At 55.2% G+C, this 143,198-nt stretch overlaps 2 protein-coding genes across 11 annotated transcripts; one reads left to right on the top strand and one right to left on the bottom strand.

Moving 5' to 3' along the window:
* Positions 1 to 6,592: 6,592 nt before the first annotated feature.
* Positions 6,593 to 19,635, top strand: SPACA7 (sperm acrosome associated 7). Its single transcript, XM_070048373.2, has 6 exons — positions 6,593 to 6,683; positions 14,407 to 14,463; positions 15,447 to 15,548; positions 17,064 to 17,171; positions 18,658 to 18,729; positions 19,481 to 19,635. Exons 1-6 carry the CDS (start codon positions 6,593 to 6,595, stop codon positions 19,504 to 19,506), a joined length of 456 nt encoding a protein of 151 aa, XP_069904474.2. The 3' UTR covers positions 19,507 to 19,635.
* A 37,873-nt stretch (positions 19,636 to 57,508) lies between these two features.
* Positions 57,509 to 142,896, bottom strand: TUBGCP3 (tubulin gamma complex component 3). Of its 10 annotated transcripts, XR_007917722.3 has the most exons (23): positions 142,628 to 142,863; positions 131,030 to 131,137; positions 125,646 to 125,713; positions 121,304 to 121,381; positions 120,554 to 120,771; positions 117,333 to 117,505; positions 114,368 to 114,486; positions 113,352 to 113,477; positions 111,759 to 111,827; positions 111,285 to 111,417; positions 109,461 to 109,627; positions 97,587 to 97,697; positions 97,160 to 97,268; positions 93,837 to 94,026; positions 90,975 to 91,110; positions 90,130 to 90,198; positions 86,484 to 86,619; positions 76,373 to 76,461; positions 76,157 to 76,288; positions 69,570 to 69,710; positions 67,909 to 68,025; positions 58,091 to 58,586; positions 57,509 to 57,855 (listed from the first exon to the last, which is right to left on the bottom strand). XR_007917722.3 is itself a non-coding variant. In XM_051841681.3 (22 exons), exons 1-22 carry the CDS (start codon positions 142,701 to 142,703, stop codon positions 58,428 to 58,430), a joined length of 2,724 nt encoding a protein of 907 aa, XP_051697641.3. In that variant the 5' UTR covers positions 142,704 to 142,896; the 3' UTR covers positions 57,509 to 58,427. The 10 variants fall into 10 exon arrangements, 9 of the variants coding, with proteins under 9 accessions (XP_051697641.3, XP_051697642.3, XP_089159503.1 ...); XM_051841681.3 differs by having other exon boundaries at positions 57,509 to 58,586; positions 142,628 to 142,896; XM_051841682.3 differs by lacking the exon at positions 58,091 to 58,586.
* Positions 142,897 to 143,198: the final 302 nt, after the last annotated feature.

Genomic DNA, 143,198 nt, shown 5'->3' with positions numbered 1-143,198 from the left:
AGGAGCTCATGAACAGGACCACGGAACGTGGCAATGCCGAGAGATGGGCCAAGGCCAGGCAGAGAGGCCGCAGAGCCCCCCGGAGGAGCCCCCCGGGCCCCGTTGGGACGTGTGGCCTCAAGAGCAGACGAGAGCGCCGTGACGGCAGACCTGCGGCCGGCCGGGGCAGCGCTGTCCCTGGGCAACTGTCGCCGCTCCGCTCCTCCGGCAGCCCCATCAAACCAGAGCAGGTGCCCGAGGCGGAGGACAGCAGAGAAACGGACCCCTCGTCGCTCCACACTGCCACTCACTGAACGACAAAGGAAACCTCTGCAAAAGAGCCGCGAAGGGCCCTTCCCTCTCCCTGCTGGCACGCGACCTCAGAGGAGGCATTTCCGACACGGGACCAGGACCGCCTCGGGAGCTGGCATCCATGGGGCCGCCGCTGCTACGACCGACCGCTGTGCAGACAGGCGGGCTCGAGTCTCCACGCAGGTAAGCCGCCACGCAGGGCGCGGCCTCCGTATCAGGGAGCTGGGTCCTGGTCCCTGCCACCCTGGCGAGACGGCTTCCCACCCAGCTCCCTGCTAAGGCACCTGGGAGGCAGAGATGATGTGGCAGACCCCGATGAGTTCCAGGCTCCAGGCTTCAGCCTGGCCCAGCTGTGGGCACCTGGGGAGCGAACCAGCGGTTGGAAGACCTGTTTGTCTCTCCCTCTTTCTGTCTCGCAAATAAAGTGAAAATAAATATTTTTGAAGCCTTTATTTAAAGCAGCCTGTGTCAATACAGGGATCTGGTAAACTCCAGTTTTCACAAATGCCAGGGAAGGGCAGACAAAAATCTTATTTTCCAAAGGCAGCAGAGACTAGAGAAAAACTTTTGGTCACCAATCTCCCCAGAGTTGGCGAGAGGTTCGGTACCAACTCAGCCAACATCCCAGCCGCCTGCGGGCCCCAGATGCCTGCGGGTGGCCACGCCTACCACGCAGCCCCCACAGAGCCCGCCCAGGGACGTGAGCACTGGCACCCGTGGATGGTGCTCAGTCGCCAAGCTCCCAGGAATCTCACGGGGGCCACCTCCCTGACCGGGCCCAAGCTGAGCTCCTCCCCACGAGGCCTTGTCCTCGCCCCATCGCCCCCACCCTCGCTGCCCGAGCCCCACCGCCTTCAGCAGGAATCCAGCCGGGTCAGTCTAGCAGGACCTCTGCTCACTGCCCACTGCCATCTAGCGGCGGGCCAGGGCTCTCCCTGTGCACAGCCTGGCCATGTCCGTTCATGTGTTCAGAGCTTTGCACTGACCAGGACCACGCTCGGAACAGAGCGAGCGCATCTTGTTCAGCCCGTTACAGAGCCCAGCGGGGGCCTGGAGCCACCGTGGCCCTGCTCGTGTCTCTGTGCCCAGCATGTCTTCGTGGACACTGCAGAAGGCACAGGGTCCGCCTCACCCCTCGAGGTGGACTGGTGACCTGGTTACCTGCACACGGACCAGGAAGAAAACCCAAACAAAAATCGTGCCTTGGGTCCCCAGATCAGTACTAAAAACTCAGTCCAAGATCCCTGGCAAGCGGCCACGTCAGCGGCCTCAGGGGCACTGGGGGCAGGGGTGCAGAAAGTGGTCATGTTCTCCATCTTACAGCGAGGCTGATGCCAGGGAGAGTGGAGCAAGGGGAGGGGCGGGACCTGGGGCCAACAGTCTGTGCTCATGACCTGGGGCTGCCGGGATCGGGGCGGGGCCTGGGGCCATCAGTCTGTGCTCATGACCTGGGCTGCTGGGATCGGGGCGGGGCCTGGGGCCAACAGTCTGTGCTCATGACCTGGGCTGCCGGGATCGGGGCGGGGCCTGGGGCCATCAGTCTGTGCTCATGACCCTGGAATACCAGGATGAGGGGCGGGGCCTGGGCCATCAGTCTGTGCTCATGACCTGGGGCTGCCAGGATGGGGGCGGGGCCTGGGCCATCAGTCTGTGCTCATGACCTGGATACCAGGATGGGGGCGGGGCCTGGGCCAACAGTCTGTGCTCATGACCTGGGGCTGCTGGGATGGGGGCGGGGCCTGGGGCCATCAGTCTGTGCTCATGACCTGGGGCTGCTGGGATGGGGGCGGGGCCTGGGCCATCAGTCCCTGCTCTCCATGCAGGAGACCAGCAGCCATCAGTCCCTGTGCTCATGACCCTGGATACCAGGATGGGGTGTCTGTGGGCCCAGGCACCAGGGGCCGCCCAGGACACATCCGGTACTGCTCCGTGCACTGCAGCAGCCTGTGCTGGGATTGGCCAGGCGCTGAGTCCTGATCCACAGTCTCCCTTCAGTCTCCGGGTCCTCAGGACTGGGGAGGCCGCGGGTCAGGCAGTGGGAGAGGGTGGGGGGATCTGCTCCCTGAAGACCTCCAACCACTTCCTCCTCCTCAGTCACAGACCTGGACATGAGCCCCCACTGGACACGGCCCCAGCTCACTGCCTGGTCTGACGTCACAGGTCCCTGGGCAGGGCCCAGCTCACTGCCTGGTCTGACATCACAGGTGCCTGGGCAGGACCCCAGCTCACTGCCTGGTCTGACGTCACAGGTCCCTGGGCAGGGCCCCAGCTCACTGCCTGGTCTGGCGTCACAGGTCCCTGGGAAGGGCCCCAGCTCACTGCCTGGTCTGGCGTCACAGGTCCCTGGGAAGGGCCCCAGCTCACTGCCTGGTCTGACGTCACAGGTCCCTGGGCAGGGCCCCAGCTCACTGCCTGGTCTGGCGTCACAGGTCCCTGGGCAGGGCCCAGCTCACTGCCTGGTCTGACGTCACAGGTGTCTGGGCAGGGCCCCAGCTCACTGCCTGGTCTGGTGTCACAGGTCCCTGGGCAGGGCCCAGCTCACTGCCTGGTCTGACGTCACAGGTCCCTGGGCAGGGCCCCAGCTCACTGCCTGGTCTGACCTCACAGGTCCCTGGGCAGGGCCCAGCTCACTGCCTGGTCTGACGTCACAGGTCCCTGGGCAGGGCCCAGCTCACTGCCTGATCTGACGTCACAGGTCCCTGGGCAGGGCCCAGCTCACTGCCTGGTCTGACCTCACAGGTCCCTGGGCAGGGCCCCAGCTCTCTGCCTGGTCTGACGTCACAGGTCCCTGGGCAGGACCCCAGCTCACTGCCTGGTCTGACGTCACAGGTCCCTGGGCAGGGCCCAGCTCACTGCCTGATCTGACGTCACAGGTCCCTGGGCAGGGCCCAGCTCACTGCCTGGTCTGACGTCACTGGTGCCTGGGCAGGGCCCCAGCTCACTGCCTGGTCTGACGTCACAGGTCCCTGGGCAGGGCCCAGCTCACTGCCTGGTCTGACGTCACAGGTCCCTGGGCAGGGCCCAGCTCACTGCCTGGTCTGGAGTCACAGGTCCCTGGGCAGGGCCCAGCTCACTGCCTGGTCTGGCGTCACAGGTCCCTGGGCAGGGCCCAGCTCACTGCCTGGTCTGACGTCACAGGTCCCTGGGCAGGGCCCAGCTCACTGCCTGGTCTGACGTCACAGGTCCCTGGGCAGGACCCCAGCTCACTGCCTGGTCTGACCTCACAGGTCCCTGGGCAGGGCCCCAGCTCACTGCCTGGTCTGACCTCACAGGTCCCTGGGCAGGACCCCAGCTCACTGCCTGGTCTGACGTCACAGGTCCCTGGGCAGGGCCCAGCTCACTGCCTGGTCTGACGTCACAGGTCCCTGGGCAGGGCCCCAGCTCACTGCCTGGTCTGACATCACAGGTCCCTGGGCAGGGCCCCAGCTCACTGCCTGGTCTGACGTCACAGGTCCCTGGGCAGGGCCCCAGCTCACTGCCTGGTCTGGCGTCACAGGTCCCTGGGCAGGGCCCCAGCTCACTGCCTGGTCTGACCTCACAGGTCCCTGGGCAGGGCCCCAGCTCACTGCCTGGTCTGACCTCACAGGTCCCTGGGCAGGGCCCCAGCTCACTGCCTGGTCTGACCTCACAGGTCCCTGGGCAGGGCCCCAGCTCACTGCCTGGTCTGACGTCACAGGTCCCTGGGCAGGGCCCCAGCTCACTGCCTGGTCTGACGTCACAGGTGCCTGGGCAGGGCCCCAGCTCACTGCCTGGTCTGACGTCACAGGTGCCTGGGCAGGGCCCAGCTCACTGCCTGGTCTGACGTCACAGGTCCCTGGGCAGGGCCCCAGCTCACTGCCTGGTCTGACGTCACAGGTGCCTGGGCAGGGCCCAGCTCACTGCCTGGTCTGGTGTCACAGGTCCCTGGGCAGGGCCCCAGCTCACTGCCTGGTCTGGCGTCACAGGTCCCTGGGCAGGGCCCAGCTCACTGCCTGGTCTGACGTCACAGGTTCCTGGGCAGGGCCCCAGCTCACTGCCTGGTCTGACGTCACAGGTCCCTGGGCAGGGCCCCAGCTCACAGCCTGGTCTGACGTCACAGGTCCCTGGGCAGGGCCCCAGCTCACAGCCTGGTCTGACGTCACAGGTGCCTGGGCAGGGCCCAGCTCACTGCCTGGTCTGACGTCACAGGTCCCTGGGCAGGGCCCCAGCTCACTGCCTGGTCTGACGTCACAGGTCCCTGGGCAGGGCCCCAGCTCACTGCCTGGTCTGACCTCACAGGTCCCTGGGCGGGGCCCCAGCTCACTGCCTGGTCTGGCGTCACAGGTCCCTGGGCAGGGCCCAGCTCACTGCCTGGTCTGACCTCACAGGTCCCTGGGCAGGGCCCAGCTCACTGCCTGGTCTGACCTCACAGGTCCCTGGGCAGGGCCCAGCTCACTGCCTGGTCTGACGTCACAGGTCCCTGGGCAGGGCCCAGCTCACTGCCTGGTCTGACGTCACAGGTGCCTGGGCAGGGCCCAGCTCACTGCCTGGTCTGGTGTCACAGGTCCCTGGGCCAGACCCCAGCTCACTGCCTGGTCTGACATCACAGGTCCCTGGGCGGGGCCCCAGCTCACTGCCTGGTCTGGTGTCACAGGTCCCTGGGCAGGGCCCAGCTCACTGCCTGGTCTGACGTCACAGGTGCCTGGGCGGGGCCCCAGCTCACTGCCTGGTCTGGTGTCACAGGTCCCTGGGCAGGGCCCCAGCTCACTGCCTGGTCTGACTTCACAGGTGCCTGGGCAGGGCCCAGCTCACTGCCTGGTCTGATGTCACAGGTCCCTGGGCAGGGCCCCAGCTCACAGCCTGGTCTGACATCACAGGTGCCTGGGCAGGGCCCAGCTCACTGCCTGGTCTGACGTCACAGGTGCCTGGGCAGGGCCCAGCTCACTGCCTGGTCTGGTGTCACAGGTCCCTGGGCAGGGCCCCAGCTCACTGCCTGGTCTGACGTCACATGTCCCTGGGCAGGGCCCAGCTCACTGCCTGGTCTGGTGTCACAGGTCCCTGGGCAGGGCCCAGCTCACTGCCTGGTCTGACGTCACAGGTCCCTGGGCAGGGCCCAGCTCACTGCCTGGTCTGACGTCACAGGTCCCTGGGCCGGACCCCAGCTCACTGCCTGGTCTGACGTCACAGGTCCCTGGGCCGGACCCCAGCTCACTGCCTGGTCTGGCGTCACAGGTCCCTGGGCAGGGCCCCAGCTCACTGCCTGGTCTGACCTCACAGGTCCCTGGGCAGGGCCCCAGCTCACTGCCTGGTCTGGCGTCACAGGTCCCTGGGCAGGGCCCAGCTCACTGCCTGGTCTGACGTCACAGGTCCCTGGGCAGGGCCCCAGCTCACTGCCTGGTCTGACGTCACAGGTCCCTGGGCAGGGCCCCAGCTCACTGCCTGGTCTGGCGTCACAGGTCCCTGGGCAGGGCCCAGCTCACTGCCTGGTCTGGTGTCACAGGTCCCTGGGCAGGGCCCAGCTCACTGCCTGGTCTGACGTCACAGGTGCCTGGGCAGGGCCCCAGCTCACTGCCTGGTCTGACGTCACAGGTCCCTGGGCAGGACCCCAGCTCACTGCCTGGTCTGACGTCACAGGTCCCTGGGCCGGACCCCAGCTCACTGCCTGGTCTGACGTCACAGGTCCCTGGGCAGGACCCCAGCTCACTGCCTGGTCTGACGTCACAGGTGCCTGGGCAGGGCCCCAGCTCACTGCCTGGTCTGGTGTCACAGGTCCCTTGGCAGGGCCCCAGCTCACTGCCTGGTCTGACGTCACAGGTCCCTGGGCAGGGCCCAGCTCACTGCCTGGTCTGGTGTCACAGGTGCCTGGGCAGGGCCCAGCTCACTTCCTGGTCTGACGTCACAGGTCCCTGGGCAGGGCCCAGCTCACTGCCTGGTCTGGCGTCACAGGTGCCTGGGCAGGGCCCCAGCTCACTGCCTGGTCTGACGTCACAGGTCCCTGGGCAGGACCCCAGCTCACTGCCTGGTTTGACGTCACAGGTCCCTGGGCCGGACCCCAGCTCACTGCCTGGTCTGACGTCACAGGTCCCTGGGCAGGGCCCAGCTCACTGCCTGGTCTGACGTCACAGGTCCCTGGGCAGGGCCCCAGCTCACTGCCTGGTCTGACGTCACAGGTCCCTGGGCCGGACCCCAGCTCACTGCCTTGTCTGACGTCACAGGTCCCTGGGCAGGGCCCAGCTCACTTCCTGCTTTGACCTCACAGGTGCCTGACATTCCATGTATCCTGGAGACCGAGGCTGGCGAAGCTAAGGCCTTCGAGAGAAGCCTTGCTCCTCGCCGGGGGACCATGATGGTGAACTGGCTCGGGACCTGGTGCGGCGTCGTCCTGCTGTACTGCTGGCGAGAAGCCTACTTCCAGCCTCTCAACAGGACCTCAGGTAGCGCCCCGCAGGGCTCCAAGGCGGGTGCGCGGTGCTCCTCCCGGTTGCCACTATCCCTCAGCGACCACTCAGTGAACCTTCACAGGTTTTCAGTCTGGGAAGCCCTGTAGGGGCCAGAGCTCCACAGGAGGGCACTCAGGTCCCGCATATTCACTCTGTCACCAAGTTTTCTTTTTCTTTAAAGATTTATTTTTATTTATTTGGAAGACAGAGATAGGTAGAGATAAAGAGAGACAGACAGACAGACATATCTTCCATCCACCGGTTCACTCCCTAAATAGCTGCAGTGACAAGCTGAGCCAATCTGGAGCCAGGAGCTTCTTCCAGGTCTCCCACGCGGGTGCAGGGGCCCAAGCACTTGGACCATCCTCCACTGCTTTCCCAGGCCACAGCAGAGAGCTGGGTCAGAAGTGGAGCAGCTGGGACTCGAACCAGCACCCGTCTGGGATGCCGGCACTGCAGGCCAGGGCTTTAGCCCGCGGCACCAGAGTGCCGGCTTCCAGCACGGAGGCTCTGCAACTGAACTGGATCAGAGGAAGACCTCCCTGGACGTCCATGTGCCCCCCAGCGCATCAGTAACCCTGCACTTTGCCTCCTTAGTTTCCACACACACACTCTGATTTTGGGGCACTTTAACAGGGTTCAAGGTGCCTCACCATTTCATGTAAAGTACTTCTTTGCTAAAAGATACGTGAATTATTGTACTTAACCACAGTTCCATACCGCATTAATAAGACTAACCGACGCTCCCACAGCAGGTATTATCGGGGACAGAAAACATAATCATGACACTTGGGAGATACAGAGACAGCTTTGCTGGGGTGGGGGTGGGGGCTCTAACATGGGAAGTCTGAGGGCGCACACACTGGTTCCGCACAGAATACAAGGAGGAGAGGCGGACACACACACCACAGCCCCAGGGCAGAATCAGGGCCGAGAGATGACTAAATGGTTAGGCTGGGTCCTGCTAAGTGACACAGGGATTTGTGTTGGGAGAAGGTACACGTGCAGAGACATCAGGGGGAGGAGGAGGTGAGGAGGCCTGGGGGGTGAGGAGGAGGAGGTGAGGAGGAGGAGGTGAGAGGTGTCAGGAGGAGGAGGTGAAGAGGCCTGGTGGGTGAGGAGGAGGAGGTGAGGAGGCCTGGGGGGTGAGGAGGAGGAGGTGAGGAGGCCTGGGGGGTGAGGAGGAGGAGGTGAGGAGGTATCAGGGTGAGGAGGAGGTGAGGAGGCCTGGGGGGGTAAGGAGGAGGAGGTGATGAGGCGTCAGGGTGAGGAGGAGGAGGTGAGGAGGCCCGGGGTGGGGTGAGGAGGAGGAGGAGGTGATGAGGCGTCAGGGTGAGGAGGAGGAGGTGAGGAGGCCTGGCGGGTGAGGAGGAGGAGGTGAGGAGGTATCACGGTGAGGAGGAGGAGGTGAGGAAGTGTCAGGGTGAGGAGGAGGTGAGGAGGCCTGGAGGGTGAGGAGGAGGAGGTGATGAAGCCTGGGGGGGGTAAGGAGGAGAAGGTGAGGAGGCGTCAGGGTGAGGAGGAGGAGGTGATGAAACCGGGGGGGGGTAAGGAGGAGGAGGTGATGAGGCATCAGGGTGAGGAGGAGGAGGTGAGGAGGCCTGGGGTGGGGTGAGGAGGAGGAGGTGAAGCCCAGGAGTGTGAGAAGGAGGTGATGAAGTATCAGGATGAGGAGGAGGAGGTGATGAGGCCTGGGGTTGGTGAGGAGGAGGTGAGGATATGTCAGGGTGAGGAGGAGGAGGTGAGGAGGTGTCAGGGTGAGGAGGAGGTGAGGAGGTGTCAGGGTGAGGAGGAGGTGAGGAGGCCTGGGGGTGAGGAGGAGGAGGTGATGAGGTGTCAGGGTGAGGAGGAGGAGGTGAGGAGGCCTGGGGGTGAGGAGGAGGAGGTGAGGAGGTGTCACGGTGAGGAGGAGGAGGTGAGGAGGCCTGGTTGGTGAGGAGGAGGAGGTGAGGAGGCTAGGGAGGTGAGGAGGAGGAGGTGAGGAGGTGTCACAGTGAGGAGGAGGAGGTGAGGAGGCTTCAGAGTGAGGAGGAGGAGGTGAAGAGGTGTCAGGGTGAGGAGGAGGAGGTGAGGAGGTGTCACGGTGAGGAGGAGGAGATGAGGAGGCCTGGGGGTGAGGAGGAGGAGGTGAGGAGGCCTGGGTGGTGAGGAGGAGGTGGTGAGGAGGTGTCACGGTGAGGAGGAGGAGGTGAGGAGGCCTGGGGTGGGGTGAGGAGGAGGAGGTGAGGAGGCCTGGGGGGTGAGGAGGAGGAGGTGAGGAGGCCTGGGGTGGGGTGAGGAGGAGGAGGTGAGGAGACTTCAGAGTGAGGAGGAGGAGGTGAAGAGGTGTCAAGGTGAGGAGGAGGAGGTGAGGAGGTATCACAGTGAGGAGGAGGAGGTGAGGAGGAGGAGGTGAGGAGGCCTGGGGTGGGGTGAGGAGGAGGAGGTGAGAGGTGTCAGGAGGAGGAGGTGAGGAGGCCTGGGGGGTGAGGAGGAGGAGGTGAGGAGGTGTCAGGGTGAGGAGGAGGAGGTGAGAGGTGTCAGGAGGAGGAGGAGGTGAGGAGGCCTGGTGGGTGAGGAGGTGTCAGGGTGAGGAGGAGGAGGTGAGGAGGCCTGGGGGGTGAGGAGGAGGAGGTGAGGAGGTGTCAGGGTGAGGAGGAGGAGGTGAGAGGTGTCAGGAGGAGGAGGAGGTGAGGAGGCCTGGTGGGTGAGGAGGTGTCAGGGTGAGGAGGAGGAGGTGAGGAGGCCTGGGGGGTGAGGAGGAGGAGGTGAGGAGGTGTCAGGGTGAGGAGGAGGAGGTGACGCACTATGGGGGGGGTGCCCAGGTGTGCAGTGGGCTGGGCCGGGCATGCTGAGTGTGGTGCCCTCCTGCCGTGTGCACGGGGGCCGACCCTCAGTGCACGCTGCCCCTGTGCAGTGTCGTCTCCCAGGGCTCCCAGCACCCCCGGGCGGGGCCACCCTGCTTGGCGCTCGGTCCCCGGTCCCAGAAGCTGCGGCCAGGTTCCAGGCTGCTCGGCCGCAGCTTCTCCTCGGCGACCCCGGTCAGCCTGCAGACACCCCCCCCACCCCGAGGCCCAGGGCCCCCAGGAGCCAGGCTCCCCGGGAAGCGACTCCCTACTGCCCCGGAAGACGGTGCTGCCCAGCAGGCCCCAGCACCGTTCCTGCCAAATCAAACCCACTCTGCCGGCCCGAGTCTGGCGCTGCACACCTGCTGGTTGTGGCCCTAGCCTGGGTACACAGCCAAGGCCTCCAGGAGTGCCCAGCTGGAGGATGGATTCTTAGGGAACTCATGCAAATGATTACGTGGCCACGAAAATAAGAATTTTCAAATTCTGGAGGAATCGGCTGGCGAGAAAATACAAATGTCTCTTCTGCTTCTAACAGCATAATTACCAAATTGCTGTAAGTTTCACACAGCTTAAGAGAAAAGAGCAGGGAAGGGGGGCGGGGGTGTCTGAATCCTGAAACTATTAAAGAGCCAGCAACGTTTCCAACAAAAACTCAGAAAATTCTAACCATCGCCATCAGTTCACTGCGCCTCCTGCAATGCGTTCTCGTTCGCGTGGTCTCGGGCCAGCGGTCTGTGCACCCATCAGCTTCCCCCTGCGGTCAGGATGTCTCCCAAAGCCCCGGCGTGTGAGCCTAGCTCATCAGAAGGCCGGACTCCGGTGCGCCTGCCAGGTTCCAGCAGCCTGCCTGGCACTGCGTTCAGGACGGCGTCAGAGGAGAAGCCACCGCCGCCTGGAACTGGCAGGGGACCTTCCCCGCGAGGCCCCGGGTCTGCAGAGAGCTCACTGGAGCACAGTCGACACGAGGGCTGGGGGCTGGGACACGCCGCAGTTCAAGGCAGCGACAACACGGTTACCAGGAGCCATCCTGCAGGCTCGGGCACGCCCCAAGTTCTAGGAGCTTCACGCAGTGTCCGAAAACCCGTGCGACCGCAGCATGGACGGGGCCACCGCCCCCTACCTCCACGCCGCCTCACACATCAACAAGGCAACCAGCTCCGCCCGGCCTCCTCAGCCCTCGAGACCCCCCAGGGGCTCTGGGAAAACTCAAGGTTTGGGCCAGAAACCCCTCGTTCCGAAGTCGGCTTGGGAAGCTGTAAAAGCGTCCGGGCTGGCGTGCTTGTCGGGGGGCAGAGCCGCCTAGGAACAGCGCTCAGGTTGCCGGTGCGACCAGAATGAGAAGAGGCTTCCCAAGCCGCAAACAGGAGGCAACGCGGAGGCTAAGACGAACATCCTTGGTGTCTTCAGAATCGGCAAGACTCGGTTTTCCTAAGCAATCGAAAACACGAGGCACAGAAGACACGCGGCGAGAGCCACAGGAAATGCTGGCTTCCACGGCGGGCAGCGCAACAGTGAAGAGAAGCCATGGCGAGCTCTTAGGAGGAGCACACCGAGAGCCCAGAGCAGGCTGCGCGCTGCAGCGCCCGCGGGGAAGGCGGGAGGGAAAGGCAGCCCCGTGCGGCCTCGCCTGCCTGGACCACGAGGTCCTGCTCCTCTCATGGCCCTTTATATCTGGGAGCTACACAGCTGGATAATGACTACACATAACTATATAATAACGACAGACACAACTATACACGTGAACTTGCTCGTTCACTGAGGCTTTCTGCTCTTTTTTCCCTCTTACTGTGGGCCAATCACTCTCCTTTGTCACGCCCAGTCGTGTCAAACTTGTACCCCAGTGCCAGCTGGCCCTCTGCCGGTGGCCTGCCGGGCTCAGGACCCAAGCGGGCCCCGCGTGCCTTTGTCTGACCTCTCCCCAGTTGAGGACTGGGGCTCGCAACTGCAGACAGAGCAGAAGGCCCAGAGGCTGGGCGGGCTCTCCCTGCCCGGCCTCCTCTCCAGGAAGGGGTTCAGGCCACCTGCTGGCCCCCCTCCCCACAGCTAAAGCTCAGGAACCCTGGAACCTGCACAGCCCTCGGGCCGCTCCGGAGAGAGGGAGAGAGAGGCAGGCACCCCCTCCTGCTCACGGCAACACCCATGGTCCCGCCTGGCCTCACGTCTGCGTGGGGCAGGGCCTGTCCACGTCCTGGGGGAAGGCAGCAGCTCCAGCCCCCAGACCCTGCAGAAACCCAGTTACCCGGTGCTAAGGCAGCGCCGGCCTGAGGCCCCGGGGGCGGGGAGCTCTGTGGGGCAGACGACGCCGTGCCATCCCACAGCCCGTGCTTGCCGGCCCCCACGTGTGCCCCTCCAGGAGCTGCTCGGCACACGTTGGCTAGGGGGCCCACGCCGACACGGCACGAGCTGGGCTCGCAGCTCCAGCGACTCTGCCCAGACGATCAGCTGGAGAGACCAAGGAGGGGAGAGCTGCAGCCCAGGGTGAAGGCCGGCTTCCCCGCTCCGCTCCGGGCACTGCCCCAGGGCTGTCCGGAACACGGGGCGTGGCTCTCCTGCGTGAGGAGATGCCGGGCACCTGCAATGTGGCACGGCTCTTGCACACGTGGAGATGCCGGGCGCCTGCCCACATGGCACGGCTCTCACACACGTGGAAAGGCCAAGGCACCTGACCACATGGCATGGCTCGCCCACGTGTGGAATCCTGGGACACCCAGGCATGGAGGAAGGAGCTGCCGACATGGTCCTGGCGATGGAGGGGGATTCAGTCCGATTTCTCCCAGTGAACCCCAGCAAAATCCCAGCACTCGACAGCGGACGCTCCATGGAGGTCAGTGCGCAGGCTGCCCGTGGGTGAGACAGGCACGGTCTCACTTACGTGGCTGAGGGCGGCTCTGAGCCACAAGCCTCAGCGAGAGGTGACAGCGGGAGCGGCTCGGTGAAGCGGCCCCCTCAGTGCTCCCCACAAACACACGGACACACGGACACCACTCCCCGCAAACGCAGGACATACGGACACACGGACGCCACTCCCCGCAAACACAGGACACACGGACACTGCTTCCCGCAAACGCAGGACACACGGACACACGGACACCACTCCCCGCAAACACAGGACACACAGACACACGGACGCCACTCCCCGCAAACACAGGACACACGGACACCACTTCCCGCAAACGCAGGACACACGGACACCACTCCCCGCAAACACAGGACACATGGACACACGGACACCGCTTCCCGCAAACACAGGACACACGGACACCGCTCCCTGCAAACACAGGACACACGGACGCTGCTCCCCGCAAACGCAGGGCACACGGACACACGGACGCCACTCCCCGCAAACACAGGACACACGGACACACGGACGCCACTCCCCGCAGACGCAGGACCCGCAAACACGAGCTCCCTGCCTCACATGCCTGTTGCTGACTGGCACGAGGCCTCCATTATAATCACGGCACAGACACGAGTGAAAAGGATATTTTTAACAAAGTGCTGCACGCGCAGCTGTCCCCATTCTTAATGACTCATTAATGTCTCGTCCAAGGAGAACTGTACTTGCGTCTCCTGCACGAGGTCAGCACACTGGGAAGCCATTGTCAGCGCCGGCAGACCTCTCCCGTCTCCCGCATTGTTCTCAGCGCCGGTGCAGATGAGCCCATTGGGATGCAGATTGTCCGTCATTAAAGCCATTTGGAAATCCGCTTTGTCACTGGTTTAGTGCTGCCACTTCAGACTCTCCCAGAGCTCTGTGCGCTCAGGGAGGGAAGGTGCGCAGGCTCCGCCCAGCCATCCTGGGAGGGGCCGGGCATGCCCCCCACCCCCCCACCCCGCAGGGGACAGCTGACCCAGGACCAGGACCCGAGGTACTGCGGCCTCTAACAAAGAAAGTCGCGAAGTTCAGAACCCAGGAAGCGGGTGGTGGGTGCTGCCGAGGAGGGCGCCGGGCTGGCTCGGCGTCGCTGCCACACAGCGGCCTGCGCTCGGCACGGCGGCCCCGTCCCTGTCCTGAAGCAGCGGAGCCGCAGATCAGCCGCTGTGGACACGGACGTGTTTGCCCACGCGACTCCCCGGCTCATCTGCACACGGGGCACCCGGACTGCCTCTCTGGGTCCCCACCCACACACGGAGCCACACGTGGCATCACGTGGCTCACACCTTTTCCATCCCCGAATCACCCCTCTGAGCTTTCAGATCACTCAGGCGCCGTCCTGGGACAGACGAGTCGGCGCCCTCGGGGGTCAGCAAGTGTCCTGGGCACTCGGGGACCAGGGGCCAGGCAGCCCCAGGCCACGGGCAGCTCAGCACGCCACGAGGGGAGGGCCGGGGCTTTATACCCGGGCTCCTGAGCGAGACAGAGAACACGTTTGACTGGCCGGGCACAAGTCCCTAGTGAGAGGTCAGCGGGCGTCTCTGAGGGCTCAGCCAAGTCCCCCCGTCCAGGTGACCCCAGCAGGAACCCGAGACGCCTCCACGGGAAGGACTCCAGGGCTCACAGAGGAGGCGGAAGCGTGGCTCCTACAGGGGAGCTGTGTCCCGCCTCCCCCACACGCTCACAGCAGTGGACGAGCCCCGCCGTCCCGGGAACTGGGGCATTTTCTGCCCCCGGACACCAGGCGGCAGGGTCTCAGCTCCAAGCATGCAGGTGCCTCATGGGCTCGGTCCTCAGGGCCACGCGGGCATGGGCACCTTCCCCACTGACTCCAGATGAGAAACCCCAGTCCCAGGGGACAGTCCTGGGCCATCTCGGCACACACGGGAGGGACAGGGCCCGCACAGGGCTCCTTCCAGGAGAGCAGGCCGGGAGGATCCTGCAAACCGGGTCCTGGGAGAGAAGTCGGCGCCGGTCCACGCACACTGCTGAACTAGGGTTTTATTTTCCCCAGATCTGACTACTGAAACGCCATCCAGTGCAAGAAACCAAGACATGCCTGGAGTGTTTGGTAAGGACTCCCCCGCGTCTGCTCTGCGTGTCAGAGGAGTGGGAGTTGTTAGCACAAGCTGTAGATTTCAAAAAGAGCCCATTTGGTGAGGCCAGAACCATGCTGGCACAGCCCACGGCCTCCGCGTCTGCCTCTGAGAGTCAGACACCCACAGAATGAAGTAGAATTTTAGGTCAGGAGCCCTGGCCAGCGTCTGGGAGCCTCGCTTCCCCCAGCAAGGTCCAGGGGCCAGCAGGGGCACCCAGAGCTTGCTAGAACCACCTGGCCCAGGCCCCACCCAGACCTCCTGAGTCCGATCTGCATCCCTGGCCGGAGAGCAGGACCCACGAGGACCCAGGCAGAGCCCCGGCCTCCCCAGCTTCCCACCCCCGGGGGGCAGGACTGACCCCGCCTCTGCCCCAAGTGGACTGCTGCTTTGGTGGGCCTGAGTGTTTCCTGAGAGCTCCCAGGGAGGCTGAGGGTCGCGGGTCAACACGAGGCAAGCCACAGATGCGGCCCCACACGCTCCACGGCCACGGCAGTGCGAGACGGGAGAAAGGCGCTTCACAGCCGCCGTTACTGCAACCCAGGATGGGAGCCGTGCTCCAGGGTAGTTTCAGTCTTGTTATCACGCCGAATCTTCACCGTGCAGCGTGTACCTGGCACTGAGAGAACGCTGCAGTCTGGGGCAGCCACGTCGTGGCGCGTGGCCACGTGGCCAGAGCCCCCCAGGGACAGTGCCCCAGGACTGGTCGGCCCCTGATGGGTTTGTTTTTTTTTGGGGGGGGGGGCTTATGTTTGCCATCAGGATTTCCAGACGGTTTTGGTGTTTCTGCAGGAATTCAGGGCAGGGCCAGCCCAGCCCAGCTCAGGCCCCCCGGGCAGGGGCTCCTGTTCTGCACCCACAGGGTGCACAGACGGCCCCAGGCACGGGCGGCCAGCGGGGCGGGGGTCCTGTGGTCCTGTGGCCAGGGCTTCCCTATGCTCTCGTGTGCTTTTCCCAGATGAGATTCTCGTCCAGGAGATTTTGGATCCGAATAAAACAAAGTCGGCTGAAACGCAAACCACCGCGGCGACAGTGCCCATGAAGACGGTCCAGGAGAAAAGCAAGTGCAGCGCTCCCGGCCACATACAGCGCGTCCGCCCCATGTACCACGTGTCTACCCCACGTACAGTGCTCCCGCCCACATACAGCGCTCCCGCCCACGTACCACGTGTCCACCCCACGTATAGCGCATCCACCCCACGTACAGCGCTCCCGCCCACGTACCACGTGTCCACCCCATGTACCACATGTCCACCCCATGTACCACGTGTCCACCCCATGTACCACATGTCCACCCCATGTACCACATGTCCACCCCATGTACCACGTGTCCACCCCATGTACCACGTGTCCACCCCACGTACAGCGCATCCGTCCCATGTACAGCGCTCCCAGCCCACGTACACTGCTCCCGGCCCACGTACACCACTTCCGCCCCACATACACCTCTTCCTGCCCCAAGTACACCTCTTCCTGCCCCACGTACACCTCTTCCCACCCCAAGTACACCTCTTCCCGCCCCGCGGTCGCACGCGCCCCTGGGAGTCTGTGGGACAGGCCCGGCCCTGCTATCTTAGCACACTGAGACCAGCTGTGCCTGAGACAAAGGCACGCGGTGACGTGGAAGAAAGAACTACACACCACTTCTGCGGGGACGGAGGCAGGGACCCCAGAGTGGCAGGGCGGTTCCCTGTCCACTCCGGGGTGGTCCCCAGTGTGCACACGCCAGCACGTTGTGCTCGGCTGCACATGGGGTAGCCCCCGAGGGACAGGTGCAGGGACGGTGGCCACGCCCAGCGTGCACCTCGCGTGGCGCCCTCTGGAGGCTTTGGGGAGCAGAGCGGCTGCTGTTACCCCACTTGAAGGGAGGCGGGACTGAGCTGTAACCGGGCTGCACCCCGGGCCACTGAGACGGGGCGGGCACATGCAGCGCACTCTCCCGAGTGCAGCTTCACCTGGTCAGAAACGTACAGGTGAATCAGGCAGCACGCAGACCCCGGGCAGCCGCCAGGGTGGGGGAGGGGGCCGGGCCAGCAATCCCATGAGGCACAGGGGCGGGCACTCCTCAGGAGGTGGCTCAGCATCCTGACACCCCGCCCCCAGGCATCCCCCCAGCTCCTAGATGTGCCCAGACCACTGGACGCAAGGTGGTCAGGTGAGGCCAGACTCCTGCGTGGCTTTCTGCATCGGGCGTCGCGAGGAAACACCCGAGGCTGTGTAATGTATGAACAGGCTATCACGTGGTGGGCGAGACGGGCTCTCTCCCTCTTCTCAGGAGCCACAGCGGTCTTCAATCATGAGACCCCCGTGACCTCACACAACCCCAACAGCCCCAAGCCCCAGTCCGAGCCCACAGCTGGGTCAGGGCTGGCCCCTCTCGGTTCCCCACGACGGGCAGCGGGGCTCGGCAGTGGCGTGAGGGACAGTCCCCCAACCGTGGACTGCGTCTGCCCCGTGCACTTGTCCAAACACAACCCGAGCTGCCGACATCGTCCCACCTGCCGCACTCCGGCCAGAAGAGTTCCCACGTGTGTGATGAGACGCCCTCCCATCTCTTCCATGTTCTCCACTGAAGACTCTGGAATCGATGAGAATTACCAGGCTGACAGCTCCGAGAATTACCATGAATTATTAGAGCACATACAGTTCTCTTCTGGCAATGAGGACAGAAACTCCAACAACGGTAAACACACCCGGGAGGGAGGGGCGGCCCTGCCCAGGGTCCCCAGGGGGCTGTCGGGGGGGGGAGGCAGTGCAGACGCAGACGGAAGCGTCTCCCTTGGGAAGGGAAAGGGCCCGAGGTCTCCAGCTTTGGGGAAACCACAGCCTGGAGCTTGGCAGAAAGGCCTCTGGTAGGTGCCACAATGCCAGCCCCTGCCCTGAGACTAGGCTGAGTCACTTCTCCCTGGGGGCAGGGGGGCCAGAGTGTCCCCCAGGGGTTCCCCAAGAGAGGGATGAGTTTGCTGGGGAAAAGACCAGCGTGCAGGGGCCCAGGGGGACACGCGGGAATCCCACAGGGCACAGGGTGCCACGTCTTCTCTGTCCCGAGGGTTAAGAACCAGAAAGGGGGGCACGTGTCACATGACACAGGTGTGGACATCCCGGTGTGGTCACAGCTCCCGTGTGCAGGGGCCCAGGGGGAGACGCGGGAACCCCACAGGGCACAGGGTGCCACGTCTTCTCTGTCCCGAGGGTTGTGAACCAGAAAGGGGGAGGTGTCACATGACACAGGTGTGGAACACCCCGGTGTGGTCACAGCTCCCACGCTGTGTCGGGTGAGGGGGAGAGTGGATTAAACGCTCGTCCCAGCCCCCAGCAGCTCCGGGGGCCAGGAACTCTGCGCTCAGTCACCCCACAGCCTCCGTCGTGAGCAGCCTCTGGGGCTCGGGAGGCCTGAGCCAGGTATTTCAGGGTGAAGCTCAGCTGTGACTCCACTTTGCATTAACACCTCACACTGCCCCGAACCCGTCCCACTGCCTGGCGTCTGCCGGTTGCCTGTGGGTATCCCAGTGTTTGCCACATGGCAACTCCTCTGCCTCTCCTCACAGACTCATTCACCCGATTCTGCGGTGCTGCCCCTCCCCCACCCACTTCTTCACTCAGCATTGCCAAGCACGTGGCCACGTGGCTCTGCATGTAGTCCAGGGTCAGCACACATGAACGTGGTTATCTGTCCCGCTGCCGGGGGCCCAGCAGGGCCGGGGCTCCCTCTGCACGGCTCTCTCATACCCCGACGTGTCCATCTCTGAGGCGCCGCCGGACTTCCTGGTCCCACAGATGTCCTGGGCTCTCCGGGGGCTCCCTGTTCTGCCTGGGTTGGGCTGCATTTATTGGAGGGGTGCTCTTCGCAGTCAAGCACCAGCACCGGGTGCTGGGGCCCGCAGGGCTGGGCACGTGCGGACTGCGCAGCCCTCCCTCCGCTCGCTGCAGTGGACACCCTGGTGCCCAGGTGTTCTCCTGTGGCTGCCGAAGCGTCTCCGAGGTAAATCCTCAGAACCGGAGTGAACATCCGTGGCAGTGGCCGGGTGACTGACGCAGACTTTGCGAACACGTTTGCAAGTGAGACCTGACGATGTCTTAGCATCTCAGGGTAATGCTTCACGACGGCCGAAATCTTCGCACGCCTGTAATCAGTAACCTTCCTGTTTTCCCCGTGTTCTGCGCTGAAGAGGCCAGCACTGGAGAGAACGCCCACGTGGGGGCTGCCAAGGACTCCCGCAAGCCACAGCTGTCTGCCGGAGGTGAGGCGGCTGCAGGCCCACCTGCGCTGTGGGCGCCGGAGGGGCAGCACGGGGGGCGGGGGTGACCACGTGCTGTGATGCTGCCAGATCCCCGTGCCATCGTGTGGTCGCCATCAGGATCCCCGAGGCACGCGGAGTCTGAGCGCCTCCCGCAGGCCGTTTCTGTGGACGTGGTCGGGCTGTTTCCTCATACCTGCTGGGTTTTGTGTCCTGATGTTTGCCTGTTGCGTCTTAAGATCTCGGGGTGTACCTCAAGCTTCCTAAACTAACGCACAAAGCTTCTGTCAGCGGGGCAGAGCCAGCCTTGCGGGGGGCGGGGGCTTCATGGACCTGGCGCAAGGGAAGTCGCATCATCTGGTTTCTGGTTCTCTTGTACAAGACCCGAACACCTTTCCTCGTCACACAGTTCCGCTCCCTCCCTGTCTCCCCTCTTGCCCCATGCCGTGTGGCTTGATGACGGAGGCATCCAACCCTGGCCTCGCGGGAGACGGCGCGCGGCCCTGGCAGGACCCTCGGCCTCACGGTGGACTTCCTGCAGCCTCGGGCACCCTCGAGCTCACCTGCGCCTACCCCTGCCCACCCCAGGGAGGTGGGGGGGGGGGGGCAGGGGCCGTGCCCGTGACGGAGGAGCTTCTGTGACGTTTCTGGCTCCAGTTGCCGTGACATGTGCGGCAGTGCTGTGGGGGGCAGCAGGGAGGGGGCGGCTGGTCTTACGTCACGGTGTTTTCTCCCGTTTTCTGTGCTGGCTCAGGCAGACACCGGCAGGCGCAGAGCTAGGCAGCTGCCGCCATGACCGTCAGCTCCGTGGAGATCAGCTGAGCGACTTGGAGGAGGCGATGTCCTTGTTTTGTTTGCCAATGTTGAAACTGTCAAAGATTCTGTAGCAGTTCTGAGTAAAGCGTAATAAAGATGTTTTTAAAATGCATAGCTGGTCCAACAACAAAGTAAAGGAAATCTGGGCTCGAACCCAAGACTTGAAACCACGAGCAGTCGGTTATACATGTGACCAGAGTGGCCCCAGGGCATTCGGGTGGGGGGTGTGTGCAAAGTTCAGCTGCAGAAGCTGAGGCCACCTGAGACCCCTGAGTGATGCGGAGCCCCAGCCCGGCACGGGCAGCACCCGGCTCGGGGAAACCGGGCGGTGTGCGCCACGTGGGGACCTGAGCGTGCTTTAATTGGAGAGGCAGACACACACGACGGTGCACTCCCACATGCCTACAGATGGGGCAGGCCAGGGACTCGATCCATGTGAAGAGACAGTCCAGAGCCAGCTCTGCTGCCTCCCGGGGTCTGCGTCGGCAAGAGTTAGAATGAGAAGCCGAGAAAGCTCCCATCTCTAGTGCATTCCCCGAGAGCCTGCAATGGCTGAGACGGGCGGGGAACCCCACGGGGCCGCCCAGGTGGGTGGCAGGGACCCAACCACTGGAGCCGTGGCCTGGGACCTCCCAGGGTGTGCATTAGCAGGAAGCCGAGTCAGGAGGGAGCTGGGGCTTGAACCCAGGCACTCGGATGCGCGATGTGGGTGTCCCAGGGACGTCTGAGCCACCGCGCCAAAGCCCTGCCTTGGACTGGTCCTTCCTGCGGATCCTGTGACCCTAGCATGGCGCTTGTCCTACCAGGCAAGCCCAGGGGGTGGGTGCACGGTGGGGGCCATCGCGGGCCGGCTCTGGGGAAGGCCGCCCTCAGCCCAGGCTTTCGGGGACTTCACGGACAACAGCTCTGCTGAGCACGAGGTCACAACACCGCACTTGCGGAGGCAGCACGCTGTGAGGAAACCAGCCGGCGGAACACGCGCGCTGCTGGACTTCACGGGCTGCGGATACCAAACAGCTTGCCGGGGCCTTGGGCGTACGGGTCTCCGCTTCTCTTCTGCTCAGAGCCCTTTTCGGAAAATGCTCTACAAATACAGAATCCAAAATCCCAGCCTTCCTGCGGCCGCCAGGAAGCTCAGGCAGTGGGGTCCCCGTGCGGGCTGGGCTGGATCCCAAGTCAGGCCCAGAGAAAGGAAACAGGGCCCATTTCTCACGCTTGGCCTGGGGCGGCAAAGAGGAGCTGCCACACACAGGTGCGAACAAAGCCATCAGTGAGTCACAAAAGCCGGGCGTGGGCGGCACGCTCCCCCCGGCCCTGGCACGTGCGAGGAAGCACTGGCCAGGTGCACAGCCCCTCCCACTCTCGGGAGCGTTAAGCCTGCAGAACGCTTGGTTCTTCCCAGAACACAAGCCACAGCCCATGGATCCGGGGCAGGCGTGAAGGCACCATTTCCCGCCTCTTTCTTAGGGGTTCCTCCCCACGACCAAGTGCTGGGAGGGGGCAAGCGCCCCGACTCAACATCAGTCACAGACAGAAAGGCCGAGGCTGGGCGGCAGGGATGCTGAGTGGACGTCACCCCTGGGACCCAGGCACACGGCACCTGCGTGTAAAGTCAAGACAGCCCGGGGGGGGGGGGGGGGGCTGCAGAACTCATCTGTGCCGTGCAAGGGACTCAGGAGGGCCGAGCGGCCCCCAGCCCCCAGGCCAAGAGCAGGCGACCGCAGCCAGCTCGGGGGAGACTGACCTCCACAGCGGCCACACAGCCCTCGCCAGGCCACCTCGGACTCACGCCCGCACCACGGCAGAGCAGAGACGTGCGCTCGTTTCAAGGCGTGAACACAAGTCCCTCAGCCTGTGCCACGCGCTGACACGTGATGTCTGACACGCAATGGAACATCCAGCACGCAAGGGAGAAGGCGAGCAGCCGGGGTCTAGAGGGGGCGAGCAGAGCCAGACGGGGACGCCCTGCCTGCTGGAACTGCCAGGCAGCCACAGCGGCGGCCACAGGCTGAGGGCCACAGTGGAAGCGTGGAACACACACGCAGTGAGGGGAGGTCAGCAGAGGCAGAAGGGACGGAACCAGACACGAACCCTCACGCGGTTTCTCCAGGGGCCGGCTGGTGCTGCACGGCCAAGATAGCAGTGGTCATCCCGAGCACGGGCCCACCGCAACACAACTGAGGCACAGAGGGGCCAAGAGCACCAGAAACGTCGGAGCCAACACCACGGCCTCGCGCGCTCCCACACACGTCCCCTGTCACAGCAGAGGAGCCAAGCAGGGGCAGGAAACACGTGGTGGTGGTGGGTGAGGACCATCAGAGGGACGGTCTGACTACAGCTCCACGCCTCAGAGGACAGTGAGCAGGGGCAACCACACACACACACCACACTCACCTCACACACAGCCACACACACTCACCTCACCACACTCACCTCACACACAGCCACACACACTCATCACACCACACTCACCTCAGCCACAGCCACACACACTCATCACACCACACTCACCTCAGCCACAGCCACACACACTCATCACACCACACTCACCTCACACACACACACACCACACTCACCTCACACACAGCCACACACACTCACCTCACCACACTCACCTCACACACAGCCACACACACACACACCACACTCACCTCAGCCACAGCCACACACACTCATCACACCACACTCACCTCACACACACACACACCTCACCACACTCACCTCACACACAGCCACACACACTCATCACACCACACTCACCTCACACACACACACACCTCACCACACTCACCTCACACACAGCCACCCACACTCATCACACACACACTCACCTCACACACATGCACACACCCATCACACCACACTCACCTCACACACACACATCCATCACACCACACTCACACACAGCCACACACACCCATCACACCACACTCATTTCACACATATCACACCACACTCACCTCACACACAGCCACACACACCCATCACACCACACTCATTTCACACATATCACACCATACTCGCCTCACACACACCACACCACACTCACCTCACCCACAGCCACACACTCTCATCACACCACACTCATCTCACACACACACACACCACACTCACCTCACCCACAGCCACACACACCCATCACACCACACTCATTTCACACATATCACACCACACTCACCTCACACACAGCCACACACACCCATCACACCACACTCATTTCACACATATCACACCATACTCGCCTCACACACACCACACCACACTCACCTCACCCACAGCCACACACTCTCATCACACCACACTCATCTCACACACACACACACCACACTCACCTCACCCACAGCCACACACACCCATCACACCACACTCATTTCACACATATCACACCACACTCACCTCACCACACTTATCTCACACACACACACCACACTCACCTGACCCACAGCCACACACACTCATCACACACACACTCACCTCACACACAGCCACACACACCCATCACACCACACTTATCTCACACACACACCACACTCATCTCACACACACCTCACCACACTTATCTCACACACACACACCACACTCACCTCACACACACACACACCTCACCACACTTATCTCACACACACACCACACTCACCTGACCCACAGCCACACACACTCACCACACTTATCTCACACACACACACCACTCACCTCACACACACACACAATCACCTCACCACACTCACTTCACCCACAGCCACACACACTCACCTCACACACAGCCACACACACTCACCTCACCACACTCATTTCACACACACACACCCCACACTCACCCGACCCACAGCCACACACACTCATCACACCACACTCACTTCACCCACAGCCATACACACTCACCTCACCACACTCACTTCACCCACAGCCACACACACTCATCACACCACACTCACCTCAGCCACAGCCACACACACTCATCACACCACACTCATCTCACACACACACAGACCACACTCACCTCACCCACAGCCACACACACTCATCACACCACACTTATCTCACACACACCACACACCTCACCCATAGCCACACACACTCATCACACCACACTTATCTCACACACACACACCACACTCACCCACAGCCACACACACCCATCACACCACTCATCTCACACACACCACACTCACCTGACCCACAGCCATACACACTCATCACAGCACACTCACCTCACCCACAGCCACACACACCCATCACACCACACTTATCTCACACACACACCACACTCATCACACCACACTCACCTCACCCACAGCCACACACTCTATCATACCACTCATCTCACACACACACTCACCTGACCCACAGCCATACACACTCATCACACACACTCACCTCACATACACCACACTCATCACACACACTCACCTCACACACAGCCACACACACCCATCACTCCACACTCACCTCACACACAGCCACACACTCTATCACACCACACTCACCTCACACACACACTCACCTGACCCACAGCCATACACACTCATCACACACACTCACCTCACACACACCACACTCATCACACCACACTCATCTCACACACAGCCACACACACTCATCACACCACACTCATCACACACACACATACCCATCACACCCCACACACATGCGCACACACATGCACACGCACCCAATCACACACTCATCACACTACTCATCTCACACACATGTACACACTACACACACGCAGACATTTCATACACACATGCAATACTGCAAACACGCACACACCACACATTATGCAGTCACACACATGCACATACCACACATGTGCAGATAAACCACACGTGGCACACACATTCATACACACGCATACATGCACACACACTTCTCTTGGCATGTTATACTAAGTTGCCTACAATTTTAAAAGGAGAATAGTCGAAATCAGGCAGCAGGGAGAAAAGAAGCACTCTGTACAGGAAAGACAAAGAGGAAGCACAGCCAACTGCTCCTCGGAGAGCTCACAGCCTGCAGGACAATGCAGCGGCCTCCGGGAACTGAGAAACACTGTCAGCCCACAGTGGCAAACTCGGTGAAAATATCTGTCAAACATGAAGACAAAGTAAAATTTTCTGCAGACAAACAAAAGCTGAGAGACTACATTGTTAGCAGATCTGCAAAATTAGAAATACCAAATGGCATTCTTCAGCCCAAAATGTGGATTGCACAAAGAAGCGAAAAGTGCAGAGCGGTATAAATGAGAGTAGCTGAGGGAGACTTTGTTCCCGTGAGCTGGAATCACTTGAAAACACAATAGAAACCTCCAAAGGAGAAAAGGGAGGAAATGCAGAAGCAAAAATGCAGCAGACGGACGCGTGGCGGCTACAGCCCACTCTACGTGGCGGGCTCTGCACACGTGGTGGGGGGGCTTCACCTCAGGTGGACGGAATACGTTACACACGGAGACTGCAGGGCCCACATCCAAGCAGCAAGCCCGGGAAACAGGCAGCCTGGAGTCTTCAACAAGGCAGGGGGAAGGGAATGCACGAGGAACCCGTCAGGCCACTGGGAAACTCGGAGCGCGCCGGCCACTTTGAACCCCGACACCCGACAGGCAGGTTGAGCCTAGGTGTCCTAACCAGGGCTTGTCAGGGTACAGGTAAGGAGCAGCGCGGCCCCTGGCTCACTTCTCTAAGACTCTCCAACTTGGAACTGTGGGATCTAAGCCTACTAGAGACCACCTACCCACCAAAGGATGAACTCTGACCCACAAAGTCAGAAAAGCAAGGCTTGGCTTTGTGACCTTGCCAGGCTGGGGGGCAACACTGGGGGGCAGCACTGGGGGGCAGTACTGTGGGCAGCACTGGGGGCAGCACTGGGGGCAGCACTGGGGGCAGTACTGTGGGCAGCACTGGGGGCAGCACTGGGGGCAGCACTGGGGGCAGTACTGTGGGCAGCACTGGGGGCAGCACTGGGGGGCAGCACTGGGGGCAGCACTGGGGGCAGTACTGTGGGCAGCACTGGGGGGCAGTACTGTGGGCAGCACTGGGGGCAGCACTGGGGGGCAGCACTGGGGGCAGCACTGGGGGCAGTACTGTGGGCAGCACTGGGGGCAGCACTGGGGGGCAGTACTGGGGGCAGCACTGGGGGCAGCACTGGGGGCAGCACTGGGGGACCGAGGAGCAGCAGGCTGGGGGGCAGCAGGCTGGGGGGAGCAGCAGGCTGGGGGGAGCAGGCTGGGGGCAGCTGAGTCCCACCGGGGATCTGGGGGCCTCACCACGAGGCGCTCAGTCCTGTGGGGCAGACAGGCTGAGCACACACAGGGCAGGAGGGTCTGTGTCACGGAGGATAGTTCCCTCAGGCTTCCTGAAGGCCAAAGGCAAGACAGACGGAGGAGGCAGACAAGGGCCACGTGACCCCCACAAGCCCATGTCCCCCCCCACCCCGTGTCCAGGAGGCCCAGGCACGGCTTGTGCCACAGCCTTCAGAACAGGGGTGCGGCCGGCGCCGCGGCTCACTAGGCTAATCCTCTGCCTGCAGCGCCGGCACCCAGGTTCTAGTCCCAGTCAGGGCACCAGATTCTGTCCCGTTTGCCCCTCTTCCAGGCCAGCTCTCTGCTGTGGCCAGGGAGTGCAGTGGAGGATGGCCCAGGTGCTTGGGCCCTGCACCCCATGGGAGACCAGGAGAAGCACCTGGCTCCTGGCTTCAGATCAGCGCGGTGCACCGGCCGCGGTACAACAGCCACGGTGGCCATTGGAGGGTGAACCAACGGCAAAGGAAGACCTTTCTCTTTCTCTCTGTCTCTCTCTCTCACTGTCCACTCTGCCTGTCAAAAACAAAACAAAACAAAACAAAACAAAAAACAGGGGTGCTCTACGCTGGCGGTTTTCAAACTGAGGGTAAGACCCAAGCTGGGGCAAAAACCCCTTGCTTTGGGATGGCACCCAATATGGGACAGACTAGAGAGCCTGGCCACACCCACGCGTCTGCAGTGAGGGTCGCGATGCGGATGTGCAGGCCACTACGTAGGTGGCTCACGGCGTCCGCGGGACTGGGTGGGTCTGAGGCTGTGGGAAGGGCCTGGCCAGGGCCTCTCCGGTGCTGGCAGTGCTGTAAGCCGTGGCGAGCCCTGGCTCTGCGACATACCAGCTGGTCTCACCTCCCCCTGCACATGGCCCTAAGTGTGGCTGTGTCCCACCATGCTGGCTCAGGGCCTCCCTGAGCCAGTGTGACCTCACCTCAACGTTCTCACCTGCAAGGACCTATCTCAAACAGGTCACACGTGGAGCTGCTGGGGTGTAGCGCTTCAGCGCCTGATTCAGGGAGACCACAACCCCATCTTGCCACCAAAGACCTTCTCACCAGCTTCCGGGAAATAGGCTGAGGGGTTCCCCCACTGAAGGTTGACTGCACTCTCTAAAATTACAATCCACACTCCACCATTTTGTTCGGTTAAGAGCCACACTGAAGGTGAGGATTACTTCCTCCCGCGGTGGCACGTGGTCCCTGACACCCAGGCCACAAGCCCAGTGTTTCCATGGCGACCGCACAGGTGGCTCCCCACAGAAGGCTGCTTCAAGGATGCTGTAGAATAATTCACGTCCAGAGCCCATTCAAATGTCCAGTTCCTCCTCCGGGCACACCCTGAGGGCCGCTGTGTGTCAGGGAGGCAGATGTCAGAGAGATGGACAGGTGGGTAGGTGTACACATGACTGACAGACGATACATGGGTAGGTGACAGATACAGATTGATGGGTTACAGGTGGGCTAATAGATGATAGATAATGAATTGATAGACTTCTGACAGATAAATGGATAATAGGCAGGTAAGTAGATAATAAATTGAAAGACGGCTAGTTAGGTTGACGGGTAGACAGAAGGTAAGAGACTGATACTCGAGAGGTAGGTAGATAACAGATTGATGGGCAGATAGGCAGGTAAATAGTGACGGGGCTGGGCAGTCACAGGTAGACCGTGCGTTTTTAATTCAGGGAGCAGAAAGCTGACGGAGGTGACTTAGGTTGGAAAAGCTGTTTTCGGGCTGGCTCACTTCAAGTAGGCACCTTTTGTTTTCCTTGGGGGTTACGGGAAGCCGCATGTCTGTCTGCAAAGATGTTCCCGGCCTCCTGCTCTGGTGGTCCTGCGGGAGTGGCCGCAGGACCATGCACCCTTGCCCTGCGCACCGCAGGCCGGCCGCAGGACGCTCTGTGGGTGTCGGGAGGTCCCGCCGCTGATGCAGTCTGCTAAGTACCTGAGCAGACACGAGCATAAGCTGCAGGTCACCACAGGGGACAGCCCCCCAACACCCTCGCAGCTCCCACAGTCCTGCTTGGAGCAGGCAGGCAGCAGGTCCTGGGGGTGAGCTGGCACCTGCTGTCCAGGGCTGCCCCCAGCTGAGTCCGGCGACCACTTTAGAGGTGGATCTCAGGCAGAGGCGGTAGCCGGTGGCGCCAGAGCCGCCCGTGGGCCCGTGGCTCCCACTCCCCTCGGGGGCCTCGAGCTTCCTCCTGCAGAAGTGAACCAGGGGCCGACAACCCCCAGCCTCCGCGCGGACAATCCTCCAGGGGGTTCCCGCGAGGCAAACCCTAAACATCAGCTGGGGCTTCCCCCAGGTGTCCACCACGAGGTGGGCCGGGAGCCCTTCCCCCTTGGTGTCCACCAAGAGGCAGCTACGGGCCCTTCCCCCAGGGCGTCCACCGCAGGGCAGGCCGGGAGTCCTTCCCCCGAGGCGTCCACCACGAGGCGGGCCAGGACCCTTCCCCCCAGGCACCCCGCAGCAGGGCGGGCACGCGCTTTTCCCCGGTGGGCGCACCTGCCACAGAGCTAGGCCCTAGGCACCGAGACCCTGAGAAGACTCCTGGCCGGGCCGCGCCGCGCTTGTGCCTGGTCCTGGTCCTAGAGGCGCGAGCCCAGCCCCAGCCGCAGCCCTGGGAAGGTGCCGCCTGCAAGCCCTGGGGGAGCACACGCAGGGCCGGGGTCCCTGTCCTCAAGGGCCCATGGCCCCGAAGCCGGCTCCCCAACCTCGTCCCCTCACCTGCCCGGGCTGCCCTGACCAGAGCCGTCCCCAGCGGCCAGGTGCTGGCAGAGGTCTTGGGCGACTCCCCCCACACACACAGACACGCGGGCTGCACAGCAGGGTCCTGGTGACCCACACCCGGGCACGTGGGGCTCCAGAGAATCAGTGTCTGAGGAGAAACTCGGGCCACCACGGTGGGCCGCTCTGCGGGAGCCCACTCGCCCTGCTCACTGGGCTGCAGCATGGGAAAAGGGTCCAGCCGCACCTGCTGCATGATGCCCCTGGGCCAGCACTGTCGCCTGAAAGGGTCAGGCTTAGCTCAATCTGAAGTCCACTCCATCCTCCCATCTGTCATGTTGCAGGGCACCCTCGTAGGCCAAGGGGAGACAAGTGGGCAGTGGACCCCGGGGACAGGGGAGACAGAAGAGGGGGACACTGGGAGCCACCACGCTCAATGAATTAGCAGACCCGGGATTTGGTACAGGGCCTGACCCACTTGCCAACCTTCATTAAGGTACTCTGCATAGGATAAACTATGCACCTCCTGAGTATACAGATCTGCATGTTTCAACAAGGCCGTGGCACCCCGTCACCGTCGCCATAAACAACAGGGCAGGGGCTCATCACCCGAGGAAAATCTGGCCCGGCAGACCCCAGCCCGGCAGACCTGCTGCGTTCTGCCCTGCGACTTCTCCAGGATGTCACATAAATGGAACGACACGCCACCTGGACCCCTGAGCTGGGATTCTACAACACACACAGAGCGTTTGGGACTTAGCCCTCTTCTGCGTATTTCTGTCATTCATTTCTCTTCTCTGCTGAGTAAAATTCAGTTGTAACCACAGTTTGTTCATTCTCTTGCTAGCTGACCAGCAGCTGATCTGCCTCCTGGCCTGAGAATTACAATATGAAGCAGCTGGAAGCATCGCCATGTTTGTTCTCAGGTGACCACAGAGCTTCGTCCCGGTTAGCTGGGCGTCCAGGGCCACGGTCACAGCTGTACTGGATAAGAACGTAGCCCACCAGCAGGATTCCAGCTGCTCCGGAACTCCCCAACGCCGCTCTTCTCTCCTTAATTTATTTTTATTTTATTTATTTAGTTATTGCGTTCCAACAGGTGCACAGCTACGTCTCACTACAGCACTAACAGGATGTCCCCGAGGACCGACGCTGGACACCTTTCATGTGACTTTCACGTACCTTCTTTGGCCACATCCCTGCTCAATGTGCTGCCCACTTTTCATTGGTCTATTTTCTTGTCATTGAGTGTTGATGTCTTTTTCTATGCACAACCTCTATCAGACAACCTGGTTCCACCGTCTGACCAGCCTACGGGCCTTCACTTGCACGATGGTCTTTCAAGGCTGGGAAATTCTTCAGCGTGACCACGTCTACCTCTTCCATTTTCAGCTCCTGGGGCATGATCCTGGTTCCACAAAGAGGCTGCTGTCCAGTTCAAGGTCACAGATGTTGTCTATGCTCTTTCCTAGAAGTTTTGTTTCTAGGGATGCGACCATTTTGAGTTAATTTGCATATATGGTGCAAGGTAGGGATTATTTTGGTTTGGCTTTGCACATATTCATGTCTAGTTATTCCAACACCATTTGTTTAAAAAAAAAAAAAAACCTCAGCTTTCTCCTTTGAATTACCTTTGTGTATTTGTTGAAATGAGTTGATTATATGAGTCTACTTCTGGACTCTACTGCTTTCCATTGATCTCAGTAAGGCCAATCCTTTTGTAGATACGGCATTGTCCTGGTTACCATAGGTTGATAAGATCTGACCCTTCTAGCTTTGTTATTAATTTTGGAAATTTGTTAATTCTGGTTCCTGTCTTTCCATATACATATAGGAAACTGTTTCCATAAAACATCCTGCTGGGATTTTGTGACTGCTACAAATCTGTAGATCCATTTGGCAAAAACTGACTTCTTAACAATATTTAGTCTTCCAATCGATGAATGACCCTGTTGACTCAGCCCTCCTTGGTTTCCTTCATTACTATTTTGTAGTTTTCAGCAAAAAGGTGTTGGCTATAATTACTAGGTTTACACATAAGTGTTTCATACTCATTTGTGTCATTATGGTACTGGTTTTTAAAATCAACTTCTATTTCTTCATTTGTATTAAATGCAGAAATACTATTTTTGTACACTGACTTTGTAGCCTGCAACTTTGCTAAACCCATTACTTAATTCTAGCAGTTTTTTGTGGGTTCTTTAGGGTTTCCTACATAGAGACTCATGTCATCTCCCTCCCCAGACACCCACCTTTGACTTGCCTTCATGCCTGCTCCCTGGTGGGGCTCTCCAGCGCAGCGCTGCGTGTTGAGAGCCGGCCTGCTTCCACACTGAAAGGTGAAGGCATTAGTCTCCACCAGGAGGGAATGCTCCCGAGGGCTTCGCACGAATCCCTCTAGCTGGGATGAAGAAATGACCTTGCGTTAGTTTGCTGAGTTTTGATCGTGCATGGATAGTAAATTTGACAGAGGATTTTTCTGATCTATTGTGGACAGCAAAGCCTTTCTGTAAAACGTCGGTCAGCGCTCTGCTCCGAGGGCAGCCTGGTGTCTGGGGCGGCTGCTCACCACGACTGGGTGAAGATGGCAGGGTGGGAGGGGCTTGCTGCTCAAGTCTAGGAGAAGACAGTTTTAAAAAGTGGGACGAGTGCGGTCTCGGAAGCTTTCCTTCATTCTGTGGGTTTGGTGGAACATGTGATTGAGTCTGGGGGGGTTGAGCCAGCCCTGCACTCCCAGACAGACCTACCTGGTTACGACATACTCTCCTTTTCACATATATTGCTGGTTTCAATTTGCTAAAATTCGGACTAGAATTGATGCCTCAGTGTTCATGAGGGATACTGGTCTGTACCTTCTTTAATTATTTTAGTTAGTTCCAGTTTCAAGATAATAATGACCTCATACAATAAGTTGGGAACTATTCCTGCTTCAATTTTCTGGGTATGTTTGTGTAAAATGGACAATATTTTTACCTAAAATGTTCGCTAGAACGTACCAATGAAGGACATGGGGACTATATTTTCTTTACGGAATGATTTTAACTGCACGTTTAATTTCTTAAGGAATGAGGATCTACGCACTGTTTCTATGTCTTCTTCATAAGCTTTGTGCCTTGAGAGAGATCGTCTCATTTCATCTAAGTTGGCAAAAGTCAAAGTAAAAGCTGCTCCTAACAGTCTCCTGTTATCCATTTCAATGTGTGCAGAACCGGGCGTGATGTCAGTTTTCTAATTCTTGATATTGGTGGTCTGCAGCTTTCAAAAAAATTAAGTCTGATTAGAGGTTCATCAGTTTCATTGTTCTGCTCAGAGGACAGGTTTGGCCTCATTTTTCTCGACTGCTTCTGTTTCCATTAGAGCGACTTCCACTCTGTACTTCCTTCTTTCCTCTGTTCATTGTGAGTTTTCTGGTTGTTTTAATGTGAATATGTAAATCACAGATTTGAAATTTGGTCACTTTTGTAATATAAATGTTTAGTGCTAAAAAATTCCTTTAGGTATCACGTAATCTCATCCCTTTTAATTTTCATTCAGTTAGACATCCTTTCAATTCATCTTTTAAATTGATTCTTTTTTTTTTTTTTTTTTGACAGGTAGAGTTAGTGCGAGAGAGAGACAGAGAGAAAGGTCTTCCTTCCGTTGGTTCACCCCTCAAATGGCCACTACAGCCGGCACTACACCGATCTGAAGCCAGGAGCCAGGTGCTTCCTCATGGTCTCCCATGCGGGTGCAGGGCCCAAGGACCTGGGCCATCCTCCACTGCCTTCCTGGGCCACAGCAGAGAGCTGGACTGGAAGAAGAGCAACCGGGACTAGAACCTGGTGCCCATATGGGATGCCAGCGCTGCAGGCGGAGGATTAACCTAGTGAGTCGTGGCGCCGGCCCCTAAGTTGATTCTTTGATCCCTGGGTTATTTAGAAGTTAACTGTTGATCCCTGGGTTATTTAGAAGTTAACTGTTGGGTTTTGAAATAAGTGGAGATTTTTCAGATACCATTATTTGTTGATTCATAATTTAATTTCATTTTGATAATAGAGCATATATTACTTAAATATTTTAAGTGTATTTTAAAACTTTCAATATGGCTAAGAGAGTACGCTTTAGCAAATATTCCCCATACACCTTAAAAGTGTATGTACCGTACTGTTGATGGGCGGACTCTCTTATAAACAGCTACAGACTTGTTCAGGTTCCCACACACTGTTGAATTTATCTACCTATTGGACTGATGGTTGAAAATGTGTACTAGGGGCTGGCGATGTGGCTCAGCATCCTGTATCAGAGCGGCAGGGCAAGACCCGGCTGCTCCACTCCCAATCCGGCTTCCTGCTAACGTGCCTGAAAGACAGCCCAAAACCCTGGCCCCTGCACCCACGTGGAGGACCTAGATGAAGTTCCTGGCGTAAGCTTTGGCCTGACCTAGGCCCGGCTGTGGAGGCCATTTGAGGGGTGAGCCAGAGGATGGAAGGTCTCTCTCTCCTTTTCAAATAAATGAACTTTTTAAGAAAATGTGGTATTGAAGTCTCAGACTATAATGTGACTTCTCCATTATTCCTTTTAGTTCTGGCAGTGTTTGCATGCTTTGAAGCTCTTTTTTAGGCAAACACATGTGGGAATGTTATGTTTTCCTGATGAATTACCCCTTTTAAAGTTAAGAAATTACACTTCTTATCTCTAGTAATGTTTTTTGCCCCTAAATCTACATTGTCTGAAATTTAAATCTGGCATTTTTTGATCAGTATTAGCATGGCCTGTCTTTAATCATCATTTTCCTTTTAATCTATTTGAGTCTTCATAATTAAAGGTCTTCCTTTTTTAAAATCTAATTGGACAGTCTATGATTCTTGAACATAAGGTACACGGTTTTGTTAAAAATACATGTGTCTTTTATTCCACCATCTATGTTATTTCTGGGCCAATTTGAGTGGTTGATTTTTCTTCTCATTTAAGTGATAATTTACTGCTTATCTGCATGTCCTGTAATTTTCGGTTAGGTGTGAGATACTGTGAGTTCTACTTCATGTGTTGGATATTCCCACATTTAAAATAATAATGTTCTTGGCTCTTTTTCTCTGTTAAGTTACAGGAATCGGTCTGGTCTTCTGGCTTTTGTTCTGTGGGACACAGCAGCGTTTACTCGAAGTCCAATGCTCCCCACGACTGAGCTGAAGCAGTTCCGAGCGCTTCACTCGCCGTCCTGTGTGTCACGACGCTCGGCTTGTGTTTCCTGTGTGCTGCGGCCCGCGGGAGCTCTGGAATGGTTCTGCCCATCGTTGTGGGGTTCTTTTCCATCCTGGGGAGTTCGCTCAGAACCACTGCGTGACCAGGTGACCCCTGCAGCTCTCCGACTCCCTCTGTCTCCCTCTGTCTCCCTCCCTTCCTCCTCTGGCCCGTGGGCCTCTCCGAATCCCCAGCTGCACCTCAACCTGGGAGTTCTGCCCACCCCTGCCCTCCACGTGCTGCCCCCAGGCTGTGCACCCCTGCTTCACGCCTCCTGGGGACCTCCGGCTTGTGCTGCCTGCTGTTTGATATATACACTCATCGTCCCCAACTATTTTCTTATTTTTTAAGTAAACCAGGAGGATTAATCTGGTTCGTGTTACTCCATATTGCCCAAACACTAAAGTAGAAATACCAGACTTAAACCCACATGGTTCCTTTGAGGAACTGTGCCCTGGGAGGAGTCGACGGTCCCTAAGCTCTTTCCCAGCTCAGCAACAAACTACCTCAGTGACCCTAGGCGAGTAGCCTGACCTCAGCGGGGCCTCATCCGAGGGTGCCAAGGGTCAGACAGGAACACACACACAGGGACCATGGGAACGTTAGCATGACTGGGGCCTCCTGGGGACTCCCAGAGGCTGCACACTACACTCTACACTCGTCAGACTCAAGATGAAGGGTCATTACATTAGTTGACGAATTCTAGATTGTTCCACAAAACAGTTACCCTGAAGCACATGCCAGTTTCCTAAGCAGTTTCCTCTACAAAACATCAAGCGTAGTAAGTGTGGCGTTCGATGTCCAGGCAGAGTATGTCACTGCCGCAGTCCGCGTCCAGATTATCCCTGGGAAAGGACAGAGAGTTTAACCACCGCGGTCTCTGGGAGGAAACGCAAGAGGAACTAGCTCACTGCTTTCCGGGGTAAGAGCCGTACCATGTGCCTTTAACACGTCGCCACACATAACCTGAGGACCTCAAAACAACCTGGCCGAGCGGCCTGAAGCCTGAAGCACCCGGGGGAGGAAGGATCTGCGAACAGGCTCCCTTTCTGGCTGCCAGGGCAGCCCCCCCCCGCCCCGCCCCTGTGACCCACCGTTCCAGGACCCCCGAGATCCTGACGCCCTTCCTTACACAGCAGCCGTGCCTGAGCTGCAGGTTAAGACTCCCAGCCCCGTTAAAATCTGGGGGTCCCTGGGGCATATGTACCTCTACCCATCGTCACTGATGTCCTACTTAACACGAACGTCAGCCCAGGATCCCCTCGCTCAACTGCAGCCCTGGGAGCCACTGGGCAGGTAAGTGAGGGGTCGTATTTCCCAGGAAACCAGAGGCCACGGGAGCCAGGGCAGGAGGCAGAGGGGCAGGGCCCAGCAGTACTTCTGAGTGTTCCACGCTGTCCTCGTGGGGAAACAAGAGCCAGGAGGCAGACACAGAGAAGGAAGAACCGGGGGCATCCCAGGGCAGAGAGGAGGGGCGGGGCAGGGCCACACCAGGCTCGGGAGCAGCAGGCGCTGGGCCCTCACAGCCCTCGTACTCCCTGCTGCAGAGGGCAGGACGGCTGGGGGCGGGGCTGTGGCAGTGAAGTGTCCTATGGGGCGTGTCCAGGTCCACGGGTCAGCAGTGCCAGATCCTCTTCACTGCATCGAGTCTGGACCTGCACGGTCTCCGGGCAAGGGACAGTCACGAGGGGCCCCCGACCTGAGCGCGACGCTGGCTGCCCGGCTCATGGAAGAGGGCATTGTGACAGCCTGGCCCGAAACCCAGCCGGGTCACTGCCGGTGTCGGCTGCGCGTGGCTGCCCAGTGTGAGAGGAAGAGGCCGGGGCCACGCCTCACTCATCAGGGCTCACCAGTGGGAACTTTCTCCACAGGAAAGAATTCAAAAGATGATCAGCATCACAAGCTATCAGTTCTGGACAAAATCCTCGCGATACAGGGCGATAGAAAGGTAGACCGGAGCCGACACTGGGATAAATCCCCTCCCAGGCAGCTCTGTTCCCAGGCGGAGAGAACAACGCGGCCACTGCAGGGTCGGGGTGTCCTCCGGGCGGCTCTGGGCAGGGTGGGGAGGGGGCGGCTACAGCTCCATGGGCATGGGCACCTGACCTGCAAGTCCAAACTCAGAGTCCTGGGCCACGTCAGCACGGGAGCCCCCCCCCCCCCCAGCCTGGCGGGACCAGGGATCACCAGGGACACGTGAGGCTGTGCTGCGCCCACAGGACAGCCTCCACCTGGGCCCTCTGTGGCCAGGCCCAGGAAGGTCACCAGCGCCCATCAGGCCTGCCCACCGCCGCTGCTGCTCCTAGCTGCTCAACGGCGGCTCACACACATGCCCCCGGCTTCTGGCTCTGGCCCAGCCTTCTCTCTGGAACTTTCCAGAAGCCTTTTGGCCCCTTCTGCAAGCCAGTCCTTCCGTGGTGGCCAGGCTGGGACGTGGCGGGTGTGTCCAGACGTCCTCCCAGCCTCCGAGGGGATGTCGGCCATCAGCGCCAAGGGGCCGGGGCTGAGACCCCTCCCCCCACACGCCTGTGGTCACATGGAGCTGCTGGTGGGCAGACTGTCCAGGCTGTAGGAAACACTCCCGCTGGCGTTCTGTGGACCTGAGCACCAAGAGTGCGTGGCGCTGGTCCAGGCCTGCTGGGAGCTGGGGCTGAAACTCAGGCCCAGCAGGAAGGCTGACCCTGGGTGTCTCAAATTAAACCTCCTTTTTCCAAACAGTAAACAGCGTCCACTGAAGGCCGGAGGGGACCAAGCTCAGAGGCGCTCAGGGCAGTGAGTGTGGCATCAACATGAGCCCCAGCAGGAGCCCCGTGCTGCTCAAAACACGCCACCCCCACCCTTGGGAGGAAAAACCCATGCCCGCATGTGTGTTGCTAGCCATTCCAAGTAAGCGAAGCTGTTTTGTTCACGCAGTCCCAAAGACGTGCAGGCACTTCAGGGCCCGGCTGGAAGGCTCATGGGGTTTTCATGAAGGAAACAGGAAAGAAAGACTGATCAAGCATGGAAACAGAGCGCAGAAGATCCTGCATGTCCAAGAGAACAGGATCTTCCAGATGCATGTAACACCCACAACACACGTGTGCACATGCATGACACACCCATGACATGCACACAGGCATGGCCCAGGCACATGTACGCATGGAATGCCTACAACACAGGCACAACACCCACATGCACACAGGCACATGTCTACGACATGCACACTCATACATGGCATGCCTACCATGCACACGTAGAAACACGCCCATGACATGCATGTACACACAGGCACAACATGCCCACAACACACCCACAACATGCACAAATGCAACACACATGCATGGCATGCCCACAACACACACAGGCACAACAGGACCATGACTTAACACACGCACACGCAGGAGCCCCACACCGCTGCAGGGGGGATCAGGCTGTGTGCGGCAGAAGGTGACACGTTTGGGATGCTAAGTGACAGTGCCAGGCCCCTGCTGCGGCTGCTTTCGTCAGTCAGTGGCCCCAGCTGTCCAGGGAGGACTGTTGACTGCTTGTCCACACAAGCCCCTGTGCGGGGAAATTAGACACACGAGGCAATTCAAAGATGGCGCCCAAAGGAAGCAAGGTGGGCAGAACACAAAGTTTTTGCCACTAAAGCTGATTGGCCGCGCAGCGTCAGGGTAGGTGACGACGACTGATGATGAGTGTGTAGACATGTGGCCAGTCCTATAAGAATCGCCCCATAAAGTGTCCCTTTCAGTGACTGGTTGGTCCTTAGCCCTGCCCCAATGACTCTGCAGTTTTGTGCTTTAAAAGGCTTTGTTACAGGCGCAATAAACGCGTAATAATAAGCTCTCTGCCTGACTTGGCTCCCCACTGTGTCTGACCGTCTCCGGGTTTGCGAGGCTGGGAAATGGGCGAGCAACGCACTTGCCTTTCCTCAGACCCAGTCCATCCTCGTACGGGTGGACTGAGACCCTGCACCCCGACAGCAGTGCTGGCCCTGAGACCTCACAACTGCGTCCTCCCACCCCACGCTCGTCCTGACCCCACAGGGCCCCCGACTTCCACGGCCTTCAAAGCTGACTTAATAGCACAACCCTATCACCAGGCCCCTCTCAGTGACGCCTCGAAGGCATCAGAAGGCGGGGCCTGGCCCAGGGATGGACGCCCACTGCTCTCAGCCGAGAAGTACGTTCACGAGCAAGACACAAACACGGACGCGGGCTGGCATCCGTGTGAGGGTGCGCCTGGGGAGACGGGTCTGCAGCCCCGCATCCGATCCCACATCTGCCCAGGGTGCGCCCCATCCTACGTTACTGGCTGGGAAGACGTTTAAACTCCTCCTCCACTCTATGACTTCAGGTGTTTGACACGTGTGACCTGCTCTTGGCAAGTTCCTGTCCTCTGGTCTCCACGCAGGCCCATCAGCCACCCGCAGGGGAGGGGCTGTCCCGGGCTTCTCTCAGTCTTGCTGGAGCCAGGCTAGAGGTTCATATAGACCAGGCCGCTACATCAGCTGCTGGATTCCGCCTTTTCAGAGACAACATGTCTGTAGTACTCCTGCCGCAGACGGCTTTATCTATGTCTCGTCCACACTGTCTTCTGGGTAATCCTGGCATCGTTTTCCATCCTGTGACATTCAAAGTTCCCTAACATTGTATTTATTTATTTTGCCCTTTTTGTCTTTTTTCTTCTAATATCCTATTTAACGTGTATCTTTTCGGTCACTATATAGGAGTAACATTTTTCAAAACCCAGTCCTCTGTGTTTTTATCAGAATATTAACCTGTTTCCATCTGTGTTAACCCAAGTGACTCCACACTGTGGCCGCATTTGCACCTGCTACCTCAGTGTCTTCCACCTGTCTCACACGCCTAAACTGCCCCTTCTTCCACCAGCTGGATTAGACATGGATTTTCTTACCAGACAAGAACTTCTACGTCTACCTAATTGTGAACACGGCATTAAGGGTGCCGTGGCGACCTCACTGTGTGTCCAGGACTTGTTACAACCTCAGATCAGTGCTCTCGGTGCCTCCTGAACACGCCCGGACGAGAGATCCAGAGAACGCAGCTCCGTCGCTGACGCCTCCCGCTTCCCGCTGTCGCTAGCTTTCACTCCCTGCCTGCCAGACGCCCAGAGGCTCCCTGAGCCCCACGCAGGCAGCGTCACTCGTCTGCCCACATGGCCACCTGCTCCGCTCCTCGCTCCGCCGTGCGCTCCTGCCCACGGGAGACCCGTCCCGGGCGAGGGGCCCGCGGGCAGATGCCAGGTGCGCAGCGCGGAAGCCTCGGCAGCGGCACAGCCCTGCCCTCTGCAGCTCCCGGGGCCCCCCGCCTCCCTGGGAGACTCCGCCCTGACAGCCACGACTGCCCTGGGACACAGGGCTAACCACACGCCTGCTCGTGTCCCTCACACGCACCCTGTCACGTGTCCCAGTGACATCGCCTCTGCGCCTCGTGTGTGTTCTGGAGAATTCCGGGCTGGCTTCCCAGGGCCGACTGCGCCGCTGCTGCCCAGGTGAGGCGCTTCTGTCGGTCCCCCACCTCCCCTAGGCTCTGTGGTTTCCACCCTTAACCGACCACTTTCCACGGAGCTACCGCCAGTCACTAATTCTCTCTTCAGCCGTGGCATCCTTCGGTTTCAGCGACTGTGCTGGGGATCCCGGAACGTGCCGCTTCTGTGTCATGCAGTGTCTCTGCGGAGCTCACCACGGGTCGCGGGTGTGTTGAGGCGTACTCGTCGCGGGTGTGTTGAGGCGTACTCGTCGCGGGTGTGTTGAGGCGTACTCGTCGCGGGTGTGTTGAGGCGTACTCATCACACTCTGTGTCACGCAGTGTCTCTGCGGAGCGCACCACGGGTCGCGGGTGTGTTGAGGTGTACTCGTCGCGGGTGTGTTGAGGCGTACTCGTCACACTCACGCTGGGAAGCCGAGAGCCGAGGGCAGCAGAGCCCGTGTCTGCCTCGTGCTTGCGGAGCTCCTCCTTCTGACTGGGGCGGACGCTGCACGGGACGGGCGTGCAGGGCCAGGGCCTCACACAGGCAGGCGGCACGGGAGGGTCCCCACACTGGGTGCAGCACGCGTCTGGGTCTCCGTACACCTGCACGATGCCCAGATGCCTCCTGCTCAGGCCTCCGGATGAAAGCTCAGAGACCCGACCAGGGCGCCTGGACCCCTGTGAGAGGACGGCGTGAAGCTCTGGCGAGGCCGAGGCCCCTAGGCTACCGCGCTCTCTGACCTGCTGTGGGCTGGATGACCAGGGTCCGCACAGCACCGAGGGGACAGCGGCCACCTGCTCCAGTCCAGGACGTGGTGCTCAGGTCTGGCTGAATGAGACTCCTCAGCGCTCGCTCCCCTCCCAGCCCTGGGCCTCTGAGCTCCGCTGGGCTTCTCCACCTCTCGACAGTGACACGGAGACCCAGCCGGCCCTGCACAGACACTGGGCCCAGAACACAAACCACACGTTTACCAGTGTCCCTTCCACTGACACCTGACGAAGCAGGTTCTACATGCGAGGTAGCTTTGCAGGGTAAACAGCGTGTACTAACCAGGGTCTGTCCTGGTGGCTCTGCGGTGAGCACAGCGTGTCCTGTCCAGGGTCTGTCTGTCTCTGTGACTGTAGTGTCCACAGCGTGTCCTGTCCAGGGTCTGTCTGTATGGTGACTGTAGTGTACACAGTGTGTCCTGTCCAGAGTCTGTCTTGGGGACACTGCACTGAGCACAGTGTGTTCCGTCTATGAGTCTGTCTCTGTGTAATGCCAGTCTGCTTCGCCATAGTTCACCACTCGCACTGAGTCGCACTGATCTACCCGTAGACGGTAGATCGGTAATGAAAGCAAACATCACGCGCGTAAAGATTTTGCTACGCTGTCATGTCCTGCTTAGAGCCGCAGAATTCTCCCGCGAGTCCTCTCTGACCGCAGGCACTGCCCTGCCCAGCTGGAGGGGACTCGGGCCTTTTCCGGAGTGGCGGCTTCCTCTGGAGCTCACCTTCCCTGCACCGGCATTTCCCCACAGGCCAGGAAGCAAAGCTCCCTCCCCAGGGACTCCTGGTCTTAGAATGAACCCTCTGCCGTTCCTCGAGGGGGCGGTCTCCAGGCTGTGGGGTGATGTGGCTCCTGGGAGACCCACAGCCTGCGCTGCCATCACCCAAGGAGGTGACCCTCAGAGGGAACCCTCCCCCAGCAGGAGCCCTGGAACACGGCACACACACCCACGCGTGCGCAGGGTGAGGTCAGCTGTCCCTGTGCTGGTGTCGGCCTGTGCGCAGAGCCCCACTGTACTGCTGCCTGGGTATAGTCAGGACCCGCCCACAGCTCCTGGTCCCCCACGGATGTGCCAGCCCCACTTCCTGTGTGCAGAGCCCCCGCTGTGTCTGTGCCTGGGTATACTTGAGACCCACCCACAGCTCCTGGTCCCCCACGGATGTGCCGGCCCCACTTCCTGTGTGCAGAGCCCCCGCTGTGTCTGTGCCTGGGTATACTTGAGACCCACCCACAGCTCCTGGTCCCCCACGGATGTGCCGGCCCCACTTCCTGTGTGCAGAGCCCCCGCTGTGTCTGTGCCTGGGTATAGTCAGGACCCGCCCACAGCTCCTGGTCCCTCACAGATATTCCAGCCCCACTTCCTGTGTGCAGAGCCCCCGCTCTGTCTACTGCCTGGGTATAGTTAGGACCTGCCCACAGCTCCTGGTCCCCCACGGATGTGCAGGCCCCACTTCTGGCCACACTCTGGAGCGAGCGCCCTGTGTGGCGGGCTGCGTAGCCACACGTCAGGGACCTTCAGCCACAGCCCCAGAGGCAGGCTGGTCTGCCCGCTCAGAGTGGCCGCAGAGCCTTCCCGGTGGAGGCCACGCCACAGCCCCACCACCTGCACAGGGGCCTGAGCCACACGGAGGCTGCAGACACGTGTGGCTGAATTCTGTTTCATTTCCTTAAACAGGCTTGAGGGTAAATAACGGGGTGGCTACAACATGCACAGCCCCTGGCCCACAGCGCGGGGGGGGTGCCCCGTCCGAGGCAGCTGTCACCGCCACGGGCCGGGGCCTCGGGCGCCTCTCCCACCCGAGCCTTCCCTCATGCCCAAGGAGGGTTTGCTCCTGCAGAGCCAGCAGGTGCAGCATCCCACAGGAGAGGGGCCTGGGGAACCACAGTTAACACGTCTGGGTTTTTATATGGCCAAGCAGGACACGCGTGTGAGAAAACGCCTCCCGGCTAAAGGCCCCAGGAGGCGAAACCAGCTCAGAGCAACCCCTGGTGACACAGCCGACAGCCCCGCCAGGCACACCCCTGCCCACCCACGGCACCAGAGGCTGGCGGGCCCACCAGGCGGTGCCAAGTGTACCTGGCCGGCCCGTGGATGCAGGGTGAGCCCATCTCTGCCATGACCCACACGCCGACCTGGGCCAATGCCACAGCCCTGTGGGTGGTCCCAGACTTTTCGCCTCCACACGGGAGGTGGCAGGTGCTCAGCTCACAGGCAGCTGTGAGGATCCATGCGGGCTGTGAAAGCAGAAGCCACAGCTTGGGACCCAGTGGCCATCGGTAGCACAGAGCACGCCCGTGCCACCTCGGGGGCTAAGTGTGGGCGGCAAGTCACAGCTCCACCTCCTACGTGAGCCTGGGCTCCCAGGAGAGACAAAGTCAACGGCACACATCTCAGCCCAAACCCACGCGCACACAAACATGTGTGCATGTAACACACGCAACACGAAATGCAGGCACACACAGAATGCACTAAGCACATATATGAAACAGGCATGGACAACTAGGCACACACAGGCAGGAACACAGGGACGCACGCGTGCACTCCGAGAATCGCTCGCGTGCACGCGCACACAGGAACCGCTGCGAGACCGCTGAGGCCGGCAGGCCAGACTCCTGGGCTGGGAACTCGAGGCGGCGGCAGCCCAGGGCAGAGCTGGTCTGCGGGTCACGGCCCAGGACGGCGCAGGCCGATGCCCTCCCTCGGGGAAATCAGTGTCCCCACAGCCTGGAGGAGGCCGGCCCAGGGAAGGCCTGGAAGCTGAGCCGGCCTCACACAAACGCGCTCTCACGCAGCGTCTCTTCATGCCCACCCTTCAATCAACCCCGCGACGCATCGGGGCCTGGGCTGCCAAAGTACGCCAGGGCCAGGGCGGACGCCGAGGCTCTGCACGTGGGCTCTCGGCCTCCACCCACACCGTCGTCCCACACTGCCACCACTCTCCCTGCAGAGTGCAACCCGTCACGTGTGCACACTCGGTAGGCGGCCGCAGCACGGCCCCCGACCACACAACCTAGAGCTCACAAAGCCATGCACAGCCGTGGCTCCCTGGGCACAGGCCCTGGCACGCCCGGCACAGGCAGGACCACACCACACCCCAGCAAAGGTATCTGCTGTGGCCCGGGAGTGCAGTGGAGGATGGCCCAAGTGCTTGGGTCCTGCACCCCATGGGAGACCAGGAGAAGCACCTGGCTCCTGCCATTGGATCAGCGCGGTGCGCTGGCCGCAGTGCGCCGGCTGCGGCAGCCATTGGAGGGTGAACCAACGGCAAAAGGAAGACCTTTCTCTCTGTCTCTCTCTCTCACTGTCCACTCTGCCTGTCAAAAAATAAAAATAAATAAAAAAATAAAAAAATTAGCAGGGCAGGGCTTTTGTTTGTTTAAGATTTACTTATTTATTTGAGAGGCAGAGTTACAGCGAGACGGATAGAGAGATCTTCCATCCGCTGGTTCACTCCCCAGATGGCTGCCATGTTGATTTGACCACAGCCCACGTTGGGGTCAGTCTCCCAAGTCGTTTCTGAGAGGCGTGGCCTCAAGCTTCTCTCTGTCTTGCAGGATCCAGTTTGAGCTGGTTGTGTTGGGTCAGTGACCGCCCCGCACCCCCACGTGCACTGCACCTGACCCCCGACATCTCATTCCCAGGCTGCCCAAAGCTCACTCCGGCCAGAAGCCCCTTACCCTCCGTGCTCCCACCCCTGCCTGTGCCCTGTGAGGGCCCTGGAACCCTGCATGGTGGCGTGTCCAGTGCTCAGTGAGCTACGGGGGAAGTTTGCTGGGAGATGCCGCCCCGGGGCCCGGGAAACTCGTTCTGAGCTCGCACAGGCAGGCCGGGCTGAGCAGGATGTGCGGGAGCTCAGGGCATGGAGCACGATTCTGACTTGGGGTATCCTCAGCGTGAGTGTTTGCCACGACGCAGGCCACGTCAGCTGAGGGGCAACCGTGAGACCACAGAAGTTAACAGGAAGTGAAGAAAGACGCCACCCACACACTAGACCGAAGGAGCCAGCGTGGCTCTCGTGACACAAAGCGGATCCTGCGTCCCGCTGTGGCTAAGATGCCACTTTGCCCATCCCACCCCATACTGGAGGGCCCAGGTTCGAGTCCTGGCTCCACTTCGAGTTGCAGTGTTCTGCTAGTGTGCACCATGGGAGGCAGCAGAGGAGGGCTCAAGTCCTTGGGTCCCTGCCACCCACAGGGGGACCTGGGTGGGGCTCCTGGCCCTGGCTGCTGCAGGCATGTGGGGAGTGAGCCAGCAGGTGGCGATCCCTCTCTGCCTCTGTGTCAACGGGAAGCCTGAGCCTGGGCTCTGAACAGAGGAACCGATGCTCACTTCCTTAGAGACCCCCTCGCCGAGCTGGAGCCCCTTGGTGGACAAGACCAGCAGACCCATTTCCCAGGCCCACAGGCCCTCACCAGCGGCCAGCAGGGTGAGGGCCACAGCACGGCTGCTGCCACTGCCACCCAGACTGAACGCCCAGTGCCTCACGGCTCAGGTGACCACAGCCAGGAGGGGAGCCCTCCTCAAGGCGCGGGAGCAAGGTCCTGGGGCTGAGGCCACGCCGGGCTCTGAACCCGGCCCTTCGCTGGTAAACCGCGATGAGCTGGGACGCCGGGTGAGCTGACCAAGGTCCGGGCCCCCCCCACCGGGAGACCCCCGACTGTGACGTTTACACATGGTTATGCAGGACAGCGTCTGCTCGCGGGAACTGTACAGCAAACAACTGTCGAGGGCTTGTTTCTTCTACGGTACGTGCAGCTTTTCTGAAAGCCCGAGACTGCTTCAGCGCGAGGCCGTTTATAAAAAATCTGACCAGCCAGCTGTGAGCAGAGAAAACGCAGCCACTGCCCTGGGATGGATGTGCGGGCCCGAGGACGTGAGGGTCTCCCGCGGCCCCACAGAATCGGCTGTGCAGGACGGAGCCAAGTGACCCAGGGGGACGGGCGCCCCCACACAGCCACGAGGCGCTGACACAGGGCGGGGGGGGGGGGGCGGGCTCTCCGCTGGGAAGTGTGCAGCAGGCCCGAGGACGTGAGGGTCTCCCGCGGCCCCACAGAATCGGCTGTGCAGGACGGAGCCAACTGACCCAGGGGGCCGGGCACCCCCGCACAGCCACGAGGCGCTGACTCAGGGCTGGGGGGGGGGGGGCGGGGAGGGCCCAGGCTCTCCGCTGGGAAGTGTGCAGCAGCCAGGACTCAGATGTGCTCAGCCTCGTTCCAGAACCATCCGGAAGTATCTGACAAAGTCACACGCAGCCAGCGTGCAACCCAGAAACTCCACCCAGAGGATTTATCCACGAGACAGAAACTGCACACACACTCAGCCTGCCCACAAATACTGAGGGTTGCTGTATGACATAGCAATGAATTACACGGACAGCCTGGGCGTCTGCCCAGCGACACACGGGAAAAGGAACTGGAGCGTGCAGCAGCGGGCACTGCCGTGCGCAGCTCCACGCACGGTCCTCCAGAGCGACCGCTGAGGGCCACACACAGGACGCACGCGACGGGCCCGACTTGTGCCGACACACGTCCGTGTCCCCCACCTTCGTGGAGCCGGGGCGGGGGCTGCATTCAGCACACACTTCAGCCCCGGGCTTCCTCCCAGCCCAGCCTCACCCCGTGTGGATGCCACACCAGGCCCGGAAGGCTCGCACGCACACAGGTAGGCGCCCCCAGTACAGGCCTGTCTGCCCCGGTGGAGAGCCCCGGCCCGAAGGACAGTGTGGGACTTGGGTCTCTGACGCGCCGGCTGTGCCGTGGCACCAGGCTCTGACGGCGTTTTGAGTGTTCAGAGCACAGCCTCCATTTTTTGGCTTCTCAAGTGAGAAACGCGCGTTGCCAACATTCTCCCCAGGCGTCCACAGGCGGTCTACCAGTCCCGTCCTGGGGACCACTGCACTGACAGCTCCTCTGGACACTGGCGCTGTGCTCAGCCAGGTCAGCGGAGGCCCCGCAGCCAGGCCACGCTGTGCTCTGAATCTCCGGTGACAAGGTGCTTGGGGCTATCCCTGAAGTCTGCCGCCCACAGCTGACGGGATGTGAGTGTCTAATTTGCAATCCACTATGAGATGCCCAGCCAACAGGTGCACACGCCCGGACAGCAGGTGCAAGTGTCCCAGAGCACAAGTGTGCACGTCCAGAGAGCAGTGCACACCCCAGACGGCAGGTGCACACGCCCGGACAGCAGGCATCCACACGGCTACCGACACAACGGGCTCTCAGGCTTGTAGCAATGGCTCCAGGCAGAAGGGCCCTCTGCCCAGCTACACCTCTGCTTCCTGCCCAGAGCAGCACCGAGAAGGAGCCTTGTTACCAGGACACCAGCCCTGAGCAGGCAGCAGCGTGCATGCAGGTGCTGGGCGAACAGGTCTAGGAGGTCCCCGTCGAGCCCCCGCTGTGGGGGAGCTGAGCCCTAGACACACAGAGTGAGTCCAGCGCCCACCCTGGGTGCTCAGCCATGAGGCCAGACTGGCCATCCTCACCCTACTCCAGGATGGGCACTCAGGGTGAGGGTGCCTGCCATGGCACGCCAGACAGGCAGCCCGAGGCCCGCCACAGCTCTGGCAGCGCTCCCTGGCGGCATTCTTATTAAAACCATCAGCCTGGGTTAGGGCACAGAAATACAGATTTACTTCTCCTCTTTAAGAGACACCTGGCGACACGTCCACAGAACAATATCCATAATCACGTAGTCAAATTTCCATACCATTTCACTCCATTTTCTCAAAAGCCGAGCTATATTTTTGGAGTGCGGATGTCGTGTGTAATTTCCCTTCCCCTCCTGTCGGGCCCAACCCCAGCCCCTCGCAAGGACTGCATTCTGCTAACTTAGCTTCTGCAAATGGGTTCCTGCTCAGAAAGCCCCCTGGGGGGCCAGCCAGCTGTGGGCAGCCGGGGAGGGGGCGGCGCTGGGGCAGAGCAGAACTGGGTCTAGACGGTGCCCCCGCGGCCCTGGCAGTGGCCACATGGGCTTGACAGCACAGACGCCCCTCCCACCCGGTGTCCTGGATGGGGTGGCCTCTGCCCACAGGGCTGGTGGAGGGTCAGTGGGCAGCGCCTCCACTCTGAGCCTCGCTTTTCCAGATACAAAGGAACGACTGGGAGTCCCTCCAGGGTGCAGGCAGCGTTACAGCTGAACCACAGGAAGTGCCAGGTACTCATTAGGTGTGGATAAACTAACCCTGGGCATCACCAACGACCCCAGAGAGGCTGCCATTGTCACAGAGCCGCACGTGACAGCCTAGTGCTCAGGTGAGGCTGTGACCCACAGGGCACACCTGACAGGTGGCACTGTCGGTGCCATGACGGTGTGCAGCTGTGTGACCACTGACCCCACGGATGCCTGTGCCCAACTCCCAGGACAGCAGGGAGATGGCCCAGGCTGTCCGCTCTCTGGGCAGTTCTGAGGGCAGCTGGCTGACCTGCAGGACTTGCTGGCACAAGCTCCCTGAGACGTGCACCCACGTGTGTTCCAGTGTACAGCAGCCGGTCTCACTCCAGGACAGCTGCCGAGAGCTGTGGCTTTTCCGTAAGGAGGGCGGTGTGGGCACCGCCGTGACAGCACACAGCTTGAATCCTGCCCAGCTCCCGAGGGTGCAGCAGACATGGCACCAAAGCCCCCAAGGTGTCACCCAAGACCTGCGATGCGAGCAGCCTTGGCGTCACACGCCCGCGGGCCTGCACGTTAGTCCACCATATAACCAGATCCGTCAGCTGCAGGATAGCATCCGCTGGGCAGGCGTCGGGCACGGCACTGAAGATGCCATGGGGTCGCCCGCATCGCTCATCAGAGCACCTGGGTTCCAGTCCCAGCGTTGCTGCGCATCCCGGTCATCACGTGCCCCGGGAGACTTGGGCCCTGCCGCCAAGTGGGAGTCCTGCATTGGGTTCCAGGCTCCTAGCTCTGCCCTGGTCCAGATCCAGCTGTTTGGTGGGCAGATAAAAATGTTCTCCCTAATTTCAAATAAAATGAAATAAATAATTTTTTAAAAATAGATAAAATGAAAAGGTTGTACAAAAAAGAAAACAGTAATTCCTACAAACTCTATCATCAGAGAGGACCCTGGCATTGTGGGCACATCCCCTAGTCTTTTGATAAAGGACAGACGGACAGATGGACAGATAGATACATGGATGGACAGATGCGCGGGTAGATGGATACACAGCTGGAAAAGGAAATGTATAGATACATACATGGACGGACGGACGGATACATGGATGGATGGATGGATACATGGACGGACAGACAGATACAGGGACAGACGGATGGATGGGTGGATACAGAGTAAATACATTTCTAAATGTAAACAAAATGCAAGTATTTTACACAAACAGTACGCACACACCCCTTGACTGACAGTGGGGAGACGCCCTGGTAAACCCGTTGCAGGTTGAAAGCATCACACGTAGCAGGCACAGTAATGTCCCAGCCTCACGGCCGTGGCAGCCCAGCAGCGAGCACACTGGCTGTTTCCCGTGTGACCGCACGGCTGGCAGGGTCACCGCTCCTGTGAGGGCACCGAAGCTGGCAAAGCTCCAACCAAGCCCCAGACACAGCTCCGGAATCCACACCACTCGCCAGCACCAGGACGCCGGAATCCGGTCACCCAAACCCCGCAGTGTGGGGACACTTCAAAAATATAACCAAGCCCCTCTTAGCTGAGAAAATACAGCCTGCTTCCTGTTTCGAAGTGTTCAGAGCCACTGAGCATTGATTCAGAAACTCACCTATCATTGCACTTTTCACACCTCGATCTTCATGTCCAGTGTTGTTTTTATACGTTGTGCTATCACTGTAGCAGAGCCTCTGCCTTCGGATACGCCCTGACAATCCGGGCACTTGGGCCACACAGCTGAGGCCTAGGACATGAGCTGCACAGGGACCAGGGGCTGCCCCTCCAGCCGCCCACACGCAGTGTCTCCATCCTGAGATCACACTGCAAGGACAGGGCTCCCCACAGGTCACCGTGCACGTGGCAGGTGCTTCTCTGTAACACGGTCCCCCACCCCATCCCCCGCCACTCCACACACAGGCTTCCGGCTGCAAAACAGCGTTGGGCTGCTGTCCACGACTCGGACATCCAAGCCGGGGGCAGAGGCTGTGGGAAGGCCTGCGAGCCCCTCCCTGACGTGCCCTGTTCTAGAAGCACACCTGTAGCCAGAGCCTCGCAGCCTCCAACCGTGGGGCTGCCTGAGGGTGCTCCAGCCCACGACTGAGTGGGAGGTGCTGAGACAGACCCCTCGCAAGACGCAGGCCTCCCTGGAGGGCCACTTCAGCTCCAGGACCCCCAGGGATTCTTCCACCCAGCTCAGAGCTGCTCTGCGGCCTGAGAGCCACGGCCCTGCCTCCCAGCCCTCCAGTCTGCGCAGAAGCCCGCCCCAGGGTCTACTGAGCTCCCCACCTCCACTGAGCGCCTGCCCTGGGCTCCCAGTGGCTCTCCCGGCCAGGCCGCCTGCAGGTGCAGTGCTTCCTGGGGTGCACGCAGCACAGAGCCCGGAAGAGCCGAGGAACTCTGGACACACGGCTAGGATCCTGACGCCAGGGCAGCTCAGCCAGTCGACCGCGTCTGCGTCGGCAGCGAGGAGGAACCTCACCTCGAAGACAGCACTTAGCAGCTGACAACAGCCGCGCACAGAGCAACCACAGAACCCGCAGAGAGCAGGCGGACCGCAGGGCTGTCCGGGACGGCACCCTCGGAATCCACTCACAGGGCAGCCCTAACCCAAACTTTTCCTTTTTTGGTGAAATTAGATTCTAAAATTATGCAAATCAGAAGGAAAAGAGGTCAGAAGAAATAGCCGGGGGAAGTATCTGAAGTTCAAAGCTCTCCCCAGGAGAGGCGGACACGCCAGTGAAGTCCCAGAACTCAGGACAGCCTTGCAGGGTCTGGGCTCAGAGGGTCGGCAGCGGGCGTGTCCAGCCCTTTGACTATCTGGAGCTGGGAAACTGGAGGCGCTCCGAGAAGGAAATGAAACTGGGCTCCCACACCACTGTCACCTCAACTCCAGGTTAAACACAAATGCAAAGGACAAAGCACTAACTCTCCTGAATAAAACCAAGAGCCGATCTTGCACGGTCTCAGGACTGGAAATATTTCTGAAATCTCATTTGCCAGCCATGACGTTGTAATAAAACATGAGGAGGGCCGTACTGGAGTGTGAAATGCTCGTTCAAGAAAGGACGACACAAAGCGATCGCGTGCTAGGAACTGAGAGCTGTGCAAGACGCGGAACCCACACAAGGCACTCAGTCAGCGCCCTACCAGCAATCAGACGGGGAACACTCCAGGGAGCAGGAAGACAGGAAGGTGTGCAGCCTCGTTGATATTCAAGGAGCACGCACACCAACAGCAGGCACGGGGACACCAGCACACGGCAGCCAGAGGTGTCCTGGCCACGCCGGTGTGGACCTTGGGAGCCGACAGGGCATGGGAGAGACTGTGTGCACCACACAGTAACATGGAAGGTGCCCTCCGCCGCTGTGTGCGCCACTCCTGTGTGCGCGCCCCAGAAGAATGCCCAGTTGTGTGCCCAAGTGGCCAGCGATGTTCGTGAGAGCTGACCACCAGCAACACACCCATCAACAGGATGGCTGGACCCACCATGGCACAGCCACGGCGATGGGTGAGACAGACACAGCCACAGGCACCAGCCATCGGCATGACACCGTGACCACACAGGCATGACATGGCGTGCAAAAGGCCAGAGGAGGCGGAGCGGATCCATTACGGTACAAGTTCTTCCATGGCAGAAAATCACGAAGAAAAGCAAGCGAGCGCCTGTCCTCACGGGAACCAGAATCAGGAGTCAGGAGCTCCAGCTCACCAGCCGCACCCCGAGTTTTAAACCACGAGCATGAACAGGTTCTGGCTTTACTCAGTCTGTAAACTACGCACGTGTGCCTTAAACACACGATTAATCGTGCAGGGAAGTCCACACAATCAAGAGCTCCCAACAAAGCCCGACAGGCGGCGCTCCAGCCCACGGCTCTTGCTAACCCTCTCCTGGGCCCTGGCAACTGACACTCGACCTCCTGACTTGAGACCTCATGCCTCCAGGGATACTCCTGCCAACGAGGGCCAGAAGCCCATCGCTGGCCCTGAGTGCCCCCAGCCCCTACGCAGAAATCTGGTGGCCGGCACAGCCAGGCCACCCCGCCCAGGGAAAGGACCGGGCTCCTCCTGGGCCCCGCCCCGGCGCTCCGATCAGTAGTATCTACGGGAGAGCCTTGGAGCTTACAGTAGCTACAGACACTGAGGAAATGAGAAAACAGTGCAGAGCACACTCTGTCCCTAAGCCCGACCACCGGGAGGAGGACCCGCGCCCAGCAGAGACGACCACATCCTGGGCAAGAAGAGTCAGGACAAGCTGAGCCAGAACCGAGGACAGGACGAGAAGGCCAGGCACAAAATAAATACCACACTGCACCACAGGACAGACACCCGGGAGAACACACCACGCTGCACCACAGGACAGACACCCGGGAGAACACACCACGTTGTACCACAGGACAGACACCCGGGAGAACACACCACACTGTACCACAGGACAGACACCCGGGAGAACACACCACACTGTACCACAGGACAGACACCCGGGAGAACACACCACACTGCACCACAGGACAGACACCCGGGAGAACACACCACGCTGCACCACAGGACAGACACCCGGGAGAACACACCACGCTGCACCACAGGACAGACACCCGGGAGAACACACCACGCTGCACCACAGGACAGACACCCGGGAGAACACACCACGCTGTACCACAGGACAGACACCCGGGAGAACACACCACGCTGTACCACAGGACAGACACCCGGGAGAACACACCACGCTGCACCACAGGACAGACACCCGGGAGAACACACCACGCTGCACCACAGGACAGACACCCGGGAGAACACACCACGCTGCACCACAGGACAGACACCCGGGAGAACACACCACGCTGCACCACAGGACAGACACCCGGGAGAACACACCACGCTGCACCACAGGAGACACCCGGGAGAACACACCACGCTGTACCACAGGACAGACACCCGGGAGAACACACCACACTGCACCACAGGACAGACACCCGGGAGAACACACCACGCTGTACCACAGGACAGACACCCGGGAGAACACACCACACTGTACCACAGGACAGACACCCGGGAGAACACACCACGCTGTACCACAGGAGACACCCGGGAGAACACACCACACTGCCCCACAGGACAGACACCCGGGAGAACACACCACACTGCACCACAGGACAGACACCCGGGAGAACACCACACTGCCCCACAGGACAGACACCCAGGAGAACACACCATGCTGTACCACAGGACAGACACCCGGGAGAACACACCACGCTGCACCACAGGAGACACCCAGGAGAACACACCACGCTGTACCACAGGACAGACACCCGGGAGAACACACCACGCTGCACCACAGGACAGACACCCGGGAGAACACACCACGCTGCACCACAGGACAGACACCCGGGAGAACACCACACTGCCCCACAGGACAGACACCCGGGAGAACACACCATGCTGTACCACAGGACAGACACCCGGGAGAACACACCACACTGCACCACAGGACAGACACCCGGGAGAACACACCATGCTGTACCACAGGACAGACACCCGGGAGAACACACCACGCTGTACCACAGGACACACACCCGGGAGAACACACCACGCTGTACCACAGGACAGACACCCGGGAGAACACACCACGCTGCACCACAGGACAGACACCCGGGAGAACACACCATGCTGTACCACAGGACAGACACCCAGGAGAACACACCATGCTGTACCACAGGACAGACACCCGGGAGAACACACCACGCTGCACCACAGGACAGACACCCGGGAGAACACACCACGCTGCACCACAGGACAGACACCCGGGAGAACACCACACTGCCCCACAGGACAGACACCCGGGAGAACACACCATGCTGTACCACAGGACAGACACCCGGGAGAACACACCACACTGCACCACAGGACAGACACCCGGGAGAACACACCACGCTGCACCACAGGACAGACACCCGGGAGAACACACCACGCTGTACCACAGGAGACACCCAGGAGAACACACCACGCTGTACCACAGGAGACACCCGGGAGAACACACCACGCTGTACCACAGGACAGACACCCGGGAGAACACACCACGCTGTACCACAGGAGACACCCAGGAGAACACACCACGCTGTACCACAGGACAGACACCCGGGAGAACACACCACGCTGCACCACAGGACAGACACCCGGGAGAACACACCACGCTGCACCACAGGACAGACACCCGGGAGAACACACCACGCTGTACCACAGGACAGACACCCGGGAGAACACACCACGCTGCACCACAGGACAGACACCCGGAGAACACACCATGCTGCACCACCAAAATAAACTTTACAATCCCATTTTCTGTGGATTTCTTGAGGGACCCCTGCATTCACAGCAGCTTTACTCACAGCAGTCGAATCCGGGAGCAATCCCAGCAGTCCCCTGCAGGAAGATGGGTGGGAAATTGTAATTTATCACCGGAAGGACGGCTCAGAAACAGGGAAGGGAGCAAAGAGTTGGGCGGCGCTGTGGCGTAGCGGGTAAAGCCACCACCTGCACTGCCACATGGGCGCCGGTTCCAGTCCCAGCTGCTCCATTTCAGATCCAGCTCTGCCATGGCTTGGGAAAGCAGATGGTCCAAGCCCTTGGGTCCCTGCACCCACGTGGGAGACCCAGAAGCTCCTGGCTCCTGGCTTCAGATCAGTCTAGTGCTGGCCGTTTGCAGCCATCTGGGGAGTGAACTAGTGTAGAGAGACTAGTGTACGGAAGACTTTCTCTCTCTCTCTCTCTCCCTCTCTGCATTTCAAATAAATAAATATTTAAGAAAAAAAAAAAAAAAAACAGCACAGTAAGCTCCGACAGGGAACAGCATGGAAAACTCGGGACAGAACCGTGGTTGGTGGTGAGGCTACTTACACAAACCACACATAAAGCCTAGGGATGACGTGACTGTGCCTGTGGGGCAGGGTGGTGGGCACAGGGACCCGTGACTAGTGGTGACGGAGGAACAGGGCTGAGAAGGGAACTTGGGGGTGGGAAGAGCTCATGGCTTCCCAGGTGTACACACCACCAACATCCATCAGACTGCATCAACCATGTGGAAAAGTCTGTGGAAAAACACAGGGAAAAGTTTGTGTGCAAAAACCGTTTGAATCCATGCCTAAGAACACAAAAAGCCACACCTGACGAGTGAGGCTGCCACAGACACTCCTCTGTGCGGTGTTTCCATGGGGGGCTCCTTCTTACAATGGCTGGGGTTGAGTCCTGGCCCGGGTTCAGATCTGGGAGGCACTGGTGACGGCTCCCGAGGTGGGCGCCTGCTACCCGTGCAGGAGACTGGCCTGAGTCCCAGCTCCCAGCCCGGCGCTGGTCCAGCTCCGGCTTTCTGGGCACTTGGAGAGCGAGCAATGGGTGGGAGTCTTCTGTGTGTCTCTCAAGTAAAACCAATAGCGGCTTTTTTACTAATTGAAGAAAACAAAGGCAAACATGCTAGCAATTCAGAAGGTGTAACCATCCCCAGAGTCAACAAATTACATACTAGTTGGGAAATTAACAACTTGGGAAACTGAATTCAATCAGCATTCTTGAAATAAACTGAAAGAGTAAAGTATTAACTTTAAGATAATAATTCATGAATATAGAAAAAACTGCATCTATCGTAAAATGATAACACCAAGAGTGAGATAAATTTTTTTAAGATTTTATTTATTTTGTAAGTCAGAGTTACAGAGAGAGAAGGGGGGGGGGGGGAGAGAGAGAGAGAGAGAGAGAGAGAGAGAGAATCTTCTATCTGCTAGTCTACTTCCCAGAAGGCCAAAACAGGCAGCACTGGGCCAGGCCAAAGCCAGGAGCTTCATCCGGTCTCCCATGTGGGTGGCAGAGGCCCAAGCACCAGGGCATCTTCCACGGCTTTTCTCAGGCCATTACCAGGGAGCTGGAGCAGAAGTGGAGCAGCTGGGATTCGAACCGGGAACAACACAGGATACCAGTGTCACAGGGTGTGGCTCTACTCACTACGCCACATCGCTGCCCCCAAAAGTGAGATAATTCTTAAAAAACCTGAACTATAAACAAATCTTGGTTCATGTGAGATTGAAAGAGAGAAAAGCATGCGATACTAAGAACAAAACAAACATAACTCAAAAATGATTACTCAAACACTTGCAAAGGCACCTATGTAAAAACTAACGCCAACAGGTCTGAAAGCCTACACAGTGAGAACACACACTCTCTAGGAAGTGAAAACATCAACAAATGACTTCCCTTCTAGGATCCAACAGTCCACTAAGCACAGCGCACGGCAGGCTGTTCAGAATGCACCCTCTAAAGGTGGAATGACTGTGAAACTGGCCACGCGTGGTCCTGCTGACCAAGGTGAGAGCTCTAGAACAGACCCCCATGCGCACCTGATGGGTCACTACCTCAACACAAGGTCAAAGGCCAACAGGCTGTGGCCCAACCTAGTCCACGTGACCCAGAGAAATATCCTGGCTCTCCTTAGCACTTACATACTGAGTGACACTCATTCAACCTTGCTTCCTCTAAATACACACTATTCCTGAATTCTGAACATCTGTCTTGCATCTAAACTTCCTGGAGGGACACAGAGCTGGCCTCTCGTGCTCGGCAGGTGCTGGTCACAGGGACCTGAACTCACTGTCTATGGCTCAAGTACAAAAGTCAGACACTGCAGCCACAAGTCTCGCTGGCGTTCACCCTGGATCCAGCCACAACGGGGATGCCACAGGTGTAGCTCCTGGCCCATTCACCAGCTCCGACCTCGGCGCCTGTGCGGCCTGAGGGACTGTGGCTACGTGATAAAGCCTTCTAGTAATGGAATTTCAGGTTGGCGTGCCCTTCATTCCTATACGTGTTATGTCGGGAAGACGCACTTTTCCTCAGGGACTTGTGAGCCCTGATGCCATGAATCCTGCCTATGACAAGGAGGCCAGGAAAGCCAGGAGTCAGCCTGCTCCTGGTGAGCCTGTAGATGAAACAAGACACAGGGAAGACCCGCCCTTCCACCCACTGGCTCCTGGGTGGGGAGGTGGTCTGCTCAGTGACAGCAGCAGGATGTGGCCCCCCGGATACCAGGACCAAGGCGCACCCCGACCAGAACACAGGCATTCCCTTCACTGCCAGACCCACGCATGCTGCGTGCACTCTGCGCCACCCCTGAGCTGGGATGAGTTACACTGTACGGGTAAGGATGTACCACCCTCGGGGCCACCACAGGCTCGCCACTCTGCAGCACCCACAGGTCGCGAGAACCTGGCTCCTGGCCAGGCCTGACCGTCTGTTCACGGCGCCATCCCCAGGCCTCGTTCGTCTGTGCAACCAGGCCGCCACCCCAAGTGTGAGCTGCTCACGACTCCCAACCTCAAATGGAGTTTTCACCCCTGGACCTGGGGCGGCATTCAGTCCAGGGGCCTGGGGACACTTCTCGGAGGCACCACACACAGGATAGGGGCGCCGGCTTCCGATTCCTCATGTTGCGAGGCTTTAGATGAACATGGAATAAACCTGTGCTCTTCAGAATGTCTGCCCTTGCCACGGATTCCCTCCTGCACTGTTAGGACGCCTGGCTGCCCTCTCACGACGACAGGAACCCACAGCCCCAGGAACACACATGGGGTCACAGGGCTGGACAGTGAGAACCCACAGCCCCAGGAGTCACATGTGGGACACAGGACTGATGGCGGGAACCCACAGCCACAGGGGACACATGTGGGACACAGGACTGATGGTGGGAACCCACAGCCCCAGGAGTCATACGTGGGGTCACAGGGCTGGACAGTGAAAACCCACGCCGGGTCACATGGCTGATGGCGGGAACCCACAGTCCCAGGAGTCACATGTGGGACACAGGACTGATGGCAGGACCCACAGCCACGGGAGTCACATGTGGGGTCACAGGACTGATGGGGGAACCCACAGCCATGGGAGTCACATGGGGGGTATCACAGGACTGATGGCAGGACCCACAGCCCCAGGGGACACACGTGGGGTCACAGGGCTGATGGGGGAACCCACAGCCCCAGGAGCCACATGTGGGGTACAGGACTGATGGCGGGACCCACAGCCACGGGAGTCACACATGGGGTACAGGACTGATGGCAGGACCCACAGCCACGGGAGTCACATGTGGGACACAGGACTGATGGCGGGAACCCATAGCCCCAGGAGTCAGATGGGACTGACAGGATGTGTCCCATCAGCACCGAGTGCAGGACCCCTTTTGCTTCCACACTGAACTGCACACGGCCCGACCTCCTGGTTTGCCAAGAGAAGAATCCACGTGCTGCCGCCCAGGACGTCAGCTTCCAGCACCCTCCCCCAGACCCGGCCCCGAGTCACTCACCTCCTCACAGCGCACTCCAGAAACCACAGACGCAGCTGGAAGAGAATCGTTTTTAATTCTCTAGGTGTTCAGTTATGGAACATAGTAAAGGCAGATTTATGTGACCTGTATGATATTTTTACAAAAACACTTCCCCCAACATCTGTCTGGATGTTGATATAAATATTTACAATGAAAAAATAGGCAAGGAAAAGGGGATCTGCATTATCCAAGTCCATTTCTCTCTGATGCTTATCAACAGCTTTGAAAATAAAGATTCCATTCACTGGGGGCCACTCATGTTCCCCCTGCTCCAGCTGACGGTGTCAAGGAACGTGGGCTGCACAGCTGAAGGATTTCACTCTGCATAGCTCATCCTTTTCCCTAGACTCTTTAGAAGTTATCTGAAATAGTAAATTAAATATAAAATGTAAACTTCGGAAGAAGAGAAAATAAGAATAAACATATGTAAGGTACATTAAGATACAAAGGTTCTTATACAGGTTAATATTTTACAACACTAAAAAACTAAAATAAAATGCTCTCTCTATTTTCTTAGTAAGGACATTTTCTTACATTTTGATTACATTAACAAAAATTGTCTTAAAGAGGATGTTAAAAAAATAGCAATGACATTACCATCTTAACAGATGAACATCCTATCCCCTAATCTTCTCTAAAAGAAACAGGTATTCTTAAAAAGTGACAAATATGAACTGCATCACAGGGCTGAGAAGCCTCAACAAGCCGGGCTGTGGTTCAGCTGTAACGGACGCGCACAGGGCACCCGGCTGCTCATCTCCGCGGTATCAGGACAGTCTGCTCCGACGTGCGACACCACGGACGCTGCAGCACGCGTGGGCAGAAACGGGGGCACCTGCAGCATGCCAGGTGCCTGGAGGGTCTGTGTGTGAACTCTTACGTCCGACATTGCTAGAAATGGCAGCGCACTTGCAGCTCCTTGGGACGACGGGCTTCACGTGTGCGAACCGCGCCGCCCTCTGCTGCCCAGAGACACGCGCAGCCTGGGCTCTCGGGCTTTATAGTGCTCGTTAAAGTCCAACCGGAAGCTCAGAAAACGGAGGCTTTCATCAGAGCTGGTTGTCAGTGACACCAGAAACTGCTGCACGATGCCCTGCACAGAACAGGAACAAAACACCCACTTCAGCAAGAGCCACCACAAACGGCCCCGGCAGCTCCACATGGACCCCCACAGGGCAGGCGCTGGGTACCTGAGCCCAGGTCAGGAAGAGAAAACGTCGTCACGGATACAAACAAGCAATGAAAACATCTCACTTCAAAGCAACTGGCCCACAGCTATTTCCTTTCTGCCCCAAGTTCTACGAGAATGAGCGAGCAGCGAAGCCAGACACCAGAGCAGCCACCCTTGGGTTCTGCTCACAGAGCTCAGCGCCACGCTTCCTGTGAAGGGCTTCCCAGGCTCACGGGCTGACAGCACACACGAGGCCATGGAAGATGGACCACGGCCTTTCAGTGCCATCCATGCCTGTGCTGTGAATGCAGCTGCAGCCCCTGCGCGCAAGGCCGGGCACGGCGTCGCCACAGTCACTTCATGCAGAAGTGCACCCAGATCTTAGCGTGAGAGTGACCGTTCAATGCAGGGTTCAGAGTCACGGCCTGAGGACAAGCTCCCTCCTGTCAAGTCCCCACCCTGCTGCCAGCAGGCGGCTCCAGCCCAGGTGGCTGCCGCTCATCTCCATACATTCCGGCTGCCCTGCCAACTTTTTGTCCACGGAGAGGTCACCGGACGCCACATCCACGGCAACCTCGCCAGCGTCTTCACTGCTGCTGTCAGCCCTGTCCTCGCTTTGGTCAGAATAATGAACGCACGGAGGGCAGAGTAAGACGCTGGCAACGCTCTGGCATCCCCGCCCCAGAGAGACGTCAAGGTCAACAGCAATTCATGCAACAGGTCAACTGAAATTTTCAAATGATTGCATGAGGATTTCAAAATAGCTGCTTTAAGGAAACTCAATGAACTTCAAGATAAAAGAGAGAAATGATTTAATATTCTAACGGACTTGAAAGATGGAACTAACATAAATCAACCAAAAAATCCCTCGGGGCTGGCACTGAGACACAACGGGTTAAAGCCCCAGCCTGCAGTGTCTGCATCGCATTTGGGCGCGGGTTCAAGTCCCAGCTGCTCTACTTCCAATCCAGCTCTCTGCTATGGCCTGGGAAAGCAGCGGAAGACGGCCCAAGTGCTTGGGCCCCGCACCCACGTAGGAGACCCGGACAAAGCTCCTGGCTCCTGGCTTCCGATCAGCTCAGCTCTGGCTGCTGTGGTCACCTGGGGAGTGACCCACCATCTGCTAGACCTCTCTCGTGCTCTACCTCTCTTTCTCTCTCGCTGTACCTCTCTCTGTAACTCTTTCAAATAAATAAATATCTTTTAAAAAAATCCTGCAACTGTAAAGTACGTGAAAATTAAAAACACGACAGAGGCATCACGAGAACCGATCACACAGAACAATCAGTGAGCTCGAAAATTCACTTGGAGGAAAAAGCATCAACAAGCATGAGGAAGGCTTAGGAGAAACACAGGACAGCCTGCCAAGACCAGACGACCGGAGAACGTCACAGGACAGCCTGCCAAGACCAGACGACCGGAGAACGTCACAGGGCTGCAAGCACACGCACAGACATGACCCTGGAGAGAGGTACAGTTAAGCAGGTAAAGAGGCCAACAGTCCCCAGTCAGACTCAACCCAAGGACATCTGAACCAAGACACAATGGAGCTCTTCCAGGCTGGGGGAAGACGCTCAAAGCAGCGCGAGGAAGAAATCCCGCACAGCTGCAGAATGACCTCACGGGCCAGGAAGACTGCAGCCAGCAGAGCTGCTCTCCGGCGCTAGGGGACACACACCCCACACAACAGCGGCAGAACGCACCGCACCGCCACAGCTGTCTTACGGGACAACGCTAAAGGGAGTTCTTCAACCTGAGGAGAAAGATAAGAAGATTAGGAGACGGGAAAGTCACTGGAGTAGGAGTGAGCACGCAAGTTCAGGATGCTCCAGTCTACGAACCAGAGTATGCAAACCATTGACACCTTTAGTGTGAAGACTAGACATCAGAACGCTAACAGGCAAATGGGACAAAACTCACAGGAGAAGGAACGGAGTGCATATGCAGCGTTCTTAACTAGTATTTCTTAGCTCTTTTCTCGTTTCTTTTTAGTTAAATATTTCTTTATTTATTTGAAAGGCAGAGTTAGAGAGAGACAGACAGACAGGAAGACAGACACAGAGAGGGATCTTCAATTTGCTGGTTCTCTCCTCAAATGGCCACAACAACCAGGGCTGAGCCAGGTCAGAGCCAGTTTCCTCTGGGTCTCCCACGTGAGTGCAGGAGTCCAAGCACCTGGACCGTCTTCTGCTGCTTTCCCAGGTGCATTAGCAGGGAGGTGGATTGGAAGTGGAGCAGCCGGATCTCGAATTGGCACCCATATGGATGCCAGCATTTCAGGCAGCGGCTTTACCTTCTACACCACAACGCTGGCAAATTCTCTATTTTTATAATCAATGTTAAGCTCTTGTCATTTCAAAACTACTTGATATAACCAAAAGAAGTTTTTTTGTAAGTTTCATGGTAACTACAAGGCAAAAATTCATAATAGACTTACCAAAAATTATATAATAAATCAAACCACACTACTAGAAAAAAAATCACTTAACCATAAATGGTTTTAAGTCAGGGATAAAGAAAAGGAGTGATCAAATAATTAATTAACAAGCACCAAAAAGGCAGTAAGGACTTACTTATCAACAGTTACTTTAAATATAAATGGCTGAAATTCTCCAGTGACCAAAGACAGAGTGACCAAATGGATAGAATAAAACAAGACTCAACTATATGTACTTTACAAGAAACTCACTTCTCCTTTAAGTCAAAGCCAAAGAATGGGATAAGGTATTCCTTGCAGATGAACACCAAGGATGGCAAGATCAGCTGTGTTTACTGTCAGATAAAATAAATATTTAAGTCAAAAGCAGTAAAAAGAGACAAGGAATGTTATTATAAAATGATGAAGCAATCCAGCAAGAGACAACCATTATAAATATATATGCGCCCAGTATCAGAGCACCCAAATATATAAAGCAAATATTAATAAACCTAAGGAGACAGATCCTAATACAATAATACTAGAGGCCTTTAACATCTCACTTTTGAAAAAGATTTATTATTTTGAAAAGCATAGTGACAGAGAGGGAGGAAGGGAGAGAGGTTGAGACAGAGAAAGAGAAAGAGAGAGAGAGAGGGAGGGAGGGAGAGAGGGAGAGAGAGAGGGAGGGAGAGAGGGAGAGAGAGAGAGAGAGAGGGAGGGAGGGAGGGAGGGAGGGAAGGAGGTGGGGAATGAGGAGGAAGAGGGAGAGAGAAAGAGATTTTCCATCGACTGGTTCACTCCCCAAATGGCCACAACAGCCTGGGCTGCTCGAGGCCAAAGCCAGGAGCCAGAAATACCCCATAGGTCTCCCACATGGGTGCAGGGGCCCAAGTACTTGGGCCATCCCCACTGCCTTCCCAGGAGGATTAGAAGGGAGTTGGATCAAAAGCAAGACAGCTGGGACTCAAACCAGGGCTCTGATATGGGATGGGGGCTGCAGGCAGCAGCTTGGCTCACCACACCACACCACTGGCCCCAACACCGCATCCTTCAAAGTGACAGATCATTCACAGTCAGCAAAGAAACAGCAAGAGAAGACAGCACACCCTAGATGAACTGGACCTAATACACACCTACAGGTGTTCCCCCAGCAGTGTAGAATACAGTCAGCCCTTCTCAACAGCACAGGAACCATCCGGGAGAGATCCCACGGGAGGCACAACGCAAGTCCTCACATTTAGCAACAGAAATCACATAGTTTTATTACATTGTCATCTTTACTGAGGAAAATGTAATAAAACTAGAAACCAGAAATGAAAAACTACAAAAATACATGGGAACCAAGCAACTAGTATCTGAATAATCAATGGATCAAATAAGAAATTCAGAGGCAAATTTTTAAATTTATTGAAACAAACCAAAATGGAAACACAACATACCAAAAATCTATGAGAAACAGCAAAGCAGTACTGCGCTAGAGAGAATTTTATAGCAATCGGTGCCTGCAACAAAAGCAGAAATATCCCAAATAAGTGACCTACCACTGCACCTCACAGAACAAGAAGGAAAGATCAACCCAAATGAGCAGATGTAAAAATTAGTACAGATTAATGACAGAGCTAAAAACAGAAAACAAAAAGCAGTGAAGTAAGAGCTGATTCTTTAACAAGATAAAACTGACACTTTATAGCTAGAATAAGAAAAATCCGGAGATTCACACAGATAAAACAGGGATGAACAGAGACACCACAGCTGACCAGGAGGCACAGGGACTGCCGAAGATTAACGTCAGCAACCACGAAGCAACAAATTTCATCAGCTTTAGAAGAAAGAAACAAACCCCGGACACACACCTACGCCTTACCAGAAGACTCGCACAGAACAGTGACAAGCAGAGACGGAATCAGCAACAAGACTTCTCCCGTCAAAGCAAAGCCTCAACCAGATAGCTTCACTGCTGAATTCTACCAAGTATTTAAAAAATTAACATCAATCCTTCTTAAACTATTTCAAAAAAAGCAATTAAAGCAACACGGCATACAACCAGATACACAGAGCAATGGCATAAAGAGACCCTCCAAGTAAACTCCTGTATCTCAGCCAACCACAATGAAATACTGGGAACACACTGGGAAAAAGGATAGTCCTCGGAGCCGCTGCTGTGGCGTGGCGGGTAGAGCTGCCGCCTGCAGTGCCGGCATCCCATATGGGTGTCAGTTTCAATCCTCGCTGATCCACTTCCGGTAAAGCTCTCTGCGATGGCCTGAGATAGCAGTAGAGGACGGCCCAAGTCCTTGGGCCCCTGCACCCACGTGGGAGACCTGGAAGAAGCTCCTGGCTCCTGGCTTCGGATCGGCACAGCTCTGGCCATTGTTGGCAACTGGGGAGTGAACCAGCGGATGGAAGACCTCTGTCTCTCTCTCTGCCTCTCCTTTCCTTTCTGTGTAACTCTTTCAAATAAATAAATAAATCTTAAAAAAAAAAAAAAAAGACAGTCTTCAGCAGAATGAAACTATACCCCGATTTCTCCTCATGTATAAAAAAAACAAACTCCAAAAAAGATTAATAAAAATTAACTCAAAATGAATTAAAGACCAAGACCTGAAACTTTAAAACTACTATAAGAAAACATACAGGAAATGTTTCAGGGGACCGGTGCTGTGGCAAGTGGGTTAACGCCCTGGCCTGAAGCGCCGGCATCCCATATGGGGGCCGGTTCTAGTCCCGGCTGCTCCACTTCCAATCCAGCTCTCTGCTATGGCCTGGGAAAGCTGTGGAGGATGGCCCGGGTGCTTGGGCCCCTGCACCCACGTGGGAGACCGGGAGGAGGCTTCTGGCTCCTGGTTTTGGGTCGGCACAGCTCCGGCCACTGCGGCCATTTGGGGAGTGAACCAGCGGAAGGAAGACCTCTCTGTCTGTCTCTTCCTCTCACTGTCTGTAAGTCTACCTCTCAAATAAATACATAAAATCTTTAAAAAAGAGAAAAAAGAAAGAAAGAAAGAGAAGTTTCAGGAAGTTGGAATCAAAAAAGGTATTTCTGTATCAGACCCCACAACAAGGCAGCAAATTAAAAACAGACAACTGGGATTCCATTAACCAGCAAGCTTCCGTGCAGCAAAGGAAGCAGTCGGAGTGACCAGAGAACAGCAGAGAGCATTTCTGAGTTGTGTACCTGACAAAGGGTGACAATCCAGCAGCAGAAACTGAAGTGTAGCTCAGCACAAAACGCTGAGCGCCGCTGTCCGGGAGACGCACACCCAGCGCCCAGTAAGAGATCGCCCCAGCCCAGTAAGACCGGCTATTGTTAACAAGACTAAACAAGGCGGCCAGGATGTGGACGAGGCAAACTCCTGGACACTGCTGGGAGTATCAATTAGTGTAGCCACCGTGCAAAAGTGTATGAAGATTCCTCAAAAAACGAGACACAGAACTACCACAGGACAGTGGAGATTCAGCCAAGGGGAATGAAACCAGGCTGTGGAAACCACATCTGCATTCCCAGGTTTATCCCAGCACCGCCCACAACGCCAAGTGAACTCTCGTCATCCACAGTAACACGGAGAGCGGCCGAGCACAACAGGATGGCGGGGGCTGGTGCTGTGGCAGTCTGCGCTGCCTGCTTCTGCACCAGCTCCCTACTCACGTGCCTGGGAAGGCACCGAGGATGGCACAGTGTTTGGGGCCCTGCCACCCGCAGGGGAGACCCAGAGTTCCAGGTTCATGGCTTCAGCCTGGCCCAGCCCCAGCCACTGTGGCCATCTGGGGAGTGAGCCAGCAGATGGAAGATTTCCACCCCACCTACACACATTTCTTCTCCCTCTCTATAACGTTGCATTTCAGATAGATAGATAGATACATACATACATACATACATAGATCTTTTCATAAAAATGATGGTGGGGCCGGCTCCATGGCACAGTTAATCTTCCACCTGAGGCACCAGCATCCCATATGGGCGCCGGTTCGAGTCCCGGCTGCTCCTCGTCCAATCCAGCTCTCTGCTGTGGCCTGGGAAGGCAGTGGAGGATGGCCCAAGTGCTTGGGCCCATGCACTCGCATGGGAGACCAGGAAGAAGCACCTGCTCCTGGCTTCGGATCGGCGCAGCTCCGGCCGTTACAGCCATTTGGGGAGTGAACCAGCAAAAGGAAGACCTTTCTCTCTATCTCGCTCTCTCTCTGTCTATAACTCTACTTCTCAAATAAATAAATTTTTTAAAAAATCTTAAAAAAAAAAAAAGATGGTGATTTACCAGTGGTTGGGGAGAGGAAGGGAAAGAACAGGTTCTGCGTTATGACAAGACAAGAGTAAGTTCTGGGGATCGTGGTGACTACAGATAACATTCGTACACTGCATATTTCACTACTTAAAGGCAGAACTAGAAGATGTGATTTTGGACTTTGACCATAAAGAAAGGTTAAATGTTTGAGGAGACAGGTAAATCCACATTACTTGAGCCATCTTTCGCTGCTATCTCAGGCATGTTACCAGGGAGCTGGATTAGAAGTGAAATAGCTGGGACTCGAACCAGCACTCCAATGAGAGATGTCAGCATGGCAAGCGGAGACTTAGCCGGCTGTGCCACAATACTGGCACCTAAGTATTAAAAACTAAATAACTTAAGTAAAAGAAAGGAAAAAAGAACAGGAGTGGGCACTGCAGTGCTATGGGTTAAGCTGTGGCTTGGGATGACCACACCCAGATCGGAGCACCAGTTCAAGTCCTGGCTGCTCTGTTTCTGATTCAATTCCCTGCTAATGCGCTTGGGAGGCAGATGACGATGGCTCCAGGTATCTGGGCCCCTGCTACCCTGGGAGAGACCAGCATGGAGCCCAGCTCCTGGCTTCAGCCTGGCCCAGCCCCAGCTGTTGTGGGCATCTGGGAGGAGGACCAGTGGGTGGAAGATCATCGTTCTCTCTCTTAGTGTCCCTTTCAAACAAACAGACGAATCTAGAGAGAGAAGGGAAGGAACCAAGCACAGCGGGCACAGCTGGCAGACGGACTCTGGAGAGTGGCGAGCAGGTGTGTGCCAGAGGTGGGCAGATGCTGCAGGAAGGGTCCCACCTTTAGCAACCCATCGCATTGCAGATGGGAACGTGTCTGTCCAGGGTTTGGAGAAGAAAGCACTGACGGACAACACTGCAGAGACAGGGACAGGGACTTCCTGTCAAGGCACACAACGGGATGACAACCATCGGGAGCCCCGGGGACGTTCTCTGCACGGGTCGGCCCTGGACACACAGCTGCTACAGCCACGGTACGCGGCACTGCAGAAGAGAAAGGCCTTCTGACGGTAAGGAAAAGGAATCTGAGAGGGATGATTTAATTTCAGTGAGACTGGGTGATGCTGACTGAGACGGCTTTCTAAACAGCGCATGAACTCCACCAGGAAGATGTGTAACCATAAACAAGATTACTGCCTCTTAGAAATGAGCACATGGACAAATGCTTAAATTACACCTTCTTCCTCCGAGCTGAACAGCTATCTAATTATTTCAGTAGTGTGGAACTAACCATTATGCATCCACGCTCTAGAAATCTGCATGAGTATGTACCGCACACACAACTTACAGGAAGCACCGCTATCTGTCTAATAAGGGTATTTCAGCATGGAACTCACACCAGTCATCACGGCCATTTACCAAACTTGTGTTGTGGGAGTATGCTACTTGCAAAAGGGACCAATTTCCCTGTTACGTTGAAAGAAAAAAAATATAAACCTAGGAAGCCCGAGGCCCTGGAAAGCAGACTGGCTGCTCCAAAGCAGAACCACGCGAGCACGTCGGCACACAGAAACAACTTCTAAAGGCTGGAGGAGAGGGTCAGCGTTTGATTTGTGTAAGCAGCTATCAGCCACTGAATGGAAAATTATTCACAAATTCTTTTAATTTCTATCATTAAAAATCACACAGAGAAGCAGGTGAGAAGAGACGGACGGAAACAAAGGCAGAGCACCTGGCTCGCAGACCGGCTGCTCTCTCCTCAGATGCCTGCGATCTGTGTACACGGTCACTGGCTGCGGGGACCCCCACCGGCACGAGCAGGGCACGAGCGGTGCAGCAAGGCTGGCCGCCCCACCAGTGTCCACTTGACTGGACTAAGGAACATGTGAAACCTGGAACAGCACTCCACTGAGTGCTTCCAAACAAGGTGAGCACACAGGTCTGAGTGGACAGGAGGGAAGACCCGGCCAGTGTGGACGGCACCTGCACCAGCCAGGGGAGGGAGAGCTCGTGCAGCTGACCTGAGAGACCTTCCTGCTGCCGCCTTTGCGTTCAAAACGCAAGGCTTGCTGGCTTAGGGCTTCCAGGACTTACCCAGACGGACCGCCCACCATATCCCCTCGCGGCCAGCTCAGGCTGCTGGCCTTAACCTGAATTACACTGGACCGTGAGGCCTTCGTATCTGGGACTGAGCCTGGCGACCAGCACCCAGGGATGCCAGCGTGCAGACAGCATGCACTGACGCACACCTGGTGCACGTCCCGCTGGCCTGTGTCTCTGCAGAACTCTACCACAGGAGACTCGCCTGTAAGCTGGGAAGCCCTGGGACCCCCATGCTCCTAACCGCCACGGGAGAACATCTGCGGCCCCCCGCCTTGGTCAGGGGTGCACGGCAGCACTGCCAGGGAGCCAGAGCAGACCCGAGACTCCTGGAGCGTCCCAGGCCCCTGGGCACACCAACGTGTCACCAAGGTGGGAGACACCTGAGGGTGTCTACTCCCACCTGCGCAAGTCAGTGACTTCACCTCTCACTTTTTGGAAGCAACCATCAGTTACTGAAAGGGGGCACTGTGGTGTGGACGGGTGCTTGACAGACACACGCACCTGGTAGAAATGCGTCAGTATTCGCAACTGCGAGCACATTTTTGGTATAGATTCTTGGAATTCTCGAATCCTCTTGTTCTCCTCGTCCTCCTCTGCAGCCGTCACTCCCCACTGGCCCTGAAGAACCAAACACACTGAACTCAATTGACATCTCAAGGGGAAACCACCTGTAGCAGTGGCCACACACAGCATGTCAGGAGCGGGGCGCCTCTGCTGGCCCTGCTGTGTCGGCCCACACTCCTGCAACAACTTTCTGTAACTATGCCTCTCAAATAAAATCTTAAAAAAAAACCACAACACACCACTTTGTAACAATCAATGTAACAGTGTCAACTTGTTTTCAACACTGCTGCAGTAAGTCACCTGGGACCCCGAGTCTTCTCCGCATGTTTTAGTAAGAGCGAGCAAGGACTGAAACAGGAGCCACCAGGTTCACCTGTGGGCACCCCTGAGCCCTGCACCTGCCTGCCTCCTGGGCGCCTCCCTGCTTCTCAGAGCACCCGCCCTTTGTGCACTGGCGATGACACAGCATCCGTTTCTATTTAAAAAGAATGCCTCCAACCAATGGCAAATCTGACAACATGTCTTCTAGCCAGCAAATCCAAGAACTATCACTGGATTTCTTGCCTTTTTCAACTAATACGGCGAATTACGTCACTTGATTTCCTGAACGCTGGCATTTATCCTTTTAATTCTACTAGGTTTTATGCAAGATCTTTCCATCAGTATTCGCGACCCAGATTTATTCTCTTTCCAAGTTTGGTACCAGCCTCAGGGTGCTTCCCAAATGGGATCTGGAAACGACTTTCCAGACTGGACAAGCACAGCACTCCGACCTGGCTGCGAGGGCCCCGGGGCTGCTCTGCAGGCCCCAACCACGCCCTCAGTGGTGCCACCTCAGCTATTTCATTTCTTCTCCAGCAGTCTGATCTGGCCTTCTCTTCTAGGTCCTCTGGAAACGTGCAGAGAATCATTAACCTCCCTGCAGAGCGGAGCTCCTGTGTGTACGTGCACTGTGCCCTCGTAACGAGTCTGGGGTGGTGGGATGGTGGCGCCAGCTTTAAATGTGCAGCGCTGGCCGGCGCCGAGGCTCACTAGGCTAATCCTCCGCCTAGTGGCACCGGCACACCGGGTTCTAGTCCCGGTCGGGGCGCCGGATTCTGTCCCAGTTGCTCCTCTTCCAGGCCAGCCCTCTGCTGTGGCCAGGGAGTGCAGTGGAGGATGGCCCAGGTGCTTGGACCCTGCACCCCATGGGAGACCAGGAAAAGCACCTGGCTCCTGGCTCCTGCCATCGGATCAGCGCGGTGCGCCGGCCGCAGCGCGCCGGCCGCGGCGGCCATTGGAGGGTGAACCAACGGCAAAAGGAAGACCTTTCTCTCTGTCTCTCTCTCTCACTGTCCACTCTGCCTGTCAAAAAAAAAAAAAAAAAAAATGTGCAGCGCTAAGTTCGCTCTGTGAAGGCACCACACAGGCAGTGACATCTGTGACTCGCAAGTGGTGAGGGGCCCTCTACCTTAGAGCACCTCACGCATCCTCAGGACATGAGCACAGCTGTGAGCACGGGCGGGGGCGGGGGCGGGGGCGGGGGCGGGGGCGGAGCCGGATGGCAGCAGCATGGCCACAAGCCCGCCCAGAACGCAGAGCGGCAGTGTGGAGCCTACCTCGGCCTCACGCTGCTGCTTCTTCTCCTCAAACTGCAGCCGCCTCTGCAGCTCCTCCAGCGCCGCCCTGTAGATCGCATCCTGAGCGTTCTGAAGCTCAATAATTTGGTCAAACACGGCTCGGAGCTGGTTCAAAAGTACCTGAAAAGACACATACCATCAAGCTTAACGTGTTTTCAAATAAAATGTTGCTACTTCAAAAAAATACACTTGGTGGGGCTGGTGCTGTGACAACGTAGGCTAAGCCTCCGGCCACGGCGCCAGCATCCCATATGGCGCTAGTTTGAGTCCCGGCTGCGCCTCCTCCGACGCAGTTCTCTGCTATGGCCTGGGAGAGCAGCAGCAGATGGCCCAAGGTTGAGCCCCACACCTACACGGGATACGCGAGGAAAGCCCCTGGCTCCTGGCTCCCGATGGGCTCAGCTCTGGTCTTTGCGGCCACTGGGGGAGTGAACTGGCGATGGACAACCTTTCTCTCTCTCTTCCTCTCTCTGTAACTCCACCCCTCAAATAAATAAATAAAATCCTTAAAAAAAATACTCGCTAACACACACACACACACTCACTAGCTATGGTTTCCATGTGGCTTGTCCGAGGCTCGGGAGACTGGACTGTGCTCAGCAGGGCGGGCTGTGAAGGGGAGTGGGCGCTTGCCGGCCCTCTCGCTGCCTGCCCTCTGCCTGCGAGCAGCCAGCAGCAAAGCGCCTGACGAGCCGCTTTTCCTTAGCTGCTACACAGTCCCAGGGAGTGTGTTCTAGACAGAACTCAGGCCTGCGACGACGCAGCCAGGTCAAACGCCAGGCCCCCAGGCGGATCATGTGCCCGGTTCCTGATGCAATAACCTCCAATTCTCAAACCAACCTCAAAAAGCAAAATTCAGACCATTCCCAGCTGGGCTAGCAGTGGAACTACCGCAAAGACGAGGAGGAATGGGATGGCAGCTGGTGGTTGTTATTTCTGACATATCAAAACCAGGTACAGAGACCATGAGAAAGGAAATCCCTGGTAAAATACAGAAACCAAATTCAGCAAAGTAAAAAAAAAAGGGGGGGGGGCGAGGTTAGCACCTCTTATAGCTAGAATGAAAGGGTGGTTTAACACTGAAAACAAAATTCTTCACATTTTAGAAATCCATTTCTGTTCTACTTTTTTTTTTATTTATTTATTTGAGGTAGACAGTGAGAGAGAGAGAGAGAGAGAGAGAGAGAGAGAGAGAGAGAGAAAGGTCTTCCTTCCGTTGGCTCACCCCCCAAATGGCCGCCACGGCCGGAGCTGCAGCCATCTGAAGCCAGGAGCCAGGTGCTTCCTCCTGGTCTCCCATGGGGTGCAGGGCCCAAGCACTTAGGCCATCCTCCACTGCACTCCCTGGCCACAGCAGAGAGCTGGCCTGGAAGAGGAGCAACCGGGACTAGAACCCACACCCACATGGGATGCTGGTGCTGCAGGTGGAGGATTAACCAAGTGAGCCACGGTGCTGTCCCCTAGAAATCTATTAACAGCACGGCACACTGGTAACTGTCCCACAGTGATCGTCACACGCCCACCACGTTTCCGTGAGTCTTCCTCCATGTGTGGCACAGAAAGAAGTGAGGGAGATGGACTGAGCTCATGAGCTGGAAGCCAGGCCCCCCATTTCATGTGACCAAATCTACTCGCCTGTCAATCAGACGACCCCTTCCCCAGGAAGTATTTCCCCCTACCCAAGACCTGGGGACAGTACCGTATAAACACTTCCGTTTTCTAAGCTCACAGGAGTAGGGGAAAGCAAAAGCTTGCTTTGTCTCTCCTCACGGACCCAGAGCAAGCAAGATAGGGAGTCCCTCTTTACTTCCCCAGGCCCATTCTCACTGAATAAAGCTCACAAGTGCGTGTGTGTGCCTCACTTTGTAAATAAACACTGTCGCACTGCACGGCACCTCTGTGCCTGTGCTTTGAGTTCCGCCTGAAGTAGAAAGCAAGAGTCTGGAACAGAAATTTAGGCCCAACCCAGCCCACAACAGAAGGGGATGATAAAACCTACAGCACTCAATCACTTATGCCTGTTAAAACAATGCACACATGGGCCGGCGCCGCGGCTCACTAGGCTAATCCTCTGCCTTGCGGCGCCGGCACACCGGGTTCTAGTCCCGGTCAGGGCGCCGGATTCTGTCCCGGTTGCCCCTCTTCCAGGCCAGCTCTCTGCTGTGGCCCGAGAAGGCAGTGGAGGATGGCCCAAGTACTTGGGCCCTGCACCCCATGGGCGACCAGGAGAAGTACCTGGCTCCTGCCATCGGATCAGCGCGGTGCACCAGCTGCGGCGGCCACTGGAGGGTGAACCAACAGCAAAGGAAGACCTTTCTCTCTGTCTCTCTCTCACTGTCCACTCTGCCTTTCAAAAAGAAAAAAAAAAAAAAAAACAATACACACAGAAAATGGCACACATACACACAGAGGCCACAGAGCAGACGTGTGGTGGGGAAGGAGGGTGACAGAGGAGGGGACCAGAGATGGGTGGGGGAGGGGATAAAAGTAAACCCAAGCGTGATGAAAGGACAGGTTCTCCCGGAAGAGAGGAGACCGACTCTCCCTCTGCAGTCTCGGTTATAAAACCCTTCAGCCATGGGGAGGGGTAGCTAATTTCAACCACACGGAAAAACTCCAGAGATAAAACTGAACTCATGATTTAAATAAAGCACCCAAGCAAAACAAGCCTGGAGTGGCACCTCCTTAATTCAACACAGGTGCTGGCGGAGGGCACCCGCAGAACATGACTCCCCTGTGCTCAGGATCAACCCAGGCACACTCGAGGCGAAAGGCGGCAGAAGGCACACTGTGCGGAATGACAGAAGTCTTCTTACTGTGAAAAACGTTCCAAGAAATTACGAGAAAAATAGGTAAGAGATTAAAAGAAATATATCAAAAGTGTCCCAGCATCCAACCACTGTGGCAACAATCTAATGAGATTTGCAAGGGACATATGGGAACCAAAAGCAACTAATTGTTTCAAGAAAAGTCTCACCTACATGAATCACGAGGCATGAAAGAAACCTGGGTCCCTGGAAGACAATGCAGCTGACCTGGACCCGGGTCCCTGGAAGACAATGCAGCTGACCTGGACCCGGGTCCCTGGAAGACAAGGCAGCTGACCTGGACCCGGGTCCCTGGAAGACAGTGCAGCTGACCTGGACCCGGGTCCCTGGAGGACAAGGCAGCTGACCTGGACCCGGGTCCCTGGAAGACAGTGCAGCTGACCTGGACCCGGGTCCCTGGAAGACAGTGCAGCTGACCTGGACCTGGGTCCCTGGAAGACAAGGCAGCTGACCTGGACCCGGGTCCCTGGAAGACAAGGCAGCTGACCTGGACCCGGGTCCCTGGAAGACAAGGCAGCTGACCTGGACCTGGGTCCCTGGAAGACAGTGCAGCTGACCTGGACCTGGGTCCCTGGAAGACAAGGCAGCTGACCTGGACCTGGGTCCCTGGAAGACAAGGCAGCTGACCTGGACCCGGGTCCCTGGAGGACAAGGCAGCTGATCTGGACCCGGGTCCCTGGAAGACAAGGCAGCTGACCTGGACCCGGGTCCCTGGAAGACAGTGCAGCTGACCTGGACCTGGGCTGCACGCAGCGGACAACCCTCGGCTGGGGAGGCCGGGCTCACGGCTCACTCCGCAGGACAACCTCCAGCACTGCTACGGCCCACACGGCACTCACCAAGTCCCTGCAGCAGCAGCAGCAGTTGAGCCAACGTTTGAGCTCACACGCAACAGAACTGGAGGAGTATTAGCGACATGACTCTCAGAACAAGCCAATTCAAGAGCACTCAGACACGACGAAACAACACTTTATGACCTCTCACTTTCCAAACGCACCTGGCTAAACGGGGTCTGTAAGTGGCACAGCACCAGCCGTGCTGGCTTGCTTCACCCCAGAAGGCGGGCGGAGTGTAGGAGGCAGCACACCCTTCACGTTTAAGAGTTGTTTTGTCCTCTATGGCCATTCCACCCTGAACATACCCAGTCTCCTCTGATCTCAGAAGCTACGCAGGGTCAGGCCTGGTTAGTGCTTTTGTCTTTCTTAGGGTATTTTATACTGAAAAAGCAAAACAAATTACTACTTTGTTTTCAATAATACCAGTTTGTACCACTTCTCTATGTGATTTGGGAGTTTTCTCAAACAAAAACACAAATGCACAAACCTTGCAAGTGGTACCTGTCATGACAGGGGTCAGAACTACTTCAGATCCCTTAGCAAGCAGTGCAACAGAAATAAAACACTTACAACAGCTTGTCAGCAACAGCGTTTTGATCTGTTTATTATATATTGTTACTTTAACAACCACCCACCTCGGGCCAGCACTATGGCGTAGCAGATTAAACCTTCACCTGCAATGCCAACATCCCTATGGGCACTGGTTCGAGTCCCGGCTGCTCCACTTCCAACCCAGCTCTCTGCTAAGGCCTGGGAAAGCAGCAGATGATAACCCAAGTACTTGGGCCCCTGTACCCACATGGAGACCCAGAAGAAGCTCCTGGCTTTGGCCTGGCCCAGCTCTGGCCACTGTGGCCTTTTGAGGAGTGAACTAGCAGATGGAAGAGTACCTATAGTCTCTCTCTCTCTCTCTCCGTGTGTGTGTGTGTGTGTCCCTATCTCTGACTCTACCCTTCATATAAATGTGAAAAATCTTAGCAACAAAAACAATTCTAGTGACTACTTAGGAACAAAACTAAGCAAAGGCACAAGATCAGAAAGCCCCGCTGAGCCTCCAGCACTTCTCCGGGGAAGCCGGGAGGGCTCACAACACGCCGTGGGCAGACATCGGCCCTCAGGCAGCAGCGTCTCCTCCGGGGACGGGGCTCCCGTGAGTGGAGGCTCCAGAGGTGCGAGTGCAGACCACGCCGTGGGCAGACATCGGCCCTCAGGCAGCAGCGTCTCCTCCCGGGACGGGGTTCCCGTGAGTGGAGGCTCCAGAGGTGTGAGTGCAGACTCCCTACCTCTGTGTGCTGAACTGCCCAGACTGCTACTTACTCACCTGTGTTCACGTTGGGCGTAATCCTTGTAGTCCAAATGTTTTGTAATCAAGTGATTACAAATATTCTTGCAACACACACAGAACACAAAAATGACTTAATTGCTTAAAAACAGTAGCTACTGGGCCGGTGCTGTGGCACAGTGGGTAGGCTGCCTCCTGCTGCGCCAGCATCCCATATGGGAGTCGATTCGAGACCCGGCTGCTCCATTTCCGATCCAGCTCTCTGCTATGGCCGGGGAAAGCAGTGGAGGATGGCCCAAGTCCTTGGGCCCCTGCACCCACTTGGGAGACCTGGAGGAAGCTCCTGGCTCCTGGCTTCGGATCGGCACGGCTCCTGCCATTGCAGCCAACTGAGGAGTGAACCAGCAGATGGAAGACCTCTCTCTTTGTCTCTCCTTCTCTCTCTGTGTAACTCTGACTTTCAAATTAAATAAATAAATCTTTAAAAAAAAAAAAAAAACAGTAGCTACTAACAGCTATGTATCAGCCTTTATAGTGGACATTTTACATGAATCACGGTAGATTTTAATTCTTACCAATCCACTGTGAAGAGACCAGCATCGGCCCTTTCCCAAGAGAAGCAGGTGTGAAGCGGGACCCAAGCCTGGGTCTGCGGCCTGCAGACTCCCAGGTGGGCGAGCACCTGCCCTCCAGCACACAGCAGGGAACACCTCAAGCCCAAGTCCCATGGCCTACTGGTTACCACAGCAACACATGGACCAGTGTTCTGAGGATGCCCACTAACGCCAGTGAAGAACATACTAACTTCTCCCGACAGAAAAGAATGTCAGCAAGAGGTCTGGAGCCCCGGGAATGCTGTGGACCGTCTAGATGAGCTGTTTCCTCACTCCTATAGATATCGACTCCACGCAGTGAAAGTATAGAAAGACCACCACTAGATGCAGAAATGCACGCCCTGCCGAAGGCACGACATACATTTCTTCACGCCATTCTTCAGCACTTTCATACATGTTACGTGTTTTGTTCTGCTTCTCAGTTTATTTTCTCAGAAATTATCCTTCCGCAACTCAAAACCATCATTCACAGTTAATTTTCTCTTTGAACACCCCAGCAGGAGGTGATTAGGGACCATCTTTAAAGGCTTGTTATTTATTTACTTAAGCTACTCACAAGGCAGACAGCCAGACTTCTCCCAACCACTGGCTCACTCCCCAGGTGCCCGGGATCAGGAGCTCAGTCCAGGTCGCCCTGTGGGTGGCAGGGACCCAACTACCTGACCGTCACCTGCTGCCTCCCAGGGTGTGCATTAGCACAGACCCGGAATCAGAGGCAGAGCCAAGACTCAAACTCAGGCACTCCAACGTGGGGCGTGGGGTTCCAACAAGCACTTCCAGGGCTACGCGAAACGCCTGGCCCTGACCCCCCATGTGCACAGCCGGTTAGACCTGAGGCACATCCCTGCTTCAGGACGGCTGTTCCAATGCTGTGAGAAACACGGCACTCAAACAGCAAGCCTGCAGTGAAATCGTGCGAATGGCAACGCCGCGGCCGCCACCAGGCGGTCTCCAAGACTCCCTCTGACGGAGCCCAAGACCCCGGATCCCAGCGTCCTCTTCTTACCCTGGAGTCGGCGTCCAGCAGACAGCGGGAGATGATGGTATCCAGGAACACTTCGTGGGCAGCTATGATGTGGTCCAGGTCCTGGGCCCGCTGCACTTTGTTCCAGAGCTCATCCCAAGAGCACTCGAGCACCTAGGAAAGGTGAGGCCGCGTCCTTCCCTCACACACAGGCCAGCGCAGTCACGGCCGTGACGCTGCCCTGCTGAGGAAACGTACCTCAAACGTGATGTAGTACTGCATCTGGTGGATGAAGTGCACCATCTCGGAGGCCAGGATGTGGCACTGGTGCAGCACCCCGGAGAACTCTGCAGGGAGGCAGAGGGCACACGTCAGACGGGGCCTCCCGGCTCACAGATCCTCTTTCTGAAGAGAGCACTGGCTGTAACTCCTGGCCCCTTAGCAGGGAACACTCCCATGACCACGTCCTGTGATACTCAAGCTAAACAAGGACTTAGCTATCAAATCGAGGAGTTATATTACTTTACCACCTATTAGGACCTTATTAGGAATGGCATGAAACACAATGTATTTAAGTGTTAAATACAGAAGTTTCACTTTAACACAATACAGTAAGTTGCACGGAACTCAAGCTGTTTTATGGTTTCTACTCTGCACGAAAGACTTCCGGTTCCCTGGTGATCTGGACAGGACGGGCACCTCCTAGGGACTGACCGTGCACTTGTCCCCTCTGCAGAGGCCGAAGTCGGACTCTGCAGAGCTCCTCACGCAGTCAGCCAGCCACCAGGGGCTCGAAGTCCCTGGGGTGCAGCTTTCCTACAAGCACTTCTGTTCAACAGCCGCACTAGAGTACGTCACACAGACATGCTCGACATTAGGCCTGGTGGCAGAGTGGCCACGGGAATCTGTGGCAGGGGCCAGACGGGACATCTGTAGCTGTCTCTCCAGATGCCCTCAGCGAGCTACACAGCCTCAAGGCAGGGCTGTGCATCACACTGGACGGCGGGTGAGAGTAGCAATGAAGTGGGCTACAAACAGGTGTGTGAAACCACAACATATCCGCTACAGCACTGTGGCAGAGCAGATGAAAGCCTGCCTGCAATGCAGGCATCCCATGAGGGCACTGGTTCTGGTCCCGGCTGCTCCACTTCCGAGCCAGCTACCTGCTAATGGCCTGGAAAAGCAGTGGAACGTGGCCCAAGTATTTGGGTCCCTGCTACCCATGTGGGAGACCCGGACGAAGCTCCTGGTTCCTGGCTTCAGCCTGGCCCGCCCTGGCCTCTGAGGTCATCCAAGCAGTGAACCAGCAGATGGAAGATACTTTTCTCTGTGTGTCTTTGTAACGCTGCCTTTCAAATAAACACATAATCTTAAAAAAGAAAAAACCCACCTAAGTGTTTAAAACAACAAAACACTCCTCTGTGCAGGGTAGGGGCTGAGTGACACTGGGGACTCTGCTGTCCCGGCTCACCTTGTGCCGTCTGGCCACAGGGACAGCAAACGTCAACAAACGACAGACAAGCATAAACTGCAGGTGCAAACTGCTAAGTGCTGTACAGGATCGATGAGACGGGTGAGCCGCACATCTGTGCAATGGTGAGGAAGAAATGGCAGGGGAGACGTCAGTCAGGCCCCAGGCACGCGGCCTCACAGCGGGGCCAGGGAGAGGGGCTCTGAGAAGACAGGCAGATTCCTGAAGCCGACGTGGACGCGTGCCACACGGCCACTCTCTCCTCATGAGAAAAGCAGTGAGGACACCCTGGACGCAGTGAAGACCAGCGCTGGCAACAAGAAAAACTGCTTTAAAAATACGTTTCAGAAGATAAAAGAAACAGAAATAAGAAATTTGTTTTCAAGGAGGGAGAAGTATTTCTCTTTAGAGATAAATTGAGACTGGGAGAATGGACACACCTTTCACGTGGCTGAAATCAACTTTTTTTTTTTTTTGACAGGCAGAGTGGACAATTATAGAGAGAGACAGAGAAAAAGGTCTTCCTTTGCCGTTGGTTCACCCTCCAATGGCCGCTGCAGCCGGCACACCGCACTGATCTGAAGCCAGGAGCCAGGTGCTTCTCCTCTGCCACTCTTGGGAATCCACACCCAAGCACCTCAGAATAGGCCAAGCTTCAGGGCTCATTTGAGGCCCAGGATGAAGAGTACCCTCTCTCCGTGGAAACCACGACCAGACACCAGGATCACCCAGGGGAGTGCCTGCGTTTGAGCACCGCACCCCCTGCCCTCAGCTTCCTGGTGATGCTCAAGCCGCTGCGGCCCGTGTCCATGCAGGTCACCCAGCCCGAGTGCCCCACCTGAGGCTTCGGCCTGGTCCACTCCACTCCTGGCTGTTGTGGGCATTTGGGGAGTGAACCTGCAGATGGGGCGTCCCCTCTCTCTCCTTCAAGTAAATTAATTAATACTTTTTTAAAAAGGATTTCTAATCTAGCACTCAAAGCCTATTCAACTGAAATTAATTTTCAATGTAAAAAGGCATCATAAAGTGTTGTTTTAAGTAGCGGTCTGCTGTGTTACTGTTTAAGCTTCCATGGGAAATAACTCCCACCTTACTGGTGTTGGGTTTAAACCTGGAGCCCAAATGACAGAACCACACCCCTCACCCTGGTCCAGTCAGGGTCCAACCTGGGCGAGCCAGGCCTGCACCACCGTCTGCGTGTCAGCGCACGTGTGACACTGCCAGTTCTCGAGACCTTCCTACAGGAGTCGCTCTCTGTGGTGCAGCAGTTGTGAGCGGGTGTAGGTGCCGCCTATGGGGCAGCTTTCCCCAGTGTTCTTCATCCTGTGCTGGTCCTGGCGAAACACTAACAACGGCACAAATCCTGCAGAGTGACACTCGGGCCTCCCCTCTCCGCGTCCGTGCCAAGGACATTCCCACAACCCCTGGCTTCGCTCTCAGAGGGAGCAGCACGTGCCGATTCCCTCGTCTCTGACACAGCTCTGTCTTGACAATTCTCCCAGAGAACACAGCACGACGGACGGCGCTGCAGCTCTCCCGGGAAAGCCGTGGTGGGCCTGGCCTGCACGGCTGGGGTCTCCCCCAGCAGCACCACAGCAACAGGCTGACTTCCCACATTTCACGTTTGATCTCCTAACCATGAAACCAGGATCTGTTCTCTGGCTTCTCAGACTGGATACAAAACACAGGGGATAACCATGAATTCTGTTTTGTGATCTCCGATTTCCCTTCACTACTGATTAATGTTCTCGATGCTTTAACGTCCCTACAATTGGAAATGAAAATGCAAGCAAGTGGCGGCAATATCAAATATATCTACAGAAACCTCACCACGTAATGCTGGAGTGCGGACTTACCTGCCCCCCCCCCCCCGCACTCTCCTGGCAAGGGAAGGACCACCAGGTGCCACAGCCTAGCTGCCTGCTGTTAGCCGTGCAGCACCCCTGCACCGGAGCACGGGGTCTGCCCAGGGCCAACCCTGCTCGGCTCTCAGGCACCATCTCAGTAGCACGTGCCCCTTGGCACCGCCACCCTCCCGAGTATGACGTTTTCTTCCAGGAGGCCCACACCTTCCTCTACCTGGACGTCAGCTTCCCAGCTCACCCGCCACCGCTTCCCCTCTGCAATTCCTACAGCACGAACAACTCACCGTGCTGTGTGTACTCCGTCCTACCCCAGTAGGCAACAAAGCTCTGCACCACAGGGTCTGCTTGTCGCATGTGTCACCAGATGCCAGCCCCGGCAGCAGAGAACACAGCCTCCAGCACTGCTCTGAGTGACGGGGACACTCCCAGTGAGAGCAGACAATCTGCATTCACCTACATCTCGAGGACACAAATGCTTTCAAAAGGTTCCATGATCAAGGGCAACTTGGCAACAAGGCTAATGCATAAGTCCCTTCTTTTTAGATCTTACAGCACTGCCAACTTACACATTTTTCTCCCTAGAAAAACCGTCTTCCCAGTGGCTAGCACGAGTACAAGGACAGCACCTTCAGGGCCTCCTCTAGACAGAGGTTCTGCAGGGAGCAGAGACGGCTGCTTTGAGGACACTGCCGACTGAGAGCCCAGGAAAGCTGTGCACGTCCTGCAAGTCGGAAATCCACACAGCACTGCCAGTGCACAGTAACCCTGAACTCCTAACTGCTCTGCACCTCCAAGTACTGGGAACTCAGCTCGCAAGGCACAGTGCACTCCTTCAACTCCACAAAAACACAGTTTACACGTGAGCGCCTTTAGACTGTACCTCGCACTCTGAAGGTACACTGAAAACACACGCAGGCCTCCTTCTGACAGCTGACCCACAAGTGGCTGCACTAACAAGTGCCCCAGATTCAGAGCAACACTGGCACCCAGGTACAGCGGACGCGTGAAGTCTGCCCCCTGCTGGCTACGTCCCTGCCACAGGGTTCCCTACAAAACAAGATCAGAGGTGGTCTCCTTCCACGCTTCTCTACTGCCCCCCAGTGGCTCACCTACACTCTGCAGCCCTGCCACACAGCTCCCACTCTTGGAAGCAGCCCTGTGAGCCGCACTGGGCACTGCTAAAAATCACGAAGGTGTTCCGGGGAAGAGCTCCCAGAACTACTCCTCCAACCTCACCCTCAGCTGCACGCGTACCTGATCTTACAGTACATACAAGTGACTACCAGTGCCCGTCTCGCTGACTTTTCTCAAAGCTAAGGATTCGAACGGTGCTTTAAAAAGCCAGGATTTGCTCGGTATCTTGCTCACAGGTTCTCCTCACAACATCATTTGGGATTTGCTCCCTGTGTCCCTAGACAAGTAATTCCTGGGATCCCCGCCAGCCAGGCATTTAATGCTGAGCCCTCAGAAGTGAGTGCCTTCATCACGCCTCGCCGCAGGGGAGGGGACCGAGGGAGAGGGCTAGGCGAGCTGAACACAGCCCTGGTGAAGGGTGGTGCGGCGGCGGCCCCCAGGCACCACAGTTCAGCATCTGTGCTGGAAACGAACCACTGAGCGTCAAGTCTCACTACGCGTGCAGCAGGCAGAGAGAACTGCGCCGTCTGCATCGTCACTGAGGACTCGCTCAGCCACACTCAGAGGGGTATCTACACAGAGACATTTTGAGGGAGAAAACTCTCGACTCTCTTTCAAAGCTAAGGCTAAGACCCGGGGTCTGTAAGATGCATGACTGTCACATGTAGGAAGGACAACCAGCTATGGGGGCAGGCACCTGGCAGGTCAGCGCTCTGGCTAGCACACACCCTGGGAGGCAGGGGATGGCTCCAGGACTCAGGGCCCTGCCACCCCCCTGGGAAAGCTGGACTGAGTTCCTGACTCCCAGCTTTGACCTGGCCTAGCCCTGACTATTGTGGGCATTTGGGGCCTGTCTCGCCTCTCCTTTCAAATAAATAAAATAAATACTTTTTTTAAAAAAATTGTTAAATAGTTGCCAATTAAACTAACTGCCAGATGTGCAACAGCCCCTGGGCTGCCAGCAGGCTCGGAGGATGGCTGGGCTCTGGGCTCCGCCTCTCCCAGGGTCACCCCCCACCCCCCACCCGCCCCCGCCAGCGGCCACGTGCTCCTTCCTCTCTGGTAACACACAGAGTGCGGATGTGATCTTCCTCTCCAGTAAAGGAAAAAGGGAGCGAGGCTGCAGCAGCAGGCGAGAGAGGCTGGCCTCCCTGCCAGCACCAAATCCAACACTCACGGCCGCACCTTGCATCGCGCACTTTCACCAGCGAGGGGGGCTCATCTGACCCAGGACTTCTGCTTTCGTTCTCAAGCAGATCCGAGGAACATGAGAGTAAACGTGTGTATGCACGGCCCAGGGCCAGTCGGCTCACGCACCAGCTCGGACTGTTCTCAACTGCCAATGAAGGGGTTGGACTACAGAGCTCTACGCGCCTTCCCCTTCAGGAATGTGCTGACTCTGACTGACTTGTCAGTGCAGGGGCCCCTTAAACCTATTTCTGGGGCAGACACGGCCTTCAACACACAAGCCAGGTCTCACTCCAGACTCTGGTTTTACCGAGAGCACGCTCCGCTCAGTGGGGCTGGAAGAGAAGACGGGCACAGGAGTCTGGTGCAGCAGGAGCGATCCGGGCCACCCACATCTCATGCCCCGCCGCCCCCACTTCCAATCCAGCTGCCTGCTTACAAGCACCCTGGGAGGCAGATGACGGCTCTAACACTCGGGTCCCCGCCAGCCCGTGGGGGACCCAGGTGCAGATCCCAGCGCCTCACTTCAGCCTCTTCAGGCCTGCCCAGTCCAGGCTGCTCATGCATCTGGGGAGTCAGCCAGGGAGGGGAGAAACGGCTTTGGCTTTTTCTTTCTCTCTTTCTCTGCCTTTCAAATGGGAAATGGAGATCTCTATCTCTATCTCTTCTTTCTCTCTCTGCCTTTCAAAAAAATATAATGAGTAAATATTTCTAAAAAAGAAGACAAACTTATACTTTTATTATTATTTTAGCCAAGGACTAATTTGGTACCTAGTGTACAAACTCCAACTTTAGGCCCAGTGTTATGACGTTGCACTTTAAGCGAGTGGACTTCTATTACCTTCAACAGAAAGTAGGCCCTGGGGTGGTGGCACAGGTGGCCCTGCTTGGGACACCCACATGCACACTGGAGGACCTGGGTTCCAGTCCTAGCTCTATTTCTGACGCCATTCCCTGCTACTGTGCACCCTGACAAACCCCTGAGTGTCTGGAAGGGCAAAGGAGAACTCCCACAGGCACGTCACTCTGCGTCAGGCGCAGCCCGGACTCGCTGTGCAGGCATCTTAGCTCTCATGAAAGATGCAGGCGTTCTTGTGTTTCCTTCAGATCGCGAGAGGTCACATTTACCTCCAGCACAGACAGGAGTTACTTCAGCTGCTCTTCTGAAAGTGGGACAGGGTGAGAGAAACGTCTTTCACACCTCCTCCGCAGCACCTGAGGTAACAGGCACGGGCCCTTTCCTGCATGTCTACTCCATTCTCTGAAACAGTGCTTAAATAGGAATTTAGTTGCCACTAGCAGAAATTTTTTCTAAGGTTAAGTGAATCTAACAAACCATTTTAGTGCTGTTTTCAGTCTAACTGAATGGCAAATGTATTTCAAAAAACTTATCCAGCATTGGCAAAGGTGTGGGAAACACAGTGTCACACCAGAAACGGGGACAACCCTCTTAGCAAACCAGACAGAACTCCCATCCCCAGCAAATCACGTCCAGGCTCCACAACTACTCTGCCCAGTGCAGAAGTGAGGATTCTGATGGACAGTATTAAAGGCCCTCCAGTGAGACCAGGTGACCGCGACTGTGGAGCATCCACACGGTCGTCTGTACCCCTCACTCCACGGCTGGGAGGACACTTCCAAACGGGCTCTATCAGCACGCCTACCCGGCTGGTTAATTTCTATTCATGAAGTTGACTGTTCATAAACTATTTAAATACTTCCTTCCACATGAAAGTAAGGTCATTAACACCCAAGCAGGAACACAAACAAACAATTTCCTGAAAAAGAAAATCCAACTGCAAAAAGAGAAAAAAGGAGGGCTTATCCGCCAAAGTAAACAGCATAAGAGAAATTTAAATGAGTTTCCATTTCACCTCAAAATCAACCATCTGTTCAAATGTAACAGCGAGTGCTAGCAAAAATGCAGGGACAGACAACTTTCAGTGTTGTGGCTAGTAGCACGGACACTGAACCGCTACAGCTTTCCTGGAAAGTAATTGGACAACACACGCCAACAGAGTTGAAATATGTGAAGACTAAGTATTAGTAATAAAATGTGAACACAAAGCTCACACCTGCTAACCTGCGCTTTCTATGCTCCTATTCTCAAGAGGCATACAAAGGCATGTTTACCAAAGTTACCTCTAAACTGAAAACAAAACTCACTGATTATCCAACAAAAGAATACGAAAAAGCCAGTTGCAGTAGATACCTGAGCTGACAGCCAAATCATCTCACCCCATCAGGGCCTGGAGAGCTAAAAGCATACAGGCGCCCACGTGGAGGGAGCCTCCGCTGTCCCGGAGCTGGTCTACACTCTCGGGAACAGACACTGGCCCGGGACATGGGAGCCCACAACCCTCTACTCAGCTGAATGGAAGAAGTCAAAGGCCGGGACACAGCAGCCAAGAGCAGCCCTCAAGCACAGGTGCAGGACGCTGGCGGGCGTCAGCACCTGGCGTGGAGTGAGGTCTGGGCAGGGCAGCACCAAGGCCGGTGCCATCCTCTGCTCCTGCCCACAGACCAGGTGAGCCCCACTCACGAGCAGAACGCTGCAGGAGACACCTCTGTCCACAGCCTGTCCCTAAGCCCTCCACGCCTGTCTCGGCGCATCTCTCCTCTGCAGCGTGCAGCACCACGGCCCAGTACAGAGTGAGCCCCGCAGTCCATGCCGGCCCACGTCCCCCGGTGCCCACAGGCCTTGCCACCTCTCACTGTCCTGGAGCCCTGGTATCTCCCCAAGGACGAGCCTCCGCGTGAAGCAGCGATCATGTCTTCCAGCAAGCCCTCCCCCCAGAGCAACTGCATCCAGCAATCACTCTTCACCAACCAAAGGGTTAAGGGCATGCGCAGTTAAGTCCTTCACAGACGTACTTCCTGAAATCCTTTCATGGAGGTTCTGACCAAATCAGCTTCAATATGAAGGCTTCAAAATTACTCATGTTTGAGGTCATTCAAAACCTGTTAACATTAAAATATTCTTGGCTATCTGACACCCAGGAATTTTTACTATGAATTGTAAAGTAACATAAATACTCACATGTCCTGGTTTATGAACAAAAATATAAAGAAAAGAAATTCCTGAACATTATTTAATTAAAACACAATTACATTTTAAATGATGCAGATTTAATAAAAACTTGGTAGTTGGCGCTGTAGAAGTGAGCGTTTGGCACAGGGGCTGGGACGGCCTCTGACACTCAATCCCGTATCCGGGTGACTGGGTGTCGCGTCTCAGCCCCACCCTGACTCCGGCTTCCCACTAACGCACACCTTGTGCAGGCAGCAGTGATGGCTCAAGCACGTGACACCCACACGCGAGGGCCGGACTAAGTTCCCAGATCCCGGCCTCAACCCGGCCCAGCCCTGGCTGCTGCAGACATTGGGGAAGTAAATCCACAGAAGGCAGGTTCTCTCTCTCTCTCGTGCTTTTCAAACAAATAAATTTTTGAAATTGGCAATTCAAAAAAAGTAAAGTATACATATGAAAACTAAAGTGAAAAACAAATGGTATTTTTAAAAGAAATTTCATGGTCTGAAAAACCAACCAGGCTGACCCCACTATTTTTCCTGATATGGCTGAAGGAAAGATTAAACCACATCACAATGGGGATTCCCACAAAAGCCAATTCAGTTCCATCACTTTACAGAGACCTGAACTGCACGCCACCGGGAGCCACAGCCAGCGGATGCTGCGGGGCTCACCCGGCTGTGGGGGCTCACCCGGCTGTGGGGGCTCACCGGGCTGCGGGGGCTCACCCGGCTGCGGGGGCTCACCCGGCTGCGGGGACCCACCCGGCTGCGGGGGCCCACCCGGCTGCGGGGGCCCACCGGGCTGCGGGGGCTCACCGGGCTGCGGGGGCTCACCCGGCTGCGGGGGCTCACCCGGCTGCGGGGGCTCACCGGGCTGCGGGGGCTCACCCGGCTGCGGGGGCTCACCCGGCTGCGGGGGCTCACCCGGCTGCGGGGGCTCACCGGGCTGCGGGGGCTCACCCGGCTGCGGGGGCTCACCCGGCTGCGGGGGCTCACCGGGCTGCGGGGGCTCACCCGGCTGCGGGGGCTCACCGGGCTGCGGGGGCTCACCGGGCTGCGGGGGCTCACCCGGCTGCGGGGGCTCACCGGGCTGCGGGGGCTCACCCGGCTGCGGGGGCTCACCCGGCTGCGGGGGCTCACCCGGCTGCGGGGGCTCACCGGGCTGCGGGGGCTCACCCGGCTGCGGGGGCTCACCGGGCTGCGGGGGCTCACCCGGCTGCGGGGGCTCACCCGGCTGCGGGGGCTCACCCGGCTGCGGGGGCTCACCGGGCTGCGGGGGCTCACCCGGCTGCGGGGGCTCACCGGGCTGCGGGGGCTCACCGGGCTGCGGGGGCTCACCCGGCTGCGGGGGACCCACCCGGCTGTGGGGCTCACCCGGCTGTGGGGGCTCACCCGGCTGCGGGGGCTCACCCGGCTGCGGGGGCTCACCCGGCTGCGGGGGCTCACCGGGCTGCGGGGGCTCACCCGGCTGCGGGGGCTCACCCGGCTGCGGGGGCTCACCGGGCTGCGGGGGCTCACCCGGCTGCGGGGGCTCACCCGGCTGCGGGGGCTCACCGGGCTGCGGGGGCTCACCCGGCTGCGGGGGCTCACCCGGCTGTGGGGCTCACCCGGCTGCGGGGGCTCACCTGGCTGTGGGGACCCACCCGGCTGTGGGGGCTCACCCGGCTGCGGGGCTCACCTGGCAGGGCCCTCAGGAGCTTTGCGTTGCACATGTGTCCCTTCCGGATGTCGGTGAGGATGTACTCCATGCGCTTGGCCCTCCAGAGGAAGTTGAACACCCTCAGGTAGTGGCTCATGCACTCTCGAGTGAACACCTGCAAGAGGAGCACACGACGGGCTCGTGGAGTCCGCACGCACATGCACACGCGCACCCTCGCTGCGCAGGCCCCAGCCAGGTCTAAGGGGGCTGCGAGAAGCTGACGCAGCACGCTTCAGGAAGCACGGGGCCACCACACAGACTCCTCACACAGCACGCAGGCTCGCAAGAGAAGGCAGGGTTTTTCCACCGATTTCACTGGAAACCCAGCACCTGCTCCCCAGAGGCTGTCCGCCAGGATGGCTCCCGAGCTGGCGACTCTCAGGGAAGGGAGGGAGCCTGCAGGAGCCTGGATCTCACGTCCTTCAGGCTGTCTCCACGTTTCCTTTCCAGTTCTGAGTGCTTCCTTGTGGTGCAGGGGGCCGTGTGAGACCTGCTTCCCAGACCACACCTTCCCCTGGGGCAGGTGTGGGGGGCACATGAAGACGCAGGACCCTCAGGAAACATGGGACCAGAGAAGCTACAAGTGGTGTGAGCATGTGCCACGCACACGTGAGGCAGAGTGTGCCCGGAACTGCAGCCCCACACGTTTCTGACCCGCCTAAGTACAGCGCAGATGTGGGGCACACGCTCATCCTCTGCCAGCTACTACCACTGTCACCACACACAGTGACCTGAAGACCCCCGTAGAGCGCCCCGGGGCCCAACCAGCTGTGCAGGGAGCAGCCCCGGCCCCCCTCCAAACATGACCCTCTTGTAGAGCCCCAGCCTACCCTCCTCACGTCCTCAGCCCCATCCATGTACAACCAGGCCACCATGCACATCCTTGCTCTCACCATTGTTAGCACCACCGGTCTACGCACAGCTCGGCCCACCTGCCCACTCCACACCTTCTCACCTGTCAGCAGGGACTACTACCTACCCTTCCATGCCCCTCCTGGGCCAGTAACTGGGGAGCACTCAGTGCTGGCAGCAGGGCCTCCCAAACCAAACAGGAATGTTCTGGAAGCCACACAGCTGGCAATGCGCCCGCACCACTAATGCTTGACTAGCTTGAATGATTTTATCAATGAAGTAGTGCAGGAGTGGGAACCATCCTGCAACCACGGCTGTGTGGACACTGATGACATCATTCGTGCACACACAGAATCAGCAACTTAAAAATTAGCCTGCTGTCGATCTGCTGAATGCCGAGGCCGGCACGGCTGCCTTGCCAGGGCCATACCGCATGATTTCACGGGCCCTGCACGGTGGGTGGCTGGATGTTCCCACCCTGCAGAAGGTTCCTCCCTACACAACCGCGGTGTTGCGAAGGGAGGAACACACTAAGTACACTCCCACAGCACATTTCAAACAATCCGATGTTTCCGAATTTGGCTAACAACTCTTTAAGAGGAAGACGTTCACATTCCATGGCTTTTGAGCAGAGCACACATCACCCATGCTTTAGTTCTGCTGTTCCCGTGACCTCCCAGGTCACTCTTAACACAGAATAAAGTTCAGAGAAATACTGCACAAATAAGCCCTGACACCACACCTAACACTCATCCCTGGAGGCCGGGGACAGAACTCGACCTCCCTTCTCCATCCGGCATCAGGCTGGCTTGCCACAACTGCAACTGCCTGGCCTCAAAGCAAAGCAAATCCTTAGCTCCAGTGACCCACCACACCAGAATTCTGGATAAAATCACTGACTTGAACCAAACAGCTTAGGACTCATTAAAGACAAAGCGAAGAGAAGAGATTTTAAACATTCAATGAATTCAAGTATTTTTGCATGGCCTGAGGTTTGAATCTCCCAGACTAGTTTTCCAAAGTAGTCTACCCTAAGAGTTCTTGAATTTTCCCACTGAATGAGCACAAAGCTAAAGTTATGCTACCTAAGATGGAATCATAGAGCACAATGCATGTACCTATTATAATTAAATTCTACGCAAAAACAACCATTTCAATTAATGTGAATAGAAAGGAAGTAGAGGCCGGCGCCGCGGCACTCTAGGCTAATCCTCCACCTTGCAGCGCCGGCACACCGGGTTCTAGTCCCGGTCAGGGCACTGGATTCTGTCCCGGTTGCCTCTCTTCCAGGCCAGCTCTCTGCTGTGGCCCGGGAGTGCAGTGGAGGATGGCCCAAGTGCTTGGGCCCTGCACCCCATGGGAGACCAGGAGAAGCACCTGGCTCCTGCCATCGGATCAGCGCGGTGCGCTGGTCGCAGCACACCGGCCGCGGCAGCCATTGGAGGGTGAACCAACGGCAAAGGAAGACCTTTCTCTAAAAAAGAAAAAAAAGAAAGGAAGTAGAGGTAATATGCAAAGTAAATTTAACAGGGAAAAAGCAAAAACACATTTCCTTCTAATCTTGACTTCAAAAATATTGTTTTTAATATGAGAGCCCACTTTTTTACCTTTCCAGTGACTCTTACAGACAAAGGAGTATGTAATCTGTTGAAAGTTATGCTAATTTCTAATACTAGTTTGAATACTTGGGCCATCCTCTACTGCTTTCCCAGGCCACAGGAGAGAGCTGGATCAGAAGTGTGGCCGCTGGGACTCGAACCGGCGCTTAGATGGGCTTTACCCACTATGCCACAGTGCCAGCCCCTGCATTATTTCTTAACAAAACATTTTTCCCAGTAACTAAAAGAAATGCAATATCCTGCTCCAGTATTTCAGATACAAACATGACTGAAGGGGCAGGGGCTGTGCAGCCCATGTAAGGGTGTGCGGGTCCACTCCTAGCCCTCTGCTTCCCATCCAGCCTCTTGCTACTGCACCTGAGGGGGCAGCAGGTGACAGGTCAAGTACTTGGGTTCCTGCCACCTACGTGGGAGACCCAAATGGAGCTCTGGGCTCCTGGCCTTGTTGTGAGCTGGCCAGAGGTGTCCCAGGCATGTGGGGAGTGAACCAGAGGGTGGATGACATCTCGCGCCCACCCCACTCTGTTACTTTGTCTTTCACATAAATAAATACATCTTTAAAAAAATGACTGAAAGGAGTTCAAAGAAGTATTGTGGTCAAATTCAAGCTTGATTAAACAGAAAAAAATGACCATTAAAAAGAGACCCTTTAGTTGCAGACAAGCAGCAAGACGCCCCCCGCCCCCGTCAACCTTTTACGATCTGCCAACCACTAAACTTTGCCCTGCACGTGGTTAAAGCCCTGTGAACAACAGTGCAGCTCTCTTCTCTTCAGTTCAAATGAATACTAATCATCAAATTCTATCTAAGTAATAAAAATATGATTCTCCTAAAATATACTTCACAGTTCTTTGCAAATCATCCTAAATTAGTTGCTACAGCCTAAGAATAATTGAACAAAATGAACAATCCATTAATTAAATACTTGCCGAAACCTATGATAGAACAAATGATATTTTTAAGAATTCCTAAAATAAGAGCATTTAGCACTCATTAATAATTATTTAAAACTGACACGTTTTTGGCACAAGTACTCATTCAATGGGTATAGCCTAGGTGTTAAGTGTTCATTTTGATTAGGAGTTCTTAGAGAAGAAAGGCAATTTGAAACAAAATGTTTAGCAATGTACACAGCTGTGCACAGACGATCTTACAGTTGCAATTGGTCCATCAACATGGTAGTCCAGGCTGAAGACGTCCCACCCAGTGTCACCCGGAGAGACCTAGGATCAAACAGAAAAAGCAGCTGCAAGACCTTAAGCTGACAGCTGAACAGTCAAGGGACCCCTTGAAGAAAAGGCAAGAAAACCATGTCCAGATTTTAAAGTCCCCTTAAGTTTTGAGAGTTTAGCTATGTGAGAGCAGGTAACTGTATCTTTTATCAACTTCTGTACCCTCAGGAACATCAGGCACAGAGTAGGTACTCCAAAAATATTTGGCCAAATGAATTCTGTGAATACATGTTCAAAATTCATCACCACCGTTTACGACAAACAAAAGCCTGCTACCTCATAGCATCTTCCAAGTCCTGAGAAGTCAGTATTCTAAGAAAATCAATGGGGTCTGCTAATGCTCACACATTACACCTATGCAAGCAGTGTGACGACGTCTCAAACACCCGGGCCCGAGGAAAGCCACTCCCCACCAAACTGAAACACGTGGATTTTTCGGATGGACAAACAGTATTACTACGTACCACTCCTCACGCCTTCTAGCAGGTTTCCCATGAAAAGCAGATATGATTTACTAAGCGCCTGTAAGATGCTACTAGGCCCTGGGTGAGAATCTTGCTTTTTTTAATCCAACTTCAGCCCAGCAGCCCTGCAAGGTTCAGAAGGCAGTGACTGCTGACAGTGCCCCAGGAACAGGTGCACAGCAGGGCTCACGCCCCGGCTGTCCAGATGCAGAAATGACGCGGTGGCGTGCACGTCAGCAGCAGGGGAACGCCAGCGCGGCAGGTACTGGGCTGGGCCGCGGGCGCCCCGACACCGCTCCGTACCTCCAGCAGCCTCACGTCCAGCCTCCGCAGGATCTCGGGACTGTCGAACTGCGCGTTGGTGGCTCTGACGGCGGTCTCCAGAATCCCAGTCAAGTTATGCTGATACAAGGTTGTAGCTGGACGGACAAGTTCTGGTCTTAACAATTAAAGAAATATTCCTTCAATCACTAGCAAGTTCTAAAATACTTTAAAAACTTTGAGTTCAAATAATAAGCTGAAGGGACAACTGGGCCAGCACAGTAATATGGTAACAAAAGCGTCACGGTGTTAACTGCAAGCAGTCTCCCAACTATTCTGAGGACAAAACATTCTTAAAATGAACTAACACTCACCTTGTTACTGCTTAAGCTGAAGAACCTGAAATGTGCCCGCACATGAACGCGGTTTTCAAACTCGAGCCAGCCTAGGGCAGCAGCACTGCAACCCCCTCTGGAGTGCAGGGAAGGGGGCGCCCGCACGGACCCCAACGCTAGGGCACGTGACACCGCTGCACCACTGTGCCGGCAGCACACACCTCCGTAGGGTCTGCCACCTGCGTCTCTAAGGACACAGCTGCCACCTTTCTGTCCAGAGCTGGCGGCATCAGGAGCACACACAGACTGTCAAGTGCCGGGCGGGGCCGGCAGGGCCACTGCTCAGTCACATCTGAGGCAGACAGGCATGCTGAGGGCACTCTCGCTTTTAGTATCAGAAACTCAAGTGTCTGAGAACAAATACATTTTTCATTAAATAGCAAGAAAGACACTTTAAACACCCAAACGTAGCATACGGCAAACACGGGTGCTGCATCAGCTAAAGGGCGTGCCCGGTGCGCTCTCAGGGCCTGCGTGCCTCGCCCAGCCTGGCCCACCTCTGCCTGCAGCTTGCCCAGACCTGCACACAGCACCCACACTTGGAGAACACTTCCCCTTTAGCAACTCGTGCCACGCACGCTTCAAGCAGGTCCTGACCACTGACCCTTTCTCTACTTGCAGGAAGCAAACAGTGGTGTACTGGGCACAATCACCCAGCATGCACCTGTAGCAGGAAATCATCGGTTTTATGAGCTAACTCATGAGCATAGCGAGGTCAGCTATTGACAACCTCAAAAATTCAGAAAGTTTTCATGTTGCAAAGTGACCTGTGGCTGGAGCTGGGCAGCAGCTGCCTCTGAGTGCTGCCCCTCGCGGACGGTCCCCCTACATGGGGTGTTCCCGCACACTTCAGGAATGTGCCCGACACCCACTTCAACCTGCTCCCTGGAAATCTGACGCACACTGACCTGTGAGGACCAAAGCCCGAAACAACAGCTTGATCACCACAGGCAGGCGCTTAAGGTAACTCTCTCGCGTCCTAAAGGGAACACTTCACTTCTTTTAAGTCTGCTACAGGGAACGCCAAAAGAAAGAAGTCCCCACTGTTACAAGTGCCTAAGTGAAAGTCGCCACACGCGTGGCCCGGCACAGCCGGCACTCGGGGTCCCCCGACGTCTGCAGGCCCGGGCACAGCCGGCACTCGGGGTCCCCCGACGTCTGCAGGCCCGGGCACAGCCGGCACTCGGGGTCCCCGGGCGTCTGCAGGCCCGGGCACAGCCGGCACTCGGGGTCCCCGGGCGTTTGCAGGCCCGGGCACAGCCGGCACTCGGGGTCCCCGGGCGTCTGCAGGCCCGGGCACAGCCGGCACTCGGGGTCCCCCGACGTCTGCAGGCCCAGGGCACAGCCGGCACTCGGGGTCCCAGGGCGTCTGCAGGCCCGGGCACAGCCGGCACTCGGGGTCCCCCGACGTCTGCAGGCCCGGGCACAGCCGGCACTCGGGGTCCCCGGGCGTCTGCAGGCCCGGGCACAGCCGGCACTCGGGGTCCCCGGGCGTCTGCAGGCCCGGGCACAGCTCCTTCTGTGCAGACGGGAGGGCACGCGCCGCGCGCTGGAAAGGAAGACTCCAGAGAAAGCCGGGCAACGGAGGACGCCAACAGCGGGGGCCGGCGCTGCGGCTCAGCACGTTAACCCCCGGCATGAAGCGCTAGCATCCCATGTGGCGCCCCTTCTAATCCTGGCTGCTCCTCTTCTGATCCAGCTCTCTGCTGTGGCCTGGGAAAGCAGTCGAGGATGGCCCAAGTGCTTGGGCCCTGCACCCACGTGGGAGACCCTGAAGAAGCTCCTGGCTCCTGGCTTCATATCACGCAGCTCCGGCCGTTGCAGCCAACTGGGCAGTGAACCAGCGGATGGAAGACCTCTCTCTCTCCTCTCTTTGTGTAACTCTGCCTTTCAAATAAATAAATCTTTAAAATAAAACAAATTTGAAGGCCGGCACCATGGCTCACTATGCTAATCCTCCGCCTTGCGGTGCCGGCACACCGGGTTCTAGTCCCAGTCAGGGCGCCGGATTCTGTCCCGGTTGCCCCTCTTCCAGGCCAGCTCTCTGCTGTGGCCCGGGAGGGCAGTGGAGGATGGCCCAAGTGCTTGGGCCCTGCACCCCATGGGAGACCAGGAGAAGCACCTGGCTCCTGGCTCCTGCCATCGGATCAGCGCGGTGCGCCGGCCATAGCGTGCCGGCCGCGGCGGCCATTGGAGGGTGAACCAACGGCAAAGGAAGACCTTTCTCTCTGTCTCTCTCTCTCACTGTCCACTCTGCCTGTCAAAAAAAAAAAAATTTGATTTGGGGCATTAATTTCAACGTGAAGCCCTTTCAAGGAACACGAGCATTCTGATGAGTAACACATAAACACCGACTTCAACTCCTGAGCATTTCCTAATGTGGTCTTTGCAAATTTTAAAGACATACTAGTCTATGATGACTCAACTCACTTTGCTCTCACTTTAAACTAAAAGTGTGAGAATTTATCAGACGCACGGAGCATTCACAAGAATCCAAGCCACTTCTTACTTGAGCAAATCCATCAGATGCCTTATGAAGTCCCCCTGCCCGAGAAGCAGGTACCGCCGCATCGCCTGCATGTGGTCCAGCAAGCTGTACTTTTTATTGAGCACATCCAAGAGATACTTGCTGGTCTCAAAGTAAGCAGCATCAATTTTCCCTTGGAACGCGTTTTCCAGGTCTGTGAATAAATCTGCAGCTGTGAGAACAGAAGAGAGAGCACACAAACATGCCAGTCTGCACCGTGACAAAGGAGCGCTCAAGGCACACAGACAAACGTCCACACCAACGCCAGCCAACCACAGCCGCGACAAAGCGGCCCCGTCCCGCAGCTGCCTGCTCTGAGTCCCAGCACCTCAACCTCAGAAGGCTCAGGCCTGCTGGACTCAGACAGAGAGCAACATTCGGACGCACAAGAGCTGAGTGGCTACAGCACTCGAGGGTCACCCCCGACACCGGGAGCTGCCTGGAGCTCAGACCCACTCTGGGATCAGGGCAGGTGAGTGCTGAGTCACCTGTGCGTGCCCCAAGAGCACCTGGGGGTGAGCTCTGGAAGCCCTCACCTCGGCACAGGCCAGCGCTACGGCCACGCAGCCACATCAAGAACCACCGAGTGAAGCCCCTGGGAAGCTGCTGCAGCTTCCCCAGGGGCAAACGCTGGCTGTCAGCAAAGGCGGAGCCGAACTCTGAAGCAGAGCCAGGAGTGCGTCCACAGCTTCACACCGAGGAGAAACAATGTGGACACCGCCACGTGGCACAGCTCCTTCCGATGCTCACTAAAACCTCGAAAGCACAAATCTGCTCCTAAACTACGTCTTAAAACCTGTGACGGGAGCCGGTGCCGTGGCTCACTGGTTAATCCTCCACCTGCGGCGCCGGCATCCCATATGGGTGCCAGGTTCGAGTCCCAGTTGCTCCTCTTCCAGTCCAGCTCTCTGCCGTGGCCCGGAAAGGCAGTGGAGGATGGCCCAGGTGCTCGGGCCCTGCACCCCATGGGAGACCAGGAGAAGCACCTGGCTCCTGATCGGCACAGCGCCAGCCGTAGCGGCCATTTGGGGAGTGAGCCAACGGAAGGAAGACCTTTCTCTCAGTCTCTCTCACTGCCCAACTCTGCCTTTAAAAACAAAGCTGTGACAACACTTGGGGTAGAAGCTCACCCGAGGCTGGACGCAGCTAAGGAGGAGAAAAGGTAAGCCAGGCCGAGTGAGCGAGGCAGTGCCCTGGACTCCCACTGGTCTCCCCCAGCAGTGAGCCAACCACAACACTGCAGAGGGCTGCAGGCATCTTAGTGTGTGCACGTCTACTGCTGCTGCGGCTGTCACAGGCCGGGTGAAACCGGAAGACCCAAGAGCTGCAGGACCAGCTGCACTGGCACTGCGTTCACAGCAGGGGCTCCGTTTCTGTAATCTACGTAGCTCCAAAAATGTAAACATTTTGCCTCATCCTTTCTTGAGCTATTAAAGATTTCCATTAAAAACTAAACAGGGTTTAATATTAACCAGTTTTCTCCAGAGCAGCCCACTAGGAGACGTGGAACAGAGAGCCTGCAGCTGTGAGCCGCGGCGCTCTCCTCTCACACTGTCACATCTTCCAAATGTTTCCACACGTGAACACGAACTTGATACTTCCACGGCTCTTGCAATATGCGTCGTCTCAGGCTTCGAGTCTTTCAGCTTGCCACCTATACCACACACTGTAAAGGAAAACACCGCGGCCTGCACAGACATGGCCGCAGGGGAGGGACGACAGGACAGCAGGGGTGCTCACCCCTGGCAAGAGCAGCAAGAGCGACGTGGGGCGGCAGCAGGCAGGGCGGCGAGAGCTCCAGCAGCAGCCCTCCCTGGAGCCGCCTGCACCGCGGGCACAGGGTGCCGCCGCGAGACCTCAACCGCAGGCTGCGTGCCTCTCCTGTGCGTAGTCTAGTCCAGGCTCTACCAAAGGTCAAAGCTAACCACACGACTTCTCTCCTAGCTCTTCTTCCTGCCTCCACCTCTTAAATGCATGCAGTCCTCAAAACTCTGCACTTGGGTAACAGCTCTCCATCCCAGGAATTCACCCGGGGCTGTCAGAACCCCCAAGAACTCGTGCCCATTTATGTGAGAGCATGAGGCACTGGGCTGAGACCGTGGCTCCCACAGGAGTGGAAGGGTCGTCCCCCCGGCCGGGGGATCTGGGGACATCGTGTCGTCTTGTCTTTGCTGAAGCAGCTCCCAAGCACTAGTGTGGGTCCAGCACTAACAACCCACACTGGAAACCTCCTCGCAGTCGCTGACAATCAATCTGCCCAAAACAAAATCCCACAAAATCTGAGAACTTTGGTTGCTCCCTCTTGTTCAAAAAGGAGCATCCTACTGAGCATCTTCACCCTATACACACTCAACTAACTAAAACCAAGTTCAATAACAGCCTCGTTCACCTCCCAAGTTCTCTGTGATCCATCCATCACATTAAAAATAAATAAATAAAAACTAAAGTAACTGCAAGCGTGCCATGCTTCTGCTCAAACCCTTACTCAATTCCTGCAATTTCTTCCCCTCCCAGGGTTGCACACAGCCACGAGAACATCCAACCCTGCCGCAGGACGGGGCAGCTCCCACCCACCCCTCCCCCGAGGTCTTGCTGAGGCGCCCATCAATCACTTCCCACTTGAAGTGTTCATGGCTGAGTGTTTTATTGCACCGCATCTCCATGACTAGACTAACAAGTCACTGATTAAGGGAAGGGGCATGCATGATGAATTTGTATTATCTTTCCTATAACTTCCTCAATGTCCTATGCAATGTAGATTCTCTGAACAATTCAAGATGACAATATAAAAAAGAAAAATGGCCAGGACTGCACAGCTACCGACCTCAGCTAGCCACCTACTAAACAGCAGGATTCACCGAGGCTGGGGCAGGCTGAGAAACGGGAGGTGGGGACAACTATCAGATGAGGGGACCGTAGCATCCTGAAGACAGTGAGGACTCGCTCACACCTACTTCTCAACCAAAGCACGCGACCCAAGCACGGCTGCTATTAGCAATCCTTTCTTTCACTTCCTTCTTCTGGCACACCGTCACACTGCCATTAAAAACAGAAAAAGCAATACGAACTGCTTAAGCAGGATGAAATACCTACATCATTGCTTACTGTTTACCTCTATATGGAAACAGAATTAAAAATTTACATAGTGTGATTTTATATACACCATTTTAAGGTGTTTTAGACAGTAATTCAGATCACCTGTAAATCCTTAGGCCAAAACATATTTTAAGCGATACGTACTACCATCACCACCACTACCACCACCACCACCACTCTCATCACTTCTACCATCATCATCGCCGTACCGTCCTGGGGTGACTCTGCAGACTTGGTCACAGCTATCATCTTTGTGGTGGGAGTCTGATCATGACAAACTTGGTGTAAGAAATTTATTGATTTTCCTATCAGCAGGACCTAAAACGGAAAATATCATACAATTACCCCAATATAAAATTCAAGTGATCATACGAATGCTCCATATATTCGTAACTATATATAAATATATATGCTTAATATAGTCAAAGCAGTTATGGATTAAAAACTAAATACCAAGAGCATCAGGTATAGTATCAAGTGAATTTTGGGAATTCAAGATACATTAACAAACATAGGTGAACACATCAAAGTATTCAATTAACGTAAACCTCACCTCAAAAACATGTACAATCCTACATAACCCAAGAACATACAGCAATAAAAGATCAAAACCACAAAGATTTCTTTTACCCCTACCTTCCGAGATTGATCCATCGTAATAAACGAGGGAATCATGGACGTCCTCAAAGTGTACTTGTCATGCCACAGCCGATCTGTCTTAACTGTTGGATCTGAGGCTACAAAAAACTGAAAGCAAAGGAACACCAAAACGCATTAAAAAGCAGTATTTCAGCAAGAAATTAACAGCAACACCAAGAGTAAGCTATGCTCGAAAGCCAAGATACCCGGATTGGGAGGGGCGGGGTTCCTGCCGGTGTTTACCCAACTTGGACCTTGCTTCATAAAACACAGGGACCGCGATCTCCTCAAATCAAATGCATTCTCAGACACTCAGAACTGACGCCGAAGGACAAGCTGCCCTGTTTCCTGGAGAAGCAGGATGCTTGCTGTGCACGCTCCGTCCCGGGATCCCGTCTGAGGGCTGCCCCCGCTGCCAAGAACCTCCAGCGGATGCCTGTGGTCGCTGTCTCCTCACTCTGCCTGCCTCAGGCTGCTCTCCTGTGCCCGGTTCCCAAGTCCGCAGCCCGGAGCCCGCAGCCGTGTGCCCTGCTCACAAAGCAGCCGCAGGCCAGTCACCCACAAGCAGACACTGAAGCACCCACAGCCACACACACAAACGGGCGCTGCGGGAAGTGCCTCTTCCGCTTCGTCCCCTGACCCCACCTCAGCCCCCGACAGCCACACAGCTTGGATCACAGGCACCAGAAGCACACAGAAGGGACACACAGCAGCAAGGAGCAAGCTGCTGTGGTGTGCATGTGTCTGGCACTGAAACACTGAGGCTGCTCAATCCTCAGTTCCACCGTAACACTTGTGCTCTCGACGCCACACACTTGTGTTCTGAGGGTGGAACTGCTGAGCCACAGTGAGCGTTACTTTTAGACAGCACCAGAATTCCTTTCCGAACGGGGTCGCGACGGACACTGCCGCCGGCAGGAAGCAGCAGGCCCTGCAGCCTGGCCACCGAGGAGCCACCGATGGCGCTGCAGCCCCCGTCCCAGCGCCTCACTCCAGCCACTTTCAGGGCCGACGTGCTCCCAAGACCCTAAAGGAGCCACTTCTCCAAGGAGCCCTGCTCCCGTCTCGGCAGGAAGGGCACTGGGCCGCGGCCCCAGGACTCGCACAGGCTGAAGCTGAGCTCCCTGGTCAGGCTGCAAACGGAGCTTCCAGTGAGGTCCCCTCCCGTGTGCGCTGTCCTCACTAGGTCATGACACACAGGCCTCACCAGGAAGACGTATCCACAAACACAAAATGGATCTAAGGAATTCTGAAGCGTATTTATAGCAACTACATAGCCATGCAAAATGAATGGTGTCTCAGCAAACTGCAAATGACCAAAACTAACCGGAGCCAGAGGAGACTAACAAAACACAACCTTTTGAAGAAACTGTGAATGTAAATACGACCGCTAAGGCACAGGCCTAATTAACTTTTAAAAACAAATCATTTTTATGTTAGCTGTTTAAGGTAATTGAGACAACAGAAAAAAGTACAGAATACCCTGGGTTATTTTATAAAACTAATATAAAACTAGCACACTCAGTTAAAAAAATACAAAAAATAATAATAATAAAACGCCAGTTTTATTTGAATGGAAGAATGAACTCTGAAGTAAGTATTATCCTTGCATTAATGGCATAAAATAGTGTTGATCAGGCTGTATTATACTTCCCATAAGCTAATAAATGTCTAAGAAAAAGGAAATAGAAAAAATGATTTATAATCACGTAGTCATTAACAATAAAATTTGTTCTTAACCAGCATACACCTTACCGAGAATCTGATCAAAAGAACAACTTTTCTTTCCAAGGAAAAAAAATGCATGACCCACAAACTACATCACAAGCCATTCAGGAATTTCAGAGATAATTTAAAGAAACAATGACACAGAAGAATTATAGTTAATGGCACAAAATAATGCTATTTAAGGGAAAACTATGTTATAAAATATTATGCATGCTATGAGACACACAGATACACAATAAAAATATAGTACACATAATAAGTACGGACAGGTGTTATCTGTCAGAACATGATTGACGAATTCTGACTTTTCCTCTGAAATGGTATATACGATAAAATTTTAAACACATATTTTTTTTTTCTTTTTGACAGGCAGAGTTAGACAGTGAGACAGAGAGAGACAGAGAGAAAGGGCTTCCTTTTTCCGTTGGTTCAGCCCCCAAGTGGCCGCTGCGGCCGGTGCACCACGCTGATCCAAAGCCAGGAGCCAAGTACTTCCTCCTGGTCTCCCATGCAGGTGCAGGGCCCAAGCACTTGGGCCACTCTCCACTGCCTTCCCGGGCCACAGCAGAGAGCTGGACTGGAAGAGGAGCAGCCAGGACAGAACCAGCGACCCAACTGAGACTAGAACCCGGTGTGCCGGCACTGCAGGCGGAGGATCAGCCTAGTGAGCCGCGGCGTCAGCCTTAAACATATATTTTAAAATCAGAAAAAGATACAGTTTAACAAAACAATCATGTAATTTCAAGTAAATTTTGAACACATAGCACTAAGAATTTTTAATAACATCATTTTCCCAGGACAATTAACTAAAAAAGATGTGTTTTCCTCCAAAGAAACTTACTCCCAAGGGTGAATATTTACAGAAACAAGATGTGAACGACATCAGCCTCACTTTGGATCCTGGGAGCGAGAGGAAGACGAAATCCACACGTACAAATGAGCAGGCAGCAAGTCTTTATGACCAGAGGAGACGGCGGCCTTTATTCCCAACTACAGTCCATCGTCTTCAGGTATGCGCTCAGCGATCCGTGTCAGACTGACTTACGCTACCACTCCATCCTGGGACACAGACTCGGACTGCGGAGGGATAAGCAGTACCACGCCAAAGGGCCGTCCCCTCCAGCACGCGCCCATCGCCTCTCACAGAAGAAAGGCAGGATGCACCTGCCTGCTGCAGTCCACGCCGCCCAGGCGGCCAGTCACCTGCTAGGCCAGCTCTGCAGGCGGCCATTCAGCAGATCAGATTTAACTGCTGCATGTACACTGTGTTTCTCTGCTTCTCGCTTAAATACGAGAGCCAGTTTGTACAGACAACACACTCATTTGTCCTGATAGCTGGAGTGCAGCGGATTTTCATCAGTACAAGCACCAGGAAAATTTCATTTATACCACAAAACCTCAGGCCATTCAGTCCTCTCTGGAAGTTCTGAGCGCATCGCTTCATCCAAGGCAAAGCTGCGTGCACTCATTCTCCGAGCAAACATCTCGGAGCAAACACAAAGAGCGTGGTGCACGTCAGCAGATAATTAATTCTGTGAAAAATATATAGTCACAGAGGAAAAACCAAGGTCAGAATATAACTGCAATATGCTTTTATCTTATTGATGCATTTTCCACTCAAGGTTCTTTAATTTTCACCATTATGTCAACTGCAGAAAGAATTGAGAAAAAAAAATAAAACATAATTGTACCATGATTTCTCATTAACTGTTGGACAAATGCCAAGGCCTCCGTATTAAAAACAGAAATGAAGAGGGTAATTTTCTTAGCAAGCAACTTAGTTTCTAAAAATCAGATCCATTAATACCGACCACAAAGGATCCCAACTCCAACTTGCCAATCACGCTGGCAACTCTGAGAGCCTCCTCCTGCCACACCCAGAGAAAACACGGGGCAGGGCACCAGGGACGGTGAGCTGCTGGGCTGTGCAACACAGGCTCACTCACGTAAACGGCAGCATTTCAAGGGCTGTGGCGTAAAAATGCCAGACGCTAAGGTATTTTTCATGGTAAACTTTTCGTAGCAAAAATATAAAGAGTGCAGAACGGACACAAGAGAAGTTCCAGAAAGCAGTGCCCAAGTTATCTGCAGTTCACTGGCCTCTGACCCAAGGACGTGGGCTTGCAGGGTACTGTGAGCGCACAGCGGCAAACACGGGAACCAAGTGTGAGAATCCTCAGCTCTGCAAGCCTCAGTGACATTCTCCCTCCCTGCTTGTGCCAGCTGAGGACCCAGCCTCCACTCACTGACCGCCTCGGCACGGCCTGTGCGGGGCACTGACAGCCATGGAAAGGCACCCTCCGGCGCTCTGGGGCCAGCGACAGCACGGGGGTCTCTGGCTTCCTTTTACCTAAGACAATAAACGCATCTCCTATGTTGAAAGTACTTCTCAAGTTAATCACTGAGAATATCTTCTAATTTTTAAAACTCTATTTTTGCCTGCCTTTTCAAACACAATGGGTCTCTAAAGTTTGTGGAAATAAACGCACATTATGAAAAAACTATACATAAATTTCAAAAATTCTGGACCACAATAAGCTTATTTTTTAATTCTATATTTTCCAAGAACTCTTTGAAGTACTCTTGTATATGATGTAATTAAAATAAACACACAAAATACAAGTTGGATTCCATTCCCTACACTGTGAGGATAAACAGACCCCTGTCTTTTTTATTGTCAAAAAGCAAAATCCTAGCTGCTGGTGCTAGAAGCAGGAGACATGGCAAAGGCCAGCGGGCACCTCAAGTTCAGCTGTCAGATAAAGGAACAGGGCGTAAACTCACTCACTTGCCAACTGGCCACACCCAGGAGCAGCCCAGACTAGACAGCACCAGAGTCCAAGAGAAGACCTTCCCAGGAGGAGGCCACAGCCAGCATTCAAGAGCTGGCAAGGGGCGCTTTGGGATGAAGTAGGTTAACCCCAGCCTGGGACGCCAGCAACCCATACGAGAGCCAGTTCGAGTCCCAACTGCTCCACCTTCTACCCAGTGCCCCTGCCACCCATGTGGTGAGAAACCCAGATGGAATTCCTGGCTCCAGCCTCAGTGTAGCCCAGTCTCAGCCACTGTGGCCACAGAAGGAAGATCTTTCTCTCTCCCTCTCTGTAACTCTGCCTTTCAAACAAATAAATCTTAAAACAAAAGAAGAGGAGGAGGAGGAAAGAGGGAGAGAGGGAGAGAGAGGAGGGAGGGAGGAAGGGAAGAGGGGGGAGGGTAAAGCTGCCACCTGCAGTGCCAGCATCCCATATGGGTGCCAGTTTGAGTCCCGGCTGCTCCACTTCCAATCCAGCTCTTTGCTATGGCCTGGAAAAGCAGTGGAAGACGGCCCAAGTCCTTGGGCCCCTGCTCCCTCCTAGGAGGCCTGGGAGAAGCTCCTGGCTCCTGGCTTTGGATCAGCTCAGCTCCAACTATCATGACCATCTGGAAAGTGAACCAGTGACTGGAAGACCTCTCTTTCTCTCTCTCTCTCTCTCTCTCTCTCTCTCTCTCTGCCTCTTTGTAGCTCTTTCAAATAAATAAATCTTTAAAAGAGAGAGGCCAGTGCCGCGGCTCAATGGGCTAGTCCTCCACCTGGCGGCGCCGGCACACCAGGTTCTAGTCCCGGTCGGGGCGCCGGATTCTGTTCCGGTTGCCCCCCTTCCAGGCCAGCTCTCTGCTGTGGCCCGGGAGTGCAGTGGAGGATGGCCCGAGTGCTTGGGCCCTGCACCCCATGGGGGACCGGGAGAAGCACCTGGCTCCTGGCTTCGGATCAGCACAGCGGCCATTGGAGGGTGAACCAACGCGGGGGGAGGACTTTTCTCTGTCTCTCTCTCACTATCCACTCTGCCTGTCCAAAAAAAAAAAAAAGAGAGAGAGAGAGAGAGAGACAGATTTCTAAGAGGGAGAGAGGGAGGGAGGGAAGGAGGTAAGAAGGGAGGGAGGAAAAAGTGCTTCCAGGAGGGGCAGCAGTGAGAAATCCTTACACATCCAGAATCCCTGGACTGGCAGGAGCCAGGAAGGGCCTGAGGGGCGGCGGCAGCGGCAGTGAGACAGGACGGAGGGCTGAATCTGACCAGCACCCACTGCCTCAGGCCGAGGAAGACTGAGAGACCCTCCAGCTCTCCTTCCACAACCTGAGACCAGATCTCGTTTGCCAAAGCCCAAGTCAAAGAAAAGCCTGGGGGGGGGGGCTCCAATTCTGGCTCTCCTGTGTCCACAGGTGGAGAACCCAAGACTAGAGACCTGGAAGAGAAAGTCCCGTCTCTACTCAGCAAGCTCTTTGGACACGGAGCATCTCTGTAACCACAGGACCTGTGAGCCACCAACAGAAACCACACATTGTCACATCACCTTAACTTGCTGAAGCTTATCCTGACATAACCACCAACCCTCCTACCTCGAGTGCTACTACCCATGCGAACCAGCAACCCCCACCACTCCTGGGAAACCCTGCATAGCGCAGTCCTTGCCAGCAGCATTTCTGTTTGCTGGGAGTGTGGAGCGGGGACACCAGCACGCCGAGGGCAAGGCGGCAAGAGCCCACCTTCCCCTTGACCACTGTTACCTTCTGGCACATACTCTGCAGGTGCCCAGGTGCTGGGGAAAGTGTCGCAAGAAATGGAGGCAGGGGCCAGCAGGCATCCCCAGGCTTCCCAGCACACGCAAGTACCTTCAGTCCACACAAGATCTCCCACGCAGCTAAGAGACGTGTGGAATGAGATACCAGGGGCCCACGCGAGACAGTGAGCAGGGCCACCTCGGTCAGTGGGAGGGAAGCAGGTGTCAGCGAAGAAACCCGGGAGCCACAGGCAGCGAGCGCCCCTCACCCGTGTTCTGAGTTTCCAGAACTTTCATCCCTGTGTTTACTGAGATAAAAGCCACGTGATACAAATGTCACCCAATGTGCAATCCAGGGGTTTCAATAATCACCACCATCGAATTTCAGAACACATTCATGACCCCGAAGAGACAGTGCATATCTGTTGAGCAACCCCCACCAGCGCCCCTCAGCCCTGAGGACCCTGCCACTCCCCACCACTCCCCACCCCTCCCCACCACTCCCCCTCAGCCCTGAGGACCCTGCCACTCCCCACCACTCCCCACCACTCCCCCTCAGCCCTGAGGACCCTGCCACTCCCCACCACTCCCCCTCAGCCCTGAGGACCCTGCCACTCCCCACCACTCCCCCCCAGCCCTGACGCCCCTGCCACTCCCCACCACTCCCCACCACTCCCCACCAGCGCCCCTCAGCCCTGAGGACCCTGCCACTCCCCACCACTCCCTGCCACTCCCCCTCAGCCCTGAGGACCCTGCCACTCCCCACCACTCCCCACCACTCCCCCTCAGCCCTGAGGACCCTGCCACTCCCCACCAGTGCTCCTCAGCCCAGACGCCCCTGCCACTCCCCACCACTCCCCACCGGCCCCCTCAGCCCTGAGGATCCTGCCACTCCCCCCCGGCCCCCCCCCCCCCGGCCCTGACGCCCCTGCTCTGTTCCTGTGGGTCTGCTGGTCCCTGACACGTCTATAAGCGCGATCAGGGGACACGTGGTATTCCGTGCCTGGCTGATCTCACTCAGCACTGAATTTTCCTGGTTCATCCGTGTTGCAGCAAGAACCAGATTCTCAGTTCTTGCTAAGGCGGAATGATTTCCCACTGCATGGATCTACCACACTGACAGACACTGAGTGACGCTGCTGTGCACGCAGAACGTGGACACGTGTTTTCACGTGTCTTGAGTAGGGATCTCAGCAGGCAGAGAACTGCTGGGGCACATGGTCAGCCCACGGCACTCCATTTCTACAAGGCATGAGGGTTCTATTATCTCCAAATCCTTGCCATACTTGCTGCAGCCTTCTGCTTGTTGGTTTGGTTTGCTTCAGGATGTGAAATGGTGTCTGGCTACTGTTCTATGTGCATTTCCCCATGACTAGTAATGCTGAGAAAATCCTCCTGTACTTATTAACCTCTTGCTTACCTTCTTGGGGTCCCTTTAAAAACGGGGTTGTTCACCTTGCTGAGTTGTAACAGTTCTTTAAATAGCACAGACAGGACAGCAGACCACTGCCAAACAGGTGACTGGGAAACAGGGTTTCCCACTGTGAGCTGCTTTATCAGTTTCTCCAAAGCGACCTTTCATGTGAACAGTTTTTACTTTTGATAAAGTCCAACTTCTGTTTTCTTTTGTTGTTCATCCTTATGGTGAAAAACTAAGAAATCACCACCTAACTCACACGCCCAGATTTCCAGCTGTTACTTCCACAGGTTTTTTAACTCCAGCTCCCACACACAGACATCTATCTGACCTGAGGTGTTCTTTATACATGGTTTGCAATGCAGGTCTAAGTTCATTCTTTTGCATGAGGGTATACAATTGTCCTAGCTAAGAGTCTTGGCACCTTTGTTGAAAATCAACTTAATGAAAAATGTAATGAAGATTTATTTCTAGACTCTTTTTTTGAAGATTTATTTATTTTGCTTGAAAGGCAGAGTTACAGAGAGTGAGCACATGCTTCCAGCTGGTGGTTTCTCCTCAAGTAGCTGCAACAGCTGGGGCTGGTCTAGGTCAAAGCCATGAGCTTCATCCGGGTGTCCCACGTGGGCCATCTTCCACTGCTTTCCCAGGCACACTAGCAGGGAGCTGGATCGGAAGTGCAGCAGCCAACATTGGAAGCAGGGCGCAAATGGGTGACGGCGTCGCGGGCAGCAGCTAACTCTTTGCAGCGCAATGCGACCCCTATCTGTGGACTCCAGTTCTACTCCACGGACCCCAGGCTCATACTTATGCCTGTGCCATCCTGTAACTGAACGGCCCTAAAATGACTAGTCCCACTCCACTAAAGGAAAAGGACCACAACCTAAGTTTCCTGACTACCCTACCAAATAAATACTACACTATACAAATGAATACAAGAATTGAAGTCTCCATTTAATCTTGAAAAATTCAGACATGAAGTTCCAATTAAGTAAACAGTATCTACATGCTTTCCAGAGCTAAATGTATTCAAACTGTATGATGACAACCGAGTATGCCTCCAGCAGATGGCACATAAATGCACTTTAGCACAAAGAAACACTGTGACTCCAGGGCCATGACATGGGAAGTGAGGACAGGAGAAGTATGGTGCGGTGACGGAGAAACAGCAGCAAGCGCAGGACGCGGTGCCGACACGGCACTGCCTACTGGCGTGATCAACCGTTGCAACCTGTGCCCTTTTCCTTATGAGCATCTCAACCTAGGGTGGTAGCAATAATGGCCACTACATGCAGAAATGTAATGCTGAAGCGATGCAAACCTAAACGCGCAGCTAGCTGAACTCTCGAAATAGAAGGCAATTTTTACAAATAGCATGTATAAAATTAAAAGCAGTAATAATACAATCGAGATCTACACAAAAGCTATACAGAGATTAATTGTAAGGGTGGGAACAGATGTGAGAGGTGGAAAACACCTCCTCTTAGTGGGGGAGGGTAAACAATTGGTTGTGATGACTTTGACATTTAAAAAGACAGAAGTTAAAGAAATCGTCAAGATGCCCTAAGTCAACCATTAATAAACTGAAAACACAACACCCTTCAAAGCTTTCAGTTCATGTGTAAAAGTTCACTTAGCACAAGGAACACAGGGAACATAACAACATTTCTTCTTCTTCTGTAAAGTCAACACGCAGTCCCCATAAACAGGAAGGGGCGAGGGGAACTGCCAGCTGAGGCTAAACTGCTACGGAGACAGACACGCAATGCCAGCAGGGAAACCGTGCAGGAACCAACAGGGGAAGGCGTGCCCTTCCATACAAACAATAAAGCAGTGGTCTTGGTAACGCTGGCAAATGAACAGCCAACAGGAAAGAGAACCCAGACACAGCTCAGCCACACACATGGCAGGACATGGGGCATCTCAGCCACGGCTTGGTCACCAGCACAGTGATCCTCTGTGCAGCCGCTCTCCGTTTTCTGTAAGTTCAAGACAGTGTGAATATAAACAGCTAAAAGGACAATTAAAAGTAGGATTACTTATACAAGACATCCAAATATGTACGGGTAAAACTATCTGATTCAGTTCTAAGAAAGAAAGGCAAATCTGTAAGAAAAATGGGCAAAGGACAGGAACTGTCACAAGGAAAAACACAACCAGTAAGCAGGAAGAGCTTGTCAACCTCACTGGCACCTGGGAAAGGAAAACACTCCAGCGGATGCCTCGTTTTGAACATTCAATTTTTTTAAAGATTTATTTATGTATTTGAAAATCAGGGCTATACAGAGAGAGAGGAGAGGCAGAGAGAGGTCTTCCATCCACTGGTTCACTCCCCAGTTGGCTGCAACAGCCGGAGCTGTGCCCACATGGGATGCTGGCACTGAAGGCGGCAGCTTTACCCACTACATCACAGCGTCAGCCTCTCATACTTTAGATTCGGAGCAGTTTTACTGGGGCCGGTGCTGTGGCGTAGTGGGCTGAGCTTCTGCCTGCAGTGCCAGCATCCCACGTGGGTGCCGGTTCATGTCTCCTCTTCTGATCCAGCTGCCTGCTGATAACTCGGGAAGGCAGTGGAAGATGGCCCTAGTCCTTGGGGCCCTGCACCTGCATGGGAAGGAGATCCAGAAGCTCCTGGCTTGTGGCTTTGTATAGGCTCAGCTCCAGCCATTGCAGCCATTTGTGGAGTGAACCAACAGATGGAAGACCTTTCTCTGTCACAACCTCTGCCTGTAACTCTACCTCTCAAATAAATAAATAAAATCTTTAATAAAAAAAAGAATAGCTTTATTAATGCTTGGCAACAGCAAGTGCTGATAAGGATGGAGGAATGAGACCTCAAACGAAAGATGACACAGGGAAAGCAGACCTTAAGAAAAGTAAAACGCCTGGAATATTTGCGTCTCTATAACAAGGTATCCTGGGCCTGCTTTTTGTGGTGTAATGGAGTAACACAGCCACCTCCAACAACGGCATCCCACCAAGGTGCGGGTTCGCATCCCAGCTACTCCACTTCTGATCCAGCTCCCTGCTTATGGCCAGGGAAAGCAGTAGAAGCGTGTGTTAAAAACAGTGCCGCAGTGTGAGCCCAATGCCCACTTCACGTCTGCTGAGGTGCGGCTTCATCAGTGCCTGGCGGTGGGGAGCACAGGAATCCACAGGGAGCTGCAGGCACACCCTCAGATCCACTGCCACCCTGCCTCGGGCCACCCTTTCCCTGCCACGGCAGGTGGCCCCTCCAGCCATCCCAGCCACACCCATGCCAAGTCCTGCAACACCTGCTTCCACAGCAAACATGGGGCTTTTGCAAGGTGAACGTCATAATCACTGTGGTCTTATTCACCTCTTAACCATTTAACATACGTCAAACAGGTACTAGGTTCCTATCTTTCTGTTTTTGTAACATTACTGACAGAGTTTGAGTATAGTGCCCCTCGTCCTATTTTCTGCCAAAAGTCCGTGGTTTTTGTTGCACGATGTGTGTTCCGGTCATGTTTAAGAATGCAGCTTTTGGGGTCAGCGCTGTGGCACAGCAGGTAAAGCCACTGCCTGCAGCGCCAGCATCCTATACAGGCATCGGTTCGGATTCTGGCTGATCCACTTCGAATCCAGCTCCCTTCTGATGGCCTGGCAAAGCAGTAGAAGATGGCCCAAGTACTTGGGCCCTTGTACCCAGGTGGGAGACCGTGAAGAAGCTCCTGGCTTCTGGCCGGCCAGGCCCTGGCCACTGCAACTATTTGGGGATTGAACCAGCAGATGGAAGCGCTCTCTCTGTAACTCTGCCTCTCAAACAAATACATACATCTTTAAAAGAAAAAAAAGCATGCAGTTTTTGCATTTTAGGAGGTTCACTACACAGACCGGAATAACGTATTTCACTCACTGTCGGCACACAGTTAACCAAGTGAGCCTGTGAAGTAACCACACGGCGCAGACTCCTACGTTCTGTGCCACGAAGAAGACGGGGCTGACTCAGGAGCCCGAGCTCTCCTCTGCAGCGCCTCTCTCACTCGGAGAGGTCGCCGCCCTCACGGGGGTCCCACTGCTCAGACTGGGTGACAACTGCCGCGCGCCAACTGCCTTTCAGGAGCTGTGCAAGCACACAGGCAGCCACAGGAGCACGCGCGCTCCCGTCAGGGGAAGGCAGCGTGGGAGCGGCAGCTGAGGCCGGCGCCCAGCCACCGCGTGCTCACCTCATGGTAGGTGTCCTCCAGCTCGCCGTCGTAGATCCAGCGGTAGAGGAAGTTCAGGACGGGGTGCGACACCAGGCTGAGGATGTGCCGCACCAGGGACCTCATGTACGGGTCCCCTGTTTTTGTGTAGGCGTGGACAGCAGAGGCCAGTGCACCTCCTTTCCTTCCTGGGGATGAGGGAAACACAAAACACATTTACACTCGGCACTAACCAGTCACTGACACTCCCCCAGATGCCACGGATCCAGAACACAGTGCATGTGTCCACAAGGCCACGAGCACTGCTGACTCAGAACCAGCAACGACGTAACAAGGCAGGGCAGAGCCCAGGCCGGCCCCCACGGACCCCAGGCTCAGCTGCTCCATACACGAAGGCTGAGGGGCGAAAGGAACTGGATGTGCGGTCTGCGGCTGCCAGGACTTGCCGACTGGGACACGCTGCGAGCCACACTTCCTGTCTCAATTCACAAATACATCAACACATAAAAACTAATTCTGACTCAACACTTACTCTCTCCTTGGTGTAATACACCAGTCTCAACTAACTCAACATTTCATAAACCATTGACTGGCTGTAACAAACCCATCTCAGGCAGGCCCAACAATGCTGAGTAGCAGTGACTCTTGGCTTCCCAGTGTCACAAATGAGAAAAAGAGAGTCCAGGTAGCACAAACAGCTGAGAAGGCAACCAGAAACACAGAACGTAGGGCCCAGGAGAGGCTCAAGCTGGACATGCCGACACGGGAACCTCAGGCACCCACACGAGCGGGGCCATGAACCCCAGCCTCAACAGGAAAGAGAGCAAGGTAACCAACCCAGGAAAGGCTGCCTGTTAAGATTCAAATGAAAGAAGGCCGGCGCCGCGGCTCACTAGGCTAATCCTCCGCCTTGCGGCGCCGACACACCGGGTTCTAGTCCCGGTCGGGGCGCCGGATTCTGTCCCGGTTGCCCCTCTTCCAGGCCAGCCCTCTGCTGTGGCCAGGGAGTGCAGTGGAGGATGGCCCAGGTGCTTGGGCCCTGCACCTCACAGGAGACCAGGAAAAGCACCTGGCTCCTGGCTCCTGCCATCGGATCAGCGCGGTGCGCCGGCCATAGCGTGCCGGCCGCGGCGGCCATTGGAGGGTGAACCAACGGCAAAGGAAGACCTTTCTCTCTGTCTCTCTCTCTCACTGTCCACTCTGCCTGTCAAAAAAAAAAAAAAAAAAAAAAAAAAAAAAAAAAAAGATTCAAATGAAAGAGAAACACAGAACTCAAAGCCTGCCAACACCAGAGAACCCCTCCACGCCATCGTCACCATTAAGATAAACAGCCGATCACAAAGACAAAGGTGATATCTTCACGGTCACACCTGTCACCTTGTGCCCATCAACGTATTGGTGACTGCAGAGGACACAAAAGGACAGGGCAGGGGCTGCTGTGGCATAGCAGGTAAGGCCCGCCGCCTGCAGTGCCAGCATCCCATATAGGCACTGGTTCGAGTCCCGGCTGCTCCGTTTTCAATCCGGCTCTCTGCTGTGGCCAGGGAAAGCAGTGGAAGATGGCCTGAGTCCTTGGGCCCCTGCACCCATGCGGAAGACCCAGAAGAAGCTCCTGGCTCCTGGCTCCGGATCAGCACAGCTGTGGCTGTTGCAGCCAACTGGGCAGTGAACAAGCAGATGGAAGACCTCTCTCTCTGCTTCACCTTCTCTCTCCATGTAACTCTGACTTTCAAATAAATAAATAAATCTTGAAAAAAAAAAAAAAAAAAAAGACAGGGCATGCACCACACGAGTTCTGAAACAAAGCAAGTCCAGGGAGCAAACACACAAGAAATACAGAGGGACCTTGGCAGTGATCCACTAGCGCCGCGAGGGTCTTCAGCCTTATTTTGGGGTCATACGTCCAAACCAGGAGGCGTCGCAGTGTTAAGCTACTCTCAAATCCCAAATTCACTCCCTGATCATCCTCTAGCTGCAGCTGAAAGACAACAGAGGTAGAGGGTTTAATACAGGCAACTAATCTTTCCCATCTTTACGCTTCTACACAAAGCCATGCAAGGCAGTGATTATTCTCATTAAACTGAAGCAGGAGGTCCCCTCTCATGCTGCAGAACTCTTCAAATGGTCAGAGGGATTGAAAATCAACAAATAACTGGCCTTTGGCTACAGCAGACCTCTACAGATATTTAGACCCTACAAATATAGGAGATACAGTCTATCTTTTAAAAATAATGTATGCAGCAATTTATAATATTCTATAATAGCTTCACTTTTTAACCTTTCAAATCACGGAGAAATCAAAATAACAACAAAGTTTACCTGGGAGTGTAAAACAGAGAGCAACCGGTAGTACTCTTTGAGTTCCTGGTGCAGGGCGGCACAGAAGCTCTGCGGGGAAAGGGAAAAGAACAATGCGGAGGGACGCACTCCTGCACACCGCCCCGTGCTGGTGCCAAGGCGACGCCTTCAGACAGTCCTGGTGACGTGCAGCGGCACTAAATTCTGGCCCCTCAACGGCCCCCACGTGCTGACCACAGCCTGGATCCCGCCGTGCTTCAGCCCAGGTTTCTTAAGTAGCACTCAGAGCAAACCACGGCACAGCACCCTGTCTTACCGAAGCCCAACCCCAGCCCCCAGGGCAGAGACACAGTCGCACAACTCCCACCAGCACCCCAACGGGTACTTGTAGGCAGAGCTGTTCTGTGATTCCTCTGTGACTTTTCGGAGAATTAGAATGGCAATGGTCACTGCCCAAGAATCAAGCTGTGCCCACAACTATGCACCACCTAACAATTAAAAAGGGACTGGGGAGAGGGAGCCGGCACTGTGGCACAGTGGGTTAAGCCTGTATCAGGAGACAAGGGCACCCCGTGAGTGCTGATTCAAGTCCCAGCTGCTTCACTTCTGACCCACTTTCCTGCTAATGCTCCTGGGAAGGCAGAAGATGAGATGGCCCAAGTATTAGGCTCAGACCGCCACCTGGGAGACCTGGATGGAGTTCTCGGCTCCTGACTTCAGATTGCCCAGCTCCGGCCACTGCGGCCATCTGAGGAGTGAACCAGCAGATGGAAGATCTCTTTCTCTGTCTCTCCCTCTCTCTGTAACTCTGCCTCTCAAATAAATTATCTTTTCTTAAAAGGGACAGGGGGAGGAGGGCGTTACTGCAGAGAGCAGCTGTTTGGCCTGGCAGCTAAAACGCCTGGCCCCACATCAGGGCCCTGTGTGCCAGTCGCAGCCCCAGCTCAACTCCAGCTTCTTGCTACTGCAGACCCTGGGAGGTAACGGTGACAGCTCAAGTGGTGGTTCCTACTGCCCAGGCTGGAGGCCTGCACTGAGCTCCTAGCTGTGGCCCTAGCCCAGTCCCAGCTACTGCAGGCATTGGAGGGATCTTTCTGTCTCTCTTTCTAGTAAATACAAAAAATTGGGAAAATAAAAATCTAATACCACTTCTTTATGTCCACCACTTCCTAACACCAGGCAGGAGGAGGGAGAAGGAATAGCACCCACCAGCCCCAACAACTTGCTTGTCCATCAGCGATGGCAGCAGCAGGGCTGGCCAATGCAGCGGCAGATGCCCTGCTCACAGACCTGTGTCCCAGCAGGGCCACTCCTCCACCTGCCTGAAGCAGGAGAGCAGCGAGCAGGTCCCCCCATGCTCTGGGGCCTGACGGCTCCACTCTCGCCGGCTCCCAAGTGACCACATGCTCCAGGCTGTCTCCTTTCACTGCTCAACCCATCTGCTGCATTCAGCAGGCTCTGCCAACACCGCAGTAGCTTCTGTCTTCCAGAGTGGATCCTGATGATACAATTCTCAAAACCGCTCTCTTTACAAAGAGCCCGCTTCAGAGTTATTTTCACGGAGATTTAAGGTGGATCCAGCACTCCCCAGTATTTTAGAGACAGTGGACGCACCTGACCTACAAGTCCGAAGGAGCGGTCCAGACTCCTGTGGTCAGTGTACTTCCTGATTTTATTATGCAGCCACCCCAGCTCCGCGAGTCGCACTGCCGTGTCCCTCAAAGATTTACTCAGGTTTGCCTAAAAGTAAATATATTCAGAGTTAAAAACTGAAGACCAATACCAGAATTTTAATTTCATTTTTCAACCACGTGTACTTTAATATGAAACTTCTTGGGCTGCCCCACATGGAAGTTAACAATAACTAATCCACCATCAACAAAAGAAAAGGCATCGGGGTGGGCATCAGCCTGGCAGTTACCCCTGCAGTGCCTGGGCTCCACTCCTGGTCCAGCTCCTGACTCCAGCTTCCTGCCCATGTAGACCCTGAGAGGCTCAAGGCTTTAGGTCTCTGCCACCCACAGAGGAAGGACAGATTGAGCTTGCAAATCCTGCCTTAGGTCTGACCCAGCCCCAGCTGGTGTAGGCATTTGGGGAGTAAACCAGAGGATGGAAGTGTTCTGTATGTCTGTCTCCCTGCCTCTCAAGTAAGTTACAGAAAACAAAACGCATCAAGTGACAGCGCCTTGACAGGAATGCTAAGCTGTGTCACATCCATCTGTGTAGCCCTGCTGGGCCTGGGCCTGGTCCTCAGTGAGACAGAGGCTGTGACAGTCGCTCTGTGAAGGGCTGGGGCCAAGGGTGCCACGGGAAAGGCAGGTTCCGGAAGAGGAAAGGATCAAGCAAAGACCCTGAGCTGCACCTGTCCCTCAAGGCCGTGACCTCTGCTGCAGAACGCGGGTATAGGGCTCCATGGGCAGCTGCATAGTGAATATGAGGAGAGGAAGCAGGCACTGCCCAGAGGGCCCAGTAACAGAATCACACCAGCCACAAACTGGACAGGGACGCATAAACCACACGTTGGCAGTGCACTTACGCAGTACAAACCCTGATACCTGATAGTCTAACAGCTCACTAACTGCACTTAATGATCCTTTTGAATATTTTAAACTAGATTTATGGCACGGTACCTTTGCTTCCACTTTGTAACAGTTTTCAGTGTTGCTCATTTTGATATTTTTGCCATCTATGCCCTGGAAGACGTACAAAATATCTCTCACGAGAGCTGCTTCGGTAACTTCCGATGTCCCTGCAAAACGAAGAATAGTTACTAATAAACACATTTTAAGATGAAATGAATGCTATTAGATGCTATATTTCCAGAAGGCCGAAGTCTACCAACTCGTAAATGAGGTCAGGCCGGGAAGAGCAAGGACAGGAAGAAAGACGCCCGTTCTGCCAGGGTGGGGGGTTGAGGTGGAAGAATAGTTACTAATAAACACATTTTAAGATGAAATGAATGCTATTAGATGCTATATTTCCAGAAGGCCGAAGTCTACCAACTCGTAAATGAGGTCAGGCCGGGAAGAGCAAGGACAGGAAGAAAGACGCCCGTTCTGCCAGGGTGGGGGGTTGAGGTGGTGCAACTCCCCAGGAGAAGTTCTCTCGCGATGGGGCTGCCTGTGAGAACCCAACACATGGGAGGTCTTCAAAAAGGTCACGGGAAATGTGTGTTATGAAAAACGCACGTGGATTTCAGATTGTTTCACTACCAAAATAAACTAACTTTTTTTAGATTTATTTATTTGAATGGCAGAGTGACAGAGACCCTCCTTCTGCTGGTACCCTCCCCAAGTGGCCACAACAGCCAGGACTGGACTACAGAGGCTGATGTGATACAAGCCTAACATTCCTTTCGAGGTGTTTTAAATCCCTGCTGTCACTTGATGTACTTTATCTTCTGGTTTTCTGTAACTTACTTGAGAGGCACAGAGAGACGGACAGACAGACAGAACACTTCCATCCTCTGGTTCACTCCCCAAATGCCTACACCAGCCAGGGCTGGCTCAGACCGAAGGCAGGGTCTGGAAGCTCCCTCAAGGCCTCCCCCGTGGCTGCAGGGGCCCAAGCACTTGGGCTGTCCTCTGCTGCTCTCGGGCAGTGAGCAGGGCCGCCCTCTGCTGCTCTCGGGCAGTGAGCAGGGAGCTGGACTGCAGTGAAGCAGCCAGGACTCAAATGGGCACTGACACAGCCTGCCAGTGTCACAGCAGCGGCTTGAAATGCTGTGCCACAACACCCACCCCTAAGCTGACCTTTTCATTCCACTTCCTGTGAACTCATCAGAGGGTACTAATAAAATCAGAGCACAGCTCAGGAAACACGAGGGGCGGGGTCAGCTTTAACTGACAGTACTTGTCAAAACCAGCTCACCAAACGGATGCACAATGACCTAGGCCCCTCCCCAACACCACACAAAAAGGAATTAGAAGCAGAGAACAGCTACTTAAGGTTTTCATAATCCCCCCCGGACAAAAGCCAAGGCAGAATTTGCGTGATGAGCCAACTAAGGAAGAGGAAACAATACCTATACATGCAAAACGTCAGAGTGGGAGGAGAAGCCCACAGGGCACAGCCTCCAGCTGCCAGACACGGGTGCAGAGCAAGGGCACGTAGCTCATGGGCGTGGCAGCCGTCCTGGGCTGCAGGTATCCGCTACTCCAGCACGGAGGAGCAGGACGCTGACCCATGCGCCTCTCACTGTGGGGCTGTCTGCTCCTCTCTGCAGCTCTGTCCAGTGCACGCTTTGTGGGCAAAGGCAGCTGGGACCAGGTCTTCCCGAGAACGGACCCCTCCACTGCTGCGATCGCACCCCCACCCTGCCCCTCCCCCTGGGGTCTACTCCGATGCAAACACAACACTGCCATTCTAACAGACTCATTCACAACCGGTGTTCTTCCCACCCACCCCACATGTAAAATGTGAGGACAGCTGTCACTAACCCGCGTGGTCCAGTCCCTCACTGCGGCACACTCGCTGTCTGTCCCACCGTTCTCCCTCTGAACTGCCTTTCCCACTTGGCACAGAACAGAAGTTTGAAAGTGCTGGTCAGACATCAGGGGCAAAGTCTGGAAGCGAACATGCCGGGCCACACACACAGCTGCTGCAGGCAGAGGCTGGCGCACGCAGAAAGCACTACAGATGCCCTGCCCCGCATCCTACCAGGACGGGGAGACCCGGAGCAACGCTGGAGGCGGCACACTGAGCTGCTGGCAAAGCCCATCCTCTACTTCCAGGACACCTGTGGCTCGGGCATCGCTATCTACAGTTCCTCTGGACTCTCCAGGAGGTATTGACTTCACCACCACCTAACGGTCACCGAGCTTCCTCTGTGTCCCAGGACTGTGCGGAGCACTGGTGCCGTGAGCGAGACGATGCAGCCCTTCCTGGAGCTGCGTCTTAGTGGGAAAAGTGCCTTTGACATGCGTCCCCGAGCAGAGGCTTCGCAGGAAGGAAGCCAACAGGAAAGCGGAAGTGGGCATGCAACAGGAGCGCATGGCAACGCTGGGGTGGGGGTGGGGGTGGGGAAGCATGCAGACAACGGCTGAGAAGAGGATGGCACTGGAAGAGAAGTTGAGGGTGACAGGGAGGAAAGCAGGCATCAAGAGACCACAGCAGGGGCCGCGCCGTGACGTAGCAGGCAAACCCACAGCCTGCAGCACTGGCATCCAATATGGACGCTGGTTCGAGTCCCAGCTACTCCACTTCTGATCCCGCTCCCTGCTAATGTACCTGGAAGAGCAGTGGAAGATGGCCCAGGTGCGTGGGATCCTGTACCCATGTGGGAGACCCATAAGAAGCTCTTGGCTCCTGACTTTGGATCAACCCAGCTCTGGCTGTTACGGCCACTGGAGAGTAAACCAGCAGACGGAAGACCTCACACTCTCTCTGTCTCTTCCTCTTTCTCTGTAATTCTGCCTTTCACATAAATGAAATATTTAAAAAAAAAAAAAAAAAAAAAAAAAAAAAAAAGACAACAGCAGGGATTCTGCCTTCAGCATAAGTTCTAGTAGAAATCCTAGATCAGTGTTTTCAATCACGGACGGATGGATTCTAAACGTTCAAAGGCAACGTGACGATGAGAAAGCCCTCACTCACCGCCCGTGTCCCCGTCTCTCCTTGGCCTCGTCGTGTTGCGAGAAGCGGAGTTTGGGATGCCTTTCGAGGTAGAGGCTTGAGAGGAAGGCTGATTTGCACTTAGAGTCCATGCAAGACGCGACCCCAACTGCTGCCGAAGGCCGTCTCCTACTCCCGGGGCTTGGTGAGGCTGTCTGAAAGGAGGAGGCAACATCACAACCTTCAAACAACCAGGCCCCCACCCAAGACACAGAGGCATTCCTGGGAATCTCTGTCTTGACACAACACTGAACGACAGAATGTGTATGTTTCAGAGGCAACACCTGACTTCACCCCAGTGGGACAGGCCACAGCCACGAAGTCCCCGGAACCTCACAGGACACCCTGGGTCTCAGCAGCAGAGCAGTGGCACTGCCAAGGGTCACTGCTCTGCCTTCCACACACTTCTCATCAGAAAAGACAAAACCCATGGGACCTGACTTCAGAAACACGTAACACACGTTACCTGCCTATTTCCTCTGTGCACTGCCAACCTCAGGATGAAACCCTGAACTCCACACTTTCTAGTAGGGGCCATCAGAAAAGACAAAACCCATGGGACCTGACTTCAGAAACACATAACACACGTTACCTGCCTATTTCCTCTGTGCACTGCCAACCTCAGGATGAAACCCTGAATTCCACATTTTCTAGCGGGGGCTGAAACACCTGACCTCTCATTTGCCTGTCCTCAGGGTCTCCTCACTTTTTGGTGCTCAGAACGCAAAGGAACACTGTAATTTCAACTAATTTTAACAAAGCGTATGACTCCATGACATGTAAGGCAAAACAACGCACGTTCAAGGTCAAGTTAATTTCTTTTTTTTCCTAAAGGTTTATTTATTCATTTTAAAGTCAGAGTTACACAGAGAGGGGAGAGGCTGGGGGGGGGGGGGGGGGGGAGGGGAGAAGGGGAGAGGAGGAGGGAGGGAGGGAGGGAGGGAGAGAGAGAGAGAGGGAGAGAGAGAGAGAGGTCTTTCATCTGCTGGTTCACTCCCCAATTGGCTACAATGGCCGGAGCTGAGCCAATCCGAAGCCAGGAGCCTCCTCTGGGTCTCCCATGCGGGTGCAGGCACCCAAGGATTTGGGCCATTCACTGCTTTCCCAGGCCATAGCAGAGAGCTGGATCGGAAGTGGAGCAGCCGGGTCTCGAACCAGTGCCCATATGGGACACCAGCATTTCAGGCCATTGCATTAACCCGTTGCACCACAGTGCCGGCCCCAAGTTAATTTCTTTAATATTTGGGGGAAACATCAAAGCTATTCATGAAAATTCAAGAAAATACTCTCTGGGACCAATGCTGTGACACAGTGGGTTAAAGCCCTGGCCTGAAGCACTGGCATCCCATATGGGTGCTGGTTCAAGTCCCCGCTGCTCCTCTTCCAATCCAGCTCTCTGCTGTGGCCTGGGACAGCAGTGGAAGGTGGACAAGTCCCTGGGCCCTGCACCCACGTGGGAGACCTGGAGGAAACTCCTGGCTCCTGGCTTCGGATCAGCGCAGCTCCAGCAGCCATCTGGAGAGTGAACCAGCAGATGGAAGACCTTTCTCTCTGTTTCTATCTCTCTCTGTAACTGTTCTTTCAAATAAATAAAAAATAAATGTTTAAAAAATAAAGAACATATGCTCTGACAACTTCAAATAATACCACTTTAGGGCCTGTAAAACACAAAAACCAAGAATCACCAACTGCACTACTGCTCCTAGGTGCAGAGTTCTGATTTGTACTGAAGTAAAAACAATGAGTTCATGTCCAACCCATGCCTGAAGTGAGGCAGAAGAGGAGAAAACTGACATAGCCTTTATTTATCTGATTTTTTTTAGATTTAATTATTCATTTGAAAGGCAGAGTGACTCAGAGGAAGAGATAGAGCAGGAGAGAGCAAGGTCTTCCATCCACTGGCTCACTCCCCAAATGGCTGTAATGGCCAGGGCTGGGTCAGGCCAAAGCCATGAGCTAGGAACTCCATCCGGGTCTCCCACAAGGGTGGCAGGGCCCAAGTAGTCAGGTCATTTTCCACTGCCCTCCCAGACGCATCAGCAGGAAGCTGGGTTAGAAGTAGAGCAGCGGGATCTCAAATCAGCACCCCACTATGGATGCCAGAGTCGCAGGCAGCTTCACCCACCACGCCACAATGCTGGCCCCTACTTATCATGGGAAAGCGATTCATAACATTTACTAAAAGTATCTCTTTTAACATATCTAAGTTTAAGTGAATAGTTCTAAAAGACTGACCCAGTTCAAAGCTCTCTATGTAGTTTTTATGTCATGACAACGACTATTAAGGCATAAATGAGAATGCCAGTTCACTTTTTCAAGTCAGAATATGGTTTTACAGCCGGCGCCACGGCTCACTAGGCTAATCCTCCACCTTGCGGCGCCGGCACACCAGGTTCTAGTCCCGGTTGCCCCTCTTCCAGGCCAGCTCTCTGCTGTGGCCCGGGAGGGCAGTGGAGGATGGCCCAAGTACTTGGGCCCTGCACCCCATGGGAGACCAGGAGAAGCACCTGGCTCCTGTCATCGGATTAGTGCGGTGCGCCGGCCACAGCGTGCCAGCCATGGCGGCCATTGGAGGGTGAACCAACGGCAAAAAGGAAGACCTTTCTCTCTGTCTCTCTCTCTCACTGTCCACTCTGCCTGTCAAAAAAAAAAAAAAAATGGTTTTACATTATCTTTGGGGAGCACTGCCTGCAAAGACATTAGAAGACCCTACTGATAGCCCATGAACGTAGTGCACACACTCTAACACAAGGGAAACAGCCTTCATGTGTTGCTAAATCCTTAACCACTGTTCTCTTGGGAAAATATCCACTTTTTAATCCTATTTCATGTGATTTCCCCGAATGAAGCACGGCAAAAAGCAAAGCCACCCCCTATCTACACGCAGAAATGTGCACTGAGAAACAAGGCTCTGAAGGCCACCAAGGCCCGCGCGGCGCTCTCCGCATCACACACTCTGGGTCTCCCTGTGACCAGACGGCAGCACGTGAAGCTGCAGGGCAGGCGGCCCACGCCGTGTCCCCCTGCATGTTACCATCTCAGTCCATGCTCTAACGTGGCCAGTCCTCTACTGAGGAGCTCAGTTCTTGAAGGTAACTCCCCTGACTTGACTTCAGACACTTTCGAGGACTCCCACACAGAACGCTCAGTCAAAAGCCTGCGGACTTTCCGTTCCCGTCCAGACGCCGTGCGGGCAGCATTACCCCGGGAGGAGCGAGTGCGGTGTGGGCCCGGGGCCGTTGAGGGTGAGCATGCTGAGGCTGCTGACGCCGCTGCTGCCCATGCTGCCCGCGCTCTGTGCCGACTGCGCGCTGCGGTCCTGGTAGCTCAGCGGGAGGGTCTGAGGCCTGGCGTAGTAGTAGGGAGTTGAGTGAGCATCTCTGGGTAATGCTTGAGCAAATAACGCAGCGTAGCTGGAAACCTGAAAACAAGCAGACATGCACTCAGCAGGAGAACTGACATCCGCACTTCCTTCCCGTTTGTGGACCTGGCGTGGATTTCACACTCACTAAACGATATATCCGCTGCTTGGTCTTTTTTTGAAATGTGCAGAACCAACAGAGTCCCAGGTTTCCTGAACTCCCACACGTCCTACGTGGTCTGACCACTCACAGCTCAACCCTAGACTTTCCCAACTGCAAGCTCAAGATCCTCCTACAGTCTTCCAGCGCAGAGAGAAGCACCCCCTGCTGGGTGCTGGGAACTTTACAAACTGACCATTTCTATTTAATCTCTCTAATTTCTACTTAATCACATGTTGTCACACTTAGATAACACAACGATGAGGAACATTCCGGGGAACCACACACTAACCAAAACTGCCCTCAAAACAAGGTAACCCAAAGAAATCGGTGGCCCTCCGTGACCAGACAAGCATTTGAAATGGACAGTTATTCAAATTTGGAGTGACTGTCCCCAGAAAAGACACTCAGTGGCTACAGCAGAATGGTTACCTTGCCTGTCTGCTTGCGTGGGTCCTCGCTAAGGTTCAGCAAGAGGTAGAGTATCGACCATTTATTTTTCAAAACTCCCTGTTTAGAAAAATTAAAAAAAAGGTCAGTATTAAAAGAACTGTTTCATGTAACTCTCCAGTTTTATTTTCCTCTCCTCTGAATTATACTTACTTCCAAAATAGAAATGCACTTTAAAATTCACATGGTAACCTCAAACCCAGGCTCATTTCATGTATTACCAACACGCACGGTGCCACGTCAGAAGACCAGAAGCATTGCTCCTCTCCCACCAACACCCTCGCATGCTTTCTCCCCTACATTCTCGCCTGAGAACAAGTGTGAATGACCCTGCTCCTGAACAATACTGTGTCCCCTGGGAAAGTCTTGGGAATTTTTCAAACACTGAGTATAAATGTCATCATAAAATATGCAATTTTTTCCTCATTTATCAATGTCTCATTCAGGCCACAAAAAAAAAAGAATTCTCAAGTGCAAGAGTTATCAGTCTCAGTGTCACGTTTACCAGAACTCGAGGTTTGGCCCTGCAGGACTCTCAGATGTCTGGAGGTTCCCATGTAAGGACTACCAAACAGGCTGCACTTATTTCCACTTGTGAATCACAGCACCCTAACTCACAAACAGAACAGCGCCAACCTCAGTGAGTGCTATCTAGAATTCACACAGAGCTACCTGTGGGTGCACGGGCCACACTACACAAGCATCCTTATTAACAAATTACGATGGTTACCGACACTAACCAAATCGTCATTCCCTGGGAGTTCCCTGAAAGCAGCAGCTCATCTCAGGTATATAAATTGTCATCTGGGCCTGGTACTGTGGCGAAGAAGATAAAGCTGCTGCCTACAGCACTGGCATCCCAATGGGTGCTGGTTTGAGTCTTGCCTGCTCTGCTTCTGATCCAGCTCCCTGCCAATGTGCCTGGGAAAGCAGCAGAAGATGGCCCAAGTACTTAGGCCTCTGTACCCATGTGGGAGACCCAGAAGAAGCTTCTGGCACCTGGCTTCTGCCTGGCTCAGCCGCAGCCATTGCAGCCATTTGGGAAGTGAGTCAGCAGATGGAAGACTTCTCTCGCTCGCTCTCTCTTTCTCTCTCTCTGCCTGTCTGTAACTCTGCCTTTCAAATGAAATAAATAAAACTTTAAAAAGTAAATTAATAAAAAAAAACAAAGAAAGAAATAGCCTCCACCTTGCAGCTGGTTTAGACATGCTGTGGGTACTCATCAACCCCTGCTGGGGCGCCCAGCGAGGAGACGCTGGCCCGTCAGAGTGTCAGTCTGGCAGCAGCAACAAGACCACGACAGCTCACAGGTCAGCAAGAGCTCCCAGTGCAGCCTGAGCCTCTAGAGACGGACTGAGCGAGAGTCCAGACCATAAACGGACCAATCCGCTGGAGCTGGGGGCCCAGGAAGAACCGAAAACAGAAATGAAGGGGCCTCAGACGCCACCCCCAGAAAGGCGGATTTCAGGGTGCAGAGGCAGGCCTTCACAGGACCCCTTCTCTGACAGTTCACACAGTGCCTGGAGAGGCAGGAACCACACACCAGCAGGGAACCTGGGAGGACTGAGGCCCGGAAGGGCACGTGACGACCTGAAGGTCCAGTGTGTGTTCAAGCCTGTGATCTTGACCATTCTCTGAGCTCAGCAACTCCCTGATGCAGGACAGGTAGCCAAACCTCAGTCTGCCTGCGCCACAGAGACACCTTGCTAAGGAGCCGCATCTAACACCAGCCGCCATCCGGGATAACCGACAGGGTCAAGTCCCCCCCCCCCATCATCTCCTCCCACGATCAGAGCATCTACGACGGGACATGTTCTCCTCAGTCCACGCAGCTAAGGCACACGGCAAACCTCAACACTTACCTACATCACCACGCTCTACGCCAGGGTTCAAACCCAGATCAGAGGGTCAGCCAGATAAACCAAAAGGGACAGAGGGAGACAGGCAGCAGAGGAACAGTCGACAGGACTTGGGGAGCCAAGATGGCGCCGGGTGTCTGGTCTGGGGGAACTCAGGCTGCAGAGGGTGGATGTGAAGGGACGCCCAAGGGTGTGACATCAGGAATGCGCACGTGCCGTGCAGTTGCCAAGGCCCTGTGGCATCTCCTAAGCAGCGTCTGAGTACTGCGCAGCAACAGGCCAACAAGTCCTACCTCGCACACCTGAGATTCCAGCTCTTTTTAGAAACATGAACAAGGGGATGAAAATGAGCCACGTTCCAAAAAGGAACAAAACTGTGCACCAAAAAGTTAGCAAATGACATTGTTTAAAGGAGGAAGCAACACTGTTTTAATACAAAAAGAGCTGGTATTAACCATCCAGTATCAGTGTGCTGCAGGCACGGGCACAGGTGTAGACAGGAACAGGGGAACAGGTGTAGACAGGAACAGGGAACAACACAGGACAGGGGCAGCCGGCAGCTCCAGCAGCACCAGCAGACGGGGCCACCGCCCTAGACCTCAAGGCAAAGGTGAAGGTGAACTCCCTGCAGCCCAGGAGGGCGCCTGCCTGCAGGACACGCAGGCACTGATCAGCCAAACCGTCACTCGCGACAGGCTCCACCGCCCGGCCTCCGCTCCCCTTTCCCGGCCAGTCCCAGCTGCTTCCTGCAAGGCAAGGGGACAGGGACACATCCCAGAGCAGCAGGGAAAACAGGGAGAGAACAGACCTGGTGAGGCAAACAGAAGAGCCTCACAACTCTCACCGGCACTGGCGCTCAGCCCGCCCTGGACCACTCATGACCCCGCTACCCGGACTCTGAAAGGACCCCAGTGCAGACATTCCACTTCCAAATGTGAGAAGACACCACGGGACCACAAGGACTCCAGAACAGCTGTCTCCTGAAGCAGCTACTTAACCAGCACCAGCAAACAGCTGGCTCCACCCAGGGGCCCCCACGGCCTCCACACAGCCCTGGCCCCCGCACCGCGCTTGGCCACATCTCACTGGCCCCGCCACACTTCCTCAGCCCTCTCTGTCAGCTACACATCCGGGCCCAGCCCAGGACCACATCTCCACTCCTCACCTGGACCCCTCCCCAGAGGCGAAAACATCAACAGTAAGCACTAAGCTGCACGTTCAGCTCCCCCGCAAGGCATGTAGGGCAGTGGGCAGCCCGCAGGACGGCAGGACGAACACCACCAGCCAGCCTCGCACTTCTGAGGAATACACATTTCAGCCAAGCAATGAGAGCTATGGTCTGTACCTATTTTCTAGACTTTGATTAACTACTGGTGTTACACCATTACTGCCTAGTGCTTCCTTTCATATCCAGCCACAAAATGAAAAACAATCAAGTGAGTTCTGGGTGGGCCCTAAGAAGTTGGCCACTATTTCAAACAAAGATTCGGAATTCCAAACATGACATCACGGTTTGAAACAATGTGTCCAGAAATCAATGCACAAAAAAAGGACTTCTCCTGACTCCATAACTTCTATCATAGATGGAAAAGCATACTTATATAACAGAATTCAAATGGATGAGACTGAATTAAGAAATCAAAATGGCCAGCAAATAAACATAAGCTTCCTTCTTTAAGGCAGTGGTGGGGAACGGCCAGCCCCAAACCATTGAGGCCCGTGAAACCACCGGGTCTGGCCTGCCAAGACAACCTCAAGCAGACTCGCAATTTAGTAAGCTAGAGCAGGCTGAGGCGCAAGCTGCTAACTGTGCGGCCTGCAGATGGCGCTGTAGGTGTCCACAGCCCCTTGGCAAGAGCAGCTTCCCCAGCCCCGCTTTCAGGGCACAGTACATGAACAGGCTCAAAACACAGGCTTTGCTGGGCAAAGCATTAAACCCCTCTAGATCCACTGTCTCTGCAGAAGAAAGCTGGATGAATCCAGGTCCCTCGTGGCCAGAAACCACAATTCACAGAGCAACAGACAGGCTCACAAAGGCTTGTGTAAAACATCAGGGGCACAAATCCCCTGATGTGCTTTCAAGTACCAACATCGATCACAAGATGTTTAAGATCATTGTGGTTAGCTCCCCCCTACAGCAGGACAAATTAGGACCCCACACACAGGAAAGCGCATCAGCGGGATAAGCTTGATGAGCTGCTGTTAACACGTGAGCACTCCACCTGGCAGTCACTCGGGTGTCTGGGACACACGCTCACACCTACCTGGGGGTGTTCCCAACGGAACCTCACTCATCCAAAGCTTACTTCTAATAATAGCCCTAAAAAAGCAAACACTCGCTACAACTAAAAGCCACTACGAATTTCAGAGTATGTTAATATGACACCCCCCCACACACACACACACGTTCAAATATGCCCATTGTACTAACTAGTGGAATTTCTTTCAGAATGCTTGCATTATACCTGGGAATGAAGTTTTCTGTGCAGTTCTGAAAATAACGCAGCATCTGCTTCCCTTCTTTGTCGAATAACTGACAAGTTAGAAAAGAAAGAAGCACGTTATTCGCAAACCGAGATCCATTTTACACCATTTCTGCTACAGTGACCAACTCCCAAGAGCTGAAAAAACCATGAGCTCAAGTGTGAAAAGAACTATCCAATGTGTAACTTTTAGCTACGCAAGAATTTGGACAACCCACTTAACTTCTCTGGCATCTGTAAATCTGGAAAATATTGGGCTGAAATCGAGGAGTTTATGTAAAAATTAGACATAGTAATGGAAATGACGGGATGATCAGATTCTACTTCTAAAGATAAATGAACAGGGAAGGCAAATGATCGCTAATCAACAGTCGTCACCTGGAGAGACTGAAAGTGAAAACGTCTGGAATCCTAAATGCAAAGGACAATAAAGTGTAACAATATGGTTCACGTGACTCTAAAACTACACATTCTAGACATTTTTGTGAAGATATGCAGCAGAGTGCAGCCTGGTTTTAATATAAAATGCTACAGAATTACTGTTTCAAAATAAAGATCAAGCGGTAGTTGTTGGATCTAGTGAGTAAGACACAGCTTGGGGTACCCACATCCCATACGGCAGCACCTGAGTCAGCACCCGGCTCTAATTCCCACCTCAGCTTCCTACAAATGCACACTTCGGGAAGCAGCGGGTAACAGCTCAGATAACTGGGTCCCCATTACCACACAAGACACTTGCATTGGGTTCCCAGCTCTCGGCTTTGGCCTGGCCCAGCCCTGGCTGTGACAGGCACGTGACCAGTGAACCGGCAGAGAGGAGCACGCTCTCTCTAAGTAAATGCATAAAAATACAAGAACAAAAAACAGCTGATTACTTTCCACATCATGCCCCACGTCTCTGGATGTTGCAGCCACACTCGGCGCAGGCTGGTCCTGCTCCTCAGAGGGGAGAAGACACCAATCCTACCTGGTCCCCTGCGGGAAGAGAGCCCGCTGCCCACACTGACAGCATCCCACACACCCTGCTGGGCAAGGTGCTTCCCAAGTTACTCAGGCCAGCGCCATGCACAGCAGCCTGAACTGCCACCAGCTGCGACGCTGGCTCCCACGTCAGCCTGAGTCCCAGCTGCTGTTTCTGACCCAGTTCCTTGGTGAAAGCAGCCAAAGACGCCGAAGTGCTGGGGCCCCTGACCATGGCGGAGGGCTGAGGGAAGCTCCCGGCTCCCGGCTCCCGCCTGACCCAGCCCTGGCTGTGGTGGCCACTTAGCCTGAACCAGCAGATGGAAGCTTTCAATCTTTCGATCACCTCCCCACCACTCTCACAAATAAATCTTAAAAAAATAAATAAAAGCTAACATAACTTCTATATTCTCTTAAAAAAAAAAATTTGTTTGTTTCAGAGACAGTTACGGATAGAGAGAGGGAGAGACAGTGAGAGACGTGATCCATCTGCTGGTTCACTCTGTAAACGGCCACTTTGGCCAGAGCTGGGCCAATCCAAAGCTAGGAGCTAGGAGCATCTTCCAGGTGTCTCACATGGAGGCAGGGGCCCAAGTACCTGAGCCATCTTCCACTGCATCCCCAAGCCATTAGCAGGGAACTGGATCACAAGTGGAGCATCCGGAACTCAAACCAGCAGCCATATGGGACGCTGGCACTGTAGGCAGAGGCTTAGCCTACTACACCACAGTGCCGGCACCCAATTTCCATATTCTCAATCAACTTTCGTGTTTTCCCTTTTTGAGTAGTCTGAATCTATTAAAATTTCATTGAACTATCACATCAAATTTCTATTCCTCGTACAAAGACTGACCACACAGCCAACACTTTTCATATTCACCAACAAGAAAGGACCCTGGACTCACGTACTTACTGTCTGAAAGACATGCCAGAACCCACAATCCTAATCCTAACTGTGCTTGCAATTCTTCTATGCAGAGTGCAAAGCTGCCTTGAAATGGATCATACAAGCGGCATAGCAGGTTAAGTTGCCACGTATGACTCCAGCACCTGCATGAGCACCTGCTCAAATACTACAGCTCCACTTCCGGTCCAGCTCCCTGCTCATGTGCCTGGGAGCGCAGCACCTGCATGAGCACCTGTTCAAATACTACAGCTCCACTTCCGGTCCAGCTCCCTGCTCATGTGCCTGGGAGCGCAGCACCTACATGAGCACCTGTTCAAATACTACAGCTCCACTTCCGGTCCAGCTCCCTGCTCATGTGCCTGGGAATGCAGCAGCAGACTCCCTGGGTCCCCAGACAGAGTTCCAGGCTCTTGGCTTCGGCCTGATCCAGCCTTGGCTGTTGCAGGTGTTTGGGGAGTGAACCAGTGGATGGAAGATTGCTCGCTCTCTGTCTCTCCTTCTATCTGCAACATTTTTCAAATAAATTCTTTTTAAAAATGTATCATATAAAGTACATCCAACAAAACTAATACAATTAAAATTTAATATGATTTACTTTCATTAAACAGTATATAAATATAGTCCAAATAAATACAACCATCAAAGGCCGCCATCTTGAGCACAGGGGTTATATAGCGAGCCGCCTGTAATGCCAGCCTCCATACGGGTGCTAGTTTGAGGCCCAGCCACTCCACTTCCAACCCAGCTCCCTAACGCATGTGGGAAAGCAGCAGAAGGTCCTGGCTCCTGGCTTCAGCCTGACCCAGCCCTGGCCATTGCAGCTATTTAGGGAGTGAACTAGCAGATGGAAGATATCTCTCTCCCACACACTCTGACTTGCAATATATGTATTTTTTTATTTTTTTATTTACTTTGACAGGCAGAGTTAGACAGTGAGAGTGAGAGTGAGAGAGAGAGAGAGAGAGAGAAAGGTCTTCCTTCTGTTGGTTCACCCCCCCCAAGTGGCTGCTACAGCCAGCGCTGCGCCAATCAGAAGCCAGGAGCCAGGTGCTTCCTCCTGGTCTCCCATGCGGGTGCAGGGCCCAAGTACTTGGGCCATCCTCCACTGCCCTCCCGGGCCACAGCAGAGAGCTGGACTGGAAGAGGAGCAACTGGGACAGAACCCGGTGCCCCAATTAGCCTAGTGAGCTGCAGCACCGGCCCAAAAAATATATATTTTTAAAAAGAAATAAAAATCTTCACATTAAGAAAGCAATGAGACTGACACTAACTCATAAATATAATAATCATAGAAAAATAAGATGGTAAATAACAAATGAGAATAAAAATGAGCACAGAATATTTACAAATAAGTAATGGTCTATCTATTAAATGTTAAGCAAAGCAAAACAAAATCTTTAGTCACATTGTACTCTACCAGCCAGTGTGCAAAGATAAGGAATCGGTCTTACAGTTCTGTCACACGTGGCCACTTGTGCTGTTTCTCCAGAAAGCATGCCAGTGTTTTACACTTGAAGTCAGCCATGTAAAATGGAAAGCTAACTTCTCTGCACTGCCCCAGATGGCAGGGCTACAGCAACAACTCAACCTAGTTTCAAATGCTAAGAATCCACAAACCTTACAGACCACAGGACCCGTCCCCACAAGAGGACCACAGGACTTAGGGGTGGTGCTCAGCAGGAGCAGCCCAGACCCAGCATCCACACACAAGACGCTCTGACCTCAAACCCACACACCCAGGAAACACAACACATGGCACCCTCACGCTGTTCTCTAAAGGGAGGCACCCGGACATCTAGAAGCTCCACGGCAGCCTGCTGCCACACAGATGTGAGGCCATGGGGGCACATCCACAAAGGAGACAGCCTGCCCACACGGCACCTGACAGCTGGGGTTCTCCGCGTTATCTGAAATGTAAGAGGGGTTAGGGGTCAAGAGCAGAGCTCACTGTTCATGTCATGTTGTTTCACTGACATAAAAGAAATAATTCTTAACAGGTTAAGAGCAGCTAAAATACTCCGTCTTTATTCCTCTGCCTCTCTTGGGAAGGGGGTCCGGGGGATACATTCCAAGGCTCTCAGGAGACACCTGAAACCAAGCACAGTATTAAACCCTGGGTTTTCTCACTTAGAGGAAGCACTTCACCGTTTCTCTGGAAACATCCAAGTCACCAGCAACACTACTCTTGCACTCTGGGGCCACTCTCAAGAAAGGTAAGGGTTCTATGAACACAAACACTGCGATACGCAAACAGCAGGTCTGGTAGCTGCGATGGCTACTAAGGGATTATTGGGTGGGTAGCACACACAGCATGGACACGCTGAATGAAGCGGGCAGAGCTGGGCAGCCTGGAATTCCATCGCACTTCTCAGAACAGTGTATAATGATGTGGCTAGACCACGGCTGACCAAGACAATGAAACCACAGTAAGTGGGGACTGCCCTACACACAGTGAGTAACGCTTATCAGGTGGACCGTTTCAGACTTAACATTGCTCATCATGCTCTAAACAGGATAAGGCCACTACAGTCAGATCCAATTACTCCCAGGCCATAGCCTCCTCTACTACCAGCTCACCCACCATCCGCCTGGTGACACAGCTCTGAACGGGACAGCCGTACACACCACAGCCAAATGCAGTTCACAGGGCAACAGCTGGGGGTGGGACACTGCCATGAAGAAAGGGTTTCCTCGGGGGTATCACTGCAGTTTGCCAAAGCGCTGAGAAACAAGGCCGAGGGAACCCGCTGGGACGGTTTCAAGGGGCCCCTCAGGAAAACCTGCGGGCCTTCACAGCAGGCACCTTCACTCAGCCTACAAGCTCCAACTGGAGCATGGCTGACACGGCCCAGAAACCATGAGGGGAGAAGCGGCCACCAGAGGAAAAGGACCACTCAGCGGGACCAGTGCGACCCCACGCCAGGCTGCCTGCTGCTCACAGCCACGCCTCCCCACACACAGAGGTGAGGAGCCCTACCTCACACAGCCGGTTAACCCTGCCACACCCAGCCATGCATAAATGAACGGCTCTCTCCCTCAGGCACCTCAGAAACGCTCGCCTAGGCTCCAAAGCACCGCAGGCATGGAGGTGACGAGGCCAGAGCTGTTTACCGCCAGGACGGTGTCCTGTGCTGCCTGTTCAAAAGCTGCGAATCATAAAGAAGTACTGCCACCCAGAAAACTATACCGCACACATCACATTGTCTAACGATATCTAAGACAAACCTCAACCACTGGGTTCCGGCAGTGTTCATTCTAAAACAGAACTACATTGTCTTGATTTGCACAATACTTGAAATCACAATCACGAGGCCTCCAAAAAGTCAGTGGAAAGTGGGATGAAAAGATCAGTTTATCCTGGTGCTGAGGATTCTCAAGTCCCTGACGGCTTTCTTCACAACACTGGTTTTCCATGAACTTTGTATCAAGACCCCTCATACATTCTCAACCTTTGACAAGCTTCAGAAACCAACACGCAACAGTTAGGAAAAATACATACGTTCTTTCTTGATTTTTTCAGCTACGAGAAATTCATCTCTCTCAACAGTTGGAGCGAAGTTGCTGCCAATAACTCGCACGGCAAACTGGAACTGCTGGGCCACATCAGCTGGAAGGCAAACAGAGGCCGTGAATCACCACCGAGCAGGCTGAGCGCTGGCCACCTGGTGACCGGTGGAGCATCCGCTGTCCCACAGTCTCAGCTGGAGGCACAGAAAAGCTGCCAGGAATCAAAATAAAAATAAACAAATGAATGAAACGAGGACTGCATAAAGTAAGAGACAGAACAGACCAGACAGGACTCCCAGAAGACAGAAAACAAGCTGGACTGATGATCGCGAAAGGAGCCTGCCAAGTCCAGCCCAGACATGCGGCACGAGGGTCAGCTGGACAGCAGAGCCTCTGAGAACTCCAATCCGGAACAGTCACACAGACCCAGATCAGCACACTCCACTGCAACAACTCAATCCTGGAAAAAACCCCTGTCAACTCTCCAGACACTGAACCATGGACAGGAGGTATAGGCCTGGAATGAAACTAGGTAACAAGAGAGACCTGCGGTGCCTTCCCTCGCTTTTGTGTTTTTTTCCACGATATTTTGTCAACTTGTTTGCCTCCTCTACACCCCCAGACCACAGATGCACAAAGACAATAGTCCAAGCCAGGCCCACTCTCCAGCCAGAGAGGAAGGGTCTGCTGCACCCCCCGCCATACAGCTTCTTTCCCATGCCCCAGCAACCTACAGACCCTCCTATTCCACAGGGAAAAGAGTAACAAACACCACCCAGCAATCCCAAGGCACCATCAGCATAAGTGCACAGCAACACTGACAGGCTAGCAACTCCCACATTTTAGCCTGAACACAGCCAAGTGTGTTGGAAGCCAGGGTGAGGGCAGGACCAAGGGAGCGGGAGCTGTGAAAAGGGCCCTTTAAATCTACACGATGTCTAAACAACCCACCTGAAACACAATGATGACGGTAGCTTAAAAATAAGAGAATGAAACAAAGATACGCCCTGCAGGCAATTTAAAATGACTGTGGATGGGGCATATCCACATCACACAATGCACACTTCAGACGAAGGAAAGTTAGCAAGGGCGCAGAAGGGCATTAACAAATGATAAAAGGGCCAACTAACCAAGAAGACACAACAATTTTAAATATGTACACACCTAAAGCACATCTCTGAGATCCCTGAAGCAACTAAGAGAACTGAAAGGAAAACACCTGTGCACAACGACGGCCGGGGCTTGCTCGGGGTGCAAGAGCAAGCGAAGACTATGGTAAGTAAGCCCAACTAGCCCGGATGGACCCGGACCGGGCACCACCACCAGCCAACCAACCTGACTGACCCTGACCCAGCTGTGCACCCAACAAGAGAACACAAGTTCTACTCACTTGCAAATGGAACACCCATCAGGACAGACCAAACCAACTTTACTGCATATGAAATACCTCAAACTACTCAAAAGAATGTTCTCTAGCACTAACAGCACTATGCTAGAAATGAATAACCGAAGAGCTGTGGCCTAGCAGGTAAAGCCACTGTCTGCAGCGCCTGCATCCCATGTAGGTGCTGGTTCAAGTCCCAGCTGCTCCACTTCCAATACAGCTCTCTGCCATGGCCTGGGAAAGCAGTGGAAGATGGCCCAAGTGCTTGGGCCCCTACACCCGCATGGGAGACCTCAAAGAAGCTCCTGGTTCCTGGCTTTGGATCGGCCCAGCTCTGGCCATTGCGGCATCTGGGGAGTGAACCAGCAGATGAAAGCTCTCTTCTCTTTCTGTAACTCTGCCTTTCAAATAAATAAATCTTTAAAAAAAAATTAAATGAATAACAAAACAATATCTGGAAAAAAAAGCCTCAAAGGATATAAGAAAATGATAATACAACATACCAGAACATGTGAAATCTGGCTCAAACAGTTCTTGGATAGAGAAGTTATGGCTGGAAATGCTTTCACTCAAAAGGAAGATAAATCTCATATTAAAAAAAAAACACAGTTTATACTGTAAAATCTAGCAGAAGAAACTGGTGCCGGTGTTGAGGCAAAGTGGGTGAAGCCAAGACCTGCAATGCCAGCTCCAGCTCTCGTCCCAGCTGCTCCGCTTCCCAGGCAGCTCCCGACTAACGTGCGTGGGAAAGCAGAAGATGGCCCAAGTACCTGGGCCCCCCACCCACAGAGGAAACCCACAAGAAGCTCCTGGCTCCTGGCTTCAGCCTGGTTCGCCCCAGTTGTTGCGACCATCTGGAGTGAACCAGCAGATGGAAGAACCCTCTCTGTCTCTCCCTCTCGCTCTGTAACTTTCAAATAAATAACAAATCTTGAAGGAAAAAAAAAGAGAGAGAACTACATTCAAAGTACACATTAGGAAATAATAAAAATGAGAACAGAAATCAATGGAATTTAAAACAAAAATAAAAGGAAAAAAAATCAACAAAACCAAAAGCTAGGCTCTTAAAAAAAAGGGAAAAATGACTGATAAATCCCCACCAGACCGACAAGAACAAGGCAAGGCATAAACTCCGGAATGGAAGCGGGGATAGGACAGCAGCCTTGATCCTACGAAAGTTTAAAGACAGCAATGGCTAAATAACTGGTGTAGACAACCTCAGCTAAAGGCGGCAGATAAAACCCAGCACCCCACCCTGAACCGCGGCGCCGGCACAATAGCAGTTTCTTAAGGCTCTATTTTCAAGAATAAACCAAGTAAGCCGGCGCTGTGGCTCACTAGGCTAATCCTCTGCCTGCAGCGCTGGTACCCCGGTTTCTAGTCCTCTTCAGGGCGCCGGATTCTGTCCCGGTTGCCCCTCTTCCAGGCCAGCTCTCTGCTGTGGCCCGGGAGTGCAGTGGAGGATGGCCCAAGTGCTTGGGCCCTGCACCCGCATGGGAGACCAGGAAAAGCACCTGGCTCCTGGCTTCAGAGCAGAGCAGAGCGGTGCGCAGGCCACAGCACACCAGCAGTAGTGGCCATTTGAGGGGTGAACCAATGGAAGAAGACCTTTCTCTCTTGTCTCTCTCACTCTAACTCTGCCTGTCAAAAAATAAATAAATAAATAAATAAATAAATAAACCAAGCTGAAATACGGGAAAACAGGGTTTCTTTAATAAACTCAAAATTGAACCTCAACCTACACAGAGGCGAAGCAGACGAACTCACAGAGGTCACACCTAAGAGTAAAATCACAACCCTGTTAGGAAAAAGGGGAAAGAAGAAACTTCACGACTCTGGGTTTGGCAGAGATCTAACATGAAGGCACCAAAATCATGACCAACTTTTCAAAAATGGACAAAGTGGACTTCCTCAAGATTAAGGATATTAAGAGAATGGAAATAACGAGGAAAAGGGATTTTTCAAAACCCACAACCAATAAAGGACTTAAATGTTAAGAACTCTCAATGGTCAGCAAGGGTGAGGGAAAAAAAATCTAAGAAAAACATAAGCAAAAGATTAGGACAGAATAGTCAGTAGGAAGACAGACAGCTGGCAGGCAGAAAAACAAAACCACGTGACGAGACGCCGCAGGTTAGAGGAAGGAACACTGCGCACCTGCCAGCGAGGCTAAAACGCCATCAACACCCAGTGCAGGGGAGGAGGCCATGCACCCCAAGCTCCCCACCGGGCAGGTCAGCAGGCTGGGCGCCAGGGGAGCAGGCAAGGCAACCAGAACGCTCCCACTCTACAGACATCCAGCACCTGGAGCTCCGCCCTGTGCAAGGGAGCAGGCAGAGGGCACCCCAGCTCTCCACTCTGCTGGTGAGGACGTGAACCTGACACCTGCACCCTGAAGAAGAGTCCAGCAGCCTCTTTTAAGGTAAGCTTACATCTAGCACGTGCCTCACAGATCCCGCTTGCTGCTATTTACTCCTGGCTTCCGATGAGCGCAACGCCGGCCATTGCAGCCAACTGGGGAGTGAATCATCGGATGGAAGACCTCTCTTTCTCTGCCTTTCCTCTCTCTGTGTAACTCTAACTTTCAAATAAATAAATAAATCTTTAAAAATTAAATTAAAAAATTTAAAGAATTAAAAAATTTTTTAAATTTAAATTTAAAAAAAAAGTCCTCAGCCTGAAGGATCACGGATTGTGGATCCAGATGAACTTTTAAATCTCACATCTAGACACATCGTAGCAAATTTTCAGAACATAAAGTTACCAGCTACAACTTCAAGGGAACAAGAATCAGATTACTAGGAAAGGCCTGGTCAGTAATGAAGGGACACCTTCAGGGAGGGCAGAGACAGCACCTGAGAGCAGAGCGCCCACAGGCCACACGACCGGGGGTGTGGCGCTCAGAGAGGGGCCTGGTGACTGCAGCACAGGGATCTGGCCTGGCTCCTTCCCAGGCCACGCTCACACGGCTGCACCACGAGCACAGCCCCTGCTCAGCGGCCTGGCACACTCCCACATCTTCCTGGGACCCACCCGTCACGGAGTCCGCCAACGCCTCCCTCACTAGCAGGCACACAGTCCAGGCACCACTGTGCCCAGTGTGTGCAGGAAACACCTGATGGATGCCTATACAGTGGGGAAAAGGGCAAAAGGAAATCATCTAAACACTGTTACCGGGGCAGAGGACCAGGGAGTGGTTTTTATTTTTTTCTTAGTTTTCCACACTTTGCATATCTTCTACACTTAGGACATATTAATCTTATAAACATGAGAAGTGTCCCTGAGAAGTTCTATTTCAGGTAATCAAACTACCCTTTTCTTACTCAAGTACATCATACAAACACATCTTCAGAGCTCCACACACTTTAGAATGTTTTCCTCTCAAGAACTACGAACTCCTCAACACAGAAATACTCCCGTGTTCCTTCCTCCCCGCGTCTTCCTCGGCACCTTCAGTGCACATCGTCCCACGCCCACTTCATCCATGACCCAAACTCTACCCGCTCACCAACCCAATTTCTAGTCTGCTTGCTGATTACAGAACAGGAAAATCCACCTATTTATTAAAGCAAATCTTCGGGGCTGGCGCTGTGGCACAGCAGGTTAAAGCCCTGGTCTGAAGCACCGGCATCCCATAAGGGAACCAGTTCAAGTCCCAGTTGTTCCACTTCCAATCCAGCTCTCTGCTATGGCCTGGGAAAGCAGTGGAAGATGGATCAAGTCCTTGGGCCCCTGCACCCGTGTGGGAGACCCAGAAGATGCTCCTGGCTCCCGGCTTCGGATTGGCACAGCTCCGGCCGTTGCAGCCATCTGGGGAGTGAACCTGTGAATGGAAGACCTCTCTCTCTCTCTCTACCTCTCTCTGTAACTCTTTCCAATAAATAAAATAAATCCTAAAAAATAAATAAATAAATAAAGCAAATCTTTGTACCCTGCATTTCAAAACTGAATGCACAGAACCCAGACAATCAAAGAAACGAGCAGTGACAAGGGTTCTTTTTCCAGGGAACTGACATCAAAGGCTAACATGGGAAGTATCAGACAACCTCAACTACACACTCAATGCTCCCAAAATGCTGTTCTGTTTTTAAAGCACAACTACACTCAGTAATTCAAGCGAAAGTCCTCAGCAGGTACCACGTGCCAAACGCTACAAGCCTAAGAACTTAACACACAGGGGTTCAGCAGACAGAAGGATACAAAAGGTCACATAACCACACAAGATGATGAGACTGTGAGAAGAACTACAACACAAGCAAGCAGCCTACCGAGCGCTATCACAGGGAAAATGCCACGACACGGGCTGGCCAGGGAAGGACTCGGGGAGGCAGCGGCCTCCAACCGGAATGGAGGCCGAGCAGCAGGTGGGAAGAACAGAACAGTGAGCCACAGGGCCCGTCAGCGTGCTGCTCCCCCAGGAGACCAACACCATGGGCTCCAAAACGAAACGCAGCCCAAAGTCACTCCTTCACAGTCCCAGACGGGGGCCGGCACCACGGGGTAGTGGGTAAAGCCTCCACCTGTTGCACCAGCATCCCATAAGGGTGCTGGTTCAAGTCCTGGGTGCTCCTCTTCCAATCCAGCTCTCTGCCATGGCCTGGGAAAGCAGAAGATGGCCCAAATGCTTGGGCCCTGCACCCATGTGGGAGACCCAAAGGAAGCTCCTGGCTTCGGATCAGCTCAGCTCTGGCCGTTGCAGCCACTTGGAGAGTGAACCAATGGACAGAGGAAGACCTTTCTCTCTATAATTCTACCTCTCAAATAAATAAACGAATAACTAAATCATAAAAAAAAAAAGTCCAAGACAACTGAGTCTGGGTATAAATCTTTGATGATCTGGCTTAATCCAGAACTAAAATTTAGAGGTTACCAGTGTTTGGTCACCAAGTACCAAAGGAGGGAATCATTCTCTCACCTCCTACCCGAGCTGGGTATGAGAGAGGAGCAGGCAGTCTTGGGGAGCAGGGAAGAGGGCGTTCAGTGCCCTCGGGTACTCTCTAACCACACTGCCCAGGCGAGAACTGGCACCAGGGGCTGCGCAGACACTGACAGGCCCAGGGCAGGGCAGGGAGGGCAGAGGTGACACGGCCAGCATGCTCCACACCACAAAGCAGGGACCACGAATTCCAGATGACAGCGCTGAATCGGAGACCTGGGCTCCACCCCCCGCCTGCGACCTGTCAGCCGCAAGGCTCCGCGCCTCCGTTTCCTTGTCTACACGACGAGGCTGAGAGAATTACACCAACCCTACTTGAGAATTAAGCACACTGCAGTGAGATCTGCATATTCTAAGTATGTCATAATGTTAGCTATTTTTATTATTAACCTGAAAATGTTCCTTAAAGACATATGTCTACATAATAATCAATAAAGCAGCTGGATTTTACCCTTAAGCAAGATCGTGTGGTCTCCATCCTGAAGACCACAGACAGGAACAAATTAGGTCTCCTCAACGGGTTTCCCAGGAAAGGCCTTTCTAGGGTAGAGGAGGAACGAGTGGGTTCCAAGCAGGACAAGAAACTCAGGGCTGCAGGTCTCCACTCCAAGTGAGGCGGCTCCAGAGGCGCCCAGCCTAAAGGCCCTCAAACACAAGCGCAGTGCAAGTGGCAGAGTGTGCCTGCCTGCAGATTCTACAAGTACCGGGGGGGGGGGGGGGGGTCACACACATTGCTCCTGGGGGCCGAGATGCTGCCTTCCCGCCCTCACAACGGTCTGGCTCCCAGGTGCACACTCGCTTTTCTGAAGGACAGGAGGACGGGGGGGGGGGGGGGGGGGGTGAGCCGCAGGTGCTCCATCTGGGAGCAGAGCACCTACACCAGCAATCCTCGTCCCGCTCCTGGCAGAATAACTTTTGCTACATTTCAATGGTTCAGAGGCCAAAGTCCAACTGAGACCTACACATGCAGAGCCCTAGAGATGGGCCCACAGCATTCACTTTGAGTTAAAAATGAAAAGGCATGAGGTAAGGTCAGAAACAAGTGTCCCGCCCTCAACTACCGCCTACCCCTGCCCCCGTGCCCCAGGTGATCACAGGTGATTCCAACGTGCAGCTCAGCCGAAAGGCAACGCTCTACAACAAAATCAAGGGGCTGACGTGGTGGCACACTGGGCAAAGTCACCACCTGCGATGCCAGCATCCCATATGGGCACCAGGTCCTGTCCTGGCTGCTCCACTTCCAATCCAGCTTCCTGCTAATACACCTGGGAAAGCAGCAGAAGACGGCCATGTACCTGGGCACCTGCACCCACATGGGAGACCCAGAAGCTCCTGGCTTCATTCTGGCCCAGCCCTAGCCACTGGGGCCATTTGAGGAATGAACCAGCAAATGGAATATCTCTGTTAACTCTGCTTGCAAATAAACAAAATAAACCTTTTTAAAAAAAAAAAAAAGAAAAGAAAAACATTATATGAAAATTCTTATTTTTTTTAAATCTCAGGGTCCCTTCACACTCATGAGTGAAGGCCCTCAAAATCTTGTTATATAGAGGAGGATGGCCCAGGTCCTTGGGTGCCTGCACCCAGGTGGGAGACCCGAGAGTAGCTCCTGGCTTCGGATCGGCGCAGCTCCGGCCGTTGCGGCCATCTGGAAAGTGAACCAGCGAATGTAAGAGCTCTCTCTCTGTAACTCTTTCAAATAAATAAATCTTAAAAAAAATTTTTTTAAATAAACATATATTTTATATTCACTCTGGTTAACTCACCAAATACCTGCAACAGCCAGGACTGAGTCAAGCTGAAGCCAGGAGCCAGGAATTCAATACCGATCTCCTAGGTGGGTGAGCAGGGACCCAAGAACTGGAGCCACCAACTGCTGCACCCCAGGGTGCAAGTTAGCAGGAGGCTGGAATCTGAGTGGAGCCAGGACTGAAACCCAGGCACTTTAACACGTGATGTGAGCATCTTAACAGTCCACCAGAATATACATTTTTTTCTTTTTCAAAATATACCTTTTTTTGACAGGTAGAGTTATAGACAGTGAGAGAGAGAGAGAGAGATCCGTTGGATCACTTCCCAAATGGCCACTACGGCCGGTGCTGTGTTGATCCGAAGCCAGGAGCCAGGTGCTTCCTCCTGGTCCCCCATGCAGGTGCAGGGCCCAAGCACTTGGGCCATCCTCCACTGCCCTCCTGGGTTACAGCAGAGAGCTGGAAAAGGAGCAACCAGGACTAGAACCCGGTGCCCACATGGGATGCAGACGCCGCAGGTGGAGGATTAACCAATGAGTCACCACGGCACTGGCCCCCAAAATATACATTTTTATGCACACTTTGCATATGCTGAATTTCCCAGGAATGCAGTTGTCATATGTCAAAGGAAGATCATACGTTATGTGGAGCTTCTCACCATTCTGGAAAACGCTGTAACCAAGAGCAACGTCAGGACAACCCTCGACTCATGTGTGTGTGAGCCGCACCCCCACTCCAGTGTCACGCACCACAGTCACCTCACCCGCAGGCTGAAGTGTTCATCTAATGGACTCTCCTTCATTCCTTCTTCACCTCCAGTCAGAAAGGAGTATGGAACAGTGAGGGGGGAAGCGTTGCCTCTGACAGAGCCGCAAGGCCCTGAGGATGAAACACCTGGCTCTCACCAGGAGTCCCTGAGATGCACGGCCGCGCGCTCCAGGGAGCAGCGGGGACGAAGACAGCCCTGCCCTACCAAGCCCGTGAGCAGGGCTCAAGGGGGAAGCAGTGGGAGTAGTGCTGACGGAACTTTATGACTGTCAAGCACACACATACCAAGGTGCTCTGCATCTGAAGGTGCCTGGAAGCAAACTACGGAATTTATCTGAGAAGCGCAGAGCTTAAGATGCGGCCTGGGATGCCCATCGCCCGTATCAAGAGTGCCCGGGTTCAAGTTCCCATCCTGCTTCTGACCCGGCTACCCGCTAATGCGCACCCTCGGAGGGCGCAGGTGACGGCTCCAGTACTTGGGCCCTGGCGTCCACGTGGGAGACCCAGATCGAATTTTGATGCTCCTGGCTTTGGTCTGGCCCAGCTTGAGCTGCCGTGGGCACGTGAGGAATGAACCAGGGGATGAAGATCTCGCTGTGTATCTCCCTCTCTGTCACTATGTCTTTCAAATAAATAAAACTTAAAAATTAAGACATAAAAATGTGATTCATATAAAATTCACATTAAAAATAACCAGTCCACTTCACCTTGATGTCGCAGCCCTAAAAAAGCAACGTGTCAGGAAAGCAGGAGACCAGTCATTTGTGCCGCCTGAATGTCCCTTACCCAAAATGCTTGGGCCAGCAGTCTTTTTGACTTTGGGGTGATTTTTTTTTGGGGGGGGGAGGTTTGGGATAATACATAGGATTTACCAGGTGAGCATCCCTAATCCGAAAGTCTGAAAAATGAAATTCCGATACTGCATGACACTAGAAACATTTCAGATTGCACAGCATCATAGATTTTAGATTTTTGCATGAGGGTTGCAAAACATGTAATTTATCATTACGAAATGAGTAACTAATGAACGCACCAGGCAGTTGTCAGATAAAATAACCACCAAGCGGAAAAGGCTTCAATACAAATGTAGTAAAGGCAGCAACTCCTGCTGCTCCTTTGCTCGCTGAGCCAGAACAAATAAAACACAATAAGCTACTAAACACAAGTTTTTCAGTAAGTAGTAGTAAAATCTCAAATTAGTGCCATAAACATTTGGCAATCCTAGCACTTCAGAACACATCAAAGCGAATATCACCGTTAATCTATTTTATGACATGTCATTCAAAGGGAATCCCCTCCGGGTCCCACTGACAGCCATCTTAGTTTAGACCCAATGCTAAATCAAAGACAGAGGACAGCGATTTCTGCAGAGAGAAGCACTGCGGTCTCTGGCGGGAGTGGAACTTTTATATCAACGAGGAGGAGTCTCAATTTAAAAAAAAAAAAAAGTTAAATGCTGGGGCTCAGGGCTTTGGTGCCGCAGCTAGCACACAGGGTAGGACGCTGCACCCCGGAGCAGACCGCCTGGGTTTCAGTCCCGATGCTGCTCCCAGCTACTGTGCGCTGGGAGGCAGGTGCTGGCTTAAGTTGCTGGGTTCGTGCCACCCACATGGGAGACCTGGGTTCCACCCCAGCTCCCGGGTGCCCCGGGGCTGGGACTGAGGTCAGCGGACGGGAGCACTCTCTCTCTCCAATAGCGTCTAATTTTCAAAATGCTTGACTGTTGGGAAACATTCTAGCTCACAACAAGTGACTTCCAAAATCTGATGACGACAACGGGAACGAAGGAAAAAACTCTGCCGGCACCGGCAGAACCAAACACTGCTGTCCCAGTGCCAGCCCAGGACCAGGACCGCGACCGAGGAACGAGGCAAGCTGACCGCGCCAACGACAGCTGCCCGGCCACCGGGAGGCAGGGGCCGGCCGGGCCGAACGCACACGCAGCGCCGGCGGCGGCCGACACGCACCGGGCAGCGCGCCCCGCACCGCACAGGCACCGGCCGGGAGGCGGCGGGTGCGGATCGGCTACCAAGCCCCGGGGCCGGGCCGAGACCAAACACCGCGGGTTCCTAAGCTGGAGGTCACCGTGACGGCGGGCCCGCAGAACTCGCCAGGGTGCAAGCCCCGGCGCTGCCCCTGCTGAGGAGCCCTGCCCTGCAGTGCGCGGGTCTCCCCTCGGTCTCGGACGGTGCCCGCGCCCACGACCGCGTCCTCCCCTCGGCCCGTCCCCGCGCCCCCCGCAGCCCGAGCGCCTCCGGCACAGCGCGGGGTCCCCGCACGCCAGCAGCCGACGCCGCGGCGGAGGGGTCCCCGACCCAGCGACACGCGCGGCACAGAGCGGGGCGGGAGCTGCCCACAGCCGTTCGCTTCCCCCAACACAAAGCGAGTCCTCGGCCGCCCCGGAACCCCGCGAGAAACGAGCGACCCGACGCGCGCAGGGCGCCGGAGCCGGCCGTCCCGCGGGCCTGACTTCGGAGCCCGCAGCTCCCGCCCCGGGCCCCCAGGACGCGGGAGCCGCCCGCGCCCACGCAGCAAGTGCCCCCCACGCGCGGGGACTCCACGCACGCCCAGCCCTCAACGCTCCCCGCTCGGAAAACATGGCCGGTGAGGGTGGCGAGCGCGCCCCGCACAACTCCGCCGCCACGCTTCCCCTGCCCGCCAGCCCGCCCGGGGCCCGCGAGGAGCTACTCGCCAGCACGCGGCGGCCCCGGCCCCGCCGCGCCCCGCCACACGCCCGGCCCGCCCCGCTACCTTCGCTCCGGCCCAGAATCCGGCAGCACAAGTTCTGCAGCAGAACGTTCGGCGACTTCTGGTCCGGCGTCGCCATCCTCGCCTCGGCGGGGACCCCGCCCGCCTGCGCCCGCGGCTCCCCGCTTTCCCACAGCCTACGGCGCAGGGGCCGCCAGCCCCGGGGCCGCCATTTTACCGGAACGCGCGAAACAGAGCCGCTTCCCAAAATGCCTCGCTCTTCCGGGAACCGGCCGGCGTGCGTCGGCCTAACAGTTCCCCGCGCGCCTGCCACGTTTTCCCTCCGGCAATCACCCGCGGGCCACAAGAGTTCCGGGCAACAGAAGGGTCCGCCCCAAGGGCGTCGATTGATGTGGGGGTGTGTGCCTGTCTGAGTAGCAACAGCAACCCCTGTCGTCCGTAATTCGGCGTGTTCTTTTTTTTAAATGGCATTTGTTTGATTCACACTCTCGATGAAACAAACGTATTTACACCAGTGCAATAGCTTCGTGACTTTTTTTAAAAAAATTATTTATTTATTTGAAAGGCAGAGTTACACAGAGACAGATCTTCCATCCTCCGATTCACTCCTCAG

This window comes from Oryctolagus cuniculus, chromosome 9 (genome assembly GCF_051225735.1).
Source record: "Oryctolagus cuniculus isolate XC-2025 breed Fujian yellow rabbit chromosome 9, ASM5122573v1, whole genome shotgun sequence".
NCBI lineage: Eukaryota > Metazoa > Chordata > Mammalia > Lagomorpha > Leporidae > Oryctolagus > Oryctolagus cuniculus.
The sequence above is the reverse complement of the archived record's forward strand: the minus strand, read 5'-3'. Positions and strand labels throughout refer to the sequence as shown.

Bases quoted from the DNA above. Each gene is read 5' to 3' on its own strand.
- SPACA7 (XM_070048373.2), top strand. From the start codon at position 6,593: ATGATGGTGAACTGGCTCGGGACCTGGTGCGGCGTCGTCCTGCTGTAC. The intron at 14,464-15,446 runs GTAAGGACTCCC...TGCTTTTCCCAG, and splicing joins AGACATGCCTGGAGTGTTTG to ATGAGATTCTCGTCCAGGAG. The intron at 18,730-19,480 runs GTGAGGCGGCTG...GTGCTGGCTCAG, and splicing joins GCCACAGCTGTCTGCCGGAG to GCAGACACCGGCAGGCGCAG.
- TUBGCP3 (XM_051841681.3), bottom strand. From the start codon at position 142,703: ATGGCGACGCCGGACCAGAAGTCGCCGAACGTTCTGCTGCAGAACTTG. The intron at 117,506-120,553 runs GTAATGCTGCCC...TCCTCCTTTCAG, and splicing joins CCGCACTCGCTCCTCCCGGG to ACAGCCTCACCAAGCCCCGG. The intron at 111,828-113,351 runs GTGCGTCCACTG...CTTTCCCCGCAG, and splicing joins CCTTCGGACTTGTAGGTCAG to AGCTTCTGTGCCGCCCTGCA.